The 129,415-nt window shown below is 36.1% G+C and overlaps 1 protein-coding gene, 1 non-coding gene and 1 pseudogene across 3 annotated transcripts; 2 read left to right on the plus strand and 1 right to left on the minus strand.

Annotated features, from left to right (window-relative positions):
- Positions 1-42,372: 42,372 nt before the first annotated feature.
- Positions 42,373-121,036, plus strand: NSD2 (nuclear receptor binding SET domain protein 2). Of its 2 annotated transcripts, XM_027836146.1 has the most exons (22): positions 42,373-43,001; positions 44,179-44,341; positions 49,672-49,838; positions 51,274-51,756; positions 62,846-62,990; positions 64,068-64,145; positions 66,408-66,526; positions 68,968-69,049; positions 70,012-70,136; positions 83,015-83,146; positions 83,731-83,854; positions 85,901-86,101; positions 87,524-87,703; positions 88,136-88,292; positions 88,446-88,651; positions 94,498-94,601; positions 96,196-96,465; positions 98,052-98,168; positions 111,310-111,451; positions 112,615-112,721; positions 114,097-114,301; positions 118,264-121,036. In XM_027836146.1, the coding sequence occupies exons 1-22, from the start codon at positions 42,465-42,467 to the stop codon at positions 118,533-118,535; spliced, it is 4,116 nt and encodes a 1,371-aa protein (XP_027691947.1). In that variant the 5' UTR covers positions 42,373-42,464; the 3' UTR covers positions 118,536-121,036. The 2 variants fall into 2 exon arrangements, with proteins under 2 accessions (XP_027691947.1, XP_027691948.1); XM_027836147.1 differs by lacking the exons at positions 83,015-83,146; positions 83,731-83,854; positions 85,901-86,101; ... (8 more) ...; positions 114,097-114,301; positions 118,264-121,036 and adding an exon at positions 73,422-74,473.
- Positions 50,151-50,495, minus strand: LOC114023489 (annotated as a pseudogene).
- LOC114023896 lies at positions 110,871-110,995 on the plus strand. Its single transcript, XR_003566845.1, has one exon.
- Positions 121,037-129,415: the final 8,379 nt, after the last annotated feature.

Here is a 129,415-nt window from a genome sequence, read left to right on the forward strand (position 1 = left end):
AAGGCAATATTATTATTCGGTTAAGTGACTTGTCCAGGATCATACCATTAATAAGTGCCTGAAGCTAGTTTTGAATTCAGGTCTTCCTGACTCCTAGTCTGATGCTCTATCCCCTAGCTACTTAGCTGGATCTAAGACTCAAATTAGGTTAAGAACCCTTGTTTTAGACAGTGACCTGGAGGCACTGAGAAGTTATCTGACTTGCCTAAGGTCACACTGTTGGAATTGTGTCAGAGGCAGCACTTGAAACCAGGTCTTTCTGACCTCTAGGCAAGTCTTCTTAATCATCGTGTAATAATGCTCCCAGCACCTGTCCTACCTTGCCTTGGGTTATTCTCCACTCTTTTTATAGGTTAGTACTGTAGCTTTCTACCATTTTGGAATTGAATGGAACCTTATCTTAAGCTATCACAGAGCTAAGACAAATTTCATTCTTGGTCTCCCTGCTCCCAAGCCTTAAGTGCTCTGATTTAGTAGATGGGATAATTTTGCATCATTTATAAAGGATATTTTCCAGGGAAACTCCATTCTAGGGGAATTCCTTCTTTTCGTGATCTACAGAGATCCTCAGCTAAAGCAACATTTTAAAATTTGGCCTTTTACTAATGGAGTGAATCCATTTTTCTAGCTCTCCCACCAAAATTCTCCTCCGAAGGCCTGCTGTGGCATGGAGAGGATCCTGGCTTTTCCAGGTTTTTGCTAGGGGAGTACAAGTTCTGAAAGGTACTAACAAAGCTGGACAGGCTTCAAGTATAGACCCAGAAACAAAGATCTCCCGAAGTCTGACCACTAGGGTGCTGAATTTTCTGGACCACAAAGTTCAATGAAAGCTATTTTCTGAGGTGTAGACTGGGCTGCAGTCTACATGGGGCTACAGAGCAACCATCCCAGTGAAATCACAGATCTCTTATTTACATAGGGCCATGGGATTTAGCATTCATTGTAAGAGAACTCAGAGGCCGTGAGTCCAATCCCCTCATTTTACCGATGAGAGAACGGAGGCTCAGAGAGACCATGTGACTTTCCCAAGACCACTCGGACCTCGGTTTCCACATCTGTAAAATGAAGATTGACCCCTAAGGTCCCTTCCAATTCTAAATCTTTGACATTAATGCCAGCTGATCTCTAGCCTCCCTAACTAGACTGAATTCTATCATCCCGTTTAAACACTTTAAAAGATTTGTGATTTCCTTGGTGTGGATGTTCCTTCATCTGTAAATGAAGGGGTTGAACTCAGCTTTAAATCCTATAATCCGGTGCTGGAAGGTGTTATATTATCAATCCACTAGCCTGAGTTGACTGGAACCAACATTCTAAAAGACTTCTTTTGCTTCAGGCCCTCTTCATTTGCAACTTCCTTTTGAAATGAAATTGGGTGCTCAGTGGGTGGAAGCGGTCCTCTGTGGCCAAGAAAAAAAAGAGAACCAGGCCCGAAGCCTACATCAAACAACCAAGGACTCGCCCAAAGGGTCTTTTTTTCAAAATTCAGGGGGCCAGCTTTTAAAATTCCAGGCTGCCATGTGGTCCTCCTCCGGGAAACGTCCTTTTCCCTTTGGAAGGAGTGCCATTCTTAGAGCCTCTCCTCCCAGGGATCGGGCTTTCGAGGTTTCTAAAATGTTGCCAGAATTGACACCGGGGTGGGGCTGAGGGTGGGTTGCAATGAAACAGTGTCTCAGCCGGCAGGAGTGTGGTTTGGGTCTCGTACACGAGCAGACTCGGTCCTGGGGACGGCCCCCGAGTGCACGTCGGCAGCCCCGGCTGTCAGCCGGCCCGGGCGGGGGTGGTGGGGGGCCGGGACGGGACGACGACATGTCTTTCACTTTTCGTCCCCGCCGTCCTCGGGCCAGTGTCTGGGCTCTGGGGTGCAGTCGGGTCCGCCGGGTCGCCGAGCAGCAGCAACTCCTCCGCCAGCAGAATTCCCCAGGCATGGAGCGGGCTGCCCGGCCCGGCTGGGGGAGGGGGGTGGCGGTGTGGGGGGAGCTACGTCACCGGGTTCCATTCAGCGCGCGCGAACTCAGCCCGGCAGCGACAATTGCCCGGAGGAGCTAGGGCTGGTGCGATTCGGCCGGGCGGGGGAGCCCAGGGAAGAAGGAGGAGAGGAAAGGGGCGGGGGGAGAGCCCAGAGGGCGCTGCTGATTGGGTCGAGGGAACAGGACGTCACCACGTTCCAAGGCCCGTTCTCATCTCCTAGCTACATTCCCCATCCTTTTTTTTTTTTTTTTGTACTGCGTTTCCTCGAGGGCTCCCCCCGCCTCCTCCTCCCCTTTTTTTCCCTTTCCCTTGCTACCTCCGGGCTCGCGTGCGCGCGCACTGGCCTTTCGCGCTCCAGGGGAGGCGGCTGGCGCGCGCACTGTCCTCCCCCCCCCCGCCCCCGTCCCTGCCCCTCCCTCCCCTTCTCCCCCGCAGCCCAGCACTGAGGGGATTTGAAAAGCCCGGTCCGCCTGCAGCGCCAGGCTGGCAGCCAATCAGAGGCGCGCACTTTTCCCGCTGCTTCTCTCTCTGCGGCAGCCGCAGGGCGAGGAGCGGGAGGCGGGGTCGGCGCCGGCGCGCGCGGAGCAGCCTCAGCCTCGGCCGGCGAGCCGCTTCTCCCCCCCCTCCCGCCCCCCCCAACCACCCACCCACCCCCTCGGAGCGCCCGCTGCCTCCGCCGCCGCCGCCGCCAGCCCCCCTCCCTCCTCCCTCCCCCGCCCCCGCCCCGTCCGTCCGTCTGTCGGTGCCGACCCCTGCAGGAGCCGCCGCCGCTGCCGCTCTTCCTCCAGCCGCCCGCCCGGGAGCCTCGGCTGCCCTCCCTTCCGCGGAGCCGCCGCCTCACAGCGAAGCCGCCCCCTCAGAGGATGCGACACGGCACAGGTCATTGAGAGCCCCGCACCCGCACCCCAGCCCCCAACCCTCGGCCCCCCCTCACACCTACCCCCCCCGGGCCTAACCGACTTCCCCAACCGCCGCGGGCCGGGCAACGGCGGGCGCGCGGGGAGGGCGGAGGGAGGGGGAAGGGGCCGGCGGGCGCGCGGGGGGCTCCCGGCGCTGGGGAGGGGGCCGGGATTGTCTCCTCTGGGCCTGGCAAGGGGCGGGTAGGTAGTGAGGGGTCGGGGGTGGGGGCAGGCGGTGATCCCACCCTCCCCTTCTCCCCTCCTTGCCACCCTTTCCATCCCTCCCTCCTCCTCTTTCTCCCTTTCTCTCTCCACTCCCCCCTCAGCCCCCCCCCAGCCTTCTTCTGGGGGAGGCTGGTTGAGTCCTTCTATCTCACATTGAAATCTTGAGGCTGTAGGTTGTGCCTGGAGTTGCCTCTACCTCCCCTCCCCCTACACCCCCCCCACCTCCCGCAGGGTTGGGGAAAAGATTGGGGGGAGCAGCTGCAGGCTCCAGAAGCGACACCCCCACCCCCACCCCCACCCACTAGCGGACTGCTTGTGCAAACGCTGTGTGCCGACATCTCTGTGGGCTTGGGGAGGGGGCTTCGATGCCCTCCTCCTCCCCACTCCTCATGAAGCGGAATGGAATTGAGGAGGGGGTGGTTAGGCCGTCGTGGAGAGCGGTCACTTCCCTCCTCTTCACAGGGCTGCCCCAAGGAGGGCGCGCACACATGCTGGCGCAAAGAAAAAAAAAATCCCTAGGTTAAATGAAATGATGGGGGTAGGGGATTTTCCTTTTTTGCCCCCCAGCAGCACATCCCCAGCCCGCGTATCCTGCCGTCCCCTAGCGCTTTGTATGACCCTTTCCTTTATTTATTGCTGTAAATGAACTGGTTCAAGGGAGCTCGGGTGCAGCCTTTTTATACTGGAAGAGATTGGGGATGATGATCTGGCAGCAGTCAGGGAAAATGTAATTCTCTAATTCTCGCAGCCTGTATAGAAGAAGGGGGGTGGGGTGGGGAAGCAGCCATGTTAGATCCAGATCCTTTATCCCTACACCAAACGAGGAGGTGATCCTCTACTTAAAGCCTCAGTTTTGGTCCAGCTGCACCTGTGTCACTCAGAATCACAAGCCGAAGGGTGTGGGTGACAGAAGGAATCTGTACCTCTTCTAATGTGTATGTGATTTACTCACCTTTATTTCTAGCGGTGATACTGGGTGATAGAAAGCTGGAGAGCTCTGCAGGTATAAGAGACTTATTTCCAAACCCTTCTAGATAGTTGTTCCTTGGCTTGGATGATAACTTGTCCTCCTGCCCTGTGTAAGGAAGCGAGTAAAGAACGGAATTAAATCTGTTGAATGAGTATGTATAAAATTCTTAATGTCTATTAAAGGAGGAGCAAATTCTAATTCAAAAAATTCACATAAACACATCATTTTGCTAGTTCTAATTGAGCCTACAAGAGAATGAGAGGTTTGTTTCCTGAATCTATTTGGCTTTGCCATTCATGTTCAGTTTTATAGCCATTTGTCGTCTGAAGGGGGAGTTAAGGGCTGCTGCTTCTGCTGAGCATTTTAATTCACAGGAAAACAAAATAAAGCAGGGTTTTGAGATATTTCTAGTTTATAGGCCTTGAAGTTTTTAGGATAGCTTGTCATATGTAAGTACAGAGTCATATGAGGTGTTGGTTAACATTTTTATCTACTAGCTTCAAAGTGTAGTATGAGGCTTTTCCTTTGTCAAACTGAAGTTTGCTTGTACTGCCTAGTTAAAAATTTCTGACCTGTTGGCTATAGCTGTTAAATAAATCTGTATTTTGTTACTATTTTGAAAAGTTATCAATGTATGCCATTAACATTTATTTTAAGGGATCTTTTTATCTAATTATAGAAATTGTATTTGGATTCTGCAGAAATTAGAGTACTAAATCTAGATGATAAAAAGGTCTCTTCTGTCTGTAGTTATGTTTGACTGAAGGATTGAGAATAATCATGCACATATTGTTACAGAAATGTATTAAAACATCAATATTTTGGTATACCATTTTTATTGAAACAATGTAAAAGATGAAGTAAATTGTAACTTAGTAATTTAGCATATTGGCATTTTAGACTTTGGGGTCATTGTGCTATAAAAACACAATTTTGGATTTAAAAGCGGACTCTTGGTAGGATGGTACTGTTGTATTCAAACTTGACTCATTTTATTCAGACAATTAAGATTGTAGTTTACTGCTCAGATAGTGAGTTTGCAGATTGATTTGCAGATGGATTCAGAGGACAGGTGAAGAGAAGTACCTCAATATTAACAAGGAATTCTCATGACTTTGTTTAAAATGCTGTTAAACAGTAAGCAATTTGTATTTCTCTTTCATTGCTTTCCATGACAAAAAAATAAAGCCCTCAATCTGGAATCAAAGGGGGTGGCTGTTTGTGGATGTTTAAGGTATTCTTTGTTTTTACACAAAATGCATATTCATAATTTAAAATGAGCATACTGTCCTTTTTCTTAGTATGAAATTTAAAAATTATACCCTTTTTTCATGCAGTGATAGTAGTTGCAATTTAGATTTGGAAATGAAGAGGATTACCATAGCTTTGAGTCATTTCCTCTTCTTCTTTTCCATTTTGATATTTGCACAACACATATTTTAGGTTGAGGGTAGCAACAAGAACATTGAAAATTGTGAAATTGGTGCATGGTTTTTATAAGGAGCGTATATTGAATAATAAATCTTCAGTAGGATTTTCATGCATCTTTGTAGGGTAAGTTGGTATGTAATTATGAAGGTAAACATAAAATGTATATACTCTTCACTGTAAAGGATGTGAGGAAATCCTAGAATGATCTGTAGATGGTCTTCATGCTTGAACTTTGACTTTCATTTTAACTATTGGGAGGAGAACTCCAGCTTTATAAAAGGATATTGGACCAGGGAGAATGAACTGGTTTTATGAGTTTATTTTTAACTGAAATGCTAACCAAAGGGATAAATATTTTTAGTTGACTAAACTAGATAGGCAAGCTATCTAGTTCACAGAATTGTAAAGTGCCCTTAGAGACCATCTATTCTAATCCATAGTCCACAATAATCGTTTCTACTAAATACTTACCTGACAAATGTTCTAGTCTTTGCTTGAAGACTTCCAGCAAGGGAGAACCCACTGCTTCAACCCATGCCACATTTGAATAGTTGTAATTGTTAGGCCTTCTTTGCAGTCAAGTCCAAATTGCCTTTTTCACCTTCTCTAGTTATGTAGTTAGTACCTAGTTTTCTAAATCTCAGGGATCAACCAGAACAATTCTGTCGCTCTTTTATGTCTCCTGATAAACTACTCTTTTCCAAGCTAAACATACCCATTTGCTTTACCTCACATGACATAATCTTGGTCCCCTTCACCATCCTGGATGTCTTCTGAATATTCTTCTGCCTGTCAACAGACTTTTGAAAATGGAGTCCCAAGAATAGAGTACAATATTTAGCATGTGGTCTGACTAAGGCAGAATACCAGCATGCCTAGTAGTTTATATGACCATATCATTGCTGTTCTTTAAGCTTCATTTACTGCATCTGCAAAACGACAATACCTTATGATAGCCCAATTAGATAATGCATGTAATCTGTTTTGTAAATCTTAAAAGTATTAATAGATATCAGATGTTATTACTATTATTTGTCACTTCCTGATGATGATTCCTCATAAGCTTGCAGTCCATTCCCCAGATATTTTAAAGGCAAACTATCCATTGTCTTCAGTTATTTCAGTCGTCTGACTCTTCATAACCCCTTTTGAGGGTTTTCTTGGCAAAGATACCTGAGTGGTTTGGCATTTCCCTCTCCAGTTCATTTTACAGATGAAAAAACTGAGGCAAACAGGCTTAAGTGACTTGCCCAGCTAGTAAGTGTCTAAGGTCAAACTTGAACTTGGGTCTTTCTAACTCTAGGGCCTGCACTCTATCCACTGCGCCACCTAGATGTGAAAGTATCAGTGCCTTCTCCCATCTTGTAGAGTTGTTTTTTTGAACCTGAGTGCATGACTTTGTTTGTCCCTGTTACATCTCCCCTTACCCAACCCAGCAAATTCTTTCTTGTAATGAGTAGTTAAGCGCAGCCAACCAGCACATTGAAGTGTAACTTTTAACACCCTTAACAAAGGGAAGTAGGTGGCTTCCTTTGTCCCTGCTCCAACACTTAGCACAGTTCATGGCACATAGTAAGCATTTGATAAATGCTTTTTGACTGACTAGCCTTCTACAGGGCCAAAATTGGCCTTTACAATTATTCAGCATTTTGGCTTCATTTTAGATTTTTTTTTCCTTTTTATATTACTGTTATTGTGTATATATTGTTCTACTTACATCAGTTATCTTCCCAGACCTAATTCTTTAGGTCTGACCATTTAGCTAGTTCTGAATAAACCCAATTGTATTAATGTCTAGCCTTCATTTCTCCATGTTTTCCACAAGAAGAGAAGGAAAAACTGTAAAATACTTTGCTAAAATATCAGATATCTTTTATGTTATTAAGGCTTAATGCTGCATGAAGACTTTGGGAAAACACTGTATAACTTAAAGCATTTTCTGATATACTCCTCCAGTAGGTCCAGGGATAGAGACCAGACTTGTGATTTCATTATTATTGGAAACTCTTAAAAGAGCTGCCTGGAATTTTAGGGAGTTAAGTGGCTGGTCCAAGGTCACACAGTCAGTACATAGCAAAGGGGGTCTTTAATCCTCTCTCCACCAGGCTAGTAATAACTATAATAACTGGCAGAATGGAAACCTGCTCTTGATGAAACTGATGGCTTCTCCAGTCAACTCTTCTCTAGACATTCATTTACCAGGGTAATTTTGTTGTAGCATTTTGTCAGAATTGTTCACCAGTTTCTGAAATGGTTTGGAAGCCAAGACCAATAGGAATGGAATGCCATAGTACATGTGGTACTAATAGTTGAAGACCTAGAAGGATAAATAAACTCCTGTAGTAACCAGAGGCTTGCTTAGGCGAGTTAGGTGTACAGTTGTTTTAAATTAATATGCTTTACTTAAGTTATATCATTTGTTCCTCATTATAACCCTGTGAGGTAGGTATACTTATTATCCCCATTTTGCAAATAATGAAAATGAGCCTGAGAGGTGTTAAGTGATTTGTCCAGGGTCACACAGCTAGTAAGTTTCTAAGGTAGGATTTTAACTCAGGTCTCCCTTACTCCAAGTCTGGTGTACTGCCCACTGTGCCACCCTGGCTGCTTAGATCATAAATTAAGTAAGGCCTATTCAGGTGTTGAAGGTTTCTCTCTCTCTTTTTTTTTTAAGGCAATTGGGATTAAGTGACTTTGCCCAGGGTCACACAGCTAGTAAGTGTCAAGTGTTTGGTCTGAGGCCAGATTTGAACTCAGGTCTTCCTGACTTCAGGGCTTGTGCTATATCCACTGCGCCACCTAGTCTGGCCCCTTCATTTTACAGAAAAGAACACTCCTGGCCTTTAGGGGTTGTGAATGATTAATGTGACCATGGGTCATGTATAATGGTGGCAATCTAGACAGTTGTCCAGATCTCCTCTTTCCTACACCATTTTGTTTTTATTATCAAATTGAGGGTATAAAAAAGAAAAATACTGAGAAAGTATCATATAGAAAATACTCGCTTCTTAGCCTCCTCTTTCCTTTTTTTCCCCCTCCTATACTAACTTATATAATTGGGTTTGATTAAGTTTTTTTTTTTTTAATCCTGGGGTCCTAAGCAAATGCCTTACTAGTCAAACAAAAAATGAGATTATTTCACATTGACAACTTGACATTTTACATTTTTTTTAAGGCAGTTGGGGTTAAGTGACTTGCCCAGGGTCACACAGCTAGTAAGTGTCAAGTGTTTGATCTGAGGCCGAATTCGAAGTCAGGTCCTCCAGACTTCAGGGCTGGTGCTCTACCCACTTCGCTACCTAGCTGCCCCTGACATTTTACATTTGACTCTTTGTTCTACCACTATAAGTTTTGAAGGAGTTGATTACTTTTCATGAAGTTTTGCTATTATTAGGATTCAATTCTAAATCGGATTTATGGTTCAGATTGCCATTTTGAAGTGACATGGTAGTGGACAAATTTTCAGATGCTTGTGATTTCCATGATTATACTGAGTTAGATGAGATGTATTTCTTTAATGAAATTAAATTAGTATGCTTCAGGTAGCAGCTAATGCTTGCTAGCTGATATTCAGTAAATGAGTTGTAATCTTGTGTTTCCAAAATCATAGTAGATACAACATGGATATTAATATCTTCTTTTAAGTTCCCATATTGAAAGGATATGGGGTGTTGTAGATACTGCCATAACCAGTGAATGGTGAGGAACAAGACTATAGTGTTATAGAATGAGAGTTGAAAATGTCCTTAGAGGTCATCTAGTCCCTCTTCCTTTTACAGATGAGGAAACTGAGGTTCAGATAACTTATTTGCCTAAGGCCACTTAGGTTAGTAAATGCCTTTATTCTTTTTATGATACTGCTCTGCCTTTCTAGTTGTCTTCAAATTTCAATAAATCGTTACGTATCTTTATATTTGGAATCATAGAAACCAATTGATGTACGTAATCACATTTAAATAGTTATAATTTTGGTAGTCGAATAGACTACCGAATGTACCAAATAGACTACCGAATGTTAGAACTTTGTTTTTATTAAGTCATTACAAATTCAGGATAGCAACTTTTGGGATAAAAGTTCTTTGGAAAATTAGCTTTCGGTGGTAGTTGGTGCTTTCTTGGTCAACCATCAGCAATATATTATGGGGTACAGTATGTGTTTTTCTCTTACTTTTTAAGTAGTATAGTTTGTTACATATTTTAAAAAGACAATTCTTAGTGCATTATATAACTTAACCTTCAGTTCTTCCAAAGCAGTTTTAGTTGCTTAAGTTGGAAGAATATTTAAGTGGATGGACATTAAATTTCTATTGAGCATCATAAAATGCTAACAGTCACAAACTCTCAGAATTAGGCAAGATTTCAGAGGCTATCTATTCTGAAGATAGATGCACAGTTTTCTACCATGAGCTGCCTATTGGCCAGCAATACTCCCAAGTACGGCCAGAACCAGATTAAAATGTAATTGGGAAATATTTAACAAAATAGATAAAAATAATATAAAACATAAATAATGTTAACATGTACTTTTCGAAGTCAATATGTGGCTGCAGCGTTCCTTACTTAGGGTTTAGTGGTCTCAGTTTCCATTTGAGCTTGATACCACTGCCATATAGCATACCTGACAAGTAGTCATGCAACTTCTGTGTGAATACCTTTCAAAAAAAATTTGTGTTTATTTTTAACAATTCATTTTTTTAAAATTTGAGTATTGATTTCTCCCTCTCCCTCCTATCCTTTCCCCACCCATTGAGGAGGCAAGAAATGTGATATCAGTTAGATATGTGAAATTATGCATAATGTATTTATGAATACCTTCAGTGAGGTAAATTCACCTTTCCCTCCTAAAATCCACTCCTCTTGTGACCTTCATTTTTGTTGAGGATACCATCTCATTCTTTTTTTTTTTTTTTTTTTTTTGGCTAGGCAATGGGGTTAAGTGACTTGCCCAGGGTCACACAGCTAGTAAGTATTATGTGTCACCACCTAGCTGCCCCCATCATCATTCTTGTTACCCAGGTTTTTACGCTTGGTGTCATCTTTGATTCTTGAGTCTCCCTCAACCCAAGCATTGTCACTTGCTATATCTTAACAATTCGTCTTCAACAACATCTCTCCTATCAGTCCCCTTCACTTTATTGCCTGGCCACCACTCTAGTTCAAGACCTTATCTCCTGCTTGAAGAGAGATATATTACAAGAGCTTTCTCATTGCCCTCTCCTTTTTCTAAGACCTCTTTCACATGGCTGTGAGTAGGCAGCATAGTGTAGTGGTTAGGGTACTAGAAGTCAGGAAGACTGGGCTTCAATTCTGTCTCAGATACTTAATTATCTTTGTGACTTTGGGCAAGTCACATAATCTCTCTGGGCTTCAATTTCCTCATCTGTGAAATGAGGAGGTTGGACCTGATGGTTTCTAAAATCTCTTCTGTCTCTACATATATGATCTTATAATTTTTCTAAAAGGGTCATGTGTCACTTCCTACTCAGTAAACTCCAGTAGTTTCCTCTTACTTTCAGAATCAAACATAACCTCCTCTTTTACTTAAAGTCTTTCACAACCTGGGTCTAAATTACCTTTTCAACCTTATTTTACATCACTTTCCTAATAGCCAAACTGGCCTTCTTGCTCTTCCTCCTAAGCAACCTTTTCTCTCCCATCTCTATGCTTTTGTACAGTGACTGTCCCCTGTGCCTGTAGTGCACTTCTTATCCTCTTAGAAACTTGTGTTTCCTTCAGAACTCACTTCAAGCACCAGCTTCTACATGTAGCCTTTCTTGATTTCCCTACTCAGCTGCTAGTGTCCTTTCCCTTCAAAAGAAATTATATTTTATTAATTTTATATATGTTTACAAATACACATATCTCCCTCGATGGCATGTAAAGCTCTTGGGAGGGGGGCAGAAAGACTTTTATTTTTGTCTTTATATATCTAACACCTGGCAAAGTATCCAATTGTTGTTTGTTAGTTGTGTCTGACTCTTTGTGACCCCATTTGGGGTTTTCTTGGCAAAGGTACTGAGTGGTTCGCCATTTCCTTCTCCAGCTCATTTTACAGATGAGGAACTGAGGCAAACAGGGTTTAGTAACTTACCTAGGGTCACACAGCTAGCTAATGAGTATCTGAGGCCAGATTTGAACTCATGAAGATGTCTTCCTGACTCCAGGCCTGGCTCTCTAGCCACTTGGACACCTAGTTGCCCCAAAGTGTCCGATACGTAGGCATTTAATAAGTGCTTAGTGGTTAATTAAATGAGGGAACATCACATTCGACTTTTGGATGGCTGTAATTGTTGAAAAGTCTTCGTTTACACCAACCTCAAATCTGTCTCTTTGTAATTTCCACTCATTGTTCAGCCACCTAGGGCTAAGTAGAATAAACCTTTTTTTTTTTTTTTTTTTTGGTGAGGCAGTTGGGGTTAAGTGACTTGCCCAGATTCACACAGCTAGTGAATGTTAGGTGTCTGAGGCTGGATTTGAACTCGGGTCCTCCTGACTCTAGGGCCAGTGCTGTATCCACTGTGCCACTTAGCTGCCCCCAGAATAAGTTTTTTTACATGACAGATCTTCCAGTATTGGAAGACTCTCATGGTTCCCTTATTGTCTTCTCTTCTTCGAGTTAGACATCTCCATTCTTCAACTGAGTTTCATATAGCCTGGTTTCCAGTCCTCTAATCATCCTGGTTGCCTTCCTCTAGACATTCTACAGCTTCCTAAAATATGACGCCCAGAACAGAATATAATACTTTTAAGAAGTAGTCTGACCAGGGCAGGGCACAATGGACCACTATCACTTTCCTAAAACCCTCAGATGTTTTTCAGACAAACTGCTAAATTGTAAGTGTGAGGCTTAAAGTATAGGGTATATAAAAGAGGTGGGGGAGAGGTAGTAGAAGATATGAGTAAAAAGTGTTGGGGCCAAATGAGTAAAGTCCTTAAATGTCATGCAAAGGTAGCATCATCTGCATAGTTTCATGACATTCTTTAGCCATGTCAGAAATGAAGAAAGACAGTACCCAGAGATGGAAATGTGCAAGTCAGGTATAGTGGAAGCATGGTGAGGGATTTGAGGGTGTTGTGGAAGGTAAAACTGAAGTAGTTCACCACAGAATCCAAGTCCAGTAGAGATGCAGGAGCTAAATCAAGTAGGGATACAAACAAAACCAGGAAGGGGCAGATATACTAGAATGGAATGGAGTGTGTATGGGGAGAGGAGTGGAGGTAGGGTGGGAGGGTAGGAATAGAGAATAGTGAAGGCTTAGGATGTTAGGAAATGGGAGAGATAGAAAGATAATAAACTGGTTGGAAAAAAGGAAATCTTACAACTCATGGTCTTAAAGTTGGAACAGTTCTGGTGCATAGTTCTGCCTGTAAGGACAGAAGAAAAATAAGGTCAGTAGCAAAAAGGATTTCATTGCTGCAAATCTAGAGTTCAAATATAAAAATGTAAATAATATAATCCAGTCAAATGCAGTAGAACTATCAAGATGAGCAGATAAGAAATTTATTAAATTTATGATAGGCATTGGGATACAAATATGAGCAACAGGAACAATCTCAGACCTCAAGGAGCTTACATGCTAGTGGGGGAAGACATTACAGGGGATCAGAAAAGTGGAATGGAGAGATGTTGGGGAAGCATTGGCTTGACCTTTCCCTGTAAGATAAGACAAAAAAATCTGAGAAACCCAGGGATGGGAAGGGCGATGGTGGAGACTGAGATGGAGACCACCAAGACATCCCCTCTCTTCTAGTCCTTCCTTCTCAGGGGTTTGACTGGAAGACTCTTGGCTCAGTGCTCACTTGAATTAGAGCAGTTTGCTTAGGAGTTGATTGACCTTGGGAACGTACTTTGAAATGTACACTACAAAACATCTTCCCAGTATCTCAGGATATAAACTAGGATTCTCCCAGATTGTTGCTACAGCATGCAGCTAGCAGGTACTGCAGCTGGATAACTACAGTGGATAGAGCACTGGACCTGGAGTCAAGAAGATGAGTTCAAATCTAGCCTCAGGCACTCATTAGCTGTGTGTGACTCTGGACAAATTGCTTAACCTCTGTCTCAGTTCCTTCATCTGCAAAATAGGGATAATAATAGCACCTACCTCCCAGGATTGTTGTGAGGCTCAAATGAGATAATATTTGTAAAACATTTTGCAGACCTTAAAGTGCCATATGAATGCTAGCTATTATTACAGATGAAAAAACGGAGGCTGAGAGATGTTGTGATTTGCCCGAGCTAATAAATGTCTGAGGCAGAATTTTAACTCAAACCTCCTGTACTCTCAAGTCCAGTATTATATGCATTGCACCATCTGGCTGCCTGACAATCTCTAGCTTCCTTGACTTTGGGTTCTTCCATCTTTTGCTGCTGGTGAAAGACACTGGATCTGTTTTGAAAATACACCTAATCCTAAAATAAACACATATGTGGAAGGTTAGAAACACTTGTTGCAATATGTCAACTCAATTTTCAGAGGTCCATGAATAGGATAAAAATGAAGCATCAAAAGAAGCAGAAACTGTTAATAGTAATGGCTCAGAAAATTTTAAAAATGTTCCATGTGGCATTTTTTTTCTCAGTTCCTTTTCTCACTGTGTGATCTTTGTATCTACTCAGTGTGGCGAAAAACAGTCTGAAGTCTAGATAACCAAAGTAACTTTTGTTTTGCTGTAACATTAGCAATTTCTATTTTTGTCTGTACCTGTTATCTCATAACCTGGCAAAAAATAGAATCTGCCTTCTTTAAAGCTCAGATCCTTGTAGTAGGCACTTAGCAGTGCACATAGCAGACATTTAGTAAATGCTTCTTAATTGACAGGGGCTCAATTTGTAACAAAAGCGTTACAAATAATTTAAGAAATTTGTACTTATTTTAATAAGCTACCATATTAACTTTAAATCCATACCATCTCCTCTCCCTCCACCATCCAGATATTTTCTTTGGCTTTAAAATTTGTTAAAATTTTCTTTCTTTCAACTTCACTATATTGAGAAATTCTCTCTTACAAGAACTTCCTACAGTATTTATGCATTTATGACTTACTAAAATTTTTTGAAGTTTTCTTTACATATGCATGTTTTCTGTGATGATCTGCAGTACACCACAAATTTCCAAAAATTCTGGTTTAATTATTGATGGCTAGCCCACAAATAACCAAAACCACAAATAAACCCTCGAATGTTGAGAAATGACTATACTTCATAAAGGAGCTAGATACATTGGAGGGCAAAATAAGGTTAAATGGAGCTTGACAAAGGAACTAACTAAACAGAGTTATCCTGAGGGAATGTAAGGATACAACCAGAAGGGTAACAGATGAAGGGAAAATGGAAAAGATCTGTAAAAGTTTTCTTTATTAAAAACTTTACCATCAACAACAGTGAACTTTTGTTCTAAAATGAACAAACATTTGGATTGTAACTTCACAGTCCCTCATGCTGCATGAGGAAGTGGAATGGATGAGGGGAAAAAAAATGAGAAGCAATGGACTAAACAGTATATGTAGAAGAGGTTCACAGGAGGTCCTTGCTGCAAGTGACTCCATTTTGTGAGCTTTTTTCCCTTCCATTATCCCCCTTCTACCTCTCCCTATCTACTGGTTCCTTCTCTGTTGCCCACAAATATTCCTAGATCTCTCTCAAGGTTCTCTGAAAGTATCATCTTCTCTTCTCTTTCACGACAAGCAAATGTTAGTTTCATTGTCTCAACTTCTACTCACAGAATCATAGAAATTTAGAGTTGGAAGGTCCTTTCCAACCCATCCATACCCAACAAATGGTTATCTAACCTATGCTTAAAAGACCTTCAAGGAGGGAACTCACATACCACTTTCTAGGCAGCAAATTCTACTTGTGTAAGGAAGTTTTTTCAGGCATGAAGCTTAAATTGAGCTCTTGGTAACTTCTATCCATTGTTTCTACTTTCAGTCTCTGGGGCCACCCCTACTGATTTCTTAGCCTCTAGTAATCTTGCTATTGACCTCCCTACTCACCTGATAAAACTCTATACAAGGTAACCACCAGTCTTTTAGTTGCTAAATTAGATGGTCTTTTCTTAAGTTATCATCCTTGACCTCTTAGCAGCATTTGGCCCTGTTGATCATTCCTTTCTTTCAGGATGCTTTCTCATTCCTTGGTTTTTATCACAATACCATCTCTTCTCTTCTGCATGCTTAACCATTCCTTCACAGTCCCTTCTCCTGTCTTACTGTCTGTATCCTGCTGTGTCACTGTGAATCCTCTCTAAGGTTCTGTCATGGGTTTTCTTTTTCACTCTATGTCTTCTCCCTTCACTATTTCTAGTTCTATGGGTTCAATGATAATTTCTATGCAGATGAGACCCAGTTTTATTAATACAGCTTCCTAGCCTGTCTCTTGAACTCCTGTCTTATCTCCCTAAATGCTCTTTGGACATCTCAAACTCAACATTTTAAAAATGGAGCTTGTTATCTCCCTTGCTTCAAGTAGTACCCTTTCTTGAACCTTCCCTGTTTTTCTTGGCACAACCATACTTCTAGTCATTCTGTTTCAAAATTTTGGCTTTATTTAACACTCTTCCTTCTTCCTCATTCCTGCTTCCATTCTTTCAGTGGCCAAATCTTGTCAATTTTACCTGTTTAACATCACTAGCATCCATCCCCTTCTTTCCATTCTCGTGGTCACCTCCCTAGCTCAGGCCTTCCTGTAACTATTGTTATAACCTCCTAACTGGAATAGCTTGGTGTAGAGTAAGGAGGGCTAGATTTAGGACTCGAATACTGGTTCATATTCCAGATCTGATACTACCTATATGATCTTGGGCAAGACACTTAACCTTTCTGAGCCTCACTTTCTTTATATGTAAAATGAGAGGCTTACACTTAAATGACCTCTAAGCCGACTCCAGTCTTTCTAGGATTATTTTACATATTTCCCATTCATGAATTCAGCCTTCTAGCCAAATTGGTATGCTTGCTAATCCCTGACTATTTAATTCCATTTCTTGTATCTGTGATAGAGATGATCTCTGTCTGGAATAAAGTCTCTCTCTGTCACCTCTGTCTTCTACAATCCTTGGATTCCTTCAAAGCACAGCTCATAAGTTACGTTTTATGGGAAGTCTTAACTGGTGCCTTTAGTCTTTTTTTCATTTCTTTATTTACCTATTTACATGTGTTTCCTCCTTCCCTTCCCCCAGTAGAATGTCAACTTCTTGATGGCAAGAACTGTGTTTTGTTGTGTCTTTGTTTATCCAGTGCCTAATTAAAGTTGAGGATCACTCAACATTCAGGGTAAAAGTACATTATGGAAGAGAAGAATCCATAACACATTATAAATAAAATTATACAGGGAAGTAGGGTAAAGAATATCATCAGAGACAAATGGGCTCTTTGTGTGGTGAGAGCCAGTGAGAATTGATGGACTCATGTGTACTCCATTGAGATTTAGGCATTGTTGAGATATCTCAAAGAAGTCTCTCAGCATATGGGTGGACCTCATGTGGCATATTTGTAAGAGGACATAGATAGGGGATTAGAAATCATGGATGAGTTAGAATCTGCTTTGCTAGAGTACTCACGTGGATGAGATTTTAGACTCATCAAATAAGTCAGTGTATACTGCTGGTTTCCTTTCTGATTCTCATTCCTTGTCCTCTGTTCCTAGTGTACTTCTTTCTGCCTTTCAATGACCACTGTGATCCTAGGACAGTATATAGCCTGCCTCCCCACTAACCACATTTATGAATTTACTTTTATCCCCCCATGTTTTTGAAATTTTTCATGTTCCTTATACCTATGCCCATTGTGACTTCTAGAATGCTGTTGATAGCTTTGTTGTTACGAATGCTGGAGATAGGTGTTGACTTTTCAAAACTAGGGCAAACAGGAATCATGATCATAGGGAATATGGGAAGAGTGAAGTGCTATAGAGAAGATAAAGGTAAGCATGATAAATCATGGGAATAAAATAATTAGGGGCAGCTAGGTGGCACAGTGGAGAGAGCACTGGCCCTGGTGTCAGGAGGACCTGAGTTCAAATCCAGCCTCAGACCAGACCCTTGACACTAGCTGTGTGACCCTGGGCAAGTCACTTAACCCCAATTGCCTCAAAAAAAAAAAAAGGATTGAATTACCAGGGTTGTATAGGAATAAAATAATTAAACTTTGCCTTCTGTTTCCTTGTTCTTAAGTGTACAAGGTTCCAAGATCATGGTTTGAGCTGGAAAAGACATCTACTCCCAACTCCTTTTATAGATGGGGAAATTGAGACTGGGAGAAGTGAAGGGACTTGCCCAAGATTATATATAAAAAGCATAGCTGGAATTGAAGTGCAGGTGCTCCAGTGACAAATTCAGTGCTCTTTCTATTATATCCTTTGCCAGAATACTTTATCAGATAGGCTTACTTCATACTCTGAATCTGCCTTTGTTTTAACCATTGAAATTGCCCTTTAAATTGATTCCTTAATGCAAAATTCACCTCCAAGTATTTAAAAAACTTATTTTGCGTTGCAACACTTTGAATTGACATAATCCTATAAGTCAAACTATGGTAAACTCAGTAGGTGTCAGAGTTACAGATTATACTGAAATTTATTTCATAGAATGCAGAATAAATTATCTGTTTAACATTGTTTTATCCTCAGGAGGTTTTGTAGTGGTATTCTTTGTAATGGAATTTGACCTGTATCTGAAAGGGTAATATTGTTGCAGAGAAAATTTATTGTGGCAATTCTCTTAGCCAGAAAATGGTATCAAGGAAAAGTGCAGAAAATGAACCACTAAAAAGCAGAGAAAAAGAATCAAGAGGAGTATGTGTGTGAGACTTCTTTCAGTAATACAGTTTTGAAAATCATGCCATCATGGGGCAGCTAGGTGGCGCAGTGGATAGAGCACCAGCCCTGGATTCAGGAGGACCTGAGTTCAAATATGACCTCAGACACATAGTACTTACTAGCTGTATGACCTTGGGCAAGTCACTTAACTCCATTGCTTAACCCCCTCTCCCCACCAAAAAATTCATGCCATCACTCACTTTTTAATAGTATGCAAATAATGTAAGAAGGGTCTGATTTTAAAAGGGCAGAAGAAGGGATTTCTGGTTCATTTTGGCCTGTATTGTGTAGACAAGCCAGGTCTGCTCAATCAGGGACATCTCACACTTTGCACTCCTACCCCTCTTATAGCAAACTGGGAATCTGATAGGAACAAAGATCCCAAAACTGTCAGAGGAGATCTATTGAACCTTAGTTAAATATGAAGGGTGGTTGAAGAGGCCAGCTATTGGCCCTAGGGGGAAGCTCTTAAGGGAGTCCTAGTTTTCACTGATAGATTTTCTTGGTAAAATATTCAAAGGGCTTGTCAACTGATTCCTCCAGGGAATTTATCTTTGTTAAAGGGCTCATACCTTAAAAGCTGGTTGGCATCTTATTGCAGCAAGATTACAGAACACAGATGTTTCTTGCTGACAGGAGACCTTAAAAATCAGTTATGCCAATGCCCAAGTATGTTCTTGTGCCTTATATGTCACTTCCAGGCATGGACATTGTAATCTAAACTTCAACTGGTGGCTTTCAGAACTAAGAGATTTCTGCTTCTTCCCTAGATTGAAGATATACAGTGTGAGGTACATTGCCATAGGTCAGAGAAGAGGGAAGACATGACTAGAAGAAACTTGGACAAGGTTAAGGCTTCTGGGAGGAAGAGGAGAGTCATTGAGGATAGGAGAAAAATTTGACTGAGAAGAGACAGGAGACAAGTTCAAGATAATAGGGATGTGAGTAGGCCACAAGAAGTTATGATTTTAATTCAATATCTTTGTCCATGTAGAAGAGAGTTTGGCCTGGCCTATATTTAGGTATATTCTAATCTCCTTTTCCTGATCAGGTCAGCAAACAGTGTTGTCATCGATAAGCTAGCATTGAATGACTTTTTAAAAATTTAATTTATTTTAAACTTAAATACACAACAAGAAAAGAGAAATAAATATATTATAAACTTAAATACAAAATAAGAAAAAAAGATATTGCATGTGCAGAGCAGAACTTAAGAGAGGATTCAAAATAGATAGCAATAAATTTCCTTTTCAAGAAAGCCTATATAATAAATATTGCATAGTGTTAAGAGCTGTCCATCTTTTCTTTGCTTCCTTGTAAGTTTTCTTTTGTTCTTTTGTGTACTTTTTACTTTGTTCTTTTTTCCCCTTTCCCTCTCAAGGTACAATTAAGCATGGATATATTTATATATACACACACATATATACATGCACACAGGTATACATATACATACATACATATAAACATACATATACACAGATATATACATGCATGTACACATACTTAGATATCTATAACCATACTCATCTATAGACATATACATTCATATGTATCTATGCAAGACCATACTATACTTATCTGTACTCTGTTTCGTTGAGGTTGGATAACCTCTTCCTTCATAAGTCCAAGTCGTTCCATATTTTTCTAAGTCTACCAACTCGTTATTTCCTACACCACAGCAATATATTGTCTAGTTATTTTAAATAGTCTAAAATATTAATCAATATGGTTGACATATTGTATAGTTTCCCTATTTTTCTCTTATGATTAAATCTATTTTAGCTTTAACTTTGTCTGAGATGATGATTACTATCCCTGCTTTTTTTCCCCCTAATAAATTCTACTCCTGATCTTTATGTTTGTGTGTATCTCTTATTTCCTATCCATCCTGACTCCTCTCTTTTACTTCTACAGGCTACCTTGTCCTCCTAGTACTTAACCTACCCGCTTCAAGGATCCTTCCCTTATCCCATTCCCATTAATCTAAATACCCTTCTTTTATCCTCCCTTATTCTAATCCTTCACCCTCCCCTCTAGAAATCCTTCCCTTATCCTCTCCACCCACTTATCCCCTTATAAGTTCTTTTATTTCTTTCTGAATTTAGAAGACTTTTACTGGAGTTTATTAAGTAGAGGGAAACATGATCAAAGCTACACTTTTGTGTTTTGGGGGGTTTTTTTGGCTAGGCAATGGGGTTAAGTGACTTGCCCGGGGTCACACAGCTAGTAAGTGTCAAGTGTCTGAGGCCACATTTGAACTCCGGTCCTCCTGACTCCAGAATTTAGAAGACTTTTATACCCTCCTACCCTCTTAAATCTATTCCTGATGAAAGTAGGGTTCTAGAACTACCAGCCTTCCTCCCCCATCTAATTCCTCTGCATCAGTTCTTCCTTTTAGACCAGGCCTGCATAACCTGTGGCCCACCGTCAGGCGGCCTGCAAAAATGTAGAGGAAAACATCCTTTGTATGTAGAAGAAATCCTTGGGCTGGCTGCAGGTTGTGAAGGCCTATTTTACACCTCATTTGTACAAAATAATTATTCTTTACTTGTTCATAAACAGTTTTACTTTTAAAATCATATCATACTCAGGTCTATGCCAATCTTTCTTATGAACTACCCAATTACTAATAAAAATCTTAGACATACGTTTTATATTTCTTCATATAAAAGGTAAGCAATCTGTCCTTTTTGAGTCCCTTGCAATTAGTCTTTAATATGTACCTTATATTTCTCTTCAATCTTATATGTCAAATTTTCTGTTAAGTTCCGGTTTGTTTGTTTTTAACAAAATCTGAAAGTCTGACAATTCAGTAAATGTTCATTTTTTTCATTCAGAATTATGCTTAACTTTGGTGAGTATGACATTTTCATCTGCAACCCCAGTTCTTTTGCTCTTCAATATATAGTGCTAAGAGCTATGTAGTGTAGCCTCTGCTAGGTCTTATGTAATTCTGATTGTGGTACCACCATATTTAAATTGTTTTTTTCTTGTTGCTCATAATATTTTATCCTTGAGCTGGGGGTTTCGGAATTTGACTATTATATTCCTGTAGGTTTTCCTCGTGGAATCTCTTTCAGGTAGATTTTTTCTATTTTTACTTTCTCCTTTTGTTTTAATACTTCAGGACGATTTTTTAAAATTATTTCTTGTATTACTGTATCAAGATTCTTTTTTTGATTTTAGCTTTCAGGTAGTCCAATTATTCTTATGTTTTCTCTTCTTGCTTTGTTCTCCAGATCAATTGTTTTTATTATGAAGTGTTTCACATTTTCTTCTATTTTTTCATTCTTTATATTTTGTTTTATTATTTCTTGGTCTCTTATAACTTCACTGACTTTTCCTTGCCCAATTCTAATTTTCAAGGAGTCGTTTTCTTCCTTAAGATTCTGTATCTCCTTTTCTGGTTGGTTGACTTCCTTTTCATAATCTCCTTGTTTTTCTTGGATTGTTATTTTTAAAAAAGTTTTTCCTCATTTTCCTCTCATTTGATTTTTACAGTCTTTTTTAAGTTCTTCTATGACTTCTTTTTGGGCAGATGACCATATTATTCTTTGGGGTAGGAGAGGCTTTTTTTGTTCCAGTATCCTCCTCTAAAGATGAACTCCAGTCTTCTCTATTCCCATAGTAACTTTCTGTGGTTGGATTCTCCTTTTCTTGCTTTTTTTTTTTTTTTTTTTTTTTAAAGTTTGTAACAGCTTGTTTTTTGTAATCACCTCTAGTCCTGAGGTATGGGGGACAGTGCCTCTGGCCTGAGATCCTCCTTCAGTTCTCCCCTCTATCTTGGAACTGAAACCAAGAATTCTACCCTCCTTTAATTGCCCACAGCCAGCTGTGTACTCACCCCACTACTTCTGCACTCCCGGGCGTGTGCTGGTTCCTTCTCCCCGTGCCCTGTCTGAGTAGCACAGCAGGGGCTGGCTGTTCCTTATCAGCAGAAGTTCCCTCAGTCTTCCCTGGCTCAGACATCTGGTTCCCCACACTGTCTGGGAGGTGAAAGTTCCTGTGGCTGGGTCCTCAGCCACCTCCCAACCCAGACCACCTCCCAACCCAGCTAGCTGCACGGCTTGCTGCTTTTTGTTTTAGTGGAACTAGCCTGGAGGTGTTTACTCTTCACTGGGACACCTTGGTCCTGGGATTTTTCTTTGGATTGTCCCAGGAGACCACAGTTGTGCCTCTACTCTTGTTTATTTTTTACAGTTGCCCTGAGGCACTATTTTGTCTCCTTTGGGGGGAAATCTGGAGAGGTTAGAATTTTCTGACCTACTTTGCCATCTTCACAGAATCCTCTTCTGAATTATTCTTTAGGCAGACCCTTGTAGCTTGGCTGTTACCAGTCCAATTCAGACATTTATTAAGTGCCAGTTATATATGCAGTACATTATACTAGGGCTGGGGTTACAAAGATTAAAAATGACAGCACCTGCAATTAGGGAGCTTGCTTTTGCATGTAAATAGAAACAATATACGTTAGAACTTGATTAGTGAAGGGCAGTGGCCAAATTGAGCAAGGAGAGTGGGAAAGAAAGAGATACTTTTCATATCTATAGAAGGTTATGGTTGTTCGATGATACCCTTATTCCCACTTGCTACATGTATACAATTAGATCTTATTTTCTCTGTCCCAACATTTTCCCATCAACTCCCTCTCCACTCACCCACCGCCGCTGTAGTTCAGGCCCCCTGTTTCCTTTTTGCCTGGCTTATTGAAATAGACTCCAATTTAGCTTACTCACCTCAAGCCTCTCCCCACAGCAATCCATCCTCTACACAGCCACCAAAATACAGTTCTGGTTATGTTATACCTTCTGCTCAATAAACTCTAGTGATTTCCTGTTGCCTCTAGGGTCAAATATAAACTCTTGGCTGCCATTTAAATCTTTTTAACAACCTGGCCTTTTCCTACCTTTTCAGTCTTCTTACATTTTACTACCTTCAGCTCACTCTGCAGTCCAGCTTTCTTGGCCTACTTGTGGTTCTTCACACAGGACACTTCCATCTCCATACATAGCACTGGCTTTCTCTCCAAAACTAGAATGTACTTCCTATTTACCTACTCATCTTTGCCTTCCAGACTCCATGAAAGCATAATCTACCTGAAGCCTTTCCTGATCCCCCCAGCTGCAAGTATAATGACTTCCAAAACTACCTTGTATTCATTTTTATATGTATGCATATATATGTGTATTTATATATATGTATATATACACATACATATACATCTATCTATCTATCTATCTATCTTTACCAGTATGTTCAGAATCCCCTACTGGAATGTAAGCTTCTTGAGGACAGGAACTTTTTCACTTTCATATCCTTAGTATTTAGCACTGTGTGCCTGGCACATTGAAAGTACTTAATAAAAATGCTTATTGATTGATTGCTTTGAATTTAGGGATTTCAACAAGCAGATATCTTGGTTGGGGGAAGAGCGGGGAGCCGCTGCAGCTTGATATAGTAGATTGAGAGTGGTCTCAGAGTCTAGAAAAGATAGGTTCAGGTGCAGCCTCTGATACCCCTCAGTGTCCTAAAGCAACTCTAAATTTTTGTGTCAGAGAAGGTGCTTGCTGACATGCGTAGGTAGAGGGAGTCATGGGAAATTCTCTTTACCAATAAAATCTGAAGACAAATGAATGTTGCGGGGTAGTGGTTATAAGTATTGTGAGAGGAGAAAGGCAGGTTCTCTGGAGCTAGATTGTAGAGCTTTAGATTTAGGGCAGGAAAGGGACCTTAGAGCTAATCTGGTCCACAGACCTACTTCTCCAGTATTAATTAATAGAGCTTGCATTCATTCCTAGCTCCTCTGACTTCAATTCCAAGGCTTTTGTCTTTGTGCCAAGTTACTTCTCTATATATGTACATAGTCCGTAGATCCCCAGTATACTTGTTTTCAAGGTTCTATAAAAAGCAATAAAATTGCTAGTTACATAGCCTTTCAGTCTTCTGTGATGAATATGTATTCCGATAGGGAATAGGTACTAAACTTGTGATTTCATTGATAAGGAACTCCCAGATGAGGAAGTTCCCTCCGCCAATGCAGGTCAGCACCTCCTTAGCAATGTAGAGAAGGTTCTTAGAGATTTGCCTGAGTGCTGAGTTAAGTGATTTGCCCAGGGTCACATAGCTAGTATATATCAGAAGCGAAACTTGAGCCCAGGTCTTCTAGACTATGAAGCCAGCTTTCTATTCGCTAGTCTAGACTTTTACAGTAGGAATATTGAGAAAAAGACATAGGAAATCATGAAAAAGAGCCTCACTACATCTTCAGGCAGGAGGTGGTGAGTGCATTGCCGAAATGATTGAAAGATAAGTTATGTTTGGAAAAGTTTTGAAGAGGGTGATTGAACTTGAGGGAGTCAACAGATATGGTTTTAGTCCCTGACTGCCATTAATCATCTGGGTCTTTATACAAGTTAATTAACTGGATCCTCAGTTTACCTATATGTATGATGATAATAAATGCCCTAAAAATGTTGTAAGGATCCATTGAGATAATTTGAAAAACATAACAATGTGGTAATAAGATAATGCTAAGAAAACATCTAGGTAGCACAGTGGATAGAGTACTGGGCCTGAAGTCAAGAAGACTCAACTTCATGAGTTCAAATCTGGCCTCAGACACTTACTAGCTGCGTGACCCTGGGAACATCACTTAATCCCATTTGCCTCAGTTCCTCGTCTGTAAAATGAGCTGGAGAAAGAAATGGCAAACCATTCTAGTATCTCAGCCAAGAAAACCCTAAATGGAGTCATGAAAAGTCAGACCTGACAAAAACAACTGAACAAAAAGGAGAGAAAACATCATTACCCTTTCTTGTTGCTTCTACATCTCCGACTTTTTCTTTAGCGTCCTTGGCTGTCTCTTCTGCTCCAGAAGATAAGTCCTCCTTAATCATTGACTCCTTTCCTTTTTCTTTTTATGCACTTTTCTAGAACTGATTTTGTCTATATATTCTGATGACTCAGATCTTTGATCTTTAGTAGGATATCTCACTTGAATTCTAATCTCCTGTCAGTCCATCTACAGGGTATATCTTAGATGTCCTGTCTTCAGTTTAAATGTATGACCCAAACAATTTATTCCCTACTCAAATCTGGATACTCTTCTCAGCTTCCCATATGTTAGTGGCACTGTTATTTTCCCCTTAACTCAGACTCAAAAACCCTAATTTCATCTGATTCTTAATTTTCCTTCATCTTATATCCAATTGGTCAATATATATTTTTTGATTCTTCATTTACCAAGCTCTTGAATTTCCCCCTATTTTTCCATTGACATTGCCTCATCAAGTCAGATCTAGAGTATATTTTTATTTTTATTTTTATTTAATGTTATTTTTATTTTGTGTTTAAGATGTGTGCAGGTATTCTAAATATTACAACAAATTCCTAATTTTATATGAAATTAAGTGACCCTCATCAAGCTCTGGTAGCCCTTACACTCAGCAGTTCAGGATATTGGTATCAAACTTAATTTAGCAGAAACCCAGTCAACTTAGCCCCTCCTGCAGCTCGAAACTCCTGAGCTCAAGCAATCTACTAGCATCGCCAATAGTGGGGATTGTAGGCAAGTAGTGCCCCTTCCCTCCCCCAGCTCCACCTGCTCCTGAGCAAGTACATAAGGAGAAGTGAATTGATCCCAGTTTGAAAAATAGTACAGGTTACAACTTCCTTGCTGATCAGTTTTGGGATGGGCCTGTGGATGGCCACTGGAATTCCAGCATGGGCAAGAAAGGGAGACCTCATCTCAAATGGTTTTATAAATGATTCAGTTAATGGACTTAAGCACTTCGCTTTGATTATTTAGAATACTTGATTTTTCAGAAATAGCCACCAAATACACAGGTTTCAGGAGGAATTTTTTTTATTACAAGGTGGATATGCTTTATCTTTATTATCACTTAGAAGAAAGGCAAGTTTTTCTTTTAGCTCAACAATTTTTCAGAGAACTTTGGCAAGAGAAATCTAGTATATTTCAAAATAATAAAAAAGTGGTCTGTACTTTGGTCCCATATCATTACATAGTTTGTCAAAGAGCCTTCCTTGTAATGGATTGTTTTTTATAAAATTGATTTTATAAAACTTGAAAAACTTTATATCCTGTTGCTCATATTTTTCAATATAAATGATTGTGAAGCATATTTGAGAAAGCATACATTTTTAATTATTCCTTTTAGGACCTGCATTTTATCTTGATGTTGAATGAATTCCACAAAATCAAAGTCTAAAACAATTCTTCCATATTAGATAATTTCATTTTTGAAAATTCATCAATTATATTGAAATTTTATCTTGAATCATTGCCATTAATAGGTTTGCAAAGCAAGAAATTTTTCATCTCAGTTCCAACAACATACATATGTAGCCAAATGAGCATCAATATCTGTTTCTTTATTCCCTTGCAGTGCAAACTAGAACGATTGTAGTTTTTCAATTAATTGGTTGTAAAGATCTTTAGATATATAGAGAATTATCCTTACCACCTTATTTATCTACAAGTGGAATATTGTTAGCTGCACGGAGCACCAGTGTTTTTCTTATGGAATGATTGACACAGCATTTCAATAAGCAATGTTATAAGCTAAAATCAGTTCTCTTTGTGTCACTTTTTTAAAAAGTATGTTTTTACTTATTAAAAGCATTTAATTTTCTCTGGAAAAATTACCATCTTGCTCGTGAACTCTGCTTTTATGTTTTCAAGATGTCATTTTAATTTGGTATATTTCATATTTGCAGCTTAAGCATTGTACAAAATAAACATGGTGGTTTTTCCTCTCCGTCACTAATAATAAAGGCGATAAGCCTAAGTGAATCTTGTTTCTGGATTTGGGTTTTTTGCTTTGTGTTTCCATATTTTTACTACTTAAACTGCTTTTATTATCTTTGTACGAGTTGTAGTTGCTTTAGTGGAGCACCTCTTCAAACCAATTATATATTATGAAGGAATATTGTTTCACTTTTTAAAAAATTAGACATTGAAAAGCAAGATGGATAACCATAAATTCTTTTTTAACGAACAGGTAGCATACTTTATAGGGACAACATGGCACAGTAGAAAGCTGGCCTTGGAGTTAGAAAGATCTGGGTTCAAGTCCCCTTTCTGACATATATTGGTTTAGAGACTCTAAGCAAGTCCTATGACATTTCAGTGCCCTAGGCAGTTCTGTAAGATGATAATTTGAAGAGAAGGTGTTAATCTTTGGTAGAGGGAATTTAGTCACCTCAGAATAACCCATACCAATGGAAATTTAGTTCCAATCTGTATTCCTGTTCTACTGACCTTGGTTTCTTCATTTGTAAAATGATGGTGCTGCTATCATTCTTTGAAAATAATAATTCCATTTTCATAGGTAGGTAGAGGGCAGACAGTGAAGCTCTCCATTTATAGCTAGCCTCACCTATCCAACCTCATCTTTCACTGTTCTTCATCGTATGCTAACTACCTCATTTGTGCGGGTCTCCTCTCTGGTCTCTAAATAATGTTTCACTAGCTACTCCCAATCTTTTCCCTTTTCTGTTGATTGATTGATTGATTGATTCTTTGCGAGGCAGTGGGGTTAAAAGCGACTTACCCAGGGTCACACAGCTAATGTCAAGTGTCTAGTCTGAGACCGGATTTGAACTCAGGTCCTCCTGACTCCAGGGCCGGTACTCTATCCACTGTGCCACCTAGCTGCCCTCTTTTTCCCATTTCTTGAGGAATTCCTGGTGCTTTGCATGTAGTAGGGGCACTCAGTATATCTTGATGATAACTGATTGTATAATCCAGTAGGACTAGAGACACTTAGAATTAAACTAGACAGAAATAGCTCCCTGCAGAGCTTTTGTCCCTGCCCAGTTGAATATAAACAGGACAGTCCAAACCACTGCTGGGTGGTTTATCTTCCCTGTCCCATGATCCTCTGTCCCTCTAGGCTGACTGCAGCTACTGGAAACTTATTCCTTGTGATCAGTGTTACTGACATCCTCCAGAACTTGGAGTCCCCATCTCACATTAGAACAGTCCTACATACAGTATTTACTCTTCCTTTCCTATTCCCATTCTTCTTTTAACATTTGTATTTGGCTACAGTAATAACTTACGTGAATACAGCATGTCAAGGTTTGCATATGTGTTTCTCAAAACAATACTGTCAAGTAGATAGTAAAAATATACTTTTTTTTTCCTTTTGGTGAGGCATTCAGGGTTAAGTGACTTGCCCAGGGTTATACAGCTAGTAAGTGTCAAGTGTCTGAGACTGGATTTGAACTCAGGTTCTCCTGTCTCTAAGACCAGAGCTCTATCCACTGTACCACCTAGCTGCCCCAAATATTATACTTTAAAAAAAATAGATTAGGAGCCTAAATCTAATGCCCTTCCCACCCCATCTCCCATAACAATTCTATTTTGTTTGGGGATATATGTGACATATTAGTTAGCATTTAATCATATTTTTCTACTTTATCACTCTTATTTGACCTTGGAACATGTCCCTTTGTTTCCTTTTCTTTCTATTTCTAGTTATGAGCTTTCTGATAAAGAATTATATAATTGCAAATTAGCAAAGGGACCTCAGTGGTTATCTTGTCTAATTCCTACTCAGAACACCAATCTACATCATATATAGAGTATGCTTATCCAGTCTCTGCTTGAGGATCTCTGCTGATTAAGAACTCATTTCTCCTCTCCCTTCCCCCAGCAGTCTTATGTCATTTTAAACACACGTTAATTGTTGCTAAGGTTCCCCCTCCCATGTTTCCTCCCTCCATCCCTCATTCCTTCCCTCTTTCCTTCCTTCGTTTTTCCCTCCTTCCAGGCATCTGTTCCAAAGAGATATCTTCTTTTTCCTGTGACTTTTTTTTTTTTTGCTTCAGCTTATTTCCAATTTCATTTTGCATCCTAGAATATACTTTATTCATTTTGCATTTTGGGGGTATTTAAGTTGGACTTTAATTACTGTAATTTTGAAATTTCTAGTGACCTTTGTTACTATAACATCTGCATTTACTATGCTTGGGTTAAGCAGACTTTTTTTTCCTTCATATTATCTTGTTGTATCTGTATGCTACATGATCCCTTAGTTCCATGCCTATTTTCTGAAAAGATTTATTGCATATTTGGAATAGATACATCTTAATTTCTTGTGCCAGTTATGCCTTTGAATATATAAGTTGATTTACAGAGATTTTAATCACATTTACATATACCATGTCTCAGATTGGACTGAGACTTGACTTCATATAGCTAAATTTCTTCACATGTATGCATTCCCTCTTTTAAAATACTGGTATTTTTAAGGTAATTAAACAATTAATGTCTTTTAAAACATTTTTCTTGCCACCTTATTTTTTATATCACATTAATTTCTGAATATATCCCTTCCTGTACCCTACCCAGGAAGCTGTCTCTCATAACAGAGATTTTCTCAGTTCTCATTCCTTTTGACCTTTCTTCTACTTTTGACATTGTTGACTACTCTCTTCTCTTGGCTACTCTCAGGGTTTCCATGACACTACTCCTGGTTCTCTTTGTACTTCTGGCTCTTTCTCATTCATCTTTGCTGGAACATTATTAGTGCCATCACTATGGATGTTCTTCAAAGCTCTGACCTACACATTCTTTGGGTTACCTGATGAGCTTCCATGGGTTTAATGATCATTTCTGTATAAGTGACTCACAGACTAAGAGCCTGTTTCACCCTTGAACTTCAGTCCTTTAGCACCAACTGTCTAGTGGGCATTTCAGACTGAGCGTCCCATGGAGAAAACATACTCAACATGTCCAAAACAGAACTCATTATCTTTCCCACAAAACACACCTATCATCATTCTTCCTATCTCTTTGTTTTGTAACTTCATTATTCAGCACTCACTGTCCTTCTCTACCCATATTCAGTCAGTTGTCAGATGTTGCCATTTTGCCTCTACAGCATCTCATATCTATCCCCTTCTTTCTACTCAGATGGTCACCACCTTAATTCAGGCTTTCATGACTTCTCACCTAGATTATTACAGTGGTCTCATCAAATCTCTTCACCCAATTTCCAAAGTGGATTTCTCTGGCCATGTGACTCAATAAACTCCAGTGGCCCTCTGTTGTCTTTAGGATGAAAGGTAAACTCTGGTTGCCTTTTGCAACTTTGTCCCAACCTATCTTTATCCCCAGCCCACTCATTATACATTACTAATTCCTTTCTCAAATTCTGTGGATTATCTAGACTTGCCTTCTCAGTGTTTCTCAGCAGCCACTCCATTTCACACCTCTTGAGTTTTTGCACTGGCTTTTCTTGTGCCAGTCCCTCTTCACCTCTGCCTCATAGGATACCCTTCTTCCAGATACAATTCAAGTACCTCCTTCTACATGAAGCCTTTCTTCTTTCCACTCCTATCTGCTAGAGGCCTTCCTCTCTAACTACTTTGTACTTATTTTATATATTTTCTGCATATGCACATATATATCTTCCCAAATAGATTGTAGTTAACTGCTTGAGAGAATAGGGATTGTATCATTTTTTTTTGTATTTGTATTTCCAGCATCTAGCACAATGCCTGGCACATAGTATTAAGACACAATAAATAAATGCTTATTGATTGAAAGAGGAGACAAAATGGTTTAGTAAAAGCAACCACCATATCGACTGTGTCTGATAACATGTGCAGTATGCTGTACCTATAGTCCCTTACCTCTGCAACAAAGGTAAGGAAGTACATTTCCTTAGCTCTTCAGGGCCAGCCTTAGTCATTATACTTCTACAGCACTGAGTTTTCTTTTCCTTTTTTTTTTGTTTATGTTGTTGTCATATATGTTATTCTTATTTTTATTCTGCATCAATTCATGCAAGTTTTCCCAAGCTTTATTTAATTCTTCATATTTGTCATTCCTTATGGTGCAATAATATAAATTACACAAACATTCCACAATGTATTTCACCATTCCCCAGTCACTGAAGGGGAGGATGAGGAAAGGAAGAGAAGCATTTAAGTGCCTGTTATGTGCCAGGCATTGTGCTAAGAACTTCACACACCGTATCTCGTTTGATCCTCAAAACAACACTTGAGGTAGGTACAATTATTATGCCCATTTTACAGTTGAAGAAATTGAGACAGACAGAGATTAACTGACTTGCCTAGGATCATGAAATTAGTAAATGTCTGAGGCCCAATTATTTCTCAGGTCTTCTTGACTCCTGGCCCTGCACTCTATCCACTGCACCACTAGGTGCCAGTGGATACCTACTTTCTTTGCTGCTACAAAAAGTGCTGTACATGGGACCTTTCTTTTTGTCATTGACTCACATGCCTAGCAGTGGGATCTCCAAGTCAAAGGGTACGCACATTGTAGTCACTCTTCTTTAGCATAATTTCAAATGACTTTCCTTAATGGTTGGACCAATTCACAGCTCCACCAATAATGTTTGTGTGCATATCTTTCCACAGCCCTGAAAACATTTATAATTTTAACATTGTCTTATTTCAATTCTTAATGCTCATGGAGTTGTTCCTGTTTTTGGAATAAAGTAATTCAAAGCTTGTACTGAGTAGCACTATGCTTTGATGTTTCCTGAGATCAACTTTCATAAAGCAAGTAGTAGTTTTTAATGGTTTTTAGGATCAGTTTTAGAAAAAAGTTCAATAACATCCCTGAATAATCACTGAACTCTGAATAAAATTTGCTGCTTTTAAAAAAAAAATTCTAATTCTTGGGCAGTTTGGCCTTTAAAAACCTTTCTTTGGTAAGGTTGCTCATGTCTTTTGTATATATTTACTTTCCATGGGAATAAACCTAAGGAAAATATTACTTATAAAAATCTTTTATGGTTTACATTCAACATAATTTTTTCCTTAATTGCCTTTCAAATCAAGTATTAAGCTCTTAATATTCTTGGTCTTTATAAAGAACTCAAAAGAAGCAGCTCTGATCCCTTGTCCACAAGGATCTGTGTCTTGGGGTTATAACATAGATACATTTAATTCAACAAACATTAAGCACCTCCTGTGTGGGACAGTGTGCTGGGCACTGGAGTTAAAAAGGTTAGATAAGGCAAAGACCTCAGTTCAGCTCACAATCTATGAAACAAAAAAGATATTCAAGCACTAAAATGTGTGGTGCTGAAAATTGCTTTGGGAAGTTGAGAGGACTATGATGTAAATAATGTCTGAGACTTGATAGAAGATTTGAACTCGTTCTCAAATGTTGACTAGGATTTGAATCTATAGCAAAGTCTAGGACAGCATGAGATCTGTAGGTGGCAATGAACCTGCCTTATTTGGGAACTTGTGAGGAAATAGGACTGATAAGAGTGGAAGATAAGCTTTAGAAGTAGGCAAAGATGATGGAGGTCTTTAAATGACATAATGAGAAATTTGGGTTTTAATCTAGTAATAGCAGTAAGTTATAGAATCTTTAACAGAATTATCATTACTATTGTTTTTATATTCTCAGCATTTTTGATGGGACTTAGATAAAATCAATTCTAGTACAAGTTACTGTCCTGCTGCTTTTCCTTTATATTCAGTGTTCAATAGCTTTTACAGATAAAATAACTGCTTTTGTAGTAGAATAAAAGTATTAGGCTATAAATGCATCTTCAGTAAAATTCCTATAGCAGATAGAACAACAGGTATATAATCTGAATCTCATCTTGTTCCCACATGATTTTTATTTCCTCAGCCTGGTTTCTATATTTTGAAAGCTTTTTGTTGTATTTATTTTGAGGATTGGATATTTGGTATGGAACATCTATTTAAAATGTCCTAAGTTTCTTTGAATGAATGTTATGTCTTGATAATTAAAGACAGTAGATTGGTTGGTCATAATGGTCCAGTTCCAATACAATTTATTGGTTACATCCTCCACTATATTTTGAGTCAATCAAGAATCATTTATTAAGCACCTATATGCCAGGTACCATACTAAGTGCTCTGGATATTAAAAAAAAGCTGGAAGATGATATCTTCCCTCAAGGAGCTGACAATCTAACGAGGTCTGTATTTATAGCATGTCTATCAGTCCATTAAAGATAGTGAACTTGTGATGTCTAATCCTAGCTACCAGGTATTGTCATGATAAGTATTTGCTTGGCGCTAAATTTTTACGGTCTGTAGTGATAGACCATCTCCACTTTTTCCTTGTATAATTTACATTGATCACTAAGTATGAGCTCCTTAAATGTAATCTTTTGTATTTTCTAGTGACGTAGACCTGGTCCTGAAGTGTCACCATCCACCCCTTTATTTTCATAAACAGATCTGTATGACACAGTCATTTGTTCACTCCTTCATTGTTAGCATAGCGATAGCCACTTTCATTAACTTTTGACAAATTCAGTGATGTTATCCTCCTTGATTTTGCTAGGTAAAATGTTTTCTTATTCCAAAAGTGTTTCTCTAGGTTTTTTTTAACTTCTTTTTAATGTGCTCTAAGGATGTTTATCAGCTCTCTTTCTCCTTTTTGTGTGAAGTATTAATTTTTATGTGGCTGTCATAGGATGATGTTTCATTAATATTATGCAAGTTTTTTTTTTTTTAGAATGATTTCCAAATGTTGTTTGGTCCATTTTACAGTTTTGAATGTGTTACTTAAGATTGGTAGTGTTTATTGTTTTAAACTTGTTCTCCCCATTTAGCTTGGATTTCAGGATACCAGGAAGTAGTCTAATATTCAGCTACGTGTTTCTTTTTGATATCTTTATACATATTTTTAAGAATTGCCTTCATTCGTGGTTCATTGATAACTTCTGAATTAAAGCTATTCTTCGGCCTCTCTTTTTCCTTGAAGTATTTTGTGCATATAAGCAAGAATTGCTGATAGACGTCCTTAGAACATATGGGGAAAAAAAACTGTAGATATTCTTTTGGCATAAGAAAACATTACTTCACCTAGAAGTAGTCAAGGCTGATATAACAAGTACATACTATTGAGTTTTTAAAAAAGTAATTAAAAGTAGGTTACCTCCAGATGGAGCTTACAAAATAAGATTCAAGTGACATATTGATATAATTGGAAAAAGATTTCATGAACTGGTTTAATTTGTTTTTAAGTGGAAACGTACAGTTTGTAAAAGGTAGGGACTTTAATGACACAGCGCAGGGATTTTTAACCTTTTTTATTCATTATTTTTTGGTTTCTAACCTTTTTGTGTGTGCAATGGATCTCATTGGCAGTCTGGTGAAACCTATGGACCCCTGCTCAGAATAACCGTTTTAAATGAATAAAATAAAATACTTAGGAATAAAAAGGAAACCAATAATGTTGAAATGTAATTATTAAAATTTTTTTTGAAGTTCAGAGATATGCATGATCTGGTAATGAAAGGGATTTCCAAGGATCTGTGGGGGAGCTCTTACTGCCCATAGCAGAACAACTGGACCCGAGTCTCACCAATAATAAAATCATTGGGATAAAAATGATGGGAACTTTGAGTAGAAGTGACCGTTTTGTCTTAAGATCTGCTTTAGAGAAGAGCAAAGTTGGACATAGTCTGACTAGTATCCTACACTGAGGGAGAAGAGATTTTATAGGATCCAGAGACTGGATAGTTGAGGATTCCATGGTCAATAGTCAGTAAACATGTATTAAGTGTCTGCTATGTTCCCGGCACTGTGTTAAATGGGATACAAATATGAAAAAGACAGTTCCTGCCGTGAAGGAGCTAATAATCTAATAGGAGAAGACAATACAAAAGAAAATGGAAAAGAAGGGGGATGTCAGGGGAGGGGAGGGTGTCATGGTGGGTGAAGGCAAAGAACTCCAAAATGAGTGCTTCTTAGTAGGAAATGAGGAGGTGTTGAGACCTAGAATTCCACTGGGCAAGTTGGCCAGAAGGAGAATGGGGAGCTCTCAAGAATGAAACTGTGAAGATGCAAGGAAACATTTTTGAAAGTTGTCTGAAGAGTCACAATAAACTCATTAACTAACTTGGATTTTTAAAAATGTATACAGAAAATAAGAAGTGTAGGCAAAAGAAGATGATGACAAAAACATGTTCTGTAAAAGACAATGTCAGTCTCCAAAGACCTCGTGATGGAAAATGCTATCCACATCCAAAGAAAGAACTATAGAGTTTGAATGCAGGTCGAAGCATACAATTTGCTATTTTTTTTCTTCTCTTGAGTTTTGTTTCTTCTTTCTGGTGGTTCCTCTTATTGGTTCTAATTCTTACTTACAAAATCACTAATGTGAAAATATGTTTAATAGGAATGTATATGTATAGCCTATATCAGATTGTGTGCCATCTTAGGAAGGGTGGTGGGGGGAGGGAGGGGGAGAAAAAAAGCATATGGAAGTGATTGTTGATAAATCAAAATAAATTAATTAAAGAAGACAATGTCAGGAACACTAAAACTCAGTATGATCTGAAGCTGAAAAGAGAAGTTAAGGACCACAAAAAACTAGTTTGCTTGTTTTTAGTTATTGAAAAAAAAAAGAAGGATCAAAGGAAGGTGTAATATTACGAGGTGAAAGAACCCTAGATTTGGAGTCAGAGCACCTGGGTTCACTTTCTGTCTCTACTACTTTTATGACTTGTGTGACCTTAGGCAAGTCACTTGACCTTTGGTTGGATGCTCTTAAGTCCCCTCATCTCTAAATTTATGAAACTATGTGAAATATTAAAAGTGTTATGAAAATGAGAGCTGTAATCTAAAGGAGTGCTTCAGCAGGTCTGTAACTTGAATTATTTCTGTTGGTATTCTGAGAAAGTAAATATTAGCAGCAGGATATAACAAGTTTGATGCAATTTTTATTTCCCATCCTTAAATTTAAAGTATACTTACAAAGTAAATATTCAGTAGTGAGAGATGAGGGGATATTTTGCATTATTTTATACTTTGCTTTATTTTTGGAGTAATTCCACATTCATCTCTTTCTGCCTGCTTTCGTTGTGTTCTACCAACTAAGACTTTGATAGATACTTTATACTAGGACTATATTGTATCCTGAAACAGATGTTCTTTTTAGATAGTTTAGAGGCTTCTGAGAGTGAAATATATCTGTTCTGTAGAAATTTTCACATAATAGATTTGGTTGAAAAACAGATCAGTGAATCATTTCTTATAGCTCTATCCTCGGACTTGGTAATTGTTTCTTAAATAGAGCCCTGTATTAAAATGGCTACAAAAGTATTCCTTTAAAAAGCCTTCTTAAACTTCCATTTTTTTCTTTTAAATTTATTTATTTTAGTTTTTAACATCTAATTTCACAAGATTTTGAGTTTCAAATTTTCACCCCATCTTGCCCCTCCTCCCACCCCAAGATGGCATGCATTCTGAATATCCCTTCCCCTAGTCTGCCCTCCTTTCTGTCTCTCCCCTCCTTCTCTTATCCCCTTCCCCTTCTACTTTCCTGGAGGGGAGGATAGATTTCTATACCCCATTTCCTGTATTTCTTATTTCCCAGTTGCATGTGAAAACATTTTTTTTAAACATGTGTTTTTAAAACTTTGGGTTCCAAATTTTCTCCCTTCCTCCCTCTCCACCCACCCTCATTGAAAAGGCAAGCAACTCAGTATTGGTTATACATATGCAATTATGCAAAGCACTTCCATAGTAGTCATGTTGTGAAAAACTAACTCTATTTCCCTTAAGCCTATCTTGCCCCCTCCTATTTATTCTATTCCTTCTTTTGACCCTGTCCCTCCTCAGAAATGTTTGCTTCTGATTACCCTCTTTCCCAATCTGCCCTCCTCTCTATCATTCCCTTGCTCTCTTGTCCCCTTCTCCCCTATTTTCCTGTAGGGTAAGACAGATTTCCATACCCAATTGAGTGTATATGCTATTCCCTCCTTAAGTCAAATCCTATGAGAGTAAGATTCACTCATTCCTTCTCACCTTCCCCTATTTCCCCTCCACTGTAAGAGCCTTTTCTTTTCTGTTTTTTCGTGAGATAATTTACCCCATTCTACCCCTCCCTTTCTCCTTCTCCCAGTATAATCCTGTCTCACCCCTTAATCTTATTCTCCAGATATGACCCCTTCATCTTCAACTCACCCGGTGCCCTCTATCTATCTATCTATCTATACATACATACATATAATTTTTTCCCTCCAACCACCCTAATACCGACAAAGGTCTCATGAGTTATAAATATCATTTTGCCATGCAGGAATGTAAACAGTTCAACCTTAATAAGTCTCTTATGATTTCTCTTTCCTGTTTATCTCTTCATATAAGAGTTCCACTTAAGTTTTGTATTTGAAAGTCAAATTTTCTATTCAGCTCTGGTCTTTTCCACAGGAATGCTTGAAAGTCCTCTATTTCACTGAATGACCATTTTTTCCCCTGAAGGATTATACTCAGTTTTACTGGGTAGGTGATTCTTGGTTGTAATCCTATCTCCTTTGCCCTCCAGTCCCTTAATGTAGAAGCTCCTAAATCTTGGATTATCCTGTTAAACTTCATTTTCACCTAACTGAATGCCATTCCCTAGAGGGCATGGGTTCTTAATCTTTCTTGTGTCATGGACTCTTGTGGAAGTCTGGTGAAGCCAATGGATCCTATCTCAGAAAAAAAATTTTTTTTTAAATGCATAAAGTAAAATGTGCAGGATTAAAAAGGAAACCAATTATCTTGAAATATAGTTGTCAAAGTAGGGTTTTTTTTTTAAGTGTATAGACATAATTTATGAACTTAGTTTATGGTTAAGAATCTCTGTTATAGGGCTTGTTGAGTGACCAGTTTATTTTACTCCTGCTACTACATCAAAAGCCAAACAGCTAGAATGTGAAATAATTTTTCAGACATGAAGATCATATCTTTGAATGAACTGTTAACTTCTTTATGAACAAACAGATCATTTATCTTTAGTTCCCTGTTTGTTTTAGAGAGAGATAAAGCATTATTGTTTTTGAGCTGGAAGATACTTAGTGCTAATATTTCCTGAGGTGCTTAGAATTAACTTTCTATTTCCCTTTGCTTTTCATCATTCTTTCCTTATTGTGATGTTAGATTATCTGTTTTTCTAGATCTTTAGAATTACTACCATTAAGTTTGAAGCTGAAGTTGAAGAAGGAAGCCAAGGACTGGCATCATGGCAAAGTGTAATAATTTAAAGCTCTGCTGTTTTTTGTGTGACCTTGGGCAAGTTACTTAGGTTCATATGAGGAAACTGAGGTCAAGGGAGGTGATTTGCCTTAAGGTCACACAGATAGTAAGCACTTAGGCCTTTAATACCTAATATATAGTAAGCACTTAGGCCTTTAATACCTAATATTTCTGTGACCTTAGGCCAGTCACCTCCCTACGCATATTCTCTCATCTCTAAAACAAAGACATTTGACTACATGTTGTCTAAGGTCCCTTCTAGCTCTAAATCCTTTCATCCCAAGCAAGTTATAGGTAGGTTTTGAAAGGTAATGCTTATGTGAATCCTTAATCAATCTTGAGAAGATTGAACTCTTTTAAGATGGAAACATTTATATAAGATACGTTTTCTTGGTCTGCTTTGCCTAGCAATTGACAATTACTGATTTCTTCCCAGGAGTCAGCTCTATTTAGCGATTACCCTGTCAATGTACTGTTAACTTAAATGGTATTTATTTCACTTAGCTGCTATACTGCTGTATATATTGTTCCCTTTTGGGGAGAAAAACCTATTGAAGTCTTGTTCATCTGTTGGACAGATTTCATAAGAAAGTGGAGGCAATAGACCAATAAATGTAATAGGTTAATTTATCCTTAAACCAGATGTTGGTGTTCTTTTAATGTTTTTTTAAAAATACTTTTTGAGTGAGAAGTTGTCTTAAAAATTAATTTAACAATGTACCATTTAGAATGCCACAATAAATCATTTGGATTTAAGTTACTAAGTTACTTTGTCGTTGCTGCTCTCTCCCAGTGTGTATTACTTTGTATATACTTTGGATGTACTTTGTATTTACTAATCAGTATTTAAATTCTAATCCCCTTTTCCAATCCCTAAATGCCAGTAGAATGTAAGCTTCTTGAAGCAGGGATTATTATTATTTATTTTTTTCGCCTTTGTATCCACAGGGCCTAACACAGTGACTGGTACATAGTAAGTGCCTGACAAATGTTTATTGAATTGTACCCAGTAATAAAAATGTAATATATCCCCAACTGAACTCATCCTCTCTCCTAATATCATTTCTTGTTCACTATTTCTGTCACAGACACCACCAATCAATCAATGCTAAAACAAAACTATTGTTTTATATTTCTGTCTTCCTAAATCTCTGTTGCTTTGTTTTGTTAATTCTCCTTAATATCTGTGAATGTTCTCTTCTTTCAGATCACCTACTTTACTATAATTTGGCCCTTCATTTCTGTTGACCTGAATTTTTGCAGTAGCCTTTTGAGAGAATTGTCTTTCACCCAGTCCATCCCATACAGAGATGCCAGGTTAATTCTCCTAATGTACAACTCTGATAACCAAACTTGCTTTCTTTAAAACCTTCAATGACTCACACCTCCTCATTGCTTTGGATAAAATTGAAATGTAGCCTGATGAGGCAAACTGGGTCAAGTGACTTGTCTGGGTCACATAACTAGTAAGTATCCCAGGCCAGATTTGAACTGGCCTTATTTTAATAGCATATGGAATAATTTTTGTAATTTGCCTCTCAAAGGTCTAAATTTTTTAGCATCCCTTTCCCTTAATCTAACTTATTTAAGCTTTTTAATAAGTGATTTTTAAAAATCTATTTTGACCTACTTTCAATTAATTAAGCATCTATCATATTCCTATTCTGTGCGAAGCTCCTAACCACATAGTAAGCATATATAATAGATGCTTGGTGGGGGGCGGTGTGGAAGGTTCATAAAGACAAAACTGAAACTAAACTATCCCTGCCCTCGAAGGGCTTAATTTCTACTGGAAACTCCTTTGGAAGATTTTAAATACACCCTAAGTGCCCAAAGGCAAAGGATATTTTTACAGTTGTTTTAAAACTGCAGTATATGTGTTTTTAAAATAACTGCACTTATTTGTGTCATGTAAATTAACTGCCAGTAATTTATAAGTGTTCTTACATCTAAAGTTTTTTTTTTTTATGAGTGAACACTAATAAATGCAGGCAAAATTGTAGAATTAAAAAAAACTGTAGATTGGCATGGTTATAATAGGCTTTGATTAAGTACTAATTTTCAGTTCCATTCAACAAAGCTTAAATGCATGCTAAGTACGAGGCTCTGTGTTAGATATCAGATCATGATTTCTGAGGTCACTTTTAGCTCTAAATCTATTAAATTATATTCTTCAGGTTTGAAAGCTTTATTTTGCAGATATTTGAGTCATTTTGAATTGAAGAAAATGTAATACTAATTACTGAGTGCAAGCTACTCTGTAAGAGGCTGCCCATAGTGTAGTATAGTGCCAATGTTCAGTAAATGTTTGTACTAGTAACATTTTTATCCTTTCCAATGAGTCTGTTTTTGAAGACCTATTTTTATTGAATTTTTGTCTTTTGTATATATAGCTCTAATGTTTCTCTTACAAATGGGAAATAATTTGTATTTATTAAGATAAACCTAAGAGAAAAGAAAGATTTCCTGGCCTAATGATCCATTAGGTTAGTGAAGTTCTCCTGTATCACATGTCATTGTTAACCACAACCTTTATAGAATCTCTTGACATCCTCAAAGTGTAGGCCTGTGGTGTTATACCTGAAAGGTATAGGGTTAGGAACTATAATAAAAAGGAGTATTGCATTTTGGGAACTGAACTTTTGTTGCCAGCTTAGCCTTTTTCTATTTTCTTCTCATCCTTTATGATTTTGTCAATTTGTTATTATGTAACAGTAACTATAGCTGGCCCATTTTTGCCTTTTGAAGAAGGGACAAAGATTGGTGGTAAGAATCCATACTAATTAACATCAGAGTTGGGCAAAGAAAATAAATGGTTTTAAGGTGCCCAAACTTCTTGAAAAGAAGGGTCAAGTATACTAGAGTGTTTGTCAAGGAAAATATTATTTCTCTCTTATTATACTTAACTTTAATTATCTATTTTTGGCACATGCCTAGAAAGCAGTTTATAAGGGTTTTTCTAAAACATTAATAATTTTTTTTCATCTTTGTTTTAATAGGAGTTATATGTGTCTGTGTTTTTAATTGAATAATAAACTTAGTTCATTTCCATTACTGGATTTTCTTTTTACCAGTACCACTATCCAGGCAGTTAGTAAACATTTATTAAGCACTTACCATGTGTCAGCACTGTGTTAAGCACTGAGGATACAAAAAAGGGGAAGAGACAATCCCTGCCTTCAAGGATCTCAAAGTCAAATAGAGGATACAACCAGCCAACAAATATATGCAAACAAGGATAAATATAGGATAACGACGAAATAATTAAAAGAGGGAAGAATTAATAGATATTGGGAAAGATTTCCTGTAGAAGATGGGATTGTAGTTGGGACTTAAAGAAAGCTTGGGAAAGCAGTAGGTGGAGATGAGGAGGGAGGAAATTTTAGGCATCAGGGCAGCCACAGAAAATTCCTGGATCCAAAAGATGGAGTATCTTGTTGGTGCAACATTCAGGAGGCTAGAGTCACTGCACTGAAGAGTACTTGTCTGGGGGAAAAGTTGTGAGAAGACTGGAAAGATAGGAGAAGGCTATGTTATGAAGGGCTTTGAATGCAAGAGGATTTTGTATTTGGTCTCGGAGAGGATAGGGAGCCAATGGAGTTTGAGTTCGGGGATGACATAATCAGACTTGCATTTCAGTAAAACACTTTAGTGGCTGAAAGGAGGATGGATTGGAGAAGGGAGGGACTTGAGGCAGGAAGAGCTACCATTAGGATATTGCAGTGGTACAGGCTTGAGGTGATAAGAGCCTGGGTTGGGGAGTGGGAGCCATATTGAAGAGATGTTGCAAAGGTGAAATTGACAGGCCTTGGCAACACATTGAATGGGGGCTCTGTGAGAGAGAGTGAATTGAATTTGGGGAGTGAGAGATGTTATTTGTTTTGGAAGATGACCAATGACAGCTTACTTATAGTTATCATAACCTACATCCTAAGTTAAAATATAAAGCCTAATAAATAGGCAAGTGCTTCTTTTATTAAAATGTCAAGATACTTGTTTGAGGGTCTAAAAAAACCTTTTTTTTTTTTTTTAACCATAGTGTTGTAATATTGGAAGCATCTGGACTGAATGAACTTTAGTAATAAAAGAAATTTTCCATCAATAACTCAGAAAATTGTAAGTCAGCTGAAAAATGAAGCAAGTTCCAGAGATCCTTGGAAATACCAATGGGAAGACTCAGAATTGTGAAGTCAATCGGGAATGTTCAGTGTTTCTCAGCAAAGCCCAGATTTCTACTACCCTACCAGAGGGTGTCATGCAAAAATTTAATGGCCATGAAGCTCTACCATTCATTCCAGCAGACAAATTGAAAGATCTAACCTCTCGTGTCTTCAATGGGGAATCTGGTGCCCAAGATGCCAAGCTGCGCTTTGAATCCCAAGAAATAAAGGGAATTGGAACACCCCCTCACACTACTCCTATCAAAAATGGCTCTCCTGAGATTAAACTGAAGATCACCAAAACATACATGAATGGAAAACCTCTCTTTGAATCTTCTATTTGTGGAGACAATGGTCCAGATGTGTCCCAGTCAGAAGAAAATGAACAAAAACTAGAAAACAAGTCAAGAAGGAATAGGAAAAGGAGCATAAAGTATGATTCCTTACTTGAACAGGGCCTTGTTGAAGCAGCTTTGGTGTCTAAGGCTTCAAGTCCCTCTGAAAAAAAGGTAATTCTGGGGGAAGGATGGAAAAGTAGGTTTAAAGAGACAGCTAGCTTCCCAGACATGGCCATAGACTTATAGACTTCAAGGGGCCATGGAGAGAGCTTGGCTTACATATCACGAGAGAAACCCCATTTAGGGTAAGAAGATAGAAAAATAGAGGTAATACTGGCAAAATGTGCTCTCCCCAACATACAGATGACTTTTTAAGCTCTTAGTTTATAAAGGACTCTGATAAATTTATGGTTGCATTATATTTGAATGTGTCATTTCTTATGCTGTGTTATCAGAGAGTAATTAGAATAGAGGGGTTTAGATGAAAATTATGTTTGTATATTAAAGTTGAGACTTCGTATAGAGAACTAGGTTATCTAAAGAATCTGAAAGAATTTGTCTCCTTGTGACTTAAATCATGAAGAACCACATCAATTGATTACATCAAGTGTAATCCTCTGTGGGATCTTCAGTATCCCTAATGACTAATTAATAGGGGTAGAAGCTAGGGAGTAGACAGAAGTTGCTTTTCTTTGCCAGTGGAATTAAAAATGGAGACCTCTAGCTTCTTTCAGTCCCTGGGTTTCCTGGGGAATTCAGTAATCATTCCTCTATTGAGTAGGATTTGGAGGATATTTTCTTTCTCCTATATTTAAAAGCATAAGCATTTACAGTAGGAAGAGAAGACAATGAAAGAATTATTGAGAAAATGAGATGGGAGGAGATATCTTATTTAAGTAGGTATGTCGCAGAAGATACATTCACTTAATAATCTAGGTGGGACTGGCTATAATGATGAAAAATACTGCAGCAGCTCTGTTAACACTTTAAAAAAAATTTTTTTCATGTTATTTGATACTTTGTGGAGCTCTTCTGCTCAAACGCTCTCTAATAAATTAGCAAGTATAAAGGATTGCTCCAAAGGGGGTGGGAAAGATGTGGAACAAATTTACCTATGATGTTAATCAGTAGCTTGGGAGTTCAAATGGGAAGGGATGGGAGAAGTTTAAGTGTAGTTGCTATTAGATTGTGGAACTGTTCAATTTCATTTCCCTGTGGCTAACAATACCTGCCATCTTCTGTGAGGAAGTGTTAAATAAGACTCAGAAAACATTTGCGTAATGGAAAACTTTACAACAGTTTTTGATGATTTAGTATTCATACATTTTGTTTGTTTGTTTGTTTGAAGATTCTATCTAAGAGAGAGTCATATCCAAACATCAACAAAGAAAAAGACCATCTGTTGAAGTACAATGTTGGAGATTTGGTATGGTCAAAAGTTTCAGGATACCCTTGGTGGCCATGTATGGTTTCAGCAGATCCTCTCCTTCACAGCTATACCAAACTAAAAGGTAGGGTGTAATGTGGGTTGGGTTGTTTGTTTTTTTTTCTCCTTACTTTTCTCATTCATCCTTTACCAATCTTTGTTTTCCTACTCTAGTTTTCATATGTATTTTATAACTTCTTTTTGCTATATAATCTTTGAGTTAGTTTTTCTGCTTTTTCTTAGGGCCAGGTAGATGCTGTTGTTCATAAATAGGTGATTTTTTTTTAATGTAATCTGTGTTACATTCACTTTGAGGAAACTTTAACTAGGGAATACATTTTACCTGTGTCCATGTACCTTAACTCATGTTCACACTTTTCCAAATCATATTCATTGAATTCATTGTTTCTTGGAAACATTTCCTGATGATTATAAAATTCCCATATTTTGCAACTTCATTTAGTGTTTTGCGATAAATGTCTCTGTAATTGCTTAAGTTCACACACACACACACACACACACACACACACACACACACCCCTACATACACATATGATATTTCTTTTAATTTGATTATAAACTTGGTAGGTTATATCTCGGTAGGGGAAGGGCAGTATTTACAGTAACAATATAATGCTTTGTACATGAGTGCTCAAAAATGTTTGTAGTGACCTATCCCTGAACCTTTTGGGTGTTGTTGAGGATCAAAGAAGCCTAATCTAGGCTCCCTTTTGGCCCTTGACCACAGTATAATGGGGTATACTGCCTAAAATACCAAGTTGTTTGAGGCTGTGGTTCTTTAACCTGCTTATCTGTCTCTCTCTAAAGAAACATTAAGTTTTTCATTATCATAGCATGTGTCCACATAACCTTTGCCAGATTGCAGTTTTTTTTTTTTTTTTTTTTTGGTAAGGCAATTGGGGTTAAGTGACTTGCCCAAGGTCACACAGCTAGTACGTGTCAAGTGTTTGATCTGAGGTCACATTTGAACTCAGGTCCTCCTGACTTCAGGGCTGGTGCTCTATCCACTGCGCCACCTAGCTGCCCTTAAGATTGCAGTTTTTAAATTTCATTTGAGTTTATGTAGAAAGGTAAAGTCAGCTACCAGGATAGCTCTTGGACGCACTAGATTTTACTCCTGTCCATACATTGCATAAAGTTTGCCCAAATATTAATAGCAAGCAATGGAACCAGGGTGGAGAAACTTTTTTTCTGTTGAAAGCCTTTGATTCACATCAAAGACTCATTTAAAGACCAGAAACAAATAAAACAAAATGATTACTTTCTATCAGGGGTTGAAAGAAAGGAGGAGTAGATTGAATGACAAAGGACCTGAGTTCTAATCCTGTTTTAGTCATTAACACTTTGTGACCTTGGGCAAATCACTTAACAGCTCTGGTCCTGTTTTCTCATCTGTTAACTGAGATGTAAGCTGGCAGTCAGTTAATAAACATTGGTGGTTGTTGTTTGATTGTTTCAGTCATGTCCAGTTCTTTGTGACCACTTTTGGGGTTTTCTTTTGTTTTTAATTTGTTTAATTTGTTGTTGTTTTTTTTTTAATTTGTTTTCAGGCATTTACTAAACTCTTTGTATGTGCCAAGGGACTGTGCTAATTAAGTGGTGGGATTCAAAGAAAAAGCACCAAGTTTCCCCTTAATCCTCAACAGGATTTTTTTCTGAGTCTTTGATTTTCAAAATAGCATATACTTTATTGTGTTAATATAAAATATACTTCACTTTCATATTGCAGCCAGTTGAGGAATAAAGCAATATCTGGGGAAGGAGAGCATGTCATACAGCCCAGAGAAGTAGAAAAGCAGAGAAACAAAATAAGGAAAGGTATTAGGAAAGAAGAAAGGACAGATTCCTACTCTTGTCCAAGTATCTACAAACTAACTTTTTTTTTTTTTTTTTTTTTTTTGGCGAGGCAGTTGGGGTTAAGTGACTTGCCCATGGTCACACAGCTAGTAAGTGTCAATGTCAAGTGTCTGGTCTGATTCTGGATTTGAACTCGGGTCCTCCTGACTCCAGGGCTGGTGCTGTATCCACTGCGTCATCTAGCTGCCCCCAAACTCACTCTTCTAAGCTTTTGTTTCACTGCTTTGGTCCCAAGTTTCCCTTATTTTATTTTCTGTTTTTATTAATGCATTTTGGTTTGTTTCTATACCACCATTACTATCTAATAACTCCACAAAAACACTTAAGTAATACCAGCTGATGACTGTGATTGACTACTTACTTATGTGAATCTTCTGTAACTTTAGTCTGCCCTCTCTACTGAAAAGAAAGCATTTCCTGACATCAGTCATCCTGAATCAGTATTGGTTATTGCATCTTATCTGAATTTTGTCTTCTAAATTTATTTTCATTTATATTATTGTAAGTTGTGTATGTTTTTCTCCTAGTTCTACTGTTTTCTTTCTGCATCAGTTCGTATGAGCCTTCCCTCATTTCTCTGAAATCTTCGTATTCATTATCCATCGGCTATAAAAATTTCCCATAACATTCATACACCTCAGTTTGTTTATCCGTCATCCCATTAATGGGCTCCTGTTTTGTTTCTAGTTTTGGGGCACAAAAGGTTCCTACTACAGAAAAATGCTGCTAAGAATGTTTGATATATATATATGGTACCTTTCTGTCATTGGCCTGGAATTAGTAGTGGGATTTTTGGTTCAAAGGCTGTGAGCAATTTGGTAACTTCTCTCACGTAATTTCTGATTGTTTTTGGAAAAGTATGATCAATTCATAGCTCCACCAAAAGTGTCCAGTTTGAGTGGCAAAATGAAACCTAAGAACTGTTTTAATTTTATTTTTGTTTTTAGATATTTAAAGCACTTTCATGTTTGTTGATAGTTTTTTAAAGAAATGCAGTCTATTTACCCTATAGGCCTGCCAAAATTATTCCATGGCCCTGAGTTCCTGAAATTCCCTTTTACTGTGCTGGTACATCCAGCCATTGTCCTTTATATGTTGTCTTCTTTGTTAACTCTTGTCACCATGGTTATCAGGTAATTCTGGTAATTCTATGGCTGGTCACCTCTCTATTATTGGTTTTTGGACCAATTGGTTATTGGTTCTTTTTCAACTGTAAATATTAGGGTAATAATAGTGCCTGCTGTAGCATTGTGTTAGGTCCTATGACTTGATCCTAAGAAGTCCTCGAAAAGCTTAGTTGAAGAGAATAACACATGTTAAAAATATATAGACTGGTTTTACATATATATATATATATTTTTTTTTTTTTTTGGCTAGACAGTGGGGTTAAGTGACTTGCCCAGGGTTACACAGCAAGTGTTATGTGTCTGAGACCAGATTTGAACTCAGGTCCTCCTGAATCCAGGGCTGCTGTTCTATCCACTATACCACCTAGCTGCCCCGTGGTTTTATATTGTCAAATCACTTGTGTTTGGTACAGATCAGTAGTTGTACAGAATTTGGTAGAAGGAAGAGATAGGGCAGTCAAGGAACAGTTTAAGGAAATGGAGCATATGCTGGGCCTTGTGGCAAAAAAAAAAAAAAAAAGATGGAAAAACATTTCAAGTTAAGTAGAGGCAGTATGAACATAGGAGGTTTATTTTTAGGTGGTCTAACTTACAGTTTGATATTTGACCTACCATACTTCGTGGGCTTGCCTCTTCTCACTTGAGTAACCTTTCTTTTTTGTGAAAGATTTTTTTTTTTCTGCTCATTAGCCGTGTTAGGTTTGTATAATGCTTCCCACACTCCTCAATTAACTGTGTGGTATATTTGATACTTGGTGTACTGTTTTGCTTAGATTTTCCTATCAGATATGTCCGAGATTCCTGAGATTGACCCTTTTAAAAAGTTAAAACCTTTTGATTTTAATCTTAACTGTTGTTTCCTAAAGTTGAGTATTTGTTCCCCTCTCTCCTAAGATGCCATTATTCTCTTTATAATCTTCTGCTTCGACACCCAAAGTAACCCTCCTCCAATCTTCCTATTTCTCTACCTTTTCTGTCAGTTGTCAAGCCTTTTCTTCTTACCTCTACATTCATTTATTCATCCCTTTTTTTTTCTATTCACAGTTCCATCCATCCTCATTCAGGTCTTCTTTACTTCTTTCCTGGACTGCTATAATAGTCCTCTAACTGGTCTCCCTGATTCTAGCCTCTTCTTTTGCCATCCACCTTCTGCACAATAGAAACTTCTTTGGTTGGCATTTAAAGTTCTTTACAGTCTGTCTTCAGTCTACTTTATTTTCTCTTTCACATGCACACTGACATGTTAACTTTTCCCCAAAGATGACTTGCCATCACTGATCTCCATTACTTTGTACAGGCTCTCTCCCCAAGTGCTTGGAATGCATTCATTCCTGACTTCTCTAAGGATTCTTCACTACTTTCTTACTTCTGCCTCTTGGGAGCCTTCACTTCTTTAAGGTTCAGTTTATGTCCCCTTTTAGGAATCTTTTCCTGATTGCTCTAGTTGTTAGTGCTTTTTTCCTCCTCAAATTATATTTATCAATCATATTGAATTGTCCAGTAGGTTATAAAATTCTTTAGGTCATGGACTATTTTAAATTGTATCTTTAGTGCTGAGCACTGTGTCTTATATAAATTAGACATTTTATAAATGCTTGTTGAATTAGAATGTGACAACTTTATTGTTGAATACTTTATCTGTCTTTCTATACCCTCCAATAGTTTGAGGACATTATTCTTACTCTTTGAGAGGACTCCCATTTGTTCATAGTACTCTAAATCTCAATTTCTTTAGATCATTACTCATTGTGTCATTCAGTTTTGATTTGTAGCATTTTTCTAAGAACAGGAGATTTGTTGTTCAATTCCTTTCTCTGGAGCATTCCCGAATCCTCCCTATTTCAAGTCTCTGACTAATAATCAGAATCTTATTTCCTTCAGTACTTTATTTTCAAATGGCAGCTTATCCCTCTGACACTTTGTTAGGTAGTGTACTAAAACAATATTAACTTTTTCATTTAAAATTGGTTGCATCCCTTATCTCTAATCTCCTTTTATCAATTCTCCAAATAACCTACACAAATTTGTATACTGTAGGTGCCTAAATAAGTGACCTCCAAAAGTTATTAAAGATCGTTTAATTCCCCAGTAAAATTGGTTTAATTCTATAGTATTGATCTAGCCAGCAAATTAAGTCAAAACTTTGCTTGTTAAATAATCTTTCACCTCCATCACTTCTGAATATTTTATCATTTTTTAGTTGCCTCAGAGTTTTTTCCACTGCTATTGTTTTGGAAAATAAGATATCAGTTGCATAGTCTTTTGGTGAGAACAGAATTTGCTAACAAAGTATAAGGCAACTTGGTGTTTTTTTCACTTGTGTAATGTAAAAACAATTAGATATTTCCCCAGTTTTCTTTCAACATCTATTTTTTTTTCTAATGCACATTTATTTTCTTTGTGAAATTAGGACAGAAAAAGAGTGCTCGCCAATATCATGTACAGTTCTTTGGTGATGCTCCAGAAAGAGCTTGGATATTTGAGAAGAGCCTTGTATCATTTGAAGGAGAAGAGCAATTCGAAAAATTATGCCAGGAAAGTGCAAAACAGGCACCCACAAAAGCTGAGAAAATCAAGGTAATCAATGTTACTAAAAACTTCTAGAAGAAAAATCTTTTGTGAAGTCCCACAAATAGCCTCTTTTGAAGCCTTATCCTGGTGTGGAGAGGTCCTTGGGTTCTAGAAGCCTTTGCCAGTGGAGCACAAGCTCTTTTTTTTCTTTCTTTTTAATAGTATTTTATTTTTTCTAACTACACGTAAAGACAATTTTTAATAGTCATTTTTTTTTACCTTGGTGGTTTTTTTTTTAATTCCATATGTCACTGTGAAATCCAGCATAATTCAATCTGTTGTCATAGTTATTCCTGTGCTCAATACCTAAGCAGCCAGCATGTTTCAGAGGGAGGTTTAATTATCCCTATACAAGTGATACATCAAAGGTTGTCACTGAGAGGTCCTTGGAGTCCTTCCTGAGCATTTCACATTTGTGTTCGATCAGGATTCCCAAGAAGAGCAGTCCCCAAAAAGTCCTCCATCCCTAGACCATAAGATTGAAAAGTTAGCTTACTTGTCCTTCTTAAATTTGCCATTGATGTATGGCACCCAATCAAGAATCAGATGCCAGTCAGTGGCCCAAACTAGCCCCACGCCACCAACAGCACCCCATGTGCCTGCTGTGGGAAGCCAGTACTTCATCAGCTCATTGTAGCACGGCCCCAGCGACTTGTTCAGCATCGCTGCTGCTCTCGCCTCAGCGCCGGCTCAGCCCGCTCCTCAGCCTGTCCAATAGTCATTTTTTTAAAACAAAATTTTGAGTTCCAAAATTTCTCCCGTCTTCTCTACCTTCATTTCTTTTCCTGTTCTCCCTAAGATGGTAGCAGTTTGATGTTGATTTTATATGGAGCACAAGATCTTGAAGGGCCTTGGGATTCTAAGACTGGGCATGAATCACTTATCTGTGGTCGGTAACTGGCCTTGTCAAGTTTGGAGAGGCTTATCACCAGGCTGGCTTCAAAGAAATTAAATTTTCATTTCTATCATCTCTCAAAAACCTTTATACAATGAAAGTACAGATCCTTGAAGTATTGGCTATAACTAGTATTTGTAGCATTTTAATCTTGTAGAATTCACAAATGTCTGAATTGTATGATAGAGGGCTAGTTGTGATAGGTGTCCTTTTAAAAAAATATTACACATTGGTCTAAAAATGCTTTGTTAAAATATGCCTAAATTTAATTATGTATACTTTTAAATTTTTTTCATGGACACTATAACACTCAAGCTAAATAAATATTCTCTTAGTCTTTTTTTTTTCTTCATATGTACAAATATCTTAAATTTAGTGTAGGGGGAAAATGGAGAGCTTACTGCAAATTGGAGACTGAGTTCTTGACTTTGAAAAATCAGTTAAAATGTTTTGCTAGTCCTTTATTGCTCCTAACTAAACTTGCCATTCCTTAATATATAGTTTCGTGTCTCTTAAGTATTCATAACTTCTTCTATTTTCTTTCAGCTATTGAAACCTATTTCAGGGAAATTGAGGGCCCAATGGGAAATGGGTATTATTCAAGCAAAAGAAGCAGTGAATATGACAGTAGAAGAGCGGAAAGCCAAGTTTACCTTCGTCTATGTTAGGGACCGACTTCACCTTAATCCTCAAGTAGCTAAGGAAGCTGGTATTGCTGTGGATCCATTAGAGGAAGTAGATGAATCTTCAGATGTAAGTGAAGAAACCTCTCAAATTCCAAAGCATAAAGAATTAGGCATCCCCATCAAGAGGAGGAGGAGATCAAAATTACCACCGTATACAGATATCCAGGAAAGTGATTCAGGGACTAAAAACGTTACTCCTCAAAGGGCAGCTGAACAGGCAGATTCAAAAAGAGGATTGGGTTCTCCTGTTGGTAGAAAGAAGGCTGCGGCATCTACTCCACGAAGCAGAAAAGGAGATTCAGGGTCTCAGTTTTTGGTCTTCTGTCAGAAGCACAGAGATGAGGTTTGTATCCTATTGAATTTATAAGTTATGTAATGAATACATAAAACTTATTTTTAGTTCTTTGAATTTGGAAAACTCTACCAAGCGTTAGATCATTTTCTTAGAACATTTCTAACAAAAAAAATCTTCAGAGAAAATAAATTTTGTCACTTAGTGATAAGAATCACCAAAATTGGAATATTTTTATAATTTCACTATTTAAAAGAGTGTCAGCCTTTGGGCAAAAATACATGTTATTTCTTTTCCCCTTGCATGTTTATCAGACTGTTCTTATGACATGTAGGTAGGTGAGATGAGGGAAACTGAGGTGAGAGAGTTGGGGAGTTATTTCCTGGGTGGAACCTGCTCAGATTCTGGTAGGTGCAGAGGTTTCTCACCAAAGTACATTATTATTTTAAAATTTCTAATGATATTATTGCTTCTAGTAAATAATAAAAGGGAAATATTAATATCAAGAAGTCTTATTTTTTCATGAAGACTTTTTTTTTTTGGCTAGGCAGTGGGGTTAAGTGACTTGCCCAGGGTCACACAGCTATTAAGTGTTTTGTGTCTGAGGCCAAATTTGAACTCAGGTCCTCCTGAACCCAGGGCCGGTGCTCTATCCACTGCTCCACCTAGCTACCCCTCATGAAGACTTTAAAGGTAGCATTGTCTGTATTTAAAGTACTATTGTAATTTCACTAAGCTTTTTTTTTCTTTTATTCACCAAACATTTTTTATCAACCACTTACTATTCTAGGCACAAGGAAAATACAAAGATAATAATACAACAATGTAGAATACAATCAAGACAAGCTCACATCTTCCCAGAATGAATCATCTAGTAGGGGTGATAGGACTTATACTCAAATAATATGTTCTTTTTTTGGGTGGGTATTATAGGTAAGTGAATAATTTGTATGAATGAGGCAGTATGAATTTGCCAGATGGAAAGTTTACTTCTAGTTGTAGAGCTCAGGGAAGATATCATTGTGGAGATGACATTTGAGCTGAACCCTGAAGAACAGGAATCATTTTAGTAGACAGAGATGTAGAGAGGAGGGTGTTCCCAAGACAGTATAAAGTTGGGAAAGTGCAGTATGTGGTTAAGGGACAGAAATAATCCCTTTTAATTGGAAGATAGAGTACATAAAGGGGAATGGTTATAAGATAGGACTGGAAGGGTATGTTGAAAAGAGATTCTTTTCTTAGTCTCATTGTACTGTAAAGATAGTGTCTGATGGTATCATAAATCAAATCCAGTTAACCTTGAGGCATTGCCTTAATTCTTTTGGCCTACTCTCTGGATCATAGAATTAAATATAAGGAAATGAACTATTAAAAAATTGGAGGGTAAAAGAGAATAAATATTTTACACTTGTGAAGAACAGATGCATTTTAAATCATCAAACTGGGAAAAGATGGATAGATTTAATTACATTAATAGTTTGCCCCCAAAAACATAATCAAGAAAAATCCTAGATTTTGAGAGAAATAATTATAACGAACATATGAGATAAAAACTTAAATCTAAAATTTGGAATCATTATGACTATTTAAGGACAATACAAAGTCACCATTGACTAGCCAAGTCTACACATATTGTTAAAATTTTTTTGAAAAAAAATTTTGCCTGGTTAATACTCAGAAATGCAATTTAAAACAGTTTTAAAGTAATATTTCCCAGCTATCAAACTGGCAGAAGTAAAAGCAATAATGTAATGTTTGTGGACTTGCTGAGAAATAGGTATACTTATACGCCTACTGGCATAGCAAGTTAGCAGAGTCTTTTTGGAGGACTATCTGGTTGGATAAAGTAAGTCATAAAAATCATCATATCTTTTGGCCCAGTGATTACATTTTTGTGAGTGTACTTTAAAAATGTTGTCATGAAAAAAGAGATCTGATTTATATCTATATGTTTGTCCATATATATCTAGATATATGTATATGTATTTATAAATAAACACAACATTATTTGTAATTCCAAAGAACTTGAAACAAACTAAACAAACACCACTAATGAAATGGTGAATGACTATATTATTGTATATCAATGCAGTAGAATACCGAAGTGCTGTTAATAATTTGGTTTTTTTGGTAAGGCAATTGGGGTTAAGTGACTTGCCCAAGGTCACATAGCCTGTATGTGTCAAGTGTTTGGTCTGAGGCCGGATTTGAACTCAGGTCCTCCTGACTTCAGGGCTGGTGCTCTATCCACTGCGCCACCTAGCTGCCCCAAATTAACTTTAAGCAGTGCTGTTAATAATTTGAAGAGCAAATATATTGGAACAAAAACTTAAAAAAAAAATAATGCAAAAGAGATCCAGGAGATTAGTATGTGAACAGATTTAGGTCTATGTGTGAAAGAGAAAATATAGAAATGAGTTAACAAATGGAAGGAACTAATCCTTTCTTAAGTGTAACTAGTTGCGAATGTATGTTTGGGTTTGTTAGAGCTAAGCACATTAAATTATTATTATTATAGTACTTGATATCTGTAGGTCCTAAGGGGGAACCCTCGAGAAGAGAAGTTGAAATGAGATAAACAGTGTTGTGCAGTGGACAACATTGGATTTGATGTCGCAAGACCTGAATTCAAGCTTCATCTCTTCTTACTTAATATATTTATGACCTTGATTGGGGGGTGCTTCAACTCTCCGGGTCTACTTCCTAATCTGTTAAATGAGAGGGGTTAGACTAGATATCCTCTTAGTCTTCTGCCTCTAAATCTATGATCCTCTCTAGATCAGTTAATTGCTTTACAGAAGCAAAAACCAATATGTAAACATTTAAATTTGTTGTTCAGTTGTTTCAGTCTTGTCTGATTCTTTGTGACCTTATTTGGTGTTCTTGGCAAAGATACTGGAATGGTTTGCCATTTCTTTTTCCAGCCCATTTTACAGAGGAGGAAATTGAGGCAAAGGGGTTTAAGGCCACCTAGCTTCCTCTACAGCAAACAAAGGTGAAGTAACTTGCCCAGGGTTACACAACCAGTAAGTTTCTGAGGCTAGATTTTATCTCGGGTCTTCTGACTACAGGCCCAGCACTCTTATACACTGCCTCTTATATAAACTCTTACTAAACTGTAAGTAATCTCTTTAAAATATACTTTGCATATTGTTTTAAATTTTAACATCAAATATTAGCCTACTTCTCAATAATCATATGGACTAATAAAGCATTTACTCCATACAAAGTTTACTAGAATTTCTGCTTCCTATATATTTTGTTAAATTAAACCAGTATTCTTCTTTGTCAGTGTAAATTGCCCTCAGTCATTTGGTAAGTGTTGTGTAACGTTGATTTTAGTAGATTTGTGATCATCCGAAAAAAATATTATCTTTTCTGACTTTAATTGTATTAGCATGGGTAATTGACTAATGTTTTGCAAATCATATTGTGTTTAGGTATTGTAGAAGATCAACTGGTTTATTATATATGGAAAGCTTAAGTAAAATTAATGTAGAATTTATTCATTTGTTAAAATTGTCCTAGAAATGTTTTAAATTAAGTTCAGTCAATTTTTACTTTCTAAACTTTGATAACTTAGGTGTGATTGAATCTATGAATTTGGCAGTAAGAATTGAAAAAGTTTTTAACCCAAGTTAGGAAAGACATGGCTTTCTTGGATACAGAATGTAAATTCCTTGAGGAAATGAATTTTTTTTTTGTCTTTGTGTTCCCTAGCCTTGTTCTTAGTTCTTAGTAGACAGCTAATAAATGCTCGTTGAACTGAACTGAGGTGGTTGTAGTTGTGTTTTTCTACTTGCTTTGGTGTAGTAGTAGTAGTAGTATTTGTTGTAGTTATAGTGGTTGACCTCAGGTTTGGAAGACTTTTTCTTGAATTTATAGATTTGACTTTAGAGGATTTTTTTCCTGAAAGTGTTAAGAAATCCTCATTGTTCTTGTGTCCCTTAAGCTGAGATTGAGTAGTAGTTGGAGCAATAGCCTAGGTAAATTGAATTTTTGGTTATTTTAGAGTAGTTTGAGCTAGTGGATATTAGAATAATATATCCTGAGTATATTTGTATAATACCATAAGCAGTACCCTTTCAGTTGTTTGTTTGTTTGTTTTTGAGGTGAATGGTCCGAATTACATGGATATAAGAGAGATGGGTAACAGATTGCCTCCACCTTCTAAGGGCAAACCTTCCTAAGTATGAGGATATCCATTACTAGTAGGCTGGCTGTTTGATAATTAATTCATTAACTGTATCAACTCATGAAACTAAGAAAAATTTTAGATGATCCTTAGTCCCATGTGAACTTCTTCTGCTTCTGCAATGACAGTGGCAAAAAAGGTGGTGGAAAATATCTATGACATTAACTTAGCTGTAGGTATTCTGTGTCAGATGTGTCTCTAACACTTTTGTGTCTTTGACTAATGATAAACAAATGGACATGCCACTAGAGGAAATGAATCATGCCAGTATTGACATTCTAACTCTAAACAAAACCAAAAGATAAAAGAAATTACAACTAAATGGAAGAATGGTTCACAGGTTCTCCTTAAAGAGCACATAAAGGAGTTCGTTTTGTCTTGTGTTCAAAGGCAAGAAAAAACATTATTTCATGGGATAATTGGTCATCTCTCAGTGCTGTGCTCATGATAAATATTTGCAGAAATGCCATAAAACAGTAGCAGTTGATGCATTAACAATGTTGCAGAGGCAGAAAAATTTTTTTCTATGAAGAGCTTGATAATACCCTCTAAATCAAAATATAGTACCCCTCTCCGTCTGCCCCTCCCTTATCATATGTAGGCATCAGGGCTTTGATTACTAGAAGAGGGTGATATTGTGGAAGAGTGGAAGTGGTGAGATTGAGCATTGGTGTAGTAGGTATATGCATGGGCCACTGGAAGCTTGAACTAAAGGGCCCAAGATCAGAGACAGAGTTGGGGATGTAGTAGGCAAGATGTCAAGTCAGATGCAATGTTTCCCCTATCTGATCTTCTTTTATACTTATTTATAACTCTGTTCTACAAGAGGTGAATTAAGTAGAGTCAGAAGCATTCGAAGGTCCTGGCAGCAGGAATCTGAATACAGAAATGCACCAGCCAACAACTTCTCTTCTATGAGAAGTCATGTCCAGGGTTTGACATACCATTTTTTGAGTTTTCATCTAATAATCATCCCTTAAACTCCAGCATCATTTGAGGACAGTGCTGTGTTTCTGGCTCTCCTTTACACGCTCTCAGAAATGGTGTATCTAGCATACCATAAGATCAAGCTGTGACTTTCTTAGAACTTCTAGGTTCAGAATAGCCTACATACAGTCTGGATGTTGCCTGGGCCTAGAAGTGATTGGGGCATGCTGCCATCTGGTATGCATTTTATTATGTATTGTTTGTTGTTTTTATTGTTCTTGTGCCAAAATAAAACTATACACAATTGAGCATGTCTTGTCTGTTCCTGTGGAGAGTGTTTCTATTATGGTAAGCAATTTTAAACAGTAGCCAGTAATCTGATAAACCTAAGAGCATAATTTATTGGGGGAAGTACTCCCTTTTTGACAAGGCTGCTGAGAAAACTGGAATGTAATTTGGCAGAAATTGGATTTAAACCAACATATTAGACTCTCTGCCACAATAAACTTAAAATGTATGTGACCTGAATGAAACCGGTTACACCATGAAAAAATTAGAAGACAAGATGAACTACTTTTCAAAGTTATGACTAAGAGGGAATATTCTTAACTAAACAAGGGATACAAGAAATAATTCTTTAAAATAAATTTTAAAAATTAAAAATATTTTGTATGAATAGAATCAATGAAAAGAGAATGAAAAGTTGTAGATTAAGGAAAAATTTGCATCAAAATATCAATGAGTCTGATATCAAATGTGTAAAGAATTGATACAGATATTTTATGCCAAGAACCATTCCTCAGTAAATAAATGGTCAAAGGATGTAAAGTTTCCAAAAGAATTGCAAATTGTAGATGATCATGTGAAAATATACTCCAAATGACTGATAGTGAAATGCAAATTAAAACAAAGTTCATACTGTAAAAATTGGCAAAGATAACAAATAATGGGAACAGTCAATGTTGGAGGGCCATGGAAACAGGCACATTGATTCACTGTTAGAGCAGTGAAGTGGTCCAACCATTCTCAATTTTCTTTTGGGAATATGCAAGAAAAGGGAGTAAACTATCCATACCCCTAGGCCCAGTGATTCCACTACTGGATGTAGACCTTGAGAAATCAAAAGATAGAAACAAAGGTGAAGTATAGACCAGACTACTTGCAGCTGCACCCTATTGTAGTGGAGAACTTGAATAAAAATGGGTGCCAATAGATTGGGGAGACGGATGAAAAATGATGGTTTATTAGTGTGATGAAACAGTGAAGTATTGTTCAATAAGGAATGACAGATATGAAGAATTGAGAACAACATTGGAACATCTAAATGAACTAATACAGAGCCAAGGAAGTAGAATCAAGAGAACTATATACACTGTGACTAAAACAATGTAAATGAAAAGATTACTTGTAAAGAAGTTGAATTCTGAGTAAATTGAATTCTGAGTAAGTGAAAACATGATGGACTGTATCTCTCCATTCATACTATAGACATAGGCAGCTGCTGTACAGAATGTTAATGTAGAATATTATATACACTGCCAAGTATGAGCACTATATTGGATGTTCTGTTTTAAGTACTTTGTCACAAGAAGAGTGTTTAAGCAGGGAGGGAGGGAGTGAATTGAAATAATGTAAGGACAAAAGGCATCAATGGAATTTTTTAAGAGGACTGAATATACTGACTTATTTTCCCATAAATACAGAATTTATATAAGAGCAATTTACCCACGTATCAAAGGTGTCCTTGATGATAGTATTAGAAGAGAAAGATTTATACAACGTTCTGTGGTAAACCACATTTACCATCACACAATTGACTGATGGAAGCAAAGAGTACAAGATCCCTATTGTGCTTATTGTTTAACTATAAAATATTTGATTTGATAGAGTGAAACACTGCCTTAGGTGTCACCCACATACAGTCAATCCTCAACATTCAAGCATTTAACATTATGATTTTATTCATAGCACACATTCGTGGCTATGCATGCAATAGAGAAAAAAAATGAGAGGTGCAATGTGGCAAGTTTATATCCACAAAAAGGAGGAAAGTATTTGTAAAAGTGCTTGTGAATTCACTCCATAAAGTACTAAAGTAACCTTTCAGGTGCATAAGGGAATTGAAAAAATGGAAAAGTGATTAAGTTTGTGGGTAAATGAGATGGTAGTCGTCCCAGTGAGCATTCTGACTTCCCTGTGCCTATGTCTCCAGACTTCTAAGTGGAACTACCTCTGGTGCTCTGACCTGGGGCCAGGGACTCACCCTGGAGGCAAGTGCTTTTCATCTGGGAACAAACAGTGCAACCACAGAGTCCAAAGGGAGATTAGAGATGACAAGTTGCCCGCTTCCATTTTTTACGTTGGAGTTCTTCTGACATCATGGTCCCTGCACCTCCCAGTATTGCCCAGTGTTGCCTTTCCACTCCCTTACATTGTTTCATGTTATCCCTGTGACAGTTGAGGATTGACTGTATATATAAAGCTATATGTGATTCCTTGGAAGATAAAACAGTAAGAACTTCATTCTTCCCCCTGGTTATTAATATTAAGCATTACTATTGTGGAGAGAATTGAGCATGAAGTCCACGTTGAAGAGATATTTCCTATAGTATTTGTGGATGACATTGTGTTGTTGGCATCGAGCCCTCAAACATTGCAGAACATTCTAATTGCAATCACTAAAAAGAGTTTGGGCTAACTATCTATTTAGGAAAATCCAAGTGGATGAAGTATATCTGTTGCCCAGATTATGTTACACACTTCGATGGATAGCCTGTAAAACTTAATCAGTCAGTTAATGTGTCTTAGACACTACAAGTAGACAAAGAGTTGGGTCCAGAATAGAAAAATAGGGGAGCAGACTGGATTGCTTTTGGGAAATATTAAAGTTCTTATAATGGTTTCAAAGAAACAAAGCCCCATGTTTATATACATTATATATATATATATATATATAATTTTTTTCCACGTGAAAATTTTTATATTTTATTTTTTAATTACATGTAAAAACAATTTTTAACTTTCTTTTTAAAAAAAAATTTCGAGTTCCAATTTTTCTCCTTCCTTTCCTCCTCTCTTCCCCTCCTTGAGAAGGCAAACAATTTGATATAGATTGTACACATGCGGTTATACAAAACATATTTCCATATTAGACGTGTTGAGAAAGAAAAAACAACCCCCCACCAAAATAACAAAAATAAAGTTTAAAAAAAAGTATGCTTCAATTTGCATTCAGATTCCATCAGTTTTTTCTCTGAAGGTGGATAACATTTTTTAATCATAAGTTCTTCAGAATTGTCTTGGATCATTGTATTGGTTAGAATAGCAGAGTCATTCATAGTTGGTCATCGTACAGTATTGCTGTTACTATGTACAATGCTCTCCTGATTATGTTCACTTCACTTCGTATTAGTCCATATAAGTTTTCCCAAGTTTTTCCGAAAGAGTCCTGCTTGTTGTTTCTTATAGCAGAGTAGTACAACTTGTTTAGCCATTCCCCAATTGATAGACATTCCTTCAATTTCTGATTCTTTGCCACCACAAAGAGAGCTGCTATAAATACTGTTGTACATATAGGTCCTCCCCCCCCCCCCTTTTTTTAAATCTCTTTGTGATACAGACCTAGTAGTGGTATTGCTGGATCAAAGGGTATACAGTTTGTAAGCCCTTTAGGCTTAGTTCCAAATTGTTCACCAGAAGGAAAATTCCATATTTTTAATACCAATTTTCTTTCAGTAATGGAAAAGTGCAAGGTGGGTGTGAACAGACTGCAACACATTGCAGAAAGAGACATTAGAAAGAAGAAAAGCATGTCATCAAAAAATATATGATTGAAAAAGAGAATGGGGCTGATTGGCAACTTTGTGAAGGATAACTTATGGACAACCTATCAAGGAGACTCCAAGAAGGTTTCCCAGCACATTGGGTCAGCCTCCAGAGGCAGATTTAAGGGAAGACGTAGATAAAAATTGAGTAAAATGAATTGTGATCTCTGTCATCAGAGGTACTACCCAAATTGATGATATCACAGATACATTAGAGTATTGGAAGAGAAAGTAGAGAAAGGTAACCACAACACACTGAACTAGAAGCAGGAAGATTTGTTTCTCAGCCTTACGTCTAGATTGTCTTTTTGCTACTTATTCAACAACCTTCCTTTCTTTGAGGTTCACTCTCTCCATCTTTAACATCCAGTTCATTATCTTGTCACCAATCATCTACTACACACTAAGCCATTTTTCTTTGCCCAAGAAGCTCAGTTCCCTACTCATGGGTGTTTCTTTAATTTAAGCCCTTATCACCTCTCACCTGTACTGTTAAAATGATTTTGTAATTTATTTCCCTGCCCCGCTTCTGACCCCTCTCCAAACCATCCTCCACATAATTGCCAAAGTGGTATTATTAAAACATAGACCTGGTCATGTCATCTCTTAATAATTTTTTTTCCAGTAGTTTCCCCTATGCCTCTAGGTTAAAACATAAACTCTATTTGGTAATTAAAGACCCATAATCTAATTCTTTTCCAGTTATATTACTCATATTCGATTTTTTTTTGGTGAGGCAATTAGGATTAAGTGACTTACTCAGTCACACAGCTAGTGAGTGTTTTGTGTCTGAGTGCAGATTTGAACTCAGGTCCTCCTGACTGCAGGGCCGGTGCTCTATCCACTGTGCCATCTAGCTGCTCTCCATATTCTCTTTTAGTCGAACTGGCCTGTTGCTCATACATGATATTCTCTCTCATGCTTTCATGTGTTTGCACAAATGACTCTCTATATCTAGAATATACTCCATCCTCACGTCTGCCTCATGGAAACTTCAGTGTCTTTCATAGTTTAGGTCCATGCCTTTTTGTGTTTCTCTCGTTTTTACTCCTCCCTTCTTGTAATTACTTGGTATATACTTTGTATTTACTTTTATATCTATTGTATCACCCAAATAGAAAGCAAGTTCCTTTGTTCAGGGAATGTTATTGTTTCTATCATTTTGTGTTACTTGCACCTGCTTCAGGTGTTTTGAATGTTACAGATGCTTAACAAATGTTTTGTTGAATTGAATTGTTGATTAGTAAAATCTTCACATATTGCTGAAAATTCCTTGCTACTAATCTTGTGGAAAATCTTCCTGAAGTGTAACTAGAAGTCTCGCACAGATAGATTTTAGCTGTCAACAATGTGATCAAAATCAAGTATATTAAATAGTGGCTATTTGGAGTATGTGCTTTGTAAAAATGTCTAGTTCCTAGCTATAAAAGATAAGAACCGTACTTAGGAAACAGTGCTGATACTGGTGAGAAGATAAAATTGAACTTTTCCCCCTCTCATTAAAGTAAAACAATCTGTATAAAAATTATTGAATGATGTTCCCCACCCCCACTCTCACCCCCTGTGAATCCAAAGGACCAGTAATGGAGCTTGTAACTCACTTCTGAACAGAGAAGTGATATACTCAAGAGACAGAATAAGACATACATTTTTAGGCATATGGCCTTTAAGAAAATTTGCTTTTCTTGATCATGATTATTGTTTAAAAGGGTTCTCCTTTTCTTTCCTTTTTTTTAACTTTTTTTTTTTTTGCTAGGCAGTGGGGTTAAGTGACTTGCCCAGGGTCACACAGCTAGTAAGTGTCAATGTTTGATCTGAGGTCAGATTTGAACTCAGTTCCTCCTGACTTCAGGGCTGGTGCCCTATCCACTGCGCCACCTAGCTGTCCCTCTTTCCTTTCCATTTTTAAATAGTGGAGGGAGGTGGAAAGGAGAGAAAAATTATATGTCGCATTTAAAAATATAAGTATAATTGGAATATATTGAACTTGTTCAGCCATTCCCCAATTTATGGGCATCCTCTCAATTTCTAATTCTTTGCTGCCACAAAAAGAACTGCTGTAAATATTTTTGTACGTGTGGGTCCTTTTCCCATTTGTGTGATCTCTTTGGAATAATAAATGTATTACTTTTAAGTAAAAGCAAAGTTTTAAAAAATAATACTCCTAATAATTATTTAATATTTGTGTTCACAGGTAGTTGCTGAACATCCAGATGCTTCATCTGAAGAGATTGAAGAATTGCTTGAGTCACAGTGGAATATTCTAAATGAAAAGCAGAAAGCTCGTTATAACACAAAATTTGCCATAGTGACCTCTCCCAAATCTGAAGAAGACTCTGGTAAACATAAAACTGTGCTAGTGTACTCTAATTAAAATTGATATGCATAGTGATGTCAAACTTTTGAGATCTGTAGGGAAAGCAGTGGTTCACTGTTTTCCAATTTTAATTTTTGATATTTGTGCCAGTAGCAAAAAATTGCAAGTGATTACAATAAAAAAGCACTCTCTGAAGTCTACATTTCTTGCTTATTGTTATGACAAGCTGTTACATGTACATACACCTTCTGATATTTTGAAATTACAGGTTTCTCATTATTCTTTTGCCTATAAGCAGCTGCACTGTAGTTTTTATTATCTACAGGGATGTGTGAGAAAGATTTGGAGAGGGAAGAGTTGAGATAATTAAGATGTTCTCTATGAGTGCAAATTCAGGGATCATTTGGTCTAAGAAAGGTTTATAAACAGTAGTAATACCCCTCTTTTGCAAGTAACTGGAGCTGTAATCCCAAGGAACATATTCCAAAACCGTTAAAAAATAACTTGTTTTACTGCTCCTTTATATATGACAGTATTAGCAATTATAAGATGATTCCTATAAGAAGAAAAAATTAATATTTATTGCTCTTTTGAGTAAGTTACTTGAGGAAAAAGTTATAAATAGCATATTAAGCTGGCCTGATCTTTAAAATCAAGTGATCTTTGACCCATTAGTTCTTTATAGCACTCTTAAGAAAGATTTTTTTTCAGTATTTGAAAAATTACTATGTGATACTTTGCTTTGGACAATGACAAGAATGAGTGAGTGTCTTGTCAGAGGTTTTTTTGTTGTTGTTGTTGTTTTTGTTTTCTGGGCAGTTGGGGTTAAGTGACTTGCCCAGGGTCACACAGCTAGTTAGTGACAAGGGTTTGGTCTGAGGCCAAATTTGAACTCAGGTCTTCCTGACTTCAGGGCTGGTGCTCTATCCGTTGCGCCACCGAGCTGCCCCCAGAGTTTTTTTAAATGTATAAGATGGTCAGATTTCTGATGATATGTGTGTGCAAAAATATTTTGTGGGGAAACTGTCAACATTTTAAAAATGAATGTCAAATATTTGGATATCAGTTTAAAAAACAAAAAAATTCTGTATCTCTCAAGGTTCGTCACTGAAGAATATTGGAGAGACCAAACGTAAAGTGTTTCAAGATTCACCTAAAAGGAGATCAAGATCCAGAAGTAATTGAAATTTTTATTGTGTACAATTAGCTCATCATTTTAAGTAGTGATTGAGTATATCTTTTATGTAATCATCCACGTACCATAACATCTTTATTTTTTTCTCAGATGCTCTTGTTTTGTTTTTAGAATTTTAATAGATCCAAGATTAAATTTCTATATACTGTAGAATTGAAATTGTTACTTTGGTCAATGTCTTTTGCAAGTAATGTGATTAGAATAACAAGGGGGCTTTAATAGTCAATAAATGGAGATAATTCACTCTTAGACTTCTTCGACCTAAGTTCAGAAAAGTGTCATGATTTAAAAGTGTGGCATGTTTGACTAAAACTAATAGAAGAAAAGATGATTCCCCCTCCCCCCAATTATCTTAACCCTGAAGAGTAAGTTGTAAATTTGAAATAACTAGCTTGATGATAACCAAAGATAAAAGTAATCCTTGCTTTTATCTTTCCTTTTTCAAAGAACATTTATCACAAATTTGCTGTTAAAATTTTTTTGTGCTTAGAAAGCTAATAGAATTTAAGTATTTGTGGGTAGTACTCTTCTGCAAGTGGTGTTTAGTCAAGGTATTTGTTTTCAGATATCTTTTAATCTTAATCTTAAAATTACTCTGGTGCTAATAAAGATGTGGAATGTTCATGGTATCTTACCTCGAGTATTAGTTTTTTAAAAGTATTCAGAGAATCTCTCTGAGCCACCTCTCTAACCTTTAAAAGCATTACAGTTACAGACATTTGAAAGAAAATGAATTACATAGTTTACTACCATCTAGAGCAAAGACTTTGTTGCTGGCAATTAATAATGGTTTAGTGATTGTTCTGAGGTAAACAGGTGCCTGATAGGCTGAGTGGTGGGCCTCTGTTTTAACTTAACTTTGTCAGCAAAAAAAAGTACATGAACAGAATTACTCTTAACAAGTGAGCAAGCTGGTATCTATATATTGTTTTGTGTGTTAGAGAATGTAAGTCAAACACAAGTTTGGCCATTTTTTTGTGTATTGTCTGTCATCTAGTCTATGGGTTTTCTGGAAGCAGTATATAGTCATTTAACCAGGCATACTTTACCTTTTAGCTAATGTGCCCATACTTGATGTGTGGACAGACTCTGCCTTTGTTGATCCATTTGCTATTGTACCCATAGAACATGCACTTAGTTTGGGGTCAATGCACAATAGCTATTACTGTCTTTTAGTTTGATAGGCAGATAGACCTATACACCTGGATCTGGAGAACATGTTTCTGTTCCTCTGGGATCTAATTCTATAGCTGTAGGCACCAGCTGTCTACAAAGAATTGGTGCATGGGCAGAGTCCCAACCTAGTGGTGATTTTGAATAAGCTTAGATTAGCACTCAGCTAATGCTTTTTTTCATGTTAGTGGATTTCTGTCATTGGAATCAGTGGGGGTAAGGTGTCTCCATATCTAAGTAGACCTCTCTCCCTATTTCTAAAAAATCTAAAGATTGGCTCGTGAAAGTATGAATTTTTTAAAAATTTCTTATCCGTTGTGTAACTTTCTGCTTCCATGAGGCAGTTGTGTAGATGAAAACATTTGCTCTATATTTAGGGCATATATAAATTTCCACATCAGGATAGTCCAATTGTTTGTCTAGTTGAATGTCTAATTCCTTTATGTGACTCTTAAATTGATGTCTTCAGTACATCGTGGGAGGACATAATTACACTTTAGACTAGAGGGAATGTTAGGAAGTCCTTAATCTACAAAAAAAGGGGGGAGGGGGAAACACTTGTTACTTTAAGTAGATAGTTGAAATGCAAAGAGAATTGTGAAGAATTTACATACATATATGTATATATGTGTGTGTGTCCATATATGTGTGTGTGTGTGTGTGTGTATATATATATATAAAGAGAAATACAGTCTTTACTTATTAAGGAACAAAGGATTTGTTTGGTTTTATTGGATCACATTAAAATTAGTATTGTATCAGAGGTTAAATACTATTATAACAAAAATGATTACTAAATAAATCTTCAGATAAAGAAAACACTTTTAAGCTCCAATAAATAACATAATGTGATCTTTGATATCTTACCAGAAAGTTCCTTGAAATTTTTGGTAAATGAATTTGACCAGTAACAGGTAGGGCCTAGAAATACTATTAGAATTAAAGAAACTTTTAAAAGCATCAAAGAACATTTAAGTTTTTAAAATTTGCTACCCTAGATAGGTTCACAATACTTTTAATTGGGCTTTAAGAGTATTTTTTCATGTAAGTTTCCCCATCCCCCATTCCAAGGTAACTTACATGGAAAAAAAAGAAACCATGCAAAGAGGACACAGCACCCTACAGAAGATTTTGAAGTTCAGGAACCAGCTAGGAAAAGACTCAGGATGGATAAACACAATAATCGGAAGGTAATTATATTACTGGATTCTTTGAGTTGTTTATAAAAATACCAGTCACATGACTATGGTTAAATTTGTTAGTGTTTCCATTTTTAGGACTTAATTCTGTGAAATTGGAATTTGTCAACATAATAAGCTAGTCAGAAGATATTTATTTAAATATTTAGCTTTGGGAAATAAATCTGATTAACCAAATGAAGATTTCTCTAGGAGTATATTAAATTCTCCTAAGTGGGATCTGAGAATCAGTCATTATTAATACTTTATAATTTTATAATACGTTGCTTTTGCTCTATACAAGGCAGCCCTTCACAGTTGGTTGAGATGGTTTTCCATTAAATGTAGAATAGAATTACATACAAGAAAACTAATGCTTTTTTGAAGCCTGAGTTCATTAAGACGAGGTAGAAAGGCAAATAGAGAGCCTGACTTTGAAGTCAGGAAAACCTGCTTTTAACAAATATTGGCTCTGTGATATTGAACTAGTCCCTTAACTTTCCAGTGCCCCAGGCAACTTTGTAATACTAGAGGTTGCGGGAAAATTGAAGTTCAGCATTGGTAGAAGTACCTTACTCATGGGTTTGAATCTCCTTCCTCAAAAATTAAGTTTCTTATTCTTTAATAGGTTTTCATAGATTTTTGAGAGGCAGTATAGTACAACAAATTTGGAGTTAGATCTTAGTTAAATCCCTAACTCTGTCATTTTGTGTCATTTTAAACAAATTATTTAACTTCTGTAGACCTTAATCTAGTTTTCCAATGCTATTATCTGTGACCTCCAATAGCATGGCAAATTGATAGTAAAATATACATTATCTCTAAGCACTTTGTACTGGTAAACACTTTCCCTCACTGTACAACACCTCAGAGGAAAAACAAAGAATTGCCTTCATTTATTCCAAGGATGAATTATCCATTAAAATAGGTGGATTATTTTTTGATAAACCTAGGATTTTACATATTTTATGTATATAGCAAATGTATATTAACCTCTTTAAGTCTTTGTTTCATGATATTCCTCAATTCTGTTTATTTTCCATGTATGTATATATGTTTATGTATAAATTGTTTTAATATGAAAATATTTTAAAAGAATAACTTTATTTCACATAAACATATGGGGTATAGCATTATACCTTAACTTATACTGAAATATATTTGGCTTTGGCTCTTAACAGAAGAGTTGACTATGTATTACTTTGCATGAAGTTCTGTTCCTTCCTGCAGATCTGAAGTAATTAGCTAGCTTTTTATTTGATTTTTCTTTATTTATTAGCAGAATATATATACCTATTCTGAAAAGTCCAAAGTTAAAACTAATCTTAACACAAGGAACAAGAAATCTTCCTTTTTTATTGCATAGCTTATTCTTATATTTTAGCCAATGTCTGTGCCTTTCTGGATGCTTTTGAGTTATTGATAAACTAGATGGTTAGAATGAACACCTCTTGGAAGCACATTAGCACTACTTGTTAGTGATAAAACTTTAGATGTTACTGAACACATACTTGTAGTCCTTTTCAATATTCTACCTCAAAATGAGACTTTCTAAATCTGTGTGTGTAAAGCATTCCTAAGAAATGTGTTATATTAAAATATTTCATTTAAAAATCAACATTTATGTAAAATATCAAGACAGTATTTCTCTTGTGGCATAATTCCTATTTTAAAATTTCAGAACATTTATATAAACTCATCTGAGAAGTTAAACATAGCCTCTCTTACTGTAGTTCAGTTATCAAGAATTTATCAGATGAAAATTGCTATTTTTAAGATAGTGCTTCAAACAATCTGAAGTGTAGTTGTACTTAACAGATTTGGAAAGATATATAAAAAAATGTTTGTGCTCCTCAGTCCACAGTGCTATTTGGCAAATGACGTAAACTACAAGTTAATCTGGAGCTTGATTTCAGTGAAAATGTTGGCACTAACTTGACAATTACCAGTGCAAAACAAGAGCTGTCTTAAGGCAGAATTCAAATTAGACAGCTCAGATTGTATAGAGAAATACTTTTCCAATTTGTTCCTTTCTGAATTTTTATATTGATATCTTAAATATTAACACAAATAGTTCATAGGAAGTTTATGTAAATCCAATAAATTCAGGTAACAAGCCACTATTGAAATTAAAATCCTTATTTTTAAGATTTAAATGTTGAGACTTTAATCCCTTTATTCCTTGTCAGATATTAAGACTTGTGTATACATGAAGGTATTGGTTGATAAATTAAGTTTTATTTACTTTGGGGGTATTAAATTGTCCCTTCTGGATTGTTTAAATCAAACTTAATTTTGTGGAAAAACCATAAGCAACGTTTTTGCACAGAACATGTTTGGAATTTCAGACAAAGAAATTTGTATTTTTCAGTAACTCTCCAGAAATAATTTCTACTTATATTCACTCTCAGTGGGAGTTTTTATTTTTATTTTATTTTTTCTTTTTGTAACAGAGGGAGACAAGCAATGACAAAACAGCCAAAACAAACTCTTCTAAGGTCACAGAAACCTCTTCCTCCCTAAAGAACCAGTCAGGTAATATGGTCAGAATGGTTTACATTCTAACATTTAAATAAACCATTTATATTTAATCAGTTTATTTTAAATACTCAGCTAAATTTTGGTGAAGCAGTTTCTAAAACCAATTCTTATTTTAGGGCCAATAATGGACTTTTTTGTTGTTAAATTATAGGGGCATGTTAGACTTTGAAAACAGCTACTTTTGTTTTTTCTCTTTTGAGGATTCCAATTGCTGCCTAAATATCTTAAGTATTTTCCAGTGACTTAATTTAATACTTGTTTAATGATTATGAACTTAGCAGATAAAAAGAAGAAATGTAGTTAATATTCAGGTATTTATGAAGTTGTTTAAATATATTCTATAGAGAAGCTGTCCAAGATGGAAAAAGTTCTTGGACAAATGTAATCACATTATTAGTCTAAAGTTCCTTGATGCTTTTAGTATGAAGACTTGCTCTTGGCAGATTTGTGTAACTTGTCAAAGGTTATCAATACAGCATGAAAAGTAGTGTTGTTTCTCAAAGGGAGCTTATTGAAGATTCTAGGATTGCTAAATTTCAGTATTAAAATGCTGAACAAAAGACAAACTCCATCTCCAATCCACCTCCCATCTCCAACATTTTATTTAAATATTTTTTAAATTAAAGTAAGACTAAGAGGGCAAACAAATTTATTGGAGATTGTATAATATTGGAATGTATTTAAGCAAAGCACTGCATAGAAATCCCTTAACTTTAGATGGTGAAAGACTTAAAAAACAGGGGGGCAGTCTATCTAATGGTATTTTTATTGAATCTTGTCCTTACTGTACTAAATTAACTTTAAAAACAAAATATGCTGAGTACTACACAGGAACTGAGAAGACTCATCTTTAGAATATCTTCAATTGTTAAGAAAGGGACTATTTTAAAGCAGAAACAGGATAGTCATCTTTGAATGTTCCTAACTTCACCTTGTAAACCGAAATTATTTTACAGCAACGAAAAATCTGTCTGATGCATGTAAACCACTGAAGAAGCGAAATCGGGCTTCAGCAGCAGAATCTTCAGCTCTTGCGTTTAGCAAAAGTTCATCTCCTTCAACTTCCTTAACTGAGAATGAGGTAAAAAAAAAAGTGGCATTTACATGAAAGCCATTTAGTTATCAAAAGTCTGTGATTTAAAAATCCATTTTTAAGGAAAAAACAATCAGACTCAGTTTTAAATTTAATGCTCCCTTTAACTCTGTATATGAGTTAAAGCTTTTTGTCTCTGTAGCTGTGTTGAATTACATGCATTGTGACAATACATTCACTGTAGTGAAGATCGAGTTGGGTACTTCAAGTATATATGCGTATCTATATATCAATGCAATTTAATTGTACTAAAAATATACATTTTAGAGATGTAATTTTCAGAAACAAAGTAAAATGTTAGTGGTGTGCATTTTCTCCTAAAACTTTATGTTTTTTATTCATCTTCATGTCATAATTTTTTATATGGAAGCAAGTCTGCTTTTTGTTTTATGTGACATAGAATGGTCTCTTGGTCTTGAGCACAAGCTCTGTACTCTCATAATAGTGATATATGTGGGTGTGTTTGTGTGTGTGTACATCCACACATATAGATAGATATAGATAAAATCAGGTTCTTTACATTTTGTTTTTTATTATTCCTATTTTCTATGCACAAATAGCAAATAATGTATCTTTTTCATACCATAATATGACAATTTTAAAGTTCCATATATTTAAATTTTAGTTTATTGTGAATATAACTAGATTATAATTCCTTGAACTATTAAAATATTTGGCAGAAGATAATAATGAGCACATGAGATTGAAATAGATACGTGTTTTCTCAGATAAGATATAGACAAAAAGCTTAAAGTCTTTGTTCTTGCCAGGAAAAAAACCGCACAAAATTCAGGAATGGCAGATGTTTCTTGCTTGAGAAAGAGAAAGGTTGAGTCAGTAGTTTGCTAAGTGATCTCTTATCTCTGTCTCTTTTTTTTTTCTCCAAATGTCTTCCATTTTTCACTGTAGTCCCAATTCTTTCATTGAGAATACCCTTCCATTTTTTTTTCTATGTGAAAAGCATTATGTTATAATATTTACTATTGGTTTTCTCATTAGCTCTAAATAGTTAACTAATTGTTAACTCAAAGTGTATTCTATGGGGGAGTGAGGGAAGGTAAAGAAAAAGAAACATTTCCATGTTTTCATAGTCCAACAATAAATGTTTAAATATAGACAGGTCTCATTGGGTGGTAGGGTGGGGTGGGGGGTGGTTAGATAGTGTGATGGCTATTGTTGAATGGGATATTTCAGTGTTTAATATAAATTAAAAGGAATTCTTGGAAATGAGAAATAAGAAACCTAGTTAAGTTCTCCCATATAGTGTATATAGTATTGACATTTGTGATGTTAGTAAAGAAAACATACTGGTTTTTCTGCTGTAGTTTCTAATGGAATTATGAAAATATAATTGAATTTAAAACTTAAACATTTAATGCCAAGGCCCTGTGCTAGGTACTGGTGATACAAAGACAAAAAATAAAAGTTTCTGCCCTCTAGGAGCTTATATTGTACTTCTTCTAAATATAGAAGATTCAGAAGCCAAGTCTAAGAGTATACTCTAAACATAGGATTTTAAAAGTACTTAACTAAAGATATAAATTTAAGTACTCTAAGAGAATTATGGTAGAAATTTTCCTCTGTATGGTGTCGAGTCCAGAAAACAATGTTAAAATGTAATCTTTCCTAGTTGCATTATGTTACTTAGTCTTTTTCCATATTTTTTTTTAGTTAGAGTTTAGACTTTAGACAAAGGGAATTACTGGGAAAAGTACTTCCAGTTTGCAACAGAATATTTAATAGTTGTACTTACTGTCACCACACTCCCTTCCTGTCCCTATCATTAGTTAATCAAGGGAAAGGGAAGCCGCTTTAATTAGACATAATTTACTTAATTAAACTGCATCTAATTTTTGGTCACTTTATACATTTGAATCTACTGTTCATGTCTTCCAGTAAAAACTGAGAGTTTGAAACTATAGAATAATCATCCTGGCCATTTATTCTTAAGAATGCTACAGACAAGATACATATATAATAGAAAGGTCAGGTCTTTTAATATACTATAAATACACTAATTTTTGGAGTACCACTACATCAGCATATGCTTCTAGGTAATACCTTGCTAATATTTTGAGATGTTTTTCACAGTAATCTTATTTTCCTGGATTAAATATTATGGAATTTTCTTTTAACTCATAAAGAACTCATATTTAGGAATAGAAAACAAACCACCAGATAGTCTTGATATTAAACTCCTAGTAGAAAAAATAGAAAAATAATTTACAGATAACTTTGAGGCTTATCCAAGTATCTTTGGGTGTATAGTCATCCTGTTCACTTGGCCTTTATATTGTCACTTTTGTGTGGGTTTTGGAAATTCATCATTAAAATACTTTTCTACTGAATTACATTGCTGTAATTAAATACTGTTTAAAACTTGAATGGAATAGAAGTCTTGTATACTATGTTTAATAATCTAGTATTGTCATAAAAGTATGATATTTGTGAAAAGCGTTAATTGTTGTGTGCTTAATATTCTGGCTTATGAGGCAGAAAGTAGTCTGCACCCGTCACCTTGAAAAAAAAAATGGGAGAAAAAGTAAGTGGGCCCACTTCTAGTCTCAAATGCATCCCTCTAAATAATGTTTTAGTTCAAAGAGGTTCCATATGTAGTTGTAGATTTTCTTTGAAACATTTCTTCCTTGTGTTTAAGGATGTCTGTGATATTGGCTATGTATTTTCATGTTCTATGGCTGAAAACAATGAGAAATAATAATGATAATAACTAACACTTATATAGTGCTTATTATTTGCTAAGGCACTATGGTAAGCACAGCTTAACTTTATTATCTCGTTTTATCCTCACAACAACCCTGGCAAGTAGGTGCTATTATTATCCCTATTTTACAGATGGGGAGACTGAGGTAAACAGAGTGACTTGCCCAGAGTCACACAACTAGTAAGTGTCTGAGGCTAAATTTGAACTCTCAGGTCTTCTTGACTCCAGGCCTAGTGCTCTATCCACTGAGCCATCTAGCTACCACAGTAGGAAATTTTGTTGAAGCAAATATTTGAAGATGTCACCAGGAATATATACTTTTTTACTTTTTAACATTAACAAAGAAAATAACAAGTGGTGAATATGCAAGCTCCATGTTTGCCTGGTTTTTATTTTTGCACAAATTACCACTTTAACAAAAAGAATGGTAAATTTCCACATCTGCATGACAAAGACCTATGAAGGAATGAATGTTATTTAAGTGTTTTCATAACATTAATACTTTTTCCCTTAGAGAAAATTCTTATTTTTTTCACCTTCACGGGTAACAGCTTTTATTGGAACCAACATCAGTCAAGTTGGACTTGAGCTCTGCTGCAATGTACTGCACATAAAATGATGTAATATTCCAAGATGTCTGCTGCAAGTTGTACTATCATCGTATACACTAAAAATGACATTTCTATCACAATCATTTTATGGAAGATGTATGATACTCTGTTTTTACTGGTATTAATAAACACACACAATGAAGAAAACAGATACACAAATTTTAACACCAAGGTAAGATGCCTAATCAAGGTCATTTAATCAACCACATTCATCTCATAATAAAAATGCATTCATTCCAATGATCAGCATAACATTCAAACTGATTGAAGTGGTACCATTAGGTTGTGAAACTGTCTAAATTGTAAATGTGGATGCAATTCCACATTAAAGACAGTTACTTTTATTAGAGGTAACTTCCCCTAGTTCTTAGAGATTTTTGTATTGGAAAAATATCCACATGTATATTCTGTTTTTCACCCCCTCTCTCCAACAGCATATATCAAAATGAGTAATTTTATTCAAGTGGTCAGTCTTTATACCAGTTTAACCAGTGAGATATAGTCAGTACTATAGACGTAAACTAGTGCTTCACATTTAATATGCAGGAAATACTTTGTTCCTAACCTTTTTACTGAACAATTTCAATAAAACACTAAATGCAGTATGTTTTGAGTTAGTCAAATGTTATAGAACATTTATTTTACCTTAGCCTGTTGATTTCATTTATAAAATTAGCCAGAAGATGCCATAATTACATTAGCTACATTGCCTGATACATTAATTGCTTATTTAAAATGATGCTATATTCCAATGTTTTAAATGTTGATCATTTGCTGTGATATTTCAGCATGTTTGCATGATGAGAAAAATTGCTTAGACCTTTCAACTGAGTATCATAAGATAAGACATGGTAACATGTTACATGCTGTTATTGTGCTTATATTATAAACCATAGTTTTATCAGAACAATATTAACTTTCCTAAAAACCTTTAACTGGTACATATGGAACATGTAGAATATGTTTTCCAAACCACTTTCCCTTTTTATTAAAAAATTTTAAAAAATCACTTTGGCATATAAATTACTCTATTTGAATCAGTTATGCTTGAGGATAAAAGGAAAACAAAATCTATTGAATAATGACAGTTTTTATTCATCTGTAATAAAACAAGTTTATGAGAAGTTGTAATGTTGAGCTAAATTAAAATCAATAGCATAAACATATCACACAAAAAATCTAAGGCATAACACCCTGACCTCCCACTGACATTCTAAAAAGCTCAGGAATAAATTCACAGCTCTGAGATAAATAACAAGAATCACTAATATGAGAAAGTTCCTTTTAATGTTGAAGACCATAGTAATAAAAGGTATCAGGAGGGAAACTAAGGATGTCATTTGAAATGACAATTATGAATTATATTCATAGAGGATGTACTAAGTAATGGTAGGGTCTTTCACCATCTATTTACTGCCTTCCACATGCAGAGTACTCGTAGCAATGAAGGCTATTAAAAAAAAAAACCAAAACAATGAAACTATAGTCCAGTTGAAACTATAGAACATGAAGAATTAACTGTACCAAACCTCATGAAGTGAAAGTTTCATGAACAGACTACATAACTATACATGGTGGGAGGGGGAACATCTGTGAGCAAAGTCATGAATAGTACAGTTTGGGAAATAACCAAGTTTTTGAAGAAGGTGAGTTTGTATTCATTGGGAAGGACCAGAGATATAAAGTAGTTTGTACTGCCAATTATTATTATTTTTTAAGATTAATTTTGCTATTCATCCAAAGTGATATGTCATCCTGGGGGGGGATGTGTTACTCTTCTATGCTAATTACTATTTGTAGAAATGGGATCCTTTTTGTGCTATGGATTCACCATGTAAAATCTATATCTGAAGTATCGACTCTACTTGATTTTCTTGGAAACATCTATCATAAAATGTTTGTCCTTTGAAGGGCTATAAATATATTAGACGAAGGTATGATAATACCTCACTCATTCAAGCCAACAAGTCAGAAGTGTTTTTTTAAAATCCAATTTATAAATTTTTTTAAAAGGAAATGTAATTTTATTACTTTGAATACACAGTAACCTACATACTTGAGTAATGTCAAGCAGAGCATCTGTCTGGCCTTCTTTTATGAATGGATGTTGTTTAGTATATGAGTTTTCTCTAGTAGCCCTTATGTGCTTTAAAATTTTGTTTCAAAGTTTTGCTTACTAGCAAATAGAAACAACATTTTTATGTATTTTATACATGCTAGGCACTGGAGGAAATTCAGAGTTTAGATAAAACAGTACTTGTTGTTTTAGAGCTTACAATTTGATTAAGAATAAGACACAAACCCTGATAACTAATACATTGATAAATATTTTAGAGAGTTGTTAAGCAAAGTTAATTGTTTAGCTCTTGAGTTCCTAGGGAGCTCTGGGCAGGTCTCATGAAGGAATTCAGCTTTCTTCATAGATATTACATGTTACATTTCAACCCTGTCCAGATGTATTATGATTCTTAATTAGTGGTATAAGTATACCCTATATAATGTTTCCTAACCAATGTGTTTTTACATAATACATTATGATTAAATCTCATCCTAACATTACGAAACTGTGCTATAACCCTGTTTGACCGATCATCCATTCATTCCTATGGAACTATTTAACCTCTAGAATATTGTTCTGCTGAAAGTTTTTAAATGGAATCAGTTAACATTATGGTATACAATTAACAGATTTTATTCTATTCATCTATTTTTCTTATTAGTCTATATCCTAAGAAAGAATCTGGCTAGTTTACATTATATCTAATTTAAAGAAAATATACTAAAAAACCAGGAACTTTTTTTTAAGTCAATAAAAATAAACAAAGGACACATCCACAAAGTGTAATGTGTAATATTGGCAAGAGACATGCATTATAATAATTACTCTGCCCTTGCCACATGACTTCTGACAAGTTGAGTCTGTTCCTCATTTCTGATATATCTTCGACTTCTAATCTATTACTCTTATGTGTTGAAATTTAATTTCATGAAAAAAAAAAATGAGTCCTTAATGTTGTTTTTTTTTTTTCAGGGAATTAGAGAAACACAATCCCTTCATGGATATAGTAATAGTGTACTGCAGCTTTCTTTTATAAGTTAATATTTTGAGATAGCAGGGAGACTTTAACAACTAACTCAGCTAAAGGGTTACAGACAAAGAAGCCTCAGTTACTTAGGAAATTTGACTCAAATTATTTGTTGTACCATTGCTGCAAACATATTGATAATATTGTTAGTAAAAGTTACTACTGAAATGATGGTAGTATTATGGCTAAAACAACAACTTGAAAAAACTTTTTAAAAAGTGTGGCTAATTCCACCTAAATCCTCTTCTAAAACCAATAAAATGATTGACCTAAAATCATCCTTGAAAAGTTACTCTTAAATGTAAGGATTCTTGCATCCTCACCTAATTACCCAGGACTTTCAACCATATATCAAACAATCACATCTAAAGCTGGAAGAGACCTACAAAGCCTTTCTAGTCCAACCCCCTCATGATACTTGATGAGGAAACTAAGGCCCATGGAGGTTGTGACTTGCCCATACAGATCATGTGCATCAGATGTGGGATTCAAACCCAAGTATTCTGACTTCAGGGCCTCTAAGTCCTTATATATGACACTGACTACTTCACTTAGTTTTAGGTGCCAAAATTAGGCAAAATGCTTGAATGTCAAATAGTAAATTACCAAACTGATAATAGCAATTTACTACTAAAATGATAGTATCGGGGCAAAAGCAACAACTTGGGAAATCTAATTATTCTTTTAAAAAAATTTTACAAATGTCACAGAAGTCCTACTCTAAAAGGTGATTGTGTGGCCACATGTTCTGGTCCCCATGTCCTTTTTGCTGTAGTCTTGTAAATGGTAGTTTCATTTCTTCCCTCAAAGTCAATATAAGAAAAACCTTTTAAAGACTTTACTGTGAAAGATCAATTTGGGGGAGCATTTTCTTTAAAAATGTAAGGCAGTTTTTCAGTAATTTTGTATTTTTTTTTTGTATTGTAGATTGGGCACCTCAAAAGAAACTTTGAAATGATTTTTTTTTTTTTTACATTAGAAAGGTCTCCATAGATGTCTTCCTTTCTGCGTACCAATGGTAGATAGAAAAGTTTCTAGTGCCTTTTTTTTACTTAGTTACATGCATGTTGCATTTATTTTGTTACATATATTTAGCCTTTTCTAATTCTAAATTAACATTTGAGTTGACTTAAAGGTTATTTCAGAAAATCCTGTAAGAGTTGATATAGAGTTTACATTTGTATAGTGTTTAAAGGGTTACAAAGTGAAATAGCATTTTTGATTCTCCTTAATAGCTATACTTTTTACCCTCCAGATTTCGATTCCAACTAAATCATTATTGGAAATGTTCAGGAGTAGTGTGCAGAGAGCAGTGAATGAAAAAATGCTGTATAAATCATTCTCTAATGAAAGAACATGCCTGCTTTTTAGAAAATTGATAGAATAAGTAGAGCAGTACAAAAAAAAAATTATTGCAGATCTAATTAGTGGGTTAATACTTCTGTCCATCTGCATTTAATTAGAGAGCCAGAGGAAAAAGCTAGAGTTCTTTCTCCTGTGAATTTTACTTTTCTCAAGATAGTTGAACAACCTTGATACTTTAGAGTTATTATTTCATAAGTGTGGATATTCTTTCTATTCATTCAGATTGCAGCCCCTCCATCCCTCAGCCTCTTGAAATACTTACATTTCATAGTTTTCTGTGTGATTGTCTAAGAAATTTACTAACAACACTTATGATATTGGGGGTCTGAATATTCTCAAGATACAGTTTCCACCAAAAAAGCTATTTTTTCTATCCCATTCTTTTTTTTCCCCTCCTCTCAAAGAAAAAAATTAGTGCATTTTCTTTTGGAACCTTTGATTATTGTATTACTCCACTTGATCTAATCTAATAAATAACTGTAATTCCTACTTGTCCAGGATAAAAGATTTATTTTTAGTAAATGGATTAGATGTCCATTCTTTTTGTTTCACTATATTATGTTTCTTTGATGTGATAGGGAAAGGAGGGCCTGATGTGTTTTGGTTTAGGGTTTTGTATATCCATTTAAAGTTGCACCTGGTAATTCTTTTTAAAAGCTGTTCTACAGTCTCACTAATGAAGCTTTTTGTTTGTTAGCTTTTCCCAGGGTTGAGTTTGAGAGCTTCCTCTGTAGTTACTACCATATATTTCTATTTATACACTTGTGTGTTTATAGATACATATGTGTCTGTATAGACACACATGCTAACACACACATATATAGACATGTATACATATATCTTCAATGGTCAGATTTAAAATTTAATCTGTTTTCTTTTCTCTTCATTTTTACATTTATTAAATGACTTAGTAAACTTTTGAAGAAAAGTTAGGTAGGCTGTATCTTGAAATACAATTACGAATCTGTCATGTAGTACTTTTTGAAATGATTTTTTTTGTTTTTTTTTACATTAGTGAAGTTAGTAACCATTTTTGGAGAGTTTCATGTAGGAAATTCTGAATTTCTTTTTACATTTAAGCATAATACAGAATGTGGTTTGTGTTAGTAGCTAGATAAGCATGTCTTTTTCTGAGTCTTAAAAGTGTGGCTAGTGACTAGTGAAAAGTATTTCTCACTTATTTTTTGAGTTTTTAGTTTTTTAAAAGATAGTGAAACACAAATACAGTATTTTTATTGGAGATTTTCATTTGTCCAAGTTATTCAAATGTTACTTGTAATTTTATTGCTTGTGAAAAGAATCAAGAGGTAGCTGGTTCATTGTGTATTGCCCTGACATTGTTAGTACAGTGGTATGAATATAGCCTATATTTTTCCACCAGATCTGGCTTGTATAATACCAGAGTGCCACCTATAAATCAGGGTTTTGGTTTTTGGTTTTTGATTTTTTTTCCCCTTCAGGGAGATTTCATTTTGGAGTACATTTGGACCAGTAAAATCTTATCTAAGTGTTGTTTTAGACATTAGGTAGAGAAGCAGTGTGTTGTAATGGATAGTGAGTTAGCCTCAGGGCCCAGAAAACCTGGGTTCAAGTCTCACCTCTGACACATATTGGCTGTGTGACTCCAGGCAAGTCATTTAACTACTCAATGCTCTAGGGTCTAGGTGAGAAAGTGCCAATCTGGATTGATAGAAGAAACAGTTCCTCACTGGTAACTCCTAATACCAATTAAACTACAGGTGCAATACCTATTCTTAACCCTGTCCCTTTTGATATATTTTGAAATGTGATCAGTGACTCTAAAATCATTTGCCAGTTCTAATAACCTGCTTTATTAAAAAATATTGAATCTGCCAGAGACTGTTATATTCAATATAAAGTTAGTGTGAATCACTTAGCTGAACCTAATAAGCATCTTAAAATTATTAAACTTTATAAACTTAATCTTCCCAGCTTCCACTGTAAAATCATAATTTAGCCAGAGATTCAAGAAATTTAATTTGTTGATGTGTTCATTGTTTGCAAATCATATAGTAATTGTGATTCTAAAAATTATTTAGTCCTCACCTTGTAAAGAGATTTTGTCAAAAATTTAAATGGCTCTTAATTCTTTAAGAACTTAGATAAAATGTTTTTGCATTAATACCAAACTATTATTGGCAAAATTATTCCTGTCTTCAGTGGCTTTATTGCTTCTGGATAACTATTTAAATGTTAATTATATTCTTCATCAGATTGGTCAGGTTATTTTAGAACATTCTGAAGGGTATATTAAAAAAAAAACACTTCTCTTCCCACCCCAAAAAGGTTTTTAAAATTTTTTTAAATTAATTTGACTGGTTGACATATCATTAGAGAATTTATTGGAAAAAGTATTTCCTGTTTGAAGAAACTTGCTAAAAATTAAGTTTTAAAAATGGAAAGAACTACAAAATCTAAATACTTAAAATAACTGATAAATATGAAAAGCAACTAGAATAGTCTTTAAAATAGTCTTGTGTCCATTCAACTACTACATTTTTCTTTTTCCAAATGCATCATATTGGATATGGAATAGTTCATATATATCGTATACTGGGATTTTGGGACTGTGTTCATAGGATCCATAAAGGTGAATTTATCGTTTTCACAATTGCATCTCTGAGTAAGTAATGTTATATGATAAAGTAGAAGTGAAGTCTGACTCTTTAGTAAAGAAACGATATCCTGTTATTTATCTGTATACATTTGCTACTACATTTGCTGGTGGTTTGCTAAATAGTCATTGGAATACAGCTCCCATAAAAATGAGTGGAAAAAGAGGGTGAAACATGGTACAAGTCAGAAAATCTTGGAATTGTACTTTTACTGATTGTAACTTTGTAAGGTTTCATTTTTTATATATTATCTTGTATGTATATCCCCTTCCAAATATTAGAAAATTAACTTAATATTTTGTCTCTTAAAATTTATACATGCATTAAAAAAAGTGTATTCACTGTTCTTCCTTAAACACACTTTGTTAATTTTAGGAAATATCTTCTCCAAGTGGAAACATGCTAACTTTTTCTGTAAATTTTAAATAAAAGGTGCTGCTTCTTCCTCTGTACCAGGACTGATGTGTGTTTTCTGTCTCTATCCCCACCCATTTTTTTTCTGCTTCTAAATTTGTTTGAAACTAGTATCAACATGGTTTTGTGGATAAAGCACTGCCAGCTGGTTTGAGTTGAGATTTGGGTTAAAGTCCCTTACTATTCCTTATTGTGTTTCAATTTCTGTCTCTAAGATGATTTGTAAAGTGCTTTGAAGGCCTTTCCCCCCCCCCAAAAGCTACCTATAATGTATAAAGTGATAATAGCACATAATTCTGTTTGTCTTTTGAGAGGCAACCCCAGTAAGAAAGGATTATTAGTTTGTACCAACATGAACAGAACACCTTGTGTCCCTGTATGTAGGTATGCTATTAACTTGATTTGGAACTTTATTAATAATATAAATTTGGGACTTAAACTCAAAGTATTTTTTAATTGCTGGTTTTTCTGTATCTGCAGAATACCAAAGGAATACTAATGGAATAATAGGGAAAAGCTTATTGGTGTAAAATATTGAACAAAAGCACATTTTTTGTTAGAACTACAGCTTAGATAGAGCAAAACATTTAAATATGTCAAAAATCAAAATCATATTAATTTATTTTAAAATTTGGAGTTAGACTTCTTGTTAATTTATTTTTTAGTCCATTTTTCTAGAAAATAGTAAAATCAAGATAAAAAAGTTAGTAGAAAATTTCTTTTAGTACTGATTTAAAATCAGGAAAACACTTAGTGATATCCTTAGAGTTTGTTCCCACATGTCCTATTAAATAATGTAAATTACATAAACATACAAGTTAAATGATTTGCTTGAAGTCAATCATAGATGCATAAACCTACATAACTGACCAAATTAGCTGGTATTCTTGCAGTGATGCAGACCCATCACTTAATTCTAAATTATAGTTTTCTGTATTCTATTTCTTAGGTCCACTACTTTACACAATAATAAATGAATATTATGATTTAGACTCATGTAAAAGCTTCCACATATGGTGTCTAAAGTTTTTACAAAGATCACAAGTCTTTAACAGAAAAGCTAAATGGCAAATGGTTTCCCTGTTTTCAATTAAGCATGTATGAATTTAATTGAAAGTGTGACTTCTGAAAAGATTCAGTGGTGGGTGGGGAAGTATTAGCCTAAAGCTAGATTATGTTTGATAATAAGAGGGTGGCAGGTATAGTATGGCTAAACAGAGCTTCCTAGATTAGTCATATCATTTGGCCAAGAGTTTGAATTTCTTCCTCCCAAACTTTTCTTTCTTTTTTTTTTTTTAAACCAGAACTGTTAAGTAAAATGGACAGATTTGACTTCACCTTCTCTTCACCTTCTCTCCCTTCAGCTACCCACCCTCTGGGGGAGGTACTAATGAGCTGTGAAATGTCCCAAAGACAAGCATTGGGGAGAAGAAGAGAAACAGAGGACATGGATAATCCACAAACTTGATAATAAGTCTCAAAACTAAGTTTAGTGAATACTTTTAAGAAATATTAGAAAAGGAGTATATCCCATTTTGAATATTTTTCTGAACCCCTTTAAAGCTGAGTTATGGCACTGAAATAAAACAAATAGGAATACCTTTGTGGGGCTTGAACTTGTGTTCCAAATTTTATTTATTTAAGAAAAAAAACATATTTGATGTTAACATCTTTTACTGTACACATTTGATTTTGTTTGGGACTGAAGTGGTTTAGTGGGGAAAGTCAAAGCCCCAAATTTTTAAAACATGTTATAGTTTTCAAATATCACTAATATTTTTGTTATTAAGTATAGTTAGTTAAATATAAGGTTATTTAAGAATGTTACTAAATCTTAGGCATAATACAACTTCTATACATGTATGTATAAAAGTTGTCATATTTAAATTCAGTAATAAAGGGAAATGTTTATAAGGTATTGTTTGTATATTAAATCATTTAACAATAACTAGTGCCTTTTTTAAAGCAGAATATGACCCCTTATTTCTTCGCCTGGCTATAGTGAAATATAATTCATACGCTTCATCTTCAGATCTCAGATGGTCAAGGAGATGAACCTTCAGAGTCCCCATATGAAAGCGCAGATGAGACTCAAACTGAAATTTCTATATCTTCTAAAAAGTCTGAGCGAGGAACCACAGCTAAAAAGGAATATGTTTGTCAGGTAAGCTGAAAGCTTTCATTCATCACTTAGTAAATGTTCAGTGATAATGGGCTTTTGGCTGAGCTTAAGCCCTGTTTTGCCTTTTGTGAACCCTTGTATTTTGGATTATTATCAAAGATATAATCTACTGTAAAACAGGCAATTAAGTTGCCCTAACTAGTTGTGATCATTGATTTGTGCTTGAATCATGCTGAGTGGAAACTCTGTGAGAGATGAAAAAGTAATAACAATTATAACACAACTAGTGTTTTGGTCAGAAGTAACCTTTACCCATAGAAATGTCTTATGAATTAAACATCAGTGGCTTTAAGCCATAAATTTATGATGCGACATTTTCTATGAATATTTTCTTCATATGTCTGACTTGACATTCCTTAATAAAGCCTATATAATTTTAGTTAAATTTGCAATTGGCTAGTCAGTGGCAGTGTTTGTAATTGACTGATTTATGAATATTTTGTAATCTGTAGTATTTTACAAGTGTACTTTTCCCCCTAAGTAGCAAAGTGGGGTTAGGAAGAGAAAAATGGGGAGAGGGGAGAAATCTTTGTGTGTATTCAACATTCCTGCTTTCTGTTTAAAAGCTTTGCGAGAAATCTGGCAATCTCCTGCTTTGTGAAGGACCCTGTTATGGAGCTTTTCATTTATCCTGCCTTGGGCTTTCTAGAAGACCAGAAGGAAAATTCATTTGCAGTGAATGTACTTCAGGTAAGTTTTTTGTTCAGAGCTTTAAAAAAAAGCTTTTATCTTTAAAAAGAGAAATTGACAGAATTTCTTTGGTGATAGTATTATATATACTATTATATATGTTATATATTGTATATGTGTATGTATTTATGTGTTTGAACTATTTCTGAAATTGTTATACCTAAGAAATTAATAGAAACAGATTGTAATGTCCTTTACCCTCGAAGTTAGTGCTACCTGTTCCTTTTCTTCAATCCCAAAAACTCACCGTTTATCAAAATAATCTAATCCCTGATAACTTCATAGAATTTTCACCTTATTGCAAGTTGAGTGATTGCTGTGTGTGCTCTTTTCATCTCTGGATTATAATATTGAGCGATAAATAATCCTACATTTAAAAAATGGTTTCTTTAAAAAAGATGTTTGTTTGACATGATTTTTTTTAATTGTTGAAGTAAAATTGACTCATATATACTTTTAACTTCAGCATCTTGAACTTTTTGCAGAGTAACTTTCACTCAGTTGTCTGTTTAAAAACTAGAATGCTACAAAGTATGGTTCCTTGGCTTACACCACATTGGAGAACTTTTAACCACTTAAAATTAGAGCCAAAATTTTGTACAAATAAAATTAACTCAATATAAAGAATGTTAACTATCTGGCTGTGCTGGAATTGTGATAGACATTCTAATCAGTAGGCCATTATTTGAAACGTGGAAATGTTTCATTATAAAAGTTAGTACCCATTGCAAGAAATAGTCATGATAACCAAAAACATCCATAAATGATTATTTCAGTTCAGATTTGTGACCCACTTATTTCAGATTAGAATATACAAAATGATAATATTACCAGAGAATTTGGTGAAATGTGACATGTATTTGATTTTGAGTATTTCAGAGAATTCTTTTTAACTGTAGTGAACATTAATGTTCCAACTATACAGTCTTGAGATTTCTGATTAGTATATTTCACCTTGGTTCTATTTTATCTATGAAGAAAGGGTGTGGTGAGGTCATGTGGCCTAGTTGAATAAAGGAGCTGGTCTCTATCGTTACAACAAACATAGTGACTAAGTGACCCTGAGCAGATCATGGAGCCTCTCAGTGCCCTAGGTAATTTTTTTTTAAGAAATGAGTTGTAGAATAGGTGCTGTTTTCCATTGGTTGGGGAAGTTTCTTCACCACTGTACTGATGAAAACACAGCATCCCTAAATCAAAAGCAAGTCATGCCTACCCGCCTTCCCCCCAAAAAAAGCTTATTTAAAGAAAAGGATTTGTTAAGCAAATTATGTAATAAGGTTAAAGGAAGGCTAGGCACAGAAGTGTTATAATCCCTTTGAGAAACATTTGTTTTTATACAGTTAAAAATTCTAATGCTTGTTACATAAGATTATTATCATCAGATGGTACTTTTCCCATAGTACTATTAACAGTTTTAGTTACTTTATGCTCTTGAGAGGTATAAAATTACATTTCTTCCAAAATATTCTATAATTCAGAATTTACACTAATTTAGTTAAGCTTCTCCCTTAATTATCCTGTCAGATTTCACAACATGCATAACTATTCATAATGCTTTTCCCTGAGTCATAACCACATCTCTTCAAAAGTACAAAAGGCTTCCTCAAGAAGTTTTGGTTTTCCCTTCACTAGAAGTCTTCAAGCAGATTCTGAATGACTACAGATTGAAGTTATTTTAGAGTGGATTATTATTAACATTTGGGCTGGAATTAGGTGGCTTTTTTGATCCCTTCCAACTTGAATATTCTGTGATTGTGTTGAGAAAATGAACTGCATTATTACATTCTGTGTTTTTTCCAGCTATATCTGTGTGTTCAGGCTGAAACTTTGAAGAATGCTTCTCTATTACCAGGGCTTAAAGTTGTAGCTAGTATTTTTACCTTTCCCCTCTGCCACCCCCCCCCAAAAATTTGAAAACTTGACCCCCTTATAAAGGGAACATTGCTAGACTTAGTTGATTTTAGAATGACATAAGTACTTAACTGTAATTTAACTTAACACTAATACTTCTCTATTTCCAACTTTCCCTTTAATCATTATTAGGGATTCACTCGTGTTTTGTTTGTAAGGAGAAAAAAACAGAAGTGAAACGCTGTGTTGTATCCCAGTGTGGAAAATTTTACCATGAAGCATGTGTGAAAAAATACCACCTTACTGTATTTGAGAGCCGAGGATTTCGTTGTCCCCTCCACAGCTGCGTAAGCTGTCATGTAACAAATCCTTCAAATCCAAGATCATCAAAAGGTATTTTGTTGTTCAGTTGTTTCAGTCATGTCTGACTCTTCATGACACTATTTGGGTTTTCTTGGCAAAGATACTGGAGTGGTTTGCTATTTTCTTCTCTAGCTCATTTTTACAGATGAGTAACTGAGGCAAATAGGGTTAAGTGACTTGCCCAGCTCATACGACTAGAAAATGTCTCAGGCTAGATTTGAACTGACTCTATCCACTGAACCATCTAGCTGCCATTTAAGGGTTTTAGAGCCATGTAAAATTAATTAATTTTTCTTCAAATAAGATGGGTAACAACTGAAAAAATCAATCTTAGAGATATATAATAGGACTTTTCCAGTTTCATAGGCTTTTCTTTTTCCTTTTGAACATGCAACATTAGACAAGTACAGTTGATAACCTCCTCCTCCCAAAAAAGCCTTAATTTTTTCACCTTGTTTTTTTTCTCCTAATCATTTAAATGAGAGAAAATTTATGGTTAAATATTCTTAGTTTTTTTTGTTTTTTGGTGAGGCAATTGAGTGACTTGCCCAGAGTCACACAGCTAGTTAGTGTTATGTGTCTGAGGCCGGATTTGAACTCAGGTCCTCCTGACTCCAGGGCCTGGTCTTTATCCACTGTGCCACCTAGCTGCCATCTTGGTTAAACATTCTTGAAAGAAGGTTTAACGTTTTAATTGATTGCTTTCCCCTTAAAAGTTACTGCTGATTTTTCTCCATTGAGAATTTTTTTTCCCTACCTGAAGACCTTTTAAAAAAAATTGTATGTGACATTTCATGAACGATCAATTTAACAAAGCAAGCGTAGTACTCTTCTTGGCATAATTCAGTATCTTATCTCATTGATAATGTGCAGCTTGTCATTTTTAGGTTATTGCATGAGTACCCTTGATAAAGTTCTCCATGCTGGATTATAGTATAAAGATTATTCTGCATACTTGAAGGTTGTATTAATAGAGCACCAGGTCCAGCAACTCCTACTTGACTTTCTGACATATAAATACAGGCCTCGGGACAGACTTTTTATTTGTTGGAGGATCAGCCTACCAGAATCAGGACAGGTTTATCACTAGAAAGCTAACTGTACCAGGTGATGAATTATTTTAGCCACATAAACCCATATGACCATGTTCTAAGGCAGGCCTATACAACCTCTTAGCTATGAGCCGTTTACGGCCATGGGCCGCTTAAAGCATGCCAAAGGATTTTGGGTGGCCTGTGAAAAAAATGTAGAGGAAAACATCCTCTGCATTTTTCTCTGGCCAAAATCCTTTATCCTTCCTCAGGCTCTAAGTGGCCTGAGGGCCAAAGGTTGTGCAGATCTGTTCTAAGGCATGGAAAGGTTGTGGTTTGCACTGGGGGAGGAAGCACCTGCATGGATCAAATCAGAGATCTTTGAAGTATTGGTATGTTGAAACATTTGTGTACTTGATAGGTAAAATGATGCGATGTGTTCGCTGTCCTGTTGCTTATCATGGAGGAGATGGCTGCATGGCCGCAGGTTGTTCAGTGATTGCTTCCAACAACATTGTTTGCACTAATCATTTCACTGCTCGGAAAGGAAAAAGTCATCATGCCCATGTGAATGTGAGCTGGTGCTTTGTTTGCTCAAAAGGTAAGGCATTTTTTTTGTTTCATTTATATTTAATCTATTGTTTGGATACCTTTTATCATTCTACTGAAAGTAATTTTTCAGTGCAGTCACTATGATTATCACATTTTTAAAGTGCTAAAATATACATCAATAGTACATAAGCGTCCTCTGATGGTGACTGTTCACAGTTGTCAACATAACATATTAACATTTTTGCAATTGTTGCTACCATGTAAGAGAATGTTTCAAACTAAAATTAGAGCAAAATATAATAGTGATGTGAACAGTAACAACTTTAATGTATCAAAATGTCAACATTTACAGTGTCATTTTTCTTGAATTAGTATTTCAAAGTCAAATATATCAGTTAATTTTGTTATATATTATGAGAAGTTAAATCAAGACCTGAATTGGAGTAAACAAAAGCTAACTAAAGTTTTCCATTTCACACAGGGGGAAGCCTGTTATGCTGTGAGTCATGTCCAGCAGCATTCCATCCAGACTGTTTGAATATTGAAATGCCAGATGGCAGTTGGTATTGCAATGACTGCAGAGCTGGAAAAAAGCTTCATTTTCAAGACATCATTTGGGTCAAACTTGGGAACTACAGGTCTGTCTAATGAGTAGAAATTCATGCTGATTATGTCTGTGGTTTTTTTCCCCCTCTTTTCAGTTTAGATTAAATTGTGAAAAAATATTTAAAATTGTTATTCCTATCCGTGAAAGGTTTTTAAAAATGTAATTTTTAAAATTTGTTATATAGATGGTGGCCTGCAGAAGTTTGCCATCCAAAAAATGTTCCTCCAAATATTCAGAAAATGAAGCATGAGATTGGCGAGTTTCCTGTGTTTTTCTTTGGATCTAAAGATTATTACTGGACACATCAGGCACGAGTCTTTCCCTATATGGAAGGAGATCGGGGAAGCAGATATCAAGGAATTAAAGGAATTGGAAAAGTCTTCAAGAATGGTATTGAAATATAAAATATGTTATTTAGCTTTTTTCTAAAATGTCTTATGTTCACTCTATTGACAGTCATCTATCTTTTTTCTTTGAAACTATACAGAAAAAAAGGAAATAGAGCAAACATGTTGCATTTGCATTTTAAGACAAATAAGAGAAACTAAATTGTTTGTAAATAGTAGATTAGATAATATTAGATTAGAGAAGTATTAGTGTCATGTTTTTTTACTAGAGTAACATAGTTTGTATAAGGCTATATCCTGTGGCACTCTGTAGTGTATCTATCTATCTATGTGTGTGTGTGTGTGTGTGTGTATGTATGTATTCATTATTTTCAAGAATTAGTTATTTTAAATATTTTCTGGATTCTTTTATCTTACATATAAGTTTTATATTTATCCATTTTTTGACACTCAGAGAATTTGGGGTCAATAAAATACATTTTCATGTTAGTCTGGTTTTACTATAAAGGAAAAAAGAGACTGTTGACATATTGTTACAGTACGTCATTGTGCCTATAAAGAACATAGTTTAAGCCACAATATAGTGGAATTCATAATTCAGTAAGATCCATTATTATAAGATTTTACTGCAATAGTTTTTTCTTTAAGATTTGACTGATCATAGTTAGCTTTAATCCTTATCTACCCCAGTAGGATCATAGGTTTAGAGTTTGAAAGGACCTTAGATGTCATTAAGTCCAACCCCTTCGTTTTACAGATGAGGAAACTAAACTCCAGAAGAGTGATAGGCCTTGACCAGGGAGTGGTCAGTGACAGCCAGGATCCAAATTCCTGTCCTATAGCTGCAGTCAGGCCTCTTTCCACTGTATCACACTGCCTTCCATGTTCTATTCTTATAGCTATGTTCAGGTATTCAAAATCTATTACACAACTAGTCTATAATATTCTCTACATTTGTTATAAAAACTTAAGAAAGATTTTCCTTCATTCAAATGTTTAGATTTGTTTTTAGGATGAGTACAGAAATATCCTTCATAACCCCTCGTGGGTTCAGTTATCATCTCTACCGAGATGATTCCCAGATCTACATATCTATCCTTCATCTATCTCCTGAGCTCCAATCCCACATCACCAATTGCCTGCTATACATCTCAATTTGAATCTCCTTATAAACATTTTATTGTACCTCACACACACTACATTACACATTCTCAAGCTAAGCTGGCCAGTTTGTTCCTCTTCAAGCATGACATTCCATCTCCCGACTCAGTGGTTTTACACAGCCCTATTGAGGGCCTTAGATGCTTCCTTTCCTTAGCTTAATTATGATATCTACTTCCCTCTAAGTCATAAATCTTTCCAAATATCTCCAATTGTTTTTTGTTTGTTTGTTTGTTTGTTTTCTCCAATTGTTAATATTCTCATTTGCCCAAAAGGCAAAAAAAACCTCCAGACTTTGTATATTTTATATTTATCTGTCTATATTTTCTCTTTTCCTTCAGTAAAATGTACACTCCTTAAGAATAAGGACTTTTTTTGATCTTTGCATTCCTAACACCTTGCACAGTACCTAGTACCTGATAGATACTTAATAATTCTTGTTGAATTAAGTTTGTTTCAAAATTAAGGATACAGATAGGGATGAGACCTATGATTTCATTAGTACTGGGAAGTTCAAAAAGAGGAAAACTCCTTTTACCAATGCAGATGGGCATTTTCTCTGTATAGTCTTGGAGAGTGATCTACACTGAGAGAGATGGAGACTTTCCTAGGGTCACACATTCAGTTATGTGCCATAAGCAGCTCTCTTGCTTCAAAGCCAGTGCTTTGTCTACTATATCATGTTGACTTCAGAATTAGATTTTAATATTTCTCCAAATTTATGAGCTACTACTGAGTTGTCAAATATAACTAAATTCGATGTTACTAAAAAGAACAGTTTTAAAAAGTAGAAAATCAATAATAAACCCAAAACATACTCAGAAGAGGAATTTAGACAAAGTAGATCTATTTGATTATGTAAAAGATACACAACTACAAACAACATATGCAGAATAAGAAAGATATAGACTAGGGGAAAAAAATCTTTGAAAAGGTTTGGTAAATTCTGGCATTTAAAATCTATAGGAAATTTGATGTAATAGCCATTCTCCAATAAGGAAATGGTCACAGAACATAAACAAGAATTTCTCAAAAGAAAAAACAAACTATCAGCAATTATTTGAAAAAGAAGTCCAAATCTCTAATTTGAAAAGTGATTTTGAGAATTCTAATTTGAGTCATGAAATTAAAATGGCTCTGAAATAGAACCTTATAACCATTAAATTAGCAAAGACATTTTTAGATAGCAAAGACGCTATTAGATAATAGAATTCAGTGCTTGTGTGACTGTGGAAAAACTGACATGTTAATTGACTTGTGGTGCTGTGAATTGTTTCAATCTTTTTTGGGTATAAATATAGAATTATATAATAAGAGTTATAAAAGTGTTTGTAGCCTTCATCTCAGCAATACCACTTCATATTTTATGCCCTAAAGATGTTACTGACAAGAAAAAAAGACCAATATGTATAAAGATAGTCCTAGTTACAGTATTTGTATAGCCAGACAAATCTTGGAAATAAACAGTACCCTAACAACTTGGAAATGATTGAGACTAAATTATAGTGTATGAGTGTAATGGAATATCATTATGCTAAAAGAAAGGAGAAAAAGGAAAAATACATAGAAAAATGCTATGACTTAAAGTAGAGAGGAAAGAATTAAATGAAAATGTACCCAACTACCACAGCTATGTAAATAACAACATTAAGAAACAATAAAGTCTATGCTACACACATAAGATAATTTTGCTCTATCTTAATAAAGTTAATATATAGTTTTTCAATCAATAAGTTTTTATTAAATTTATTAAGTGCCTACTCTGCCAAGCATGGTGTTAAGTGCTAGGAATACAAAGGCAAAAGACCGTCCCTTACCCTTCATTAGCTCACAATCTAATGGGGAGACAATATGCAAATAATTATCTACAAGCAGGCTGTATATGGAATAAATAAGAAATTATCAACAGAGGGAGGGCACCAGAATTAAGAGGGATTAAGAAAGGCTTCCAGTAGGAGGTGGGATTTTAGCTAGGAAGCCAAGAAGCAGAAATGAGGAAGGAGGGCATTCCAGGCATGGGGGACAACCAGTGGAAATACTCAGAGTTAGAAAATATGGAATATCTTGTGGGAGGAATGGCAAGAAGGTTATTATCAGAGTACATGGGGTGAGTAAGGTATAAAAAGACTGGAAAGGTGTGTGGGGGATAAATTATGAAGAGCTTTGAACACTAAATAGAAGATTTAATATTTTGTCTAGGAAGTAACAGGGAGTCACTGGTTTATGGAGAATGGGGGAGAAGAGTGGCATGGTCAGACATGCCCTTTAGGAAAATCACTTTGGTGGCTGAATGGAAGATGGTTTGGAAAGGGAAAAGACTTGAGGCAGGCCAACCCAACAGCAGGCTATTGCAGTAGTACAGGAATGAGGTGAGGAGGCAGTGTCAGAAGAGAGAAGGGGGCATATTGGCATATTCAGGAGATGTTGCAAAGGTGAAATACGTATGCTTAGGCACCAGATTAGATAGGGGAGGTAAGAGATAGTGAGGAGTCAAGGATGACACCTGGTTTGCAAGCCTGGGTGACTGAGAGAATGATGATGTCCTCAACAGTAATAGGGAAGTTTGGGGGGAAATTACTGAGTCAGTTTTGAACTTGTTGAGTTGAATATGTCTATAAGACATTGAGTTCAAGATTTAATAGGCAGTTGGCGATGTGAGAATGGAGGTCAGCAGAAAGATTAGGGCTGTATAAGTAGAATTGCAAATCATCAGCATAGAAATGATCATTGAATCCCTGGGAGCTGATGAGATCACCAAGTGAAGTAGTATAGAGGGAGGAGAGAAGAAGGTTTAGGGTAGAGCCCTGTGGGACACACATGGTTAGTGAACATGACCTAGATGAAGATCTAGCAAAGGAGACTGAGAAAGAGTGGTCAGATAAGTAGGAGAACCAGGAAAGTAGAGTCACAGAAACCTAGAGAGAAGAAGAGTATCAAGGAGAAGAAGGTGGTCAACATTGGCCATATTTGGCTTTTAAAATTCTTCATAATCTGGCCCCTTTCCACCTTTCCATTTTTCTTCCATCTTAACTCTCCTCTACATTTTCTACGATCCACTGATTAGCCTCCTTGCTGTTCCTCAAGCAACACACTCATCTCTTGACTCTCACTGGCTGTTCTCCCTGCTTAGAATTCTCTCTCTCCTTGTCTCCACCTTCTGGTTTCTCTGGCTTTCTTCAGGTCTCAACTGAAATCCTGCCTTCTGTACAAAGCCTTTCCCAATTTCCCTTGATGCTAATGCCTTCTCTTTTCTGAGTTTATCTCCATTTATCTTGTATATAGCTTATTTGTGCAAAACTGTTTTCTGTTTTCATGTTGATTCTTCCATTAGACTGAGCTCCTTGAAAACAGATGTTCCTTTTGGCTTTTTGGGGGGGGGGGTGGTATTCCCAGTGCTTAGCACTGTGTCTGGTATATAGGTTTTTTTTTTCTTTTTCTCTTTTTCTTTTTCTTTTTTTTTTGCTAGGCAGTGGGGTTAAGCGACTTGCCCAGGGTCACACAGCTAGTAAGTGTTATGTGTCTGAGGCCAGATTTGAACTCAGATCCTCCTGACTCTAGGGCCGGTGCTCTATCCACTGCGCCACCTAGCTGCCCCCTGGTATATAGTATTTTGTAAATGCTTATTGACTTGACTTTGTTTTTAAAAATGTTCTCTTTTCTTATCTCTGTGAATGTTTGTGCTTGTTGATGGAATTTCTAATTTTTATTAATAAAATTTTTTAAATTAATGATAATATCTGAGTATTAAATTAAGATGAAAATGTATTTTCAATCATAGACACATTGTGTCAGCCTTATATATAGAGTAAGAAACTGGGACGTATTCTTTATTGAGAGTAAATTATAAATGTTTTTTTTCTTTTCTCTTTTTATGTGAGGCAATGGGATGAAGTGACTTGCCCAGAGTCACACAGCTAGTAACTGTCAAGTGTCTGAGGCCAGATTTGAACTCAGGTCTTCCTGAATCCAAGGCCAGTGCTCTATCCACTGTTCCATCTAGCTGCCCCTTATAAATTTTTAAAAATAGGTTTTTATTGATATCTTTTGTTTTTACAAAACCTACATTTCCCTTAGTATTATCCTTCCCTGATTTCAGAGAACCTTTATAACAGAATTTTTTAAGAAGAAAAGGAGGGGACAATTTAAAACCAATGAACACAATGAAAACATCTGATGTTTTATGCTGTGTTCTGCACCCATGTTTTCCATCATTCCAAAGAAGTAGGAGGAGTTGTCTTCTCATCTGTCTTCTTTGGGCCCAAGCACGGCTTTTATGATTTGGCAACATTTAGTTTGGGTTTTGGTTTTCTTTCCATTTACGTTGCTGTCAGTGTATATATTGTTTTCTTGACTTGGCTTCATTTTGCATCAATTTATATAAGATTTCCATGCTTCCTTGTATTCATCATTTTCATATTTTCTTAGAGCACAGCAGTATTCCATTACATTCATGTACTGCAGTTAGTTAAGCCATTCCCTAGTTGATGGCATCTACTTTGTTTCCAATTCTTTGTCACCACAAAAATTACTGCCAAAAATATCTTAGTGTATATTTAAACTGTAAATTCTTAGTGTCTTTTTCATTTTGTAACATAAGCCAGCATTCTGGATCAATTTAGCCATAAAATGACATTTGAACAAAAGAAATTGTCAGGAATATAGAATAAAAGAGAGATGAGCTATTTGTGTTAACAAGATTTCTTACCCATATTTCATCAACTTTTTTAGCACTGCAAGAAGCTGAAGCTCGTTTTCGAGAAGTAAAGCTTCAACGGGAAGCCAGAGAAACCCAGGAAAATGAACGTAAACCTCCACCTTACAAACACATTAAGGTGAGACTTTTAAATATAAATATTAGAAGAAATCATTAGAGCCATAGTGTTGAATGCAACATTGAGAAATTGGATAATTAAGTATTAATGAAGTTTAAATTGTTAAACATTTGTGTGAATAGCTATGAATCTCAACAATGGACAATTTGTATGGGCAAGTACACATTTATTATGGTGTCATCATCTTCAGTAAATAGTGCCATAATACTATGGAAGAGACTGAACTAAAAGCCCAAGACAAATATAAAAGAACTTCAACACCAAGTAGTATGGGAAAAGTGCAATATGAATAGTGTAGGTGATAATTTTTGTAGGAATTAATTGAAAGATCACCCAGATAAAGAGCAAAATGGTGTCATTTTGGAATTTAGTGTGCAGGAATATCCCTTATAAGATTTATTACATGGAAGGGATGGGTTTTAAGTTTTACTTGCCATGGTTAGGTAAGATTTCAAGAAATATAGGAGTGAACAAAAAGCATTTCAAACAGTCATGGAATTCACAGTTGCACTCATGGGGACAAGGTCTGCTTGTGAGGGAAGTAAGCAGATAATTCCGTTATGGTAGAGGAAAGTAATGGGAGTCAACATATGGATGAAGTAGGTTATAGCCAGACTGTGGAGGACCTTGCTTTTGAGCATGGTGTCTGACATAGTGAAAGTAGTTGTAGCTTTATGTAGCTTTGATCATTGGAATTTGAGATTGAAGGTATGTTGTAGTATTCTGAGGGTAAGAAAAAAGTGAGCCAAATAAGAGAGATAGTGTGGGAATTGAAAGGACCTAGTAATTGGATTTCACTAATTGAATATTTTTGTTTAGCACCAGTTAATGATGCCCATGTGCTTCCTGTTCTCAAATGGCTTATAATGTTGTGATCACAATCTAGACATCAGGACCAGAAAGGTCAAACAGTAATCTCCCTGTCCCCTTTGTGTATTGTTTCTTTTCAGTGACAGGAGCTCAATTCAGTTCCTTGTCTCTGTCACTTTTCCCTACTACTGATACAGTCTTTTACTTTTTGTTTTGTGAAGTCTGTGATTCTCCTTAAAATAAGTAAATACATACATACATGTGTATTTTACATATATACACATCCATGTGTATACACATACACACACATACTCCATAAGCATGTATACTCTGATTTTTAATAAAGTAGGACCCATCAAGGCTGTCTCCCCTTATATTTGATAATGCCACACCTTTAGATCCTTTTGGCTACCCTCCGTTATATCATGGAAATGAGTATGCAATTGAATGAAAGTAGAAGAAGAATCATTTTCATTGAGTACTTTTTGGTTTTTCTTTGCTTCTCCCTCTACTGCCTTCTCCAGACTGGTATTAACTGAATTTAGAAAATTTGGAATTACCCATCCACCTATATTTTTGGTAAACTGTTGTACCCTAATGATGTCCAAGGTCCTGTTCTTTATTCTCAGAAAAAAAGGCAAATAATTAACATTAATAAAATGTTGGCTGGATTTTTCATTTCAGCTATAATGTATAAAATTTAAGAAATCTCATTGAAAGTGAAGGCATATGAGGGATTCAGGTGTCCTGCCTTCCTTTAAAGTAGTTTAATTTCTACACTCAGGTGAATAAACCTTGTGGAAAAGTTCAGATATATACAGCTGATATTTCTGAAATTCCCAAATGCAACTGCAAGCCCACAGATGAAAACCCCTGTGGTTTCGACTCGGAGTGTTTAAATCGGATGTTAATGTATGAGTGCCACCCTCAAGTTTGTCCAGCAGGAGAGCAGTGCCAAAACCAGTGCTTTACCAAACGTCAGTACCCAGAGACAAAGATCATCAAAACTGATGGCAAAGGCTGGGGCCTGGTTGCCAAGAGGGACATTAAAAAGGTATGCAATATTTTTTCCCTGTAAGAGAATCAGGAGAGAATGGTCTTTCAGAACTTTTATTTAAAGTGGTCACTTGATCTAAAATTGGGAAACTTCTCAAAATATGATTAAACTACTTACCTTTAAATTTTCTGTCTTGAAGCAAAGGTGGGAGTGCTAGTTTGGTTTTATAAGAAAGAAAATCTTACTCAAAAAGGCAGCCCTGACCTTTGGAAGAAGTAGTCAGTAGTTATGAAGAATTGTGCTATTGAAAGGGATGGAATAGAAAAGAGTGCTACTTTAGTTCTGTACAATCCCAAGTAGTAGGATTCAGATAATATATTTAAATTCTTCTTTATGCTACCACTTTAAAAATGTGTCTACAAATGTTTTTTGAATGCCTTTTTATCTTTGCTGCTGTGGTTCCAGAGCCCAAAAAAGTCTGCTGGTATAGATGCTTTAGTTCAACAAGTAGTAAATGAATATCTCGTCTGAATCCTGTGAGATTAAATAGCAATCTTGTTTTTATAAGAATGACCAATGGAGCACATGTAATGGAATTCTTTCCTTACCTCTCTAAATTTCTATTTCATCCAGTCCATTTTGCTGTGTTGTTTGACAGACTATATAAAAAGGTTTCCCCACAGGAGATGTAATGGTCATATTAAAAAGAAGTTGTCATTCTAATCCAGTTTTTAAAGACCATTCTTTTCTTATTTTCTTAGTATCAAGTTTGATTCTGGATGTTTAGGGGGAACAGGCACTACCAGTGAATATCCTGAAGGGTTGATGATATATTGTGTGTGGTGAGGGTGAAGGGGTAGAGATGGAGGAATGGCTCACAGGAAGATCTGCTTTTGACACATACTGACTATGCGACCCTGAGGAAATCACTTCTCAATGCCCTGTTAACTCTCTAAGACTACTAAGCAGATGCTAGTCTGTACTGGTAAGGGAGTTTCCTCCATCAGAGTTTTTTACACTTGTAAAGTTACAAGGCTAGTCTTATTGAATTAATCAGAAATGATGCCTAGAAAGATTGCCGTAATTCTCTTGGGGCCCGTAAAGTTTCCTAGACCTTAGAGAAGTTACTTGGTCTGGGAGGCGTAGAGCTGAAAGGTAGATTACAGGTCACTAAGATGTTCGTAGCTCAGACTTAGAAGTCTCTGGTAATTTTCTCTAGTTATCTTCTGTTTTAATGAACAGACCTGGGAGAAAGCTTTCTTACAGAAGCAACAATTGCTTAGAGAAGTGGCTTGGGTTAGAAATCCTTTAAAGCCTAAGTGGCATGTCCTTTGCAGTCAACCCCTATTTCAACTCTTCATTCTTAGGATCAAGCAATTCCTGCACTGTTTGGTAGTGTAGGAAAAAGTATGTGAGCTGGGACATATGATTTTTGTGCTTCAACCAAGTGCATTCTAAGCCTGTGGCTTTCTACGACCCACCTAAGGAGAGAATTAGCTCATCGGATATCTTTTGATCAGTACTTTAATATTAAGATGAGACTCTGTTCCTGTCCCAATTGATATTGATATAGGACGTAAAATGTTCTCTTTGAACTGTGTGTGGTATATTATTTATTATAGCTACATTCTTCTCACCTACAGGGAGAGTTTGTGAATGAGTATGTTGGTGAATTAATTGATGAAGAAGAATGTATGGCAAGAATCAAGTATGCACATGAAAATGACATCACACATTTCTATATGCTTACTATTGATAAGGTAATTCCAGATGAATTTACATGGTAAATTTGAGACTTCTTAATGTTTTGTACAATAATAGTATCTTTAACACAGTTAATCCATTGTAAATAATACTTTTCCTTTCTTTTATGAAATTATAGTTTTTCTGCCTTCTTTACCTTTTTTATAAGTAAAGGTAAATCTTTACCTTTAAGGCAACTAAGGAGCATAGTGGATAGAGCTCAGGGCCTGGAGTCATGAAGACCTGAGTTCAAGTTTGGCCTCAGCTACTTAGCAGTTGTGTGACCCTGAGCAAGTCACTTCTGCCTGCCTCGGTTTCCTCAACTGTAAAATGGGGATAATAACAACACCTACCTCCCAAGGTTATTAGGATCAAGTGAGATCATATTTGTAAAACATTTAGCCCAGTGCCTGGTACATAGTAGGCACTATATAAATGCTTATTTATTCCCTTCTCCTCTTTATTAACATTATCCTCAGAATTAAAAAGCTTTGGATTCAAATCCCACTTCTGCCACATTCTAGCTGAGTGACCCTTGACAGGTCACCTAATTACTCTGTGTTCTAGGCTACTCTCTAAGCTGCAGAGCTGCAGAGCCAATGCCAACATGCACTGGGAGAGGAAATCTTCCTCCAGGAGTTCTCTATATCAATTTAAATCACAGGTCCAATCCTTTCCTATTAACATCATATTTCTTGAGTTTTTTTTTTACTATGGAGTGAGTAGTGCAATCCACAGCATAAATAAGAGGCTTGCATTTTCCTCCTCTTCTTTTTTTTTTTCTTTTTTGGTGAGGCAATCAGGGTTAAGTGACTTGCCCAGGGTCACACAGCTAGTAAGTGTCAAGAATCTGAGGCTGGATTTGAACTCTGGTCCTCCTGACTCCAAGGCCGGAGCTCTATCCACTGCGCCACCTATCTCCCCTTTGAATTTATCCTCTTTTGAAGCAGAATATTTCATCAACTCCCATTTAACCCAGCAGATATTTAAGTACCTACTGTGTCCAAACTGTTATGGATACAAAGGCAAAATGAAACTGTCATTAATGTGAAGACTTACACTCTTCCATTCCACAGAGAAGGACAGTAACCTCTTTAATGATTAAGAGATGGAAATACATTAGTAATGCAGGTGTAAGAAGAAGACAAAATGGTGTATATATGTGTATATTTACACACATATATAAGCATATATATGTATGTAGATATAGGTGTATATAAAGCATTATGAAATAGATTCATGGTTTCATTTAGAATTCCCTTTTTTATATTCTGCGTTGTATATAGATAGACATGCTTCCATTTTTTGATGTTTTAAGTTCAGAATTGGGAAAAAATGTTTTAAAAAGGAAAAGAGGAAAGCCCAGAGAATGGGAAAGTATGTATCTTAAGAAATAAGCCTTCATATTGTGATTGGAGGGGTTTTGGTGCTAAAAATATTGGTCTGGCATAAAGTTTTAAATCAGTTTTGAATTGATGAAAAATTCCTAGAGCATCAGATTTACCCATATTTGGATATAAGTATAAAGAAAGCCTTATTTGGCAATCAGTCAGGTAATCAACAAGCATTTATTACCTGTCTACTGTGTGCCAGGTACTGTGTGTCAAGTGGTGAGAAAAGAAAAGAAAATAAAACAGTTTCTGCTCTCATACAGCTTATATTCTATCTGCAGATTTGTATTTACACATTTGAAAAAAAGATGGTAATGATGTTTGTTACATTCCTTAAAATGTTTAGTGGTGTTCTTAAAGGGAAGTTAAATAAACATCCTTAAAAGATAGCCTTCTTAAAAAAAAAAAAGATAGCCTTCTGGGTTTTATTTACACTGTACGTTTTATATAAAGTAAGAGATCTCAAGAATCTGTTACCAGTTAATGGGCAGACATTGAAGAAAATTAATAGTCTGTTTATTTAAAGGGGTTTATGGTTAAGATAGCTCTGAGCATATGCTCTTTTTAGAGGCAAATGATCCAAGCGATACTAGGACCTTAGAGGGCACCTCATCTTTCTTGTAGTTGACGTTGTTGTTAGAATGTAAACTCCTTTTGGGCAGAGGCTGTTTTTTGCCTTTCTTTGTATCCCTAGCACTTAGCATAGTTCCTGGTGCATAGTAAGTACTTAATAAATGCTTGTTGACTAACCCGCTGACCTCGCAGAACTCATTGCATTATTTCCTGATGAGTCTCAGGGGAAATTGTCCTGTCTCAAGTTCTTTTTTAAGTCATTTATATCATAGTATGTTTTCATGCACAAGTGAATCTTTGGCCTCTGGGAAACCAGAATCACTATTGCAAAGGCCAATCTGTCAACAAATCCTAGCAATCTTATATGTATTAGGGTGTGTGTTAGTGGTTCTGGCAGGATGGACGGTAACAAGAAAGGTAAGACAAGATCCTTATGCATTAGCACAGTAGAGTCTTAAGTAGAGAAACTCAGTAATAGGAAATGACTAAAGCAAAGTGACTCAGCTCCTCTAAGCTACATCTCAAAGTTTGTCTTGTTAAAGTACATATCAGTGTAAAGCAGTATATGACTACCAAGGAAAGGATATTAGAAACAAATTTTGTGGTTGTTGAGTTGTATCTTTGTGACCTTATGTGGGGTTTTCTTGGCAAAGATACTGGAGTGATTTGCCAATTTCCTTCTCCAGCTCATTTTACAGATGAGGAAACTGAGGCAAACAAGGTTAAGTGACTTGCCCAGGTCACACAGCTAGTAAGTATCTGAGGCCAGATTTGAACTCATGAAGAAGAGTCTTCCTGATTCCAGGCCTGGCACTCTATCCACTGTGCCACCTAGCTGCCCAAGAAACAAATACTTAAAAGATGTGCAGATGTTTTTTTCCCACGCCTGTATAATTTAGATAGTCTTTGAGAAGTTCTATGTGCGAAAAATTCTTTACCTGGATGCCATATTGTTAACAGAGTTTCCAGACTTAGTTAAATTGATCTCTAAATCAAAGGCCTTCAGTCAGAGATCAAACTACACTCAAAGCCTTTCTAGTTTGGTAAGATCTGCCAGAGCACACACATTTAGCTGGCATATGTTTCAGGAACCCAGGGTCGTCTCCGCATTCCATTTAGGTATTGGAGCATGAGTTTAGTGGAGGACATTAGGAACAAAATAAAAACAAACATTATCCTGATCCTTGACATTAATATACATCATTAACAGAAGACAACGTTGGGTTTTAATTTCTTACTTTTGGGTCAATTGTGATTCTGTTTCTTCATTGTAAACACTGCTAAACTTTAGATGTATTATAAGTTGTCTGTGTAGTTATTTTTAAAAATTTGCTCTCTTCTTTAATAACGTCTTTTGAAGTGTCTGAAAGTGAGTATGGAATTTAGAGTAAGGAAGAACTGAGTTCAAAGTAAGCCTCAAACACTTTGTGACCATGGGCAAATCACTTAACTTCTCAATCCCAGCTTTATTTTCCTGTATCTATAAAATGGGAATGATAATAGAATCTCCTTGCCAGGGTTGTTGTGAAGATAAAATGAGATGTTTGCGAACTTGAAAGTTCTATATGAATACTAGCTATTAAGTCACTGAATAGATCATTTTATTATTTGACTTAACTGAAGCAGTATCTGTGTAAGGAAACAAATGGTACTCCCACGTCCGTAGGGGAATTGTGAAAGGGTAATGATTTCTGCAGTCTCAGCAAGGGGTGAGGATTGAAATGGGGAGTCATGAAGAGGAGGTCTGGTAAGGGAAGAAAGGTGTGTGTTTCTATGCGAGGGACCTCAGGATGGGTTTTGCCAGAGTGGAGGAAGCTTGTGCATTAGGGGACCATCTTCTCTGCTGGTAGCACCTGGCCCCAAAGGGAAAGGCATGTGTGAGTTTGGAGGGACAAGCTGGCACCCAGAATGGGAAGTGGGGGGCGGGGCGGGGAGACACAGAGCCAGAAAAGAGATAGCTTAGTCTTTGAGAAGGAGGGGAGCATGGTGAAGGCAAGGGTTGGAACTGGGCTGCATGATTTGGGCTACATGGTAATTACCAGATAGCATTGCTTCCTTCTTCCCCCACAAATTAACATTTCTAAGATTGAAGTATAGCAGGAAAAAAAAAAGGAGGATGGAGAAAGATGTATTAAGGAAATAATATAGAAATTGGTTAGACGAAAGAGCTCAAAATTGGGACTTCAGGAGTTTTAACTCCATGAAGAAGAACTCAGAAAGAATGAAGGAGTAATAGACTGGAATGGAAAGTAAATAATGAAGAGAACAAAGAAAACTACTTAGAAAAAGAATCAGTAAAAGAAAATCAAGAAAATAAAAGTAAGTTTGAAAGGAGAAGGAAAAGATTTTGAAGTAACCACTTAATTGAGTAGGGAGAAGAATGTGCACAGAAGAGAAGAAATGGATAAATATGTAAAACAAAGAAAAATAAATCATTGAAGTAAAATCCAAAAATGAGGGGGAGAGAGAACCCTTGTGGTTATAGATTAGCCTCAAATTAGTATCAGCAGAACTAATCTTGGGGATAAAGTTTTTATTTTAAAGGGGAAAGGGATGAAAACAGAAAGCCATACTAACACAACAAATGAAGAAGAACTTAGAAGCCTAAGGATCATAGTTTTAGACATGAATAGATTAGTCAGTCCAACAAACTTTTAAAAGAGTGCCAGAATGGAATGTAGGATCAGTTTACCAAGCATACCACAGCTGCTTAAACTTTTTCCACTCGCAACCCCTTTATGCCTGAGAAATTTTTACAAAACTCCAGGTATGTAGGTATATAAAATAAGTATACAAATTAAACCTTTACTGATAATAAATCATAAAGAAACGTATTTTAAAACAATTCTTTGGTATACATATAATTTTACCATTTATTAAAGATGAAGGCAAATTTGCATACTAATGAGATGGATATCCTTGTTTATTTTTACATAAAGAATGAAATCTTGGTGGAATATTTGATACTTTAGTACATAGAGCGTCTTCAGCATTTTTTCAGTTGATTGACATTTTGATTTTATAATTGTCAGTGCTGAGAATACCACTTTGCATAAATATGTAGTACAAAATAGCAGAAGTACATTTAGGGCCATTTCAGAAATTGTTGGAAATTCTGTCCTTATCTCAAGTCAAAATTCATTTAACGATTTTGTATGTACAGTAAAAACACTGCAATTTATAACACAGTGATCTCAAATGTGAGCAGTGTTCACTGGCATTGCGTGATGTGATGGCAGGCACAGTGCTAAGTGCGCATGTTGTATGTTCAGAACCAAGACTGCAGTGAAGTTGCATGATGCAGCACGGGCAAGTATTGCTAGAAACAACTTGGATTCATTATGCATTTGATTTTTAATTAATTTTTGGTTGTTGCACATTCAGAAACCTTTTACCTGTTGCCAAATTTTTTGCGACCCCACATTCAGTTACGTGACCCCATATGGGGTCGCAACCCACAGTTTAAGAAGTGCTGCTGTATACCCTCTACAAGCAGGTGATTGCAATCAGGCAAATGCAATCAGAAAATAAATAAATTCACAATATCAGTAGAAATAAAAAGGAAATGCCTATGCTTAAAGGAGCTATAGATAATGGACTAGTGTCAATACTAAGCATTTTTATCAAATGTCATAGTATTTAAATTCATTATGAAAATTTCAACTAAACTTCAAAAGAGATGGATAGTAATACAATAGTAAAAGGAGCTTTTACTGTTCAGAAGTATTGGGCAAACCTAACAAAGATGAACAAAAGGGAAAATACAGAACCAAATAAAACTGTTAGAGAATTTATAGAGAAAGAATTAAGGTGTCTTCTGAATAAAATATTAAAATTGACATATTTAGCACCCCCACTCTGAATACACATTAAAACAATTTTAACATCTTTTTTTTAAGTTTGGAGTTCCAAATTCTATCCCTCCCTCCCTCCCCTCCCCTCCCCTCCCCCTTCCCTGAGATAGTAAGCAATCAGATATAGGTTATACATGTGCAAATCAACCATATATCTTTACAAAAGATGGGAACAAAGAAATTATAAATAAATGTAAGAAAAAATCATTAATACTAAAAATACCTTTTAAAGACCACATGCAATTAAAGTTTGTAATCAATGCAGGGAAAACAAATGACCAAAATGGAGACTTAATGACATTCTGAACAATGATTGGGTTTTAAAAAAAAAACAAAAAACATAGAAACTGTTAAATAATAGTGAAAGTCTATGGTAATGATGAAACAACATACTAAAATTTCTGTAATGTAGCAAAAGCAGTCCTCAAAGGAAAAATTAATGTCCCTGAGAACACATGTGAACAAAGTAGGAAAAGAGAGAGGTCTAAGGAATGAATATGAAATTTAACAGTTAGAAAATCAACAAATAAACCAAAGTACAAAAGAGGGAATTTTGAAAATAAGGAAAAATAGCTAAATTGGGAAACAGAAAAGCTATAAAACTTAATAAAACCAGAAGCTGACCTCATTAAAAGGAAAAGGTAGAAAAAATAAAATTAACTAAAATGAACAAAGTGAAAGCACAACAAAGAGAAGAAATTTTAAAAATGATCAGAACCATAGTTATATGTACCACCAAAACAGAGAATTTAAAAGAAATTTTAAAAGTTCTTTAAAAATGCCTAAATGACAGAATACCAAATAAGGAGCTTACTTCAATTTCAGAGCTGATACACAGTGAACATTTAATAAATGCATGTTATTTACTTTGTTGTTCAGTCCTTTCAGTCATGATAATATTCATAAAGCACTATACAAATGTTAGCTACTGTTGTTATTGCTTCAAAGCATCATGCTAGACCCTAGGGATCAAAGATTGAAATGGTATGTCATTTCTCCTAACAATCAATTGCTTGATTATAAATTGATTATACTCTGAGGATGTAGAGCAAAGTAAACTGAACCAAGAGAAAAATTATGAAATGAGTTCAATTCAGTCATTTTTCAGTTTTGTCCAACTCTTTGTGACCCCATTTGGGGTGTTCTTGGTAAAGATACTGTAGTGGGTTGCCATTTCCTTCTCCAGCTCTTTTTACAGATGAAGAAACTAAGGAAAAGTGACTTGCCCAGAGTCGCACAGCTAGTAAGTGACTGAGGCTGAATTTCAACTCAGGAAGCTGACACCAAACCTGGCTCTCTATCCACTGGGCTGCCTTGGTGCCCCTTGTTGTTTGCTTGCTAGCCGATTAATCATATTGTCAACAAGTAGTCAGCATTTATTTATTTATTTTTTAATTTTAATTTACTTATTTTTAGTTTTAGTTTTCAATATTTACTTCCACAAGATTTTGAGTTCTAAATTTTCACCCCATCTCGCCCCTCCCCCCACCCCAAGATGGCATGCATTCTGAATACCTCTTCCCCTAGTCTGCTCTCCCTACTATCTTTCCCCACCTTCCCCTTCTATTTTCCTATAGGGCAGGATAGATTTCTGCCCCATTTCCTCTATTTCTTATTTCCCAGTTGCATGTGAAAACATTTTTTTTAAACATGTGTTTTTTTAAACTTTGGTTTCCAAATTTTCTCCCTTCCTCCCTCCCCACCCACCCTCATTGAAAAGGCAAGTAACTCAATATAGGCTATACTTGTGCAGTTATGCAAAATACTTCCATAGTAGATATACTGTGAAAAACTAACTCTATTTCCCTTAATCCTATCCCGCCCCCCCATTTATTCATTTCCTCTCACCTTCCCCCGTTTCCCCTCCATGTAAGAGCCTTTTATTTTGTTTTTTTTTGTGAGATAATTTACCCCGTTCTACCTTTCCCTTTCTTCTTCTCCTAGTATAATCCTTTCTCACCCCTTAATTTTATTCTCCATATATGACCCCTTCATCTTCAACTCACCCTGTGCCCTCTATGTATCTATGTATCTATCTATCTATCTATCTATCTAGATATACATACATATAATTTTTTCCCTCCAACTACCCTAATACTAACAAAGGTCTCATGAGTTACAAATATCATCTTTCCATGCAGGAATGTAAACAGTTCAACCTTAATAAGCCTCTTATGATTTCTCTTTCCTGTTTACCTCTTCATGTTCCACTTGAGTCTTGTATTGGAAAGTCAAATTTTCTATTCAGCTTTGGTCTTTTCATCAAGAATGCTTGAAAGTCCTCTATTTCACTGAATGACCATTTTTTTCCCCTGAAGGATTATACTCAGTTTTGCTGGGTAGGTGATTCTTGGTTGTAATCCTATCTCCTTTGCCCTCGGGCTATTATATTCCATGCCCTGCGGTCCCTTAATGTAGAAGCAGCTAAATCTTGTGTTATCCTGATTGTGTTTCTACAGTACTTGAATTTTTTCTTTCTGGCTGCTTGTAATATTTTCTCCTTGACCTGGGAACTCTAGAATTTGGCTACAATATTCCTAGGAGTTTTCCTTTGGGGATCTCTTTCAGGAGGAGATCGATGGATTCTTTCAATTTCTATTTTGCCCTCTGGTTCTAAAATATCAGGGCAGTTTTCCTTGATAATTTCTTGAAAGATGATGTCTAGGCTCTTTTTTTGATCATGGCTTTCAGATAGTCCAATAATTTTTAAATTCTCTCTCCTGGATCTATTTTCCAGGTCAGTTATTTTTCCAATGAGATATTTCACATTGTTTTCTAATTTTTCATTCTTTTGGATTTGTTTTGCAGTGTCTTGATTTCTCATAAAGTCACTAGCTTCCAATTGCTCTATTCTAATTTTTAAGGAAGTATTTTCTTGAGTAATCTTTTGGACTTCCTTTTCCATTTGTTCAGTTTTGCTCTTTAGGGCATTCTTTTCTTCATTGGCTTTTTGGACCTCTTTTGCCATTTGGGTTAGGCTATTTTTTAAGGTGTTATTTTCTTCAGTATTTTTTTCGGTCTCCTTTAGCAAGCTGTTAACTTGCTTTTCATGATTTTCTTGCATCACTCTCATTTCTCTTCCCAGTTTTTCCTCTACATCTCTTAGTTCTCAAAATCCCTTTTGAGCTCTTCCAAGGCCTGGGACAGATTCATATTTTTCTAGGAAGTTTTGGATGTAGGAGCTTTGACTTTGTTTTCTTCTTCTGGTTGTATGTTTTGATCTTCTTTGTCACCAAAGTAAGATAATATAGTCTGACTCTTTTTGTGCTGCTTGCTCATGATCCCAACCAATTACTTGAGTTTTAAACTCTTTATTAAGGTAAGAGTCTGTTTCCAATGTGGAGAAGGTACTGTCCCAAGCTTTGGGGGTTTGTACAGCTGTTTTCAGAGATACTTCTAGAGATCTGAAAAGTGTCAGTTCTTCCAAGGTGCTATGATAAGGGGCGAGGTGTTTCCTCTCCACAGCCACAACAAGCTTCACCACACCAGCGTTCCTTCTAGCCCCAGGACCACCCCTCAGAACTGTGACCCAGATCCAAGCACCAGTAAAGCAAGAGATTCCTGCCTCAGCCCTGGCAAAGAGATCCTTGCAATCCCCCTCTGATCAGCCACTGGATTCCCCCTCAATCTGTGGGCCAGAAGCTCAGAAGCCAGCCGCTGCCCTCGGGGCGGCTGAGATCTAGCTTCTCTCACCACAGTAACAGACTTTTCCCACTGACCTTCTATGTTGTCTTTGGTGTTCATGGGTTGAGAAGTCTGGAAACCACCACAGCTACCGAGATTTAGTCCTCTGAGGCCTGCTCCAGGGTCACTGCAGCCTGCGCACCCACGCCAAGCTGCGCTCCTCTCCCAGCCTGGCGCGATATACCTTTCCAATCAGCCATCCAGGTTGTCTTGGGCTGGAAATTTGTTTTACTCTGTTTTTTTGTGGGTTCTGCTGCTTTAGAATGTGTTTAGAGCCATTTTTTGTAGGTATTTGGAGGGGTTTGGGGGACAGCTCTAGCAAGTCACTGCTTTCCCTCCGCCATCTTGGCTCCACAAGTAGTCAGCATTTATTAAGTGCCTATGTTAGTTTTTGTGCTAATCACTAAGGATTCAAAGGTAAAAGAAAGTCCCTGTTTTCAAGGCATTCACAGTCTAATGAAGGAGACCGCGTGTAACAACGACATACAAACAAGATGTACACAGGAGAAACTGGAGATAATCAGTAGAGGGAAAATACTAGGGGATCAGGAAAGGCTTTTGGAAGTCAAGTCAGTGAACATTAAGGGCCTAATGTATGCCAGGGACTAAAGATACAAAGAAAGGCAAAAGACAGCCCTTGCTCAATCAGATGGAGAAGACAGCGTGCACAAACAAGCGCAATACAGGATCAGTAGGAAATAATCAACCAAGGGAAGGTTTTATAATTAAGAAGGATTGGGAAGGGCTTCCTGGGGAAGGTGGGATTTTAGCTTGGGATTTCAGGGAAGCCAGGAATCGGAAGATGAAGAGGAAGGAATAATATTTTAGGAATGGGGAACAGCCAGTGACAACACTCTTGAATGTGAAGATGGAATATCTTGTTTGAGGAATAGATAGGAGGCCATTGTGAGGCCAAAGGAAGAATAAAATTTTGAAGATTAGTAAGTTGAAACCACATAATTAAAATTACATACATATATATATGTGTATATATATATATATATATATATATATATATATATATATGCAAAGGTGAAATACTAGATTTCCCAATAAATAAAGAAATACAGGAATAAACTAAGTATTCATATTTTTTATTTTTCTATTATTTTTATTATTTTTCCCTCAATTACATATTAAAACAATTTTAAACATTTTTTAAAAAAGTTTTGAGTTCCAAATTCTATCCCTCCCTTCTTCTCTATCCTCTTTGAGACAATAAGCAATCCAATATAGGTCATATATGTGCAGTCATGTAAAACATTTCCCTATTAGTCATTTTGTGCAAGAAGACTTGAACAACAACAAAAAGAATGAAAGAAAGAGAAAAATAGTATGTTTCAGTCTGTATTCAGACAATATCACTTCTTTCTCTGGAGGTAGATAGCATGTTTCATCATGAGTCTTTGGGATTGTCTTGGATGATTGTATTGCTTAATTGCTAAGTCATGCACATTTCTTCATCGTACAATACTGTGTACAATGTTCTGGTTCTGCTCACTTCACTTTGCATCAGTACATGTAAGTCTTGTGGTTTTTCCGAAATCATCCTGCTTTTAATTCCTTCAGCACAGTAGTACTCCATCCCAATAATATACCACAGCTTGTTCAGCCATTGCCCGATTGATGGGCATCTCTCCAATTTCCAGTTTTTAGTCATCACAAAAAAACTTTATAGCTGTTGTACATATTTTTGTACAAATAGGTCCTTTTCCCTCTTTTTTTTTAATCTCTTTGGTCTACAGACCTAGCAATGGTATTACTGGATCAAAGGGTATGCATGGTTTGATAGTTTTTTGGGGGGCATAGTTCCAAATTACGCTCCAGAATGGTTAAATCAGTTCACAACTCTACCAACAGTGCTTTAGTGTCCTAATTTTCCCATATCCCCTTCAACATTTATCGTTTTCCTTATTTAGTCACATTAGCCAATAGGATAGGTGTGAGGTAGTACCTCAGAGTTGTTTAAATGCATGTATTTCTAGAAATGCTAGCAATAGCAACAAGATGAGAAAAAGATACAGAGGGGATGATATAAATCCTATTTCCTGTCAACGTGATGATTTATTTAGAAAATCCCAAAGGATCAAGAAATAAACTAATTGAGACAGTAGCCCTTAATAATAGATCAAGATACAAAATAAACTCCACAAAATTTTTATATTTTTATTTAGCAATTACAAAATTCAGAAGAACATAACAGGAAGGGAAATCCTATTCCAAATAACTACAAAATGCATAAAATGTCTGGGGCTTAATTTACCAAGAGTATAATCAGACTTATATAGATATAAAGAACAATTTAACTAGAGGGATGATCAATGCTTATGGCTGGTGCCAATATAATAAAAATTACAATATCTAAATTAATTACAAATCAAATACTATATCAATCAAACTACCAGAGGATACAGTATAGAACTAGATAACATTAATCTGGAGGAACAAAATATCTAGAATCTTAAGGGAAATAATGAAGAAAAGTAGGAACCAAATGAGAATTAGTACTTCTAGACTTCAAATTATACTACAAAGCAATATTCAAATCAGTTTGGTTCTGGTATAAAAAACGTTAAAGTAGAATAGACTAACAAGTAGAAAACTGAATCAGCAGCAGTTGGACTTGATAAACTGCAGGATGTTAATAATTTGGAGAGGCTACCTATTTGATAACTGCTAGTGAAACCGTTAATAACTAACAAGTTAGTGAAGCTTGTTAGAAATTAGGTTGATAGCAACAACTTATATACTACAAAGCTCCAAATAGATAGGTGACTTGAATATATTAAAAGTCAAACTATAAAAAACTTAGAAGAGAATCAGATCAGATATCTACATTTTACAGTATGGAAGAGTACTGTATGGTGAAGAGTTCTTTTTTTGTTGTGTTTTGTTTTGTTTTGTTTTTTAATTTTTTTGAGTTCTTAACCCCACAAAAGATAAAACAGGTAAGTTCAGTTATAGTTTTGGCATCAGTGCCTTATTGAAATGAGTTAAATTGGTTCCCTTTTTAATGTTATGGCATATCTTCTCTCATTCTTCCTCATAATTTGGTACTAATTTTTTATTTCTGTTCTAATAAATTAGTGGTCTTACTATACACACACACAGGTAATTCATAAGTAACTCCTGTGTAGCATAATGATAATGGGGCTTACGTACAAGATTGATGCCAAATGTGTTTTTAAAATGTCTTAGTCATTCTGTTATTTTAACAGTGCTCACTGAAACTTAGTCCCTTCCATGTGGTTGTGACAGCCAGTAAGTGAGCTAGATAATTAGTATTGGATTGGGGGTGTCATATACCAGCTCATATGATACACCACAGTTTTCAATACAACAAGTAAAATTTACCTACAGTTTTTATTCTTTTTTTTTTTTTGATGAGTTTTTTTGGGGGGGGTTGTTGTTTGGTTTGGTTTTGTTTTTTTTTTTGGCTATGCAATAGGGTTAAGTGACTTGCCCAGGGTCACACAACTAGTGAGTGTTGTGTCTGAGGCTGGATTTGAACTTAGGTCCTCCTGACTCCAGGGCCAGTGCTCTATCCACTGTGCCACCTAGCTGCCACCCGAGTTTTTATTTTCTTTAAGAAAAAAGATACTGCTTTTCAAAGTTTTATCTAACATATGTCTTAAAATTGGCATTCTAACTTTTAGGACCGGATAATTGATGCTGGTCCCAAAGGAAACTATTCCCGATTCATGAATCACAGCTGCCAGCCAAATTGTGAGACTCTGAAATGGACAGTAAATGGAGACACTCGTGTGGGATTGTTTGCTGTATGTGATATTCCTGCAGGTATGGTAGATTTGGGGTAAAGACCTCATTGCCAGCAGTTGTGAACAGGCCCAGGGAAGTTCAGTCAATTCTAACAATTTACCATTTTTAAAGCACCAATTGTCCCTGGGCAATTCCCCTGACCTCCATCAGCCCTAGTTTCCTCATCTGTAAAATGTAGATCATAACAATAATCTACCTCCCAAGGTTGTTGTGAGGATCAAATGAGATAATATGTGTAAATCACTCTGCAAAACTTAAAAGTACTATCTCAATATTAGCTGTCATTATTATTATTAATTACACAGTTTAGATTAGCCTTGGTTCCTGTTTCCGTGGAGCTGATAGTTTAGCAAAGGAATAACACATAACATTAAGTAAGTGTAGAACCCAGTAATACATAGAAGTTAGAAGTATAATATTTCTTGTTGCTTAACTAAAGGTTACATATAGTTAATCAATTAACATTGCTATTTACTTTCTTGCTCAAGAATATGTATTATCATTGGGTCTGGCAAAGTTTAAAAAAAAAAAAACCATTGCCCAGCCAAAGCTACTCTACATGACCATCTAAGGTAAAGCACGAATGGGGTGAAATACAATGTTATATAAAGCCTGATGTGGGAGTATCAGCCAAGATCATTTTCCAATAGGAGCAGTCAAAGACTTCATGGAGGATATGACATTTGAATTGTGATTTAAAGGGAGGTAGCCTAGGATGACATGAAGAGGCTTAGGAGACAGCAGGAACAAATTCACAGAATATGAATGGAAGTGCCATGAATATACGTTGTGTAGTAAGCTGATATAACCTTGAAAGGTAGCACGTACCAAATCGTGGATGGTATTGAATACTGGGCAAAGGGATTTCAATATATAATAAATTGCTTTCCCCTCTCCTTCCTGATAGGAGAATTTGTGTAGTTTCTACAACAGGACTAAAAAAAATAGGATAGTGTACTCCCTACCATGTCCATAATTTTGTTTCAGCACTTAAGTTACTTTATTGTGAAGGATTTTATTTTTCTTGGTCTTTTTTAATAATTTCAATAAACAAATTTGGAGAGTCATGTATTAATATTTAAATATACATAATAAAGCCAATAGAATGTAAGTTGTGATCATAATGCAGAGCAATTTATTATTGTTGCAATTTTCATGCTAATGAGTTTTTATTTTTCCAGGGACAGAACTGACTTTTAATTACAACCTTGATTGTCTGGGCAATGAAAAAACTGTCTGTCGATGTGGTGCCTCTAACTGTAGTGGATTCCTTGGTGATAGACCAAAGGTATAGCAATAATTTAATTAAATTCTCTTTTTTCTTTTAAAGCAAGGGCAATTAAATTGCATAGCAAGATGTGTGGCAAGATAAATTTCCTTAATGCATACTGGAAGATGCTTGTTATGTGGTACAAGTTAATACGCTCTCCACCCCACCCCACCATTAACTTTATTTGCTTCAAATAAATATGCCTTAATAAATGATGGCAGTTAGAAAGTTGGTCATTGATCAGTCCTAAAGAGAACAAAAAATTGGCAGTATTCTCATTTAATAATCTACATGACTAGAATAGGGAGAATATACAATTCTTAGTGTTTATTTGGAAGGTAGAGGCAAAGGTGGTTGGGAAGAAGCAACACCTAATTTTTCCCTACAGATTTTTAGAAGTATAATATTTCTTGTTGCTTAACTAAAGGTTACATATAGTTAATCAATTAACATTGCTATTTACTTTCTTGCTCAAGAATATGTATTATCATTGGGTCTGGCAAAGTTTAAAAAAAAAAAAACCATTGCCCAGCCAAAGCTACTCTACATGACCATCTAAGGTAAAAGTAAAGAACCTCTGGCCTGAGGGTCATTTTCAGCTCTTTATATAATGTCACCTGGTTTTCAGAGTATTGTTACTCAAATTACTTGTCCTGTAACCCAGAGATGAGGCTTTTAAATTGCTAAATTTAAATTGTGTTCTTAATTTTAGAAGTTGGTGAGTATAACATTTTATATGTTTACTTCTTGTAGGGAGGAGAATGGGATTGATAATGGAAAAGTAAAGCACTAATGTAAATTGTATTTATATTTGACCTTCAGTGTTTCCTTCTATGCTTCAGTTGGGAGACATGGCTTTGAGTCTAGGCTCCAACTCTGATAGTGAGCAAGTCATATCAACTCCCTGATCCTCAATTTCCTTTATGTGGTTGAGAGAAAAGCACTTTGTAAACGATAAAATGTGAATTTGTTGTCATTAGTTATTCTAAATGGAAGAAAAAAAAATTCTTCACCCTTTATATAATCTGTTAACACCTTTGTTGCAAGAGAGCTATCTCATCAGTTCTTACATTTGTTGCTTTTCAATTTCGTGGTTCCTCTTTCTAGTGTGTTAAGGTAAATTAATCCTAAGATGAGTAAGTTTTACATGAGATACTTTTTAAAAATTTTTTCAAACTGATTTAGTAACAGTCATTTTTAAAATTCCCCTCCTCCATATAGAATTTATCCTAGTTACTGTCATGTCCTAATAGGGAAATTTCTAAAATTTCTTCTTGTGATTTTGTATCTTTTGAATTATCAGCATTTCCTCTAACCTACCAATATGTTTTGTTTTTTCAGTTTAGAATGTGTTTTTTTTTCTTAAGTAAACACAACTTATTGTTTACCCTAGAACTCAGCTGCTCTTTCTTCAGAGGAAAAGGGCAAAAAGACCAAGAAAAAAACAAGGAGACGTAGAACAAAAGGTGAAGGAAAGAAAGAATCTGAAGATGATTGTTTCCGTTGTGGTGATGGGGGTCAGCTGGTACTATGTGATCGGAAATGTTGTACTAAAGCTTATCATCTCTCCTGTCTGGATTTGGTTAAACGACCTTTTGGTAAGTTAATTTATAACTGGATTCACACACATGTTGTCTTTCTAGAATGTTTTTTAAATTAACCTATTTGTATGCTTTCAGGTACTACTTTGACTTGATATGCTTCATCTTAATTTCATCATATTGCAAATACATTATTATTTATAGATAGGATGAAGAAAATGATATTGGTTTACAAAGACTCCTTGACTCTCAAGTCACTGCTTTTAACCAGTTAAACATTTATTTGCTTTCAGTTACAATAGTATTTTAAATACTTAATTTTATCCATCTTTTCTTTGTCAAGCACTTTGAGTGGTTTTGATATTCCTCCTTTGGTGTCTGTACGGTTAAGCAGTGATTCTTTGTAATTGTAAAATCTCATGAGTTGAAGGAATGTCCCAGATCATCTAGTTCAACTTTTCCTCTGAGGAATGAATTATCTCTATAATCTCCCACTAGCTGGTCATTCAGAGGGCTCCTCCTGACCTGAAGACTTCAAACAGTGATGGCTGCACTAGTCCTCAAGGCAGACCGTTCCATTTTGGAGATTTCTGGCTATTCTTTATATTGGGCTGAAGCCTGCTTCCTTGTGATTTATACTCATCGGTCCTGGCTCTGCCTTCTCAGGCCCCAGAAAATAACAGTAATCCTTTTTTCCACATGACATTCCTTTAGGTAGAGGGCTATCTTGTGTCTTTTCCTACCTCACTCCCAGTGAAGTCTGTTTCAAGTTATTAGATAGGTCAAGATATTAGAAAGATAACCTCTTTCATCCAATGCACATGTGGCTTAGTGTCAAATATTCCTGTCTCGCTCCTTTACCCACATTCCGTCTTGTCCAGATTCATTCCATGCAACATTCCCAGAACTGAACATAGTAGGCTAGCTGTCGTTTAACCAGGATGGAGAACTGCTAGATTGTTGCATCCTAGGTTCCAGGCATTTGACTTCTACTCGTTGTTGTCAGCTTACATTCACTGGAGAGGCCACAACTCGGTGCAGAGGCCTGTTCCTCCACTCCCATTCTTTTCATGTAAACTTTTGGCTGGCTGTATCTTCTCCCTTCTGTTCTTGGAGAACTAAATTATGTGGACCTGAATAGGCCTGTCAAATGATACAATCTGCCCATTGCTCCAGCTTATTGAAATTTTTTTCATTGATTTTTGTCCTCCGTTGTGCTCCACTTTTCCTCCTCCCTGTGTCACATTCCCGGTTTGATAAGCACTCCACCTTCTCCTGGATCTCAGTCATTGCTGAAAATAGTAAACAGAGTAAGGTGAAGTCAAAGTCCTGTGACCTTTCACTGGAAACCTCCTTGAGGGTGACATTTATCGGGTAATACTCCTTGTAATGTTCCACACCTTATGAATCTGCTCACTCTGGTCCTCATCCCTTCGCCTGGTCCGTGAGGATGTTTCCAGAGACAAGGCCACAACCTAGCTGGAACTCACCGCATCTGCCACGTGCTCCTGATCTTAAGGTTGTGCTAGCTACAGACCCTGTGGCACAGGGGAAACAGCCCTGAATGGTGTAGCCTTAGGGCCTGAACTCAAATCCTAGCTGTGTCACCAGGCCTCTACTTCCTCACTGATCGAAAGGTGAAGTTGGGTTCTGTGACTCTTAACGTTCCCAACTCCAGAGCTGTTCCCGGGTATTCCTTCTTCCTCTTCCCCTTCCCCTCCTCTTCCTCTTCAAGGTGGCACCTCAGTTTTGTGCAGAGATTTAAGGTGAAGCTTCCTCATCAGAGCTCTGTAAGGTAGGTTTGTCATACCCATTTTGCAAGTTTTGCAGAGTTAAGTGACTTGTCCATGGTCAAACAGTTTTATCTATGTCGTGCTGCCTTCCGTAAGGATCATAGCCTCACTTTCTAAACAATAAGAAATAGTCACTTTGATAAATACCTGAAATGAAGACTCATCATAGTTCATCATTTGGGGGCTCCCTCCAATGATAAAAAATGCCTCCTTCCCCCCACCCCCATTGAATCAACCATGTCCTCCTAAAAGTGCATCCCAGAAGGCCCACCCAGTGTGCTGGAGGCCTTCCTCACTGTTGCTATAGATTAGGCATCTTCTCTTTTTGTCATGCAAGACATCATCTTTTACTCGTGTTCTTTGGAGTTTGTTGGTTATATGTAACAAGCAGGCCTGCACAACATACAGCCCACAGAATGCTTGTGGTCCACTTATGTGGCCTGTGGGCCAAATGTTGTGCAGGCCTGTTTTACAGCCTTCTTACACCAACCACATATCTTTATATTGTCCTATTCAGAGTACACTATATACTTAGCACACTGCCTTGTTCACAGCAAGTGCTAAATAAAAATATGATTAAATTTAATGAGAAAAATAGATCCTTTTCTACGGATCAACATCACATGGTTATTAGCCATATACAGGTTCGAAAGTACCCTTTTTCCCACTAGATGGCACTGTTGAATCTTTAGGTGAAATTCTGACTTAAAGGACTGTGAAAGCAGCAAACTTCTGTGTGAAAATGGAAATACAAATCTTTTTTAGACAACATTGGCACAAAATAGACTGGCAAAGCAGTACAAAAATGAGTATTTGAGCCTAGATGTGTTTGTGTTTTATGAATACTTAAAGAATCAATCTTTCTACTATATTCAGTTCTATTTCAAGAGGATTTTAGGTACCTCAGTGATAGCAGAATCTGAGATGCAAAGAGACCGTCATCTATACTGCCCAGTTCATCCTTGAGCAGGAATACTTATTATAATAATTTTAAGAAGTGTTTCTTTAGCCCCTACTTGAAGACTTCCAGTTATGAGGAACTGGCTGCCTTGCTGTTCCCTTTTTTTTTTCCTGTTAAAATGTCTTATTGTTCAGTTAGCTAGTTAAAATAATAAGATACTATCGCAGGTATCAGTCTTTTTTTTTTTAAATGTCTTTATAACAAAATTAGTCATAAACATAGCCATTTGTTAGAAAATTTCAACTTGATCCCAAGGCCTTCCTGAATTCCAAATTCATAATTCCCTGAACTCCAGTTTTTTCTTTTAGATAAGTAAGTATTGTTTTACCCAAAGCTGTGTTTTAAGAAAAATCTGCTTTCTAGAAATATTTTCAAGAAAAATCACTATTTAAAACTACCATACTGGTTTAACATACCTTGCATACTTAATGCTGGTCCTCAATGAGAGCAATAAGTGGATAGATTTTGTGAAGATGCAGATGATTAGTTATGCATGTGATACAGCATTTTTAACTCATAAGAAGTGACTAGACTTCATCAGTGTCTGAGTCACAGACAGCACTATATTAAGAAATGTTATTCTACTGGAGTCCCTAAAATACTGTAGTTGTGGAGCACATAAAAATGCAAGTAACCAAGAGGCAACTTTCATCATAGATAAAAAACCTTTTGGAGGATTTGAGATCAAGTAGCATATACTGGGATTTTACCCTGGTCAAATCTTGTAAGCTTTCATTCCATGCCCTTAGGCAACTCTAAAATTAGGTGGCAGATCTAGTATTGATCTATATTGGTAGAGAGCATGTCCTCACCAGGAATTCCTTATATCAGTGAAATCATAGCTCTGGTCCAAAAAAAAAAAAAAATTAAGAAACCAGAGTGACTCCTTGGTGGGATCTTTGTGCCCTCACGGTTACTGTTATGATTGTGGCCTTTTTCATGGATCTTTGTTTAACTCATGATTTTTTTAAAAAATTAATTAGTATTTACTGATTAGTGCTACACCAAGGTTCTTTCAGTTGTTACACTGGTTTTTAAATTTGTCTTAAGTGAATTAAAGTGACACTTGGGAAGGCTGTCATATCTATGGAATTTGATGCATATGCCATTGCTATGATAATAAGAGCTAATTTCAGGCTTCTTTTGAAACTTCTTCTAGATGGTATCAATATATAGGCAAAAGTCTAAACTACTGACATTTTGTGTTTGGGGATTTAAAAAAATTCTAACATTTATGAATATTAATGTTTCATTTTTGATTGCAGGGAAATGGGAATGCCCTTGGCATCACTGTGATGTATGCGGCAAACCATCAGTTTCTTTTTGTCATTTCTGCCCAAATTCCTTTTGCAAGGACCACCAGGATGGGACAGTCTTCAGCACCACACAAGATGGACGGTTATGCTGCTCTGAACATGAGTTTGGAGTGGAATCTATTAGAAACCCAAAGACTGAGAAACCCTTCCCAGAACCAACCAAGTTGAAGCCCAAAAGAAAGAAAAGAAGGTGTTGGAGGAGAAAAACAGAGTACAAATAGTGACAGACTTCAGGGGTTTTGTGTGTTTGTGCGTGGTTTTTTTTTTTTTGTTTGTTTTTAACTGCCAACACTATCTTGTAGATACAAGGGTCTATCTTGTGAATAGGGTCGACGAAGGACGCAGTTTTACATATCTAATAAGTGTACAGGTTTCATTTTGGGGGAAAGCATTTTTAAATCCACTGAGCCATCTCTAGCAGTTTCTGCTGTATCTGCACTGATAATGAATTGTGATATACACAATTCAGAATTTTTCAGGACAAACAAAACTTATTACACAACATTACAGTTACACTTGAATTTCTAAGAATGTAATGGTTCCCTCCTGCATTTGGGGATAAAAAAGGCATGACTGAAAAAATTTGACGCCTATTTTCCACTTCACCTGAAAGGAATGTGAGGTGGAAAACCATATTTTCTAAAAGAAAACACTTTTAGTGTTTAACAAAAATAGCTTGACCTTTGCTCAGTGTCTTTATTCAAAAGATACCACAGTAATGTCTGTTTCAAAGGTTTTAACTTGGTTTCCTCTGAAACAGTGAGTTTGGTCATCTCTCCTGCTTTTATAAAAACAGCAAACTGTAAAACTTTTTTTGTTAATGTGAAATATTTTCTCAGAAATGTATATCCCTTTATAAGGAGAGGAGCACCCTAGGATAGTGAGGGGGGGAATTTTAGAGGATTTTTTTCATATTCTTTTTTTTTCCTATTTATAGATTACAACTAAAATATAAGTAACACTTTAGTCTTCAGAGCTGTAAGAGTCTCAAACTTGGAACAACAACTTTTCCTAAAATGGCCACCGTGGTGAAAATCCTATCACCTCTTATGGGCATATCTTTTGAATGCACAGTCATCTTGTCATCATTCTTCACCATTTTGGGAAAACGCTTTATATGTTTTTTTATTTGGTTTTTCTTTAATGATTTTTTTATTTTGGCTTTTAATCTCAAAATATATATTTGCTAAGCCTCATTTCACAAATTATTACTAATTGAAATGTATGTTTATTGATGATATCCTGATTTTTCATTACAAAAAAATGTGAACTTGACTATTATAGGGACATTAGACCTGCCATGTGTATGTTTCTATTTAGACTAAAAAGTGAAATAAATAATTGAGGGAAAAAATGATTTTATGTACTGTTTCCTGCCCCATAGGTGTTTTGATATAAGGATGGGCAGAGTTGCTAACAAATTCTGACCTGTGCAATCATGATCCAACCCAAATGCCCCTAGTTTATGCCCATTTAATGTTTTATACGTACTAGCATAGTTTGCCTTTATAGTGCAGATCTGTTATGTAGCCCTTTAAAAAAATGAAGCATAGTCTATCATAAAAATGTATATTTTTTCAAAACTATTTTTTCAGGGTTTGAAAGATTTAGATTTTAGAATTATTGATGATTAAAGCTATTTCCATTACATGCAAATTTTGTGGGTCTTTTTTCATTTAATTGAATTGATACTGGTCTAAAATATGCCATTATCCAACATTATAATATGAAAGCATTTGGTGGGGGAAGCTGAATAATTGTTTTGCTTTGATTGTGGATCAAAATTTATAAACAATGAGGGGAAGGCTAGCTTTCCCCTCCATTTCTTTTCTCTGTTTCAAGTTATGGTTTTTTAAGATGGGACAAGTCTTACACTGATTTCCATTGTGAGATTTTTTTTTTCTTTATTTCTATTTTTTCAACAAGTAAAAGAATACCCAGCCATGGCGTAATATTTGAGAGATAATAAGTTCTCTTTTTTTAAAGTTTTTTTTCCTACTCTGAGAATTCATTCTGATATTTGGAAGTTTGAGGTATAAACTCCAAACAGCTCACAGTTTATTTCTTGTCCCTCTATTCCTTCTCTCTCATTCTATCCAAGGTTATTTGGTGTAAAAGAAGGGAATTAGGGGTATCACAGGGGATAGCAAGGTGACTGAATGGGAAAAAGTAAAGAAGAAAGTGACCATCTCTAACAACTTTTTTAAAGAATAAAGGAAATACTTGAGAAGCAACTACTTTTAACATCTCCTGAGAATAAAATTCATCTTGAAAAGGAATTTACAAAAACCCACTTTTGGTAATGATAGTTAAGAAAATTGGAAAGTCATGTGGATTTTAAAATTCAATTTTACTGTATTCTTTGCTTTATTAGATTGCTATGTATCACTGGTTATAAGAAGTAGAAGAACATTGTACCTATCCATTTTGTAACCTGGCAGGTTAACATCATTAGGCACCTCATAGATGACTAGTGTTTCTCTACAGAAACTGCCAAATGTTTGAGAGGTACACCATGGACAGATAGACCTGGTTATCGCTTGTTAATCATATTTGGCTTTTCTTAAAGCTCTTTTTGGAGCATGAGGGGAGGCCATCAAAGTATGCATTACATTTGCCCAAGCCCTGTAAATATTAACCTGCCTGGGGATATGTAGCCGCTCTTTAACAACTTTGTTGAATACTGAATGTTTAAGAAAAAACTGACTTCACTGTTGGTTAACTGTGGTGCTGTTCCCTGACCTCACTGCTTCCACCCCCAACTAAAATACATGTATGTGTTCCTAAAAGACGTTTTGGGGCACTTAGTGGCATTAACATTCTACATATTTATGTTGTTAATTTCTAGAAATTATATTCATTCGATGGAAAATTGTTACCTAGATGATTTTCCTTTTAGAATTAGCCTCTTAGAAGGCAGATGTAAAGGATTTGTTCATGAAAATAATATGCACCTTATCCCCTAGAACTGAAAAGATGTTATAAGGTAAAGGACCTTACCATTTTTCTTCTCTTGGAATTCAAGCATCATGCAAAATACTGTGTACCAAAAACCAAATGTATCAAATGATAGAATTAGCCAAGGCCTATTAATTTAGCAAAATAATAATCAACTTTAAGAACTTTAAAATGTATTATTATAGACCTACCTACCTATTGTAAAGGTGGCTGGCTATTTTCTTAACAAAATTTGGATTGTTTTTAATCAGTCAAAATATGGTATTTCCTCCTCCTAATTGTTGGCCAAGCTTTGAAACATTATAGTAAGTAAACTGTCAGCAGTATTTTTAACACTAAGAAGTACATTCTGTTGGCCTCATTTTAGTTTTTCCAAATTATTTTATGATCTGGGTTAGAAAGTTTCTAAAAAGGAATGGTCCTTTTTTTTACAGGTTTCTTTCTCAAAGTGATTCTTTTAAAAAAAAATGAATTTTCTACATTGTAATTTTCCACATGTTTATATTTCAGAGTAAGGCCACAAACATTGACAAAATGAAATTTTATTTTTTGAATAAAAGAACTAGTTATAGCACAAGTTAGCTTTTTTAAGTTAATATTTCAAAGTTTTCACTTAATTGGTTCTCAGAGAATTTTGGGAACGTTTATAGAGATTTTGATTATGACTGCCCAAAAATCAGCTTCCATCTTTTGGGTGCTTCTATCTTTGAATTTCTTAGAAGAAAAAAAAAAAGTTAGGATATTACTTTAATCTTTTGGCACCAGGGATTGACAAAGGGTCTGAAGTTAGATTTTACAAATATGCAAAAGCTTACCCAACCATCTTTAATCAGACTTATTTTAAAACCAGTCCTCTATCAAGTATCCAATCCTAGTCCCAAATATATGCCGTCTCAGGCCTTTGTAAGTTAAGATATAGATACTACTCTAGACTATTGTACAGATTACAACTCTTTAGTTAATGAATTTTCCAGTTGGGACATATAATATTTGTGGGATAGTTGGGTCTTTTTAAACTTTTAATAAAATTGTCCAGTCCTCTAAACAGTTGAATATAATTGAATACAGTTGCATTTTTTGCTTATATCCCAGTTACATGAAATGCTACGCTTTTCCTGGATGTTCATCTATAATTATATTAAGGACTGCATGCTCAGGTTTGAGTTTGTGGAATTTTTTGAAGTATTTACCCTGATGAGCCCAAGGTATATACATTCCCCCAACTTTGAGACTATTATTATTTTCAGGAAATTAAATGAATGTTAATGCAAAAGACTTTGTATCAGTTACCAAATATCTTCATCCTATGTGAAATGAAACCTGCATGGTACTATATGAATGTTGGGAAAAATATAGTCAGATTTTTGTACAACCCATTTTTGCTAAATGGTGTATAAGTTCTACCCTGTTGAGATGTGAAATAATATTGTTAGAAACAACAAAAAAAAAGTTATGATGTTTTTGTTTGTTTGCTTCTAAACAAGTTCCATTTACAGTGATGTCAGGTATTAGAAAGTTATATGAATGTTGGATGATGGCCCCAAATTTAATTTGTTAGCCTAGGAATAAATACTTTATTTGGGGGACATACTGAGATGTAGAGTTTTTGAATTGCCTAACATTGGAGGGGGAGGGAGGGGAATGGAAGAATAGCTTTTAAAGGGGAAACTTGTGTTTGAGAAAAGTGTGTGATTATTTTTCTGTATAAAATGAAGAAGAGGTTTGTCTTCAACCTTCTTTTCTACAGAAGTCTGTTTGATGTTTTTAATTGTCTTTTGACTATTTTTATTACTTTTTATTAGGACTCAAATGCTACTGACTCAGTGTTTTTCATCCCAAGGATTCTGGTATAAATGACTAAATTAAAAGTGTTGTAAGGAAAAGTTTCCAAGGAAGTTTTGTCACTTGTCAGTCAGTGCTTTAAAATCTAAATTAATTTGAGAAAGAATCCTCAACCTGTACAGAATGCCAGCATTTACAAAGGCAGATATCATTGGTCCTTTAAGAAGAATCACTTTTTGGGACAAAATTTAAAAGGCCTTTCTGTTGGGGCAAGGTGAAACTGAATGATAAAGGTCCCAGAAACTCCTCTAATTGGTTGTGACTAGACTCAATTCTCAGTTTCCAAACCATGCTCTAGAACTCTTTACAAAATTATCCCTTTATTTACCTTGTTTACTACAACATATGTGGCAAAAATTAACCCCATTTTATAGCTTGGTGCATGGCATTGTCAACGCTTGCAGAGTTCTGTATCCCAGACATGTTCTGCACATGTTCCTTAGACTCATAACAGTGCCAATAAGTATAACTTTTCTACTTGGGCTATTATATGTGGATTACTGTTTTATTTTGGAAAAATGTAATTTTATAGTCAATTTGGTTCAAGAAGTACTCATTAAAGGTGAAATGTTCACATACCAAAGACCTAATTGGAATTGTTTTTATTACCATTTAATCCAGACTTTTCAGAATTTCAGAAGTTACAGGGATCAATTGAGCATCTATTAAGGGGGCACCATATAGGTCCAGTGTGTAAAGTGTTTCAATTAATCAAAGATTTTCCAAGTTGTCTGAGTTAGTCTGCTCACTGTCCCATTTATAATATTGTTCTATAAGATTAAATTTCCTTGAGTTTTTCACACACAAAAAAATACAAGCATTTATCATATGCTTACTCTCCACCAGGTGCTGTTCTAGGTTCTAGGGATACCAAAGACAAAAATGAACCAATCCCTGTTCTTCTGTAGCTCTCATTCTGTCAACAGAGATGTGTACCTAACTACATACAGAGTTATACAAAATAAATGGAATATTGAGCATATGGTAGGGCTTGGGGAGATCAAGAAAGGCTTTGTGTAGAAGTGAGTGCTTAATTGGTCTTGAAGCATAAGGATTCTGAGGCAGAGATAAGGAAGTACTTTTAAGGAATGGTCAGTGCCAGGCCATGGAACCATGTGGTGCTTTGTGCGAAGAACAGATGGCCAGTTTGGCTGAACCAGCAGAGGGCAATGTATAATGAAATAGGAAATACAGGCTGAGAGCAATTTATCAAAGCCAATTTGGACTTTAAAGGCCAAACAGGAGTTTGTTTTATCTTAGAGGTAATAGGGGGCTACTGGAACTTAAATAGAATAAATAGGAATAAATGGAAATAAATATTTAGAGGGATGATATCTGGGCTTAAGGAAAATCACTATGGCAATTGTGTGGAGTATTAGATTGGAGATCAATTAGGCCATTGCAATAGTCAGGCAAGAGGTGATTAGGGCCTGAAATAAGTTGGTGACTATGTCAATAGAACTGCTTGAATGGGATAGATGTTGAAGTAGAAATGGTAATATTTGGTAATTGATTGGATATGCAGGGTGACGGGAAAGTAAAGAATTGAGGATACCACCAAAATTATAAACTAGGAATAGTGGTACCAAAGTCTCGTTACTGAAGTAAACTCATAGAATTGCTGAGAAAACTAGAAAACAAGTCTGTTAAAAAATTAGACTAATACCTTACAGCATATACCAAGATTAGCTCTAAATAAATATACAACTTAAATAATAAAAGATCACATTATCACATTATAAGCAAATTAGAGGAACAAGAACATTTCTTTTTGGATCTATGGATAAAGTGAAGAATTCTTGATGAAACAAGGGATCATAAAATAGAAAATTTTGATTACATGTAATTTAAAGATTTTGGGGGCAGCTAGGTGGCGCAGTGGATAGAGTACTGGCCCTGGAGTCAGGAGGACCTGAGTTCAAATTCAGCCCCAGACACAACACTTACTGTGTGTGACCTGGGCAAGTCACTTAACCCCAATTGCTTAGCCCCCTCCCTCCCCAAAAAAGGATTTTGAATCAATACAACCAATGTAGCTAAAATTGGAAGGCAGACAACAGGCAAGAAAAAAATCTTTAAAACAAGTTTCACTGATAAAGGTCTGATTTATAAAATATTCAAGGAATTGATTAAAATTTGTAGGAAGAAGAGCCATTCTCCAGTTGATATGGTCAATGGATATGAATAGGAAGTTATCAAAGGAAGAAATTCAAGTTATCAGTAGCCATATTTTTCAGATGCTTTGCATCATTAATAGAGAAATGCAAATTAAAGCAACTCATGTTCCATTTCAGACCCACCAGATTGGCAAAGATTTTTTAAAAAGGAAATGATAAATGGTGGAGGGGTGGCAGGAAAATGAGTGCATTCCAGTCATTCTGGAAAGTAATTTGGAACTATGACCATTTATTTTCTTCCCCTCCTATCTACATACCCTCTAATGGGAGGGAGATAATTAAATCCTTGCTAACTGAAAAATAGTTTTTAAAAAGAGTAATGATGCCCTCAACAGAAATAGGAAGTTCAGAGGGATGGATTTTGAGGGAAACGAGTTCAGTTTTGGACTTGTTGAATTTAGGCTATCCAGTTTGAAATGTCCAATTAACAGCTTGTGCTGTGTCAGAGAGACAGACTGGGGCTAAGACCATGGGTCTTTGAGTTACTTGGTTAGAGGTGACAAATCCATGGGAATTGAGGTTAATGAAAGAAAGTATAGAAAGAATAGGACCTAGGACATAGCCTGGGAGATGTGACATGGATGATAAGGAGATTGAGGAGTGGTCAGGTAGAAGGACCAATAGAGGATGGTGTCATAGAATCTCAGACTATCCAGAAGATGGTTAACTGTAATATTTGCTGCAGAGCTATACAGAAGGATGAGGATTGAGAAGAAAGCATCAGATCTGGCAATCAAGAGATGATGGGAAAAAAGGTGGCTGGGGATTTTGGAGAGAGCAGTTTCAGTTGAGTGATGAGGTCAGGTGCCAGATTAAAGAGGGTTGAAGGAGTAAAAGAGGATGTGGAAGCAATCAACGGAGACAGTTTTGACTGGGTTAGGTAGGAGACATACAGGATGATAGCCTGAGGAGATGGTAGAGGCCAGTGAAGATTTTTTAAGGATTGGGGAGACCTGAGCATGTTTACGGGTAGAGAGGGAGCCAGCAGCTTGGGACAGATGGAAGTGCAAGGGATGCTTTGAGGGGAAAATCTACTTGGCGACTGCCAGTGATGGGATCAAGAGCACATACAAAGGGTCAGCTTTGGCCTATAGAAGGATCACTTTATCAGAGACTGGAAGAAAGGAAGAGTGAGTGGGGGTTATGTACAAGGGACTCGAAGATGAAAAGAAGAAGGGGGAGTTCATGGCAAACAGCCTCAATTATCTTAGTATAGCACTAACTACCTGCTTCTAAAATGCAAGAGTTGGTCTAGATGATCTCAAAGGCCCTGTGGTGCTTTGAAAATCTATTAACATCATTATGTTTGTCTATAATGTCACTTACATTATATGTCAGTTTGAATAGGGTACGTTCCCACTTGGGTTTTATTAAAATGAGGAGCGATGACAACATTTATTGAGTACCTTCTATGCACTGACTATAGACATCTCTTAGCAAAGAAAGGTACCAAATAATAGCTCACAATTTAAGCTACTTTAAGAGCTCACAAAGGGCTTTCCTCCAAACAATCCAGTGAGACAGGGAATACAAATACTTTATTCCTGTATTACAAATGAGGAAATAGACTTCAAGGTTAGGAAACTGCCCACCCAGCTAGTAAATGGCCGAATGGGGATTTGAACCCAGTACTCCTGGATTTCACAGAGTTATACTGAGAAAAGTGCTTTGTAAACTGGAACTACTGTTCTTAATGATTGAAAGGTGACCAATTTGTCTCTTACATGGTGTTATATAAACTGCCCTTTGGTGATTAATACTTTGAATTTCAATACCATGTATAGTGTTTTCACATCCTTTTCTTCTTCATCTTATTTGATGTTCATAATCCCAACAGGTAGGTAGAGCAAAAATTTGTTTTCATTGTCTATAAAATGAAGATAAGACCCAGAAAGGGAAAGTGTCCTGGCCACCTTCATGTGGCTAGTTAATGTAAGAGCCCAGGCCTTCCCCACTATCAGCCAAACTGATAAACCCTAGCTGACTAAGTATTACAATTGTGACTTCACCCAACACTGCCATGTGCTCAACCCTCTCCCAAGCTTTCTACCATCCTGGGCACTGCAAGCTACCACTTAGTCAAATTACACACCCAAAGTCTTCTTAACTTTTACATGGTGCTCTCCTCATAGCCATCCTGTGTTGGAGAGAGGACAATGAATAGTGATCATTCTTATTTTAAAGATGAGGAAACCAAGGCTTAGATGAAGCTAATTTGACCAGGTATATCTCTATATATTATATATTACAGAGATATATCTATTATGTATATATGATATATATTTCTCTGTATCTCTATATTTAGATATATCTCTATGTTATATATTATAGAGATACATCTATATTATATATCTATATTTATCTTTCTAGACATATTTCTATATATTACATTATATATCTATATATAATTTATAGAAATATATCTATATTATATAGATACATCTGTATATTATATAAAGATATAGCTAGGCAAATTACCTACATAAATATATGTTTGTATATTTACATATATGTGCATATATCTATATGTATATATGTGTGTGTATATATGTATATGTATCTTTCTATATCTGTGTATATACATGAGTATTATCTACATGCATGTATACATATGTGTATAACTGCATATATCTGTCTATAATATGTAAATTTTATCTGTGTGTCTACATATTTACACATGGATATATATATATATATCCATGTGTATTTACATATATGTGTAAATATCTATACATCTGTGTATATCTATACTTCTTCACAGTATAACTAGAGAAAGAGATAGCTGGGAAAGTGACACCTCCAGGGCCTCACTGCAGCCCAGAACTCCGGAATACAAAACTTGTGCCTTTAAGATTGTGCCATAAATGGGGACAAAGCCAAGGTGGTGGAGAAAAAGCAGCGACTCACATGAACTCTCCCCAAAATCTCTCCTAACACCTTTAAATAATGCCATAAAACAATTCCTGGAGCAGCAGAACCCACAAGAGGACAAGGTGAAATAATTTTCCAGCCAAAGACAACTTAGAAGGTCAGCAGGAAAGATCTGTTGCACCTGGGTGAGAGTGGAGCACGGTCTAGCGCAGGTCACGCCAGCACAAATTGGGCCACAGCAAACCAGGGGCAGGCCTTGGGAGCCGCTGAATCAGCAGCAGTAGCTGCTTCTGGAGCTCTTAGCCCACAGATGTTAAGGGGGTCGAACAACTGATCAGGAGATTATAAGGGTCTCTGTGCCGGCACTGGGGGCAGGACTCTTGCTTTGCCCATACTCAGATCCAGGTTGCAGTCTTGAGCGGCAGTCCAGGAGGTACACTAGCGTGCCAGAGTTTGCAGCCATAATGAAGCAGGCCATAGTTCCAGAGCAAAAAGAAGTGCTTGTGGTTGCTCACAGGCCAGGAAAATAGTAAACAGCTTTCCTTAGATCATACCACTATGGAAGAACTGAAAATTTACAGGTCCCTAGATGTATCTTTGAAAACAGCTGTACAAAAACCCTTAAGTTTGGGACAGTGTGCCCTCTACCCTGGAAGTATAGCCCTACTTTAACAAAGAGTTAAAAGTCAAGAAAAAGGCCAGGAAAATGAGCAAACAGAAAAAAATTCTGACCCTAGAAAGTTACTATGGTGACAAGGAAGATCAAAACACACTCAGAAGAAGATAACAAAGTCAAAGCTCCCACATCCAAAGCCTCCAAAAAAAAATATGAATTGGTCTCAGGCCATGGAAAAGCCCAAAAAGGATTTTGAAAATCAAGTAATAGAGGTAGAGGAAAAATTGGGAAGAGAAATGAGAGGCAAGAAAATCATGAAACATAAGTCAACAGTTTGGTAAGAGACACAAAAAAATATTGAAGAAAATGACACCTTAAAAAACAGACTAGGCCAAAGAGGTACAAAAATTCTCTGAAGAAAAAAATTCCTTAAAAAGTAGAATTGGCCAAATGAAAAAGGAGGTACAAAAGCTCACTGAAGAAAATAATTCCTTAAAAATCAGAATTGAGCAGATGGAAGTTAGTGACTTTATGAGAACTCAAGAAACAATAAAACAAAACCAAAGTAATGAAAAAAAAACAACAACAACAAAACAGAAGACAATGTGAAATACCTCATTGGAAAAACAACTGACCT

The sequence above is a fragment of the Vombatus ursinus genome, unplaced genomic scaffold (assembly GCF_900497805.2).
Source record: "Vombatus ursinus unplaced genomic scaffold, bare-nosed wombat genome assembly UNPS02014818.1, whole genome shotgun sequence".
Classification (NCBI taxonomy): domain Eukaryota; kingdom Metazoa; phylum Chordata; class Mammalia; order Diprotodontia; family Vombatidae; genus Vombatus; species Vombatus ursinus.

Excerpts from the sequence above, each read along its gene's own strand:
- NSD2 (XM_027836146.1), top strand. The coding sequence starts at position 42,465 with ATGAAGCAAGTTCCAGAGATCCTTGGAAATACCAATGGGAAGACTCAG. Across the intron at positions 70,137-83,014 it reads CTTCCTTAACTGAGAATGAG|ATCTCAGATGGTCAAGGAGA; the intron begins GTAAAAAAAAAA and ends CTTCATCTTCAG. Across the intron at positions 94,602-96,195 it reads CACCTTACAAACACATTAAG|GTGAATAAACCTTGTGGAAA; the intron begins GTGAGACTTTTA and ends TTCTACACTCAG.